The sequence below is a fragment of the Vulpes lagopus genome, chromosome 2 (genome assembly GCF_018345385.1).
Source record: "Vulpes lagopus strain Blue_001 chromosome 2, ASM1834538v1, whole genome shotgun sequence".
Classification (NCBI taxonomy): domain Eukaryota; kingdom Metazoa; phylum Chordata; class Mammalia; order Carnivora; family Canidae; genus Vulpes; species Vulpes lagopus.
Window position 1 is genome coordinate 42,932,869 of NC_054825.1, and position 125,926 is coordinate 43,058,794.

The 125,926-nt window shown below is 61.6% G+C and overlaps 1 protein-coding gene across 3 annotated transcripts; it reads right to left on the reverse strand.

Annotated features, from left to right (window-relative positions):
- Positions 1–7,539: 7,539 nt before the first annotated feature.
- Positions 7,540–77,574, reverse strand: LINGO1 (leucine rich repeat and Ig domain containing 1). Of its 3 annotated transcripts, XM_041745982.1 has the most exons (4): positions 77,442–77,574; positions 63,681–63,766; positions 27,288–27,395; positions 7,540–10,389 (listed from the first exon to the last, which is right to left on the reverse strand). In XM_041745982.1, exon 4 carries the CDS (start codon positions 10,375–10,377, stop codon positions 8,533–8,535), a length of 1,845 nt encoding a protein of 614 aa, XP_041601916.1. In that variant the 5' UTR covers positions 10,378–10,389; positions 27,288–27,395; positions 63,681–63,766; positions 77,442–77,574; the 3' UTR covers positions 7,540–8,532. The 3 variants fall into 3 exon arrangements, with proteins under 3 accessions (XP_041601916.1, XP_041601918.1, XP_041601915.1); XM_041745984.1 differs by lacking the exons at positions 27,288–27,395; positions 63,681–63,766; positions 77,442–77,574 and adding an exon at positions 26,060–26,208; XM_041745981.1 differs by lacking the exons at positions 27,288–27,395; positions 63,681–63,766; positions 77,442–77,574 and adding an exon at positions 24,088–24,198.
- Between the last annotated feature and the right edge of the window lie 48,352 nt (positions 77,575–125,926).

Here is a 125,926-nt window from a genome sequence, read left to right on the forward strand (position 1 = left end):
AGGTGCTTTGTACCAGACACTGTTCTGAGTGCTTTGCAGGCATGATCTAATTTAATCGTCACAAGTTCCACGGGCAACTTGCCCAATGTCCCACACAGATGGAGCCAGGTTGTTGTCCCACACAGATGGAGCCAGGTCTATGTGGGACAACAACCTGGCTCCATCTGTGTGGCTCCGGATCCCATGCATCCCTACGCTCGGCCCCTCGGACCAGCCTCCATCTCTCGGGATCCCCCGTGTTACGATGTGACTCAGATGCTCAAGGTGCGCCTGGTCCTGGTGAGGCAGCCCTGAGGCTCTAACACAGGGGATTGATTTCGAATGGGGGGGGCGGGGAGGGGCAGGGACTGTGGTGGTGGGGAAAGGACTATTTGGAGAAGTGACCTCTACCACGAGCTGAAGGCTGCCGGAAGAAAGGAAGTGTGCGAGCGGGCCTGGTGCAGGAAGGGGTGAGGAGGGGCAGCCAGGCGGACAGAGACCATGCGGGGAGGTCCGCAGGGGAAAGAGCTTGGGCACTTGAGGAAAAGAAAGGCAGCCAGTGCAGGCTCTCCAGATTCTTCTAGAGAGAGGTGGCAGGGGTGGGTTACCCCCCGCCCCAGCCTTCAAAGCCAGGTCCTCCCATAGACTCCGGGGGTTGGCCACACAGGCATCCTGGCCAGGATGCTCACCTGCCCCGGCCCCTCCCAGGGACCAGCATCGCTGGGGTTCATGTGGGGCTCGACACCTGCCCCGGGCATCTCTGTGGTCCCTCCTCACCTCAGGGAAGAGTGAGGGCCTGGGGCAAAGGGGTTCCCAGGGCCACGCCCCTTTTCCCATCCCAACCCTCCAGTTGCCTAGGAGACGGCTCCCCACGAGCTCTCATTGGCCAGCTGCAGCTCGGGGGCGGGGCGAAGCTGCGAGTGCACCTGCATCACAGGCTCCTGTGGGGGTGGCTGGATGAGCGAGCCCCTATCAGCCCCAATCAGGGCAGGGAACAGGCCCAGGGACTGCCCTGGGGGCCTGTGCGGATGCTCGGGTGAGAGGGGCGAGCGGAGGTATTACCTGCACCAGTGTGCACTGAGTGTGTTGCTTGCTCAGGTGCGTGCAGGGCTTCTGTGCGGACACGCAGGTCGCTACGTGTTTGGGGGGGAGCACGGGTGAGGTTGTATACACCCGTTTGCACATGCACCTGCTGCAGGTGTGCACCTGCACGAGTGTATGTGAACACAGATGTGCCCACTCAGGTGTGCATTCTGGGCCTGCACTTCCGCTGCGCCCACACCTCAGATCTCTCCTCTGTAGACTCTGAGAAGCGTCCCTCTCCCGCTCAGTGCCCGTCATAGCTCCCCACGGCCGAGCCGGTGCTCTACAGAAGGCCTGCCTTGGCTTCCGCAGGCAGGCGGGGGCCCTGAGGGGCTCCTAGGCGGACCCCAGAAAGGTGGCAGCCAGGTGTGTTCGTAGAGCGGGGCTGCGGGGCTGGCCAGCCTCTGGGGCCTTCAGCGGTCCTGGCTCCACAGTGGGAAGCGCCAGAGGGAGGCCAGAAGGAGGGGGCAAGAGATGGCCTCCGCCCTGGGAGGGCGCTGGGCTGGGAGGTTCCACGGGCCTCTGATCAGGTGACTGCATGGTCGGTGCCAGGCCTGGTGAGGGCGATTTATGGGCTCGGCTCAGGGCCGGGCAGTGAATGTCGTGCTGCTAGAGAGGCTGTAACTCCTCTGCTTCAGCAGCAGCGTGGGGGCAGGGAAGTGGGATGAGGGACAGCACTGAGGTCTGGGGTGAACCCTGAAGCCACGGGGTGGGGGGGGGGAGTCCTGTTAGTACAGGCTTGTCTCAGGCCCTTGGGAAGGGTCGGCCTCAAGGTGCTCAGGGAGTCGGGCAATGTCACACAGTGCAGGGTCTCACCTCGCAGCCCTGGGCTCTGCACAGAGCCCTGGAAAGAGACCCCCTCCACCCAGCTTGGGGTGCTGCCCCCCAGGTCCCCTCCCTGTGCCCTTGGAGTGTCCAGCAGAGGCTCTGGGGCTGGCAGGAGACAAAGGAGAGGAGGGTTTGCTGTGCCCGCCTCTCTCCCCTTTACGATGCCATATTCCTTAATGAGCTATTGCCTCTCGCTGCTCCGCGCCTCGGGGGCCGGGTACCTCCCGGGGCCTGTCCAACCTTGTGTCTCCCAGGCGAAAGCTTTCTGGATGCCGCAGCGCTTGCCTCCCTGTCGCTGCCCCCACTCCCCAGCTCCATTGAGTCAGAGCTGGTGCTAAGACTGACTCATTCGTTTTGTGACCTTGGGTCTGTCACTTCCCCCTTCTGAATCTCAGTTCCTTATCTGCAAAATGGGAGCACAGTGAACATTGTGTGTGTGTGTGTGTGTGTGTGTGTGTGTGTGTGCGCGCGCGCGCACGTGCTTTCCAAGATGCTACTGCTTAGCTTAGCAACCTTGGGCAGCGGCTCAGCCTCTCTGAAACTCATGTTTTTCATCATCGAGACAGTTATGCTAGTCACTGCATTCGGGCTGAGTGCATTCGGGCTGGGAACCGGGGGTGGTGGCCATCCCTCCCATCCCCTCCCCTGCCCGGCTTTTCCCTTCCTCTGCAGTCAGCTTCCTCTTCCTCTGTTCCTCCAGAACATCCTGCCGCGCCATCCCCAGGATTAGCCTTCTCTGGGGCAGTGTGTCACAGCCCAAACCAAGGATGAAGGGATGAGGACATAGTTGGAAGGGCAGAGGAAGACCCCAGGGAGGGAGCCAGGCCCTGGTGGGCAGGGGTTGGCATGAGGGCTGGGGCATGATGGAGCTGGCAGAGAAGGGGGACTGGGGCTGAGACACTGGGGTGTGCTCGGTCTCCGCGGCCTCCTAGCCTTCCCAGACACCAGCAGTCCACTGGCGTGATGACAGGGACCCGGGGACACAGGATGAGCCATAATAGGTTTATGGGGAGGTTGTAAATCCCTTTACAGGCTGAGAAACAACTCCTTCAGCAGTCAGAGCTGGAGCACCCAGGGGAAGGCCCTGACCCCGCTGGGCCATGCTGCATGGCTGCCCTCCTTAGGCCCCCACCAGGGAGGTCCCAGGGCCAGACCGCAGGTCTTCAGAACAGGATGCTGGGCCTCCAGGTCCCACAGAGATGCCCGGCGTATGGGAGGCTGGTGGTCGGGTGAGGGTACTGACTGGTAGAGGCATGATCGCCCCCCAGGGCCCTCGCACTCACCCCCCCTGCGCCACAGCACATGGTCCACTCCTGACTCATCCCAGCCTACAGAGGAAGGCAGCCACACAGGAGGTGATGTGTGGCGGTGCCACCTCCTGTGATGAGAAGCCGCAGTCGGGGGTGGTTCGCCGTGAGGGGTCCAGGCTGGTACTTTCTCTGCTGCGAGGTCCTGGCGCCCTGAATACGAATTCGGGCTTCATCACCCAGCGGGTGGTGGACCCCGGGCAGTAACTTCTCCCTGAACCTGAAACAGGAGCATGTTAGAACCTCCTCTTGTGGGATTCAAGGAGACCATATAGGTGAGGGGCGCCTGGATGGCTCAGCCCACTGAGCATCCGGCTCTTGACCTCAGCTCAGGTCTTGATCTCAGGGTCCTGGCTCCAGCCCCATGTTGGGCATCACACCCAGTGTGGAGCCTACTTTAAAAAAAAAAAAACAAAAAGGGCAATGTAGGGGAAGCGTCTGGCCTGCAAACAGTAATTATTATCACTATTGCCATATTCCTCCCGGGGTCCCTGCTTCCTGCTTCTGCTCCAAAGGATTCTGGCCCAGGGGCAGCAAGCCTGGTTCATGTCCCAGCTCTTACCAGCTGGCCGTCCATCTGGAGGGCAGTCGGCATTGCTCACTGATTCCCTCCTCTTGGGTCAACTGCAGGGGCCCCTGCGCCAGTGCATGGCTCCTAAGAGAACAAAGGCACGTCTGAGGTCCCTGTGGAGGCTCCACAAGTGGCTGCAATAACCCTCGCATCCTGCATGTCCCTGTGTCCTGTGACTTTGCAGCTCTTCCCAGCTCTTCCCAGCAAGAGCCGGGGGCTGTCCTCCCGCCCCTCAACTCGAGGAGGGCCTGCGACTCGCCCTGATTCCTGGCCAAGGCTTCGAGAGGCCTGGCGGCTTCGGTGTGGCCATCCTGAAGAGCTGAGCGACCGTGAAAGCCCAGCCAGCCTCCTGGAGACGTCACGCGAAGTCAAGAGGCAGAGTGGCCCCCGGGCCTTGCGGCCTCCCCCGCCTCGGCTGGGCATTGAAGCCTCCATCATCAGCGCCGCGCGCAGCAGGATGAGCTGCCTCTCCCAAGCCCTGCCCAGGTTGCAGACTGGAACAAACAAATGGTTGTTGTTATTTTGAACCACTAGGTTTTGGGGTGGTTGTCACGTAGCTGTAAATAACCGATAGGATCCCTTAGCTCTTTCCACGACATCTTCACCCAAACTTGGCTTCGGGCAGCTGAGCTCCTTGGGCTCAGCTAATTGGATAAGGGGACGAGCACCTGACTTAGGGCAGACAAGCCACTGGCCGGCAGGTGGCCAATCAGATTTTTTCCTCTAGGGAGCATGAATGAAGGGCTCAGAGATCCTAGTGAGCCAGTCCCCGAAGGAGGTTGGAGCCGGGGTGACTTTTAACGCTGTGTTATCAGAGGGTCTCAAACCGGGGAGAGGCAGGAAAGGTGATGGACCACAGAACCGGGTTCTGTGGGGCCCCAATAAATCACTTCATTCCAGATGGCCTGTGCTGCCCCCTGCTCCTTATACCTCATGAACCTTGACTTCAGGCCCTAAAAGGCTCAAGTCTCCCCGGACTCCTCCCACCAGCCAGGGTCTACGCTGCTGCTCCTCCGACCCCTCACCCCTGCTCCCTGTGACCTCCATCCCTACCAACACGTGCAAGTGCAGCCTTGTCCTCAGGGCCCGGGGCATGGCTGCTCTCTCCGTCCTGGGCATCAGCGGTGATGACCTGGGGTCAGCTCCCATCTTCCACAGGAGCCCCTAGGCCTTCAAGGGCAAATCAGAGGCCATCACCAGGCTTGGCTTCTACCCCGATCTCGTTTGTGGTTCCAGCTCCTTTGTTCCCCACTGCAGCCCACACGGTTCCTTCCTTCCCAGTCCTGGGTTCTGGCCAAAGCCACTGCCCTGCTCATCCGTAGGGATGCCAGGCTGCCAACGGTGGTAATCAAGGCCCCCAAACAGCTGTCGCCCACCCCCCAGGGAGAACTGGAACCGAGGTCCGCCTGACTCCAAGCCCACGCCCCAGCATCACTCTGCTGCGGGCTCTGGGTGGGTTAGCCCCAGGTTCTCCCCCGTGGGGGACGCCCCGGGGTGGGAGGCGTTGGCTGTGCCCAAGTGCTCGCAGCCATCAGCCTGCTGGGGGCCGGCCCCGCCTGAGCCCACTTGCTTATTGGGGGTCGGCTCCCCGTCTTGTCACCCCCTCTGAGCATGCATGCCTCTCGTGCAGGAGCAGGCCTGGGGCTCCCGCCCCTGGTCTTGGGCTCCGGGAAGCAGGCCACACTCACAGGGCTCAGTATTCCGCCTTCTCCCCAGGAGCGTGGAGCCCGGCCTCTCGCCGCCGCCCACGGGCCGAGACACCTGCACCACTGACCGTGGGCCGCGGGCCACCCGGCCCAGCTCCGGCGCCCTCTGGGTACAGGCCCCCCACGGTCGGGGCAGAGACGGCCGCCACTCGCCAGGCCAGGAGGACAGAGCCTCTCCAGCCGGACTTGCCAGGCCCTTCCCCCTCCGGCTGGCGGGGCTCTCGGTACGGGAGTTCACTGCTGTCCTGCGGAGGCCCCTCCCGCAGCCCAGGCCGCCTGTGCTTGGGCCAACCCAGCCTCCGCCTGGGCACTCGCCTTCCCCCAAGGGACTCTGTCCTGTCTGAAAAACACCTCACGATTCTCTCATGTCCTTGAATTTCCTGAGGTCCAGTTCCCCCGCAGCAGCCAAGAATAAATTGGCCCCTTGCACCTCCTGCTCTTACCCAGGCCTCCCAGAGGTAAAGCAACAGTCCCATGGGCAGGCCCCCGAGAACGGTGCCCCCGTGGACGTGGGCTGGGGCCGCGGGAAGCCTGTGCACCTGCCCCTCTGGAGCTGAGCAGGCCTGCCAGGGTTGCGAAGCCTCATGTGATACCACTGGTCTCTTGCCCAAGGACTCCTGTCCCTGCTCCTGTGCTCCCCAGAGCGTTCTCCTGCCAGGTGGGGGTCCCCATGCCTGAGCCAGAGAAGCCGGGCTTAGGAGTCTGTGGCTCCGGGAGCCGGGAACTCCCACGCCCTGGTCCTGGCCCTGGGAAGCTGTGTGGCTCTGGATAAGCTACCGCCCTCTCCGGTCCTCAGTCTCTGCATCTGCACCAGACTGGCCCGGACAGTGATCCACAGCACCGCAGAAGGCTGACTGGGAGCCAGGTACCACAGCAATCAACGGGCACCTGCCCGCCTTCCTGTGACATCCCGATGACCAAAAGTAGGAAGATCATCTTTACATGACAGATCAGCAGACTGAGGCTCAGATGGGTTAAGTAACAATCCCGAGCAGCCAGCAAGTGCCAGAGAGGACCTGGAACCCAGATCCAACCGCAATCCCCGGAGCCTAGACCACTTAGTCTAGGCTGCTCCCCAAGGACCATCAACCTTTTACACAGCAACGCTCCGAGTCCTAACGGCAGACGTTCCTGTTTGTTCCAGGGGATAAAACCACAGTTCCAAGGGCTTGAGGCTTCCTTGGAGCCCGGGATCACCATGGGGTGGTTGCTGGGACAGGGGAGCCAGGGTGGTCTGGCCGCATCAGCTGGGAGCCCGGGGCAGAGCTGGCTCTCGGGGCCCTGTGTGGATCAGATGATGAGTGAGTGGGTGACGAGGGCCAGCTCCGTGCCAGACCCGCTCACCGTGCCGCCTCACCAAGGTGGCATGCTTGCTTCAGAATGCGCTAGGCATGCAGCTGCCCGGGCCACGCCGGCTCAGGCTGGGCACGTGTGCCCCGGACAAGCCCCGACCGGAGGAGCTGCATTCTGAAGCCTCACTTCCCAACCGCTTCCCCTCCACGTTCAGCTCGCTGTGTGCCACTCCGACCTGCGCGGCTGGATCCCCCCCGAACCTGACGACCACCAGGTGGTAGGCTCAGCCCACCATGGGGCTGCATCCACGGAGACCCCGAGGACAAGAGGAAGGGTGGAGGGGAGAAGCCAGGCCTGCAGGGTTCTCCCGGCCTCTGGAGACGGCGGCGAGTGCCCCAAATGCCGACTGAGCTAGGGCCCCAGCTTCTCAAGCCGGGCCCACAGATCCAGGGAAGCTACAAGGTGATGGAGCTGGCCCTTCACACTGTGTCACCTGGGGCAGCCCTTCCCATGGCTGAGTTTGCAGCAGCTCGATTTGGAGCGAACAAGCAGGGCAGCTTCTGATCCCCTGGGTCCGCTCCAGTGCTGCGGATCCCGCTCCCAAACCCACGACTCTCCCGACCCCAGGCCGGGGCGCTGCTCTGAGACGGGCCTCGGAAAGACCCCAGAGCGGCCCTCCCCCAGGATGTCCCCAACCCTGATGCCCGTTGGGAGCCCCTCAGGATGTCTCTCACCCCCCACGGTGAGAGAATAATGACCATAATGAGAGCAGTCACCCACACATGTGCACAGCGCTTTACAGGTTACAAAGTGTTTCACATACATCATCTCATCAATGCCTCACAACAGCCCTGTGAGGTAGGCAGGGCAGGGAGTCACGTTTCCATTTGTACAGATGTGGAGACTGAGGCCCAGAGAGGGTCAGCGACCTGTCTGAAACCACACAGTAAGTCAGCAGCAAAGCGGGGACCAGAAGTTAGGCCCGGGTCCTGCCTCCAGCCCCTGGCTCTCTCCACCGACTGTGCTGTCCTCCAGGAGGACCCCGGCCCCTGTCCAGAGTCTCAGCCACACCCGAGCCAGGCCCCCAGTCCCCGGCAGCGGGGCAGCGGTGCTTCCTGGCAGCTTGGCCGAGGGCCCCCACCCCATCAGGCAGCCCTGTGTCCTTCACCTGCTCCCTGCAAACAGCCAGCCTGGGGCTGGGCCCGCCTCCGCCCCCTGCCTGCTAGTGTCAGCTGCCCGGGCAGGTGGGGCTGGAACCTCCTTTCCTGTTTTCCTGAGTGATCCCTCCCCATAGGGGAAGAGAAGAGAAAGGAGGAAGAGAAGGAGGAGGAGGGAGGGGGAGGAAGAGAAAAACCAGAAGCTGAGTTGGAAGAGGGCCCTGGAGCAATCAGGACGTCAAAAGTTTGCATTCCGACTAGCTATAGGAAATAGTTTTTTTTTTCTCTTTTTATTATTTCAAGTTTTCATAAAAATCCATAATTATTGAAACCCAAGTTACAGAGGAAGTTCGTAACTTTTTTTTATTGAATTACTGACTGTGCGTGTCGGCCTGTCAGCTTCCGACTCCAGTCTGTCAATGCGTGCCCCTGTGCAGCGGGGTCCCCGGGCCTGGGCGGCTGAGGTCCTGGTGGAAGGAGGGCGGGTGGGGAGGGGGGCAGGGGCGGGGGAGGGAGGGAGGGAGGGACGGAGGGACGGAGCGTGTGCGGAGGGAGGAGGCGGCAAGGACTGAGGACCAGGCTCCTTCCCCTGCCCCCCTGCCCCGTCCTCAGATCATCTTCATGTTGAACTTGCGGGGCGCATCGGCGGCGCTGACACCTGCGTCCGACTTGCGGGGCACGTACTCGATCTCGATGTTGTGCTTCGTGTTGCCCTTGCCCCGGCTCCAGAGAAAGAGCAGCACCAGGCAGAAGAGGACGACGCCCAGGAAAGAGATGAAGCCCATGGTGGTGGCAATGATGAGGGTCTTGATGTCGAAGGGGAAAGGCACGGTGGCTCGGGTGCTGTTGGCCTCTCCCTCGCCCGGCTGGTTGGAGATGAAAGCGAAGGTCTTGTTGGGCTGATGGGGCCAGTCGGGTGAGTAGCTGCGCACGTGCAGGTGGGCCGGCATGGAGTCGTTGCCCCCCGCGTTGGCTGCGATGCACAGGTACGTGCCATTGTCCTGCACCTGGGCGTAGCGCACCTCCAGCGTGCCGTCGGGGAAGACTGTGAGCCGTCCGTTGCTCTTGGCCGAAACCAGGTGCTTGCGGGGCGAGAGCCAGAGGATGGCGGGCGGCGGGTCGCCGTCCGCCCGGCACACGAACTGCACCGTGTGACCCTCATCCACAAACACTTGCTGGGCCTTGCGGTCCCGGATGCGGGCGCGACGGCAGGTGAAGTAGTTGGGCAGGAGCACGTCCGGGAAGTCTTTGAACTCCTTGCCCTGGACGAACTCGGGTGTGGCACACGTGGGCTGCTGCCGGTTGAAGTTGAGCCGCCAGCGGCGCCGGAACACCCACAGGAGCCGACAGTCGCAGGCCAGCGGGTTGGAGTCCAGGATGAGCGTCTCCAGGTTGCCCACGGAGTGGAAGGCTGACTCCTCCAGCGTGGTCAGCTGGTTGCCGGACACGTTGAGCACGCGCAGGTAGTTGAGGCCGCGGAAGGCGTAGGGCTCCACCACGGCCAGCTGCCCGCCCACCAGCTGGATCTCCTGCAGCCGGAGCAGCTCATGCAACATGGAGCCCTCGATGGTGCCGATGGGGTTGTAGGAGAGGTTGAGGAAGCGGAGATAGACCAGGTGGCGCACGGCCAGGTAGGGCACAGCGGTCAGGTTGCAGTGAGTGATGGACAGGGATGTAAGGTTGAGGCCGTAGAGGCAATTGGGCGTCATGGTGTCCAGGTAGGGCCAGTGGGAGATCTCCAAGACCTTGAGCCGATACAACCTCTTGAAGGAGTAGTCCCGGATGGCATTGATGTTGAGGTGCCGGAGCCTCAGGACGATGAGGCTGTGCAGGTGGGACAGCGCCTCGGTGGGGATAGAGGTCAGGTTGCACTTCTCCAGGGTCAGCTGCTCCAGGCTGTTGAGGCCGCTGAAGGCCCGGTGCGAGATGTAGACGAGGTCATTGTCGCCCACCTCCAGCGACTTGAGGTTGTACAGGTCCTGGAACATGTAGTCCAGTAGGATGACGATCTTGTTCTCGCTGATGTCCAGCTTGGTCAGGTTGCTGAGGCCCGTGAAGACACCCAGGGGGATGAGCTTCAGCCGGTTGCTACGCAGCCCCAGAGTCCGCAGGCTGAAGAGATTGTTGAAGGCGCCGGGCTCCACGGCGCTCACGATGTTCTCGTTGAGCTCCAGCTCCTCCAGGTGTGGGAAGCTGGCAAACTCGTCCTGGTTGAGCGTCTTGATGCGGTTCTTGCCCAGGTCCAGCAGGCGGGTCTCGGTGGGGATGCCCTCGGGAACCGCTACGAAGCGCTTGCGGTGGCACAGCACCGCGCGGTCCTGGGCGGAGCACTCGCAGCGGGGCGGGCAGCCGGTGGCCGAGCCTGACAGCACCGAGCCCAGCACCAGCAGGAGGATGGGCTGCCAGCAGGCCAGGAGGGGGCTGGGCATGCTCCTCGCGCCCCCCGCCAGCATCCTCTCGCTCACCTGCAGCCGGAAGCAAGCACAGGATATGGGGTGGTTAGAGGACGGTGCTCGACTGGCCCCACCCGGGCCCCCCACCCCGTCAGGATGTCCCTGGCACACGTACAGAGCTGCCGCTCCACAGTGGCTCAGGGCACCAGCTGCAACCCCATGGTGAGGCCCGGATGCCCAGGCTGCAAGGCCTCCTGCCCTGCCGTGCTGCTTCCCGCATGCTCCTTACCCTGCCTGGAGCCCCCCCAAAAGGACTTCCCCAGCATCCCCGGGATTGAGGGGTTCACTGCAGGGGCATCTCGGAGGAGCCTGCCCTCGGCACCTCCTTTATGGTTTATGATTTCACAGGCGACGTGATCCATGCACGCACCCCCTACCCCATCCCACCCACCCTCTGAACCTCAGTTTCCCCTGGTGTTCACAGGGATGAAGCCAGACCTGCTGAGTTGCCCTTGGGGCTCACAGAGGGGATCAGAGAGGCTCAAAGGCTGAAGCCTCCGAGAAGAGCCTAAGGAGGAGCAGGTCTGGTGCCCCACCTGCCAGGCCAGGGCCCCCAAGCTGCTGGGGCCACCCCCCAGCCTCCGCTTCCCCGGGCACAGACACCACGGCCCTCTCCTCGCCAGCCCTGCCCGAGCCCCCACCTGGGAGCCCCAGGATATCAGCCGACCCAGTGGCACCTGTCCGTAGCCACGAATCTGCTCCCTGGTGGGCTTTCCAGGTCAGCGGAGAGCACCCCAGCCAGGAAGCCGGGCACCTGGTGCCTCCCTGCAGAGTGCCCCCACCTCTCCCTTCCTCTGGGTCCAGCATGACCCGCCCAGGCCCCGGAGCTCAGGCCTCGGCCCCCACGGCCCCTCCTCCCGGAGCACCCCTGTGCCTGCTGCCGAGATCCCAGCATCCAGCGCTCCCAGAAGGTTTTTCTGACCCTCGGCGGGAAGCGTGCTCCTCTCTGAGGACCACCAGCCTTCATCTGTCTCTTGGGGTTCGGGTCACACTCCTCCCAGAGCCCCGGCCCCGGGCTGCTGCTGGTCTGGAGCGTCCCACGGCCCCCCACAGCCTGGCAGCCGGAGGCACCGTCCGGCCCACGAGGCGCTGGGGTTGGACCGTGAGGCGACGGGGGCTTGGGTGGTGGTGACAAGGGCTACGCTGCAGGTACAGGCTGTGGGTGGGTAAGCAAGGGGTGTGTGTGGGCCGCCCCTGTGACCCTCTGCCAGCTGCGCTCAGAGGCTGCTCTGCCCCCCATCCCCCCCTCTGCTCCGTCCCGAGGAGAATGGGCCCAGCAGGGTGTGCAGGGGGCAGCAGGGCTGGTCTGGACTCCCCCATGCTGCAGGGCCTGGGTCACATGGTCTCCGGAGGTCGGACTATAGTTGGAACACACACCACACCCATGGTGCCAAGGGGGGGGCTCACCGCAGGAAGGGGGGCCCCACAGCTCTACCCCCGGCCATCGGGGCTGCCCAAGGACACCCAGCCTGTAGAAGGGGGTGGACCTGGGACCAGAGCTCTGGCCACAGGGGCTCCAGCGGTCTCCCAGGACTGACAGGTGCTCTCCGGTTGTTGATCGACTAGGTGACTGATTAACCAGAGAGGGCTCTGGGTGTCACTGACATGTTCTAGCATCTGCAAGGTCCTGTCATCCCCAGTGGCCCTGTCTGGTCCCCCTGCCCTCGGCCCCTCTCATCCTCTCCAGGCTCCATGGTTCAGCCTCTCCCCGCCCCCCAACCAGGCCATTTTCAACAGTCACACACGCTCCAGTGAGCCACCAGGAAAGCAAACATCCTGACAGGCGATCAATAAGTAATTGGGCCGGCAGCTGGGGCTGGCTCGGGGTGAGGTGGGGGGCGGGAGACATAGGTGGGGCTCCCAGCGTCCAGCTCAGGGCCGGGCCGGTGGGTGTAGCGGGGGCTGCAGGAGGCTGGGGTGGGGGGCACCGGCCACCTGAGATGTGGGGAAGCCCCTCACACACCAGAATAAGGAACTCAGCCCGCCACCGCCTTGCCTCCCACCAGTCTGCCCCGTGACGCTGCCCAGGTGTCCTCAGCTGCTCCTGGCTCTGCACCACCTCCTTTTGGAGAAACCTCCCGGCCTCTACGCCCAACGGCCTTCGTGACCTCCTTTCCCAAAGGCCACCTTCTTAGTGAAGCCGTCCGTAACCCACGCAGTCAGAAATCTTCCCCTTCCTATAACACGGGGGCACCTTACGCTCCTTAGCGACATCATGGAACTGCTATTGAGCACATCCCTCCTTCTAAAAATAACTTGGGCCCATTGACAGAAGATGTTATGCCACAAGATGGTAAAAAGATAAAGGAAGCCCGCGAGGAGAGAATGCCACGACGTCTTGCGTAATGGTGGAGGGGTGAGCTTCCTGGCAACCAGAACAAAGAAGGAAATATGCTCGCAAGCCTCTGCACTTGGCGCTGCGCCTCCACGTATAATCCTGGGTCAGCCGTGGGTGCTTCTGTCTCACAGAACAGCCCCTGGATGTTCTTTGAAAGACAGGGTATAGGGACACCTGGGTGGCTCAGTGGTTGAGCACCTCCCTTCGGCCCAGGGCGTGACCCCAGGGTCCCGGGATCGAGTCCCGCATCGGGCTCCCTGCACAGAGCCTGCTTCTCCCTCTGCCTGTGTCTCTGCCTCTCTCTCTGTGTCTCATGAATAAATAAATAAAATCTTAAAAAACCCCACAGGGTATCCGCTAGACTCTTTGCAGGGCCGAGGCCCCTGAGTGGGCGATGAGAGGCCCGGGGAATTCAAATACTGATGGCAAAGCTGACTGGCGTTGCCTTGCGTGGCTGCTGTCCCCCACCCCCCACAACCTGGCAGTCAGACCCTCAGAACAGGTCCCGCTGTGCAGGACCAACACCGCCCTGGAGGGCACGTCCTCATCCTTCACCCTGTTCATGCGGCTGTCCCTCCGGAGGTACACTGAGGCCGGGAGCAGTCAAGATGCCTGCCCCAGCCGGCACGGCAGCTACACAGCACCCGGCGAGCCTCCCCTCTAGCAGCCCTACGGGGTCGCTGCCATCTCGGGGTGGACGGGGCCGCGTCTGCAGGGTCACCCCAACTGCTGAGTGGGCAACGTGCTGCTCCTGCGCTCCCGGCGCTGTGGGTCCTGCTGGTTAGCCCCGCGCTTGCAAAGGAGAAGTGTTTTATGCATTTTAATCAGCATTTTATTTTGGATCCCTGCCCCCTGAAGGGCTTCCCACAAGGGCAGGAGTTTAAAAATTGGACCAATAAATACAAAGGGAATAAACGTCCAAGGCAGGCAGGTGGGCAGCCAGTGGAGGAGCCAGGCCCGGGCACAGTGTTCGGACCCCGGCACAGCCGGAGAACCCCTGGCCCCACAGTGGTCCCGGGGTAGGACCCGGGGCTCCCCACACTGGCCCCACATGGTTCCCGGCCTCCCCACCGCGTGACCTCAGCAAGGCTGGGCCTCCCTGGTCTACTCCCGGCACTCTGCGGCGAGGGGAGGACTCCAGGCTCCCCGAGGGAGCCCACGACAGAAACGGACTTTCCCCAGCTAGAAAGCCAAGATTCTCAAACCTGGTCGGGCTGGCGAGGAGTTCCACCGGGGCTGGAAGGATCTATGGGAAAGGCCTCACTGTGGGGCCGTCCCCTGAGGGGCTCAGGATGGGACGGGTGACTGCGGGGGGACAGGAGGGGCCTGGGGCCACCTGCAAGTGGGCTTGGGGAGGGAGGCCAGGGGGCACTGCGCCTCCCCAGGCCGCGTTCAAAAAAGTTATCTTTAAACCACTTTTAGGGCTTCCCAAATGGAATTCATTTGCCCTCAGGCCTAGGCACCAAGTCCACGGGCTCTGAGTTCTGGACCCATGTGGAGGGGCGGGCATAACAGGCGTGGAGAGGCGCGGGCCAGGGCCGGCTCGTCCTTGGGAGGTGTGAGCGCCCTGCCCCCAGGCCCCACAAAAGCCCTTCCTCAACCATGAGTGTTGAACACACTGGATGATGTCCCCGGTGCCCGCAGCTGCCTCGCACCTGATTCGCCGCTGGGCTCGCACCTGATTTGGGGTCGGCTGCAGCACAGGACGGGAGGTTTAGTTATTTTCGGTTTATAGTATCAGTGTGTCATGGTGCTCCCACTCGGCACTCCCCAGGGAGCACGGGGCTCCCCAGCACACGCGGGCGGGGGGGGGTCCCTGCACGGAGGCGCCCACTGCCACCGCTGGGCCCAGGGCCTCGGGTGGCAGCCTGGGTGTGTGACCTGAGGGCCCGCAGCGGGTTGTCGCTCCCCGTGGAAATGAGGTAGGCGTGCACCACGGCGTCCTGTCCTGCCAGGCTTCCTGTCTACCCTGGGCTGCAGCAGGAGGGAGGGAGCAGGGACCGGTCAGCCCTGTCAGGGCTCCCACCCAGAGATGAGCAGAAGCGCAGGAGGGAGGGGGGGCCCAGGAGGAAGGAAGGGGAGGAGTGGCAAGGGTGGGGGAGGACAGGCGAGGCTGGCCCACACTCAACCACCAGGCCCCAAGCACTCGGCAGGCCCAAGTCCTCAGCATCAGCACTGCCCTGCGAGGTAGGCCTGACTCCAAAGGGGAAGGGACCCCTGCAGGGTGACCAAAGCATTGACCCAGTCCTCAGACTTGCCCTGTCCCCAACTCCTGACCAGCCTGACGCCAGAGCATGGTCCCCTGCATCTGCTTCCTGAGACGACGAGGTGTTAGTGGGAAGCAGGCCGCTGGGAGCAGGCAACGGGCTCGATGGGGTGGGGGTGAAGCCTGCCTAGGAAGCCCTCCATGGTCACCCAGGTAGGGCCTCCATCCTGCAGGGGTGGGTGGCTGCCCATCACAAGCCACGAGCCCAGGATTGACCAGCTTGCGGAATCCAGCTAAGAAGGGATCACCACCCAGAGCCCCCCCAGCATCTCTACGGGGTCTGAGGACACTGCACCTGTCTCCCTTCTCCCCGTGGGAGTTTCTGCGGCCCCCCTCTGTGTCTCCCAGTGCAGAGCCCATCCCACGAGTGCTGGGGCAGCTCCTGACACAGCTGCTCCTCGCCCAGGCTCTACCCGAGGGGCTTCCTGGAGGAGGAGGAGGCTCACTTGAGCCCAGGCTCCGCAGGGCTGGAGAGCATCCAGGGACCCCTAATTGCTCTCTCGGATCCCAAATCGGATCCCAAATCCCACCATCCTGGGCTCCTTCCAGAGCTGCTCCCTGCTGAGGTATGAATGGCTGATAACCCTTGGCAGTGAGCTGCTAATGGGGGAACTGAACTGGCCGGGTCAGCCTAACTGGGCAGGGGCTGCCCCTGGCAGGGCGGGTGGGAGAGGGGTGGGAGGGCCGGGAGCCCTGAGAGGAGGGCCTCAGTGTCTGTCCTCCAGGGCTGGCCACCCTCCCTGGCCCATCCTCCCTCTCTCCCTCCTCCTCCCCCTGCTGCTGCCCCCACAGGGAGGAAAAAATCAACCTGGAAGAAAATTGAGGTCACGTCCTTTGTCGTGTAGGATTCTTTATTTTCCTCTTGTTCTTGGTTCCGGCAGAGTTGCTGGACCCCCAGGGTGTGCGTGTGCGTGCGGTGGGGAGCTGTGTGGGCGTGCCTGCCTGCTGCCTCCTCCCGCCTGGCCCAGTGCCGGGCCCAGTACCACCAGCCTGGCTCTCAGCTGTGCTGGGCAACTCCAGCCTCTCCCCAGGGTGCTCACCGGGCACCTCAGTGGCAGCCAGGTCGGAGGGTGCCGCCTGCCTGCTTGCGTGGCCCTGGGCAGGCACCCGCCCCATCACCCACCTCACTGGGGCAGCTGACCTCACGAGCGGCCAGCCTTCCGGCCAGCCCATAGCTCCAGGCCGTCTTCGGGATAAATTATGAATTTTAATTGTCAAAGTATCTTAGTGTTTAAAGGCTTCTATATATAGGCTCTGGCCTCCAGGAGCAGCCAGCCTGGTGGGGCGGAGCAGTGGTAGGACACGGCCGAGAGGAGCCAGTTCTGGGTGGGCGGAGGGCACTGGGCCCACAGGTCCCACGTCCGCAGTCCAGTCCAGGCACCCTGCGCATCCACCCTGCTCTCTGAGCGCAGGTGAGTCCTGGGCCACTCTGGGCCCTGGCTGCCCTTCCCAGGCTGGCTCTGAGGTTAGGAGTCCAGCTAGGAGGCTAGGAGCTGTCCTAAGGGAGGTGGGAGGGAGCACTGGTTCTAGGAAGCTTCCGTACTGTCTGTGCTGAGTCCACCTGAGTGCACAGCATGCCTCCTTGGATGGGAGCTGTCCCAGAACCAAGGAGGGGTGGGCAGGTGCCCAGGGGCAGGTGTCCCAGACCAAGGAGGGGTGGGCAGGTGCCCAGGGGCAGGTGTCCCAGACCGAGGAGGGGTGGGCAGGTGCCCAGGGGGGCAGGTGTCCCAGAACCGAGGAGGGGTGGGCAGGTGTCCCAGACTGAGGGGGGGGGAAGGTGTCCCAGAACTGAGGGGGGGGCAGGTTCCCAGGAGCAGGTGTCCCAGAACCGAAGAGGGGTGGGCAGGTGTCCAGGGGTAGGTGTCCCAGACCGAGGAGGGGTGGGCAGGTGCCCAGGGGCAAGTGTCCCAGAACTGAGGGGGGGGGGCAGGTGCCCAGGGGCAGGTGTCCCAGACTGAGGAGGGGGGTGCAGGGGCCCAGGGGCAGGTGTCCCAGAACTGAGGGGGGTGGCAGGTACCCAGGGGCGAGGAGGGGTGGGCAGGTGCCCAGGGGGACACGTGTCTCAGACTGAGGAGGGTGGGCAGGTGCCCAGGGGCAGATGTCCCAGAATCGGGGGCGGGGGGCAGGTGCCCGTGTGGTAGCCTGAGGAGGCGCAAGGAAAACACGGGTCCGGGCCGCTACAGGTCCCTTCCCACCTCTGCCCAGGTTAAAAGGCCAACCTAGGCTCAAAGGGGCAAGAAGGTACCCGTCAGCCCTCACCTGGGCCAGCGTGGGAGGTGCCTGGAGATCTCTCACCTTCCTGCCTCCCCCAGTCCTCAGGGCTCCTCTACCTTGAGGACAGCTCAGGGCGCCCGTCTCAGGCTTTGGAGGCCTGGAAACCAGCCAGCCCCCCACCCCGGGGGTGCCGCACCCCCACTCCAGCAGCCACGCACGGGAAGGCCAGAGACCGAACATTGCGAGGATAATGACGGCCTTTCACGTGCCAGGCATCATTCTAAGCACTTTACGTACAAAATTCATTTCTCCCAACATGACTGGTTGAGGTAGGACATGCTATTTATCCCCATTTTGCAGATGGTAAAAAACAGAAGCACGAACAGGTTCTCCAACTTGCTCAAGGTCACAAAGAGGTCTCGTAACTTGCTCAAGGTCACACAGGTTCTGATGCAGGTTCAAGGGCCTGCTAAGCTGTAGGGTGGCGGGCACGCGGCTTTATGTCTCGGGCTCGAAACTCCCCCTCCAGAAAAGGGGAGGACAGACCTCTCGCTGCCTTCTCCCAGCTGGGGGCAGAGAGGTCAAGAGAAGGAAGGAAACACACTGAGTGCTTTGCAGAAGGACCTCACCCACCCTCACCACATACCCCACTTCGTGGATGGGGAAACTGAGGCTCCAAGCCATTAGTTCACCTGCCCGAGGTCCCTAAGCTTGCCTGACTCCAGAGGCTGGGTAACCCTAGAGACCACCACATAGATGACGGAAGGCCCAAGAAATCAGGGCCTCGACCCTGGGTCCCACAGCATCTCAGGGCCAGGGCCTGAGAGGAAGCCCAGCCTCTTGGCTGCAGCCAGAACCTTCTCTCCGCAGCGTGCTGCCAGGATCCCGTGCTGGGGCTAGATCAGGGACAAGTGAAGGTTTGAGTTATTTCTGCCTCAAAAAGACGAGATTTAAGAGCAACCCCCAGATTTATCCCAAATCAAGGTCCAGCAAGTTTTTTATAACATGGACGGGGAAACCATAAATAAAAACACTTGCCCTTCCACCGCCACGGACTATTCAAAGCCCTCTCTGCTCAAGTGGATCTTGGCCAACCCCTTGCCGAAACCCATTTTTCCAACCCGTACACGGAGATCAGAGTCAAGGTGGCGAAGCCCTCTGGTTAGACGTGTGTGAGTGCTATGTTCTTCTCAGGCACGATCGACGCCTTTACCCAGCTGCCTGTTCATGAGCAGCCCAGGCTTGGGGGGGGCCTCTCTGCAAATCTCTAGGGGTGTCCCAAGGCAGAGAGTGCAAAGAGCCCGATGCTGCCTAGAGAGGGTGGAGTCAAAGCCCACAGGCAGAGTCCTGGGGGAGGCCCACTCAGCTCAGTGTGAGAAATCAAGTGGAAGACCACACGGTTCAGGATGGAAGATCTGCCCTAGTAGTAGTGGGTGAGTGGCCTGCCACGAGAGGTATGCAAGCAGAGCAGAGCAGATCACTGATGCCGGAGGGGAACCCCTCTGCCAGGACCACACCTCAGCGGCCCCTCTCAGCTCTGAGACCCCTCCACCACACACCTAAGTAGAGGGACTGGAGACAGCCGGGCCGGCCCTCCCAAGAGCCCTACTAGGACTGGCTCCCCCACTGGGCCAGGCAGAGGAAGCATGCTGGCCGGGCCCCCACCCCCTCGCAGAGACACGAGCAGGTTCTCTGTAGAGGGAAGCAGAGGAGGTGGCAGAGAGAGATTAATTCCCTGAAAGGGGAAAAAATAGAAAAACACACACACACCACACACCCTAATAACATGTAATAAGAGGTTGGAGACAAGGAACAATGCCCTGGTAATGTCACCCTGGCGGCAATCAATTTGGGTGTCACATGAAATAGGCATAATTATTCCGCCAGCCCGTCGCTCGTCTCTAACTAGCTCCAGGGGCCCAGGTCCGGGCGGGGAAAGCGGCCTGGAATCAATCGTTGGTGCACCAGCTGGCAGAGAGAGTGGCTCCAAATTACCTTGCCAGCCCCGAGCTTCTCGGCCTCTGGGGGCACGCAGGGTCCTGAGGCCTCCCGGGAGGACTCTGCTAACGCCCGGGAGCCACCTTGCTCAGCCAGCCCTCACCCACTCAACGGGCAAGAGCAGTCAGGGAGGACTCCAAGGAGGTGGGAATACATTTGTCTCATCCAGTATTCATTCCCCAGCTCACCAAACTCTTATTAAGGACTCCCCAGGCCAAGCCCCACACCAGACCCCAGCGTGTGGAGACAGGGTTTTCAGGAGGCCATGCATTATTAAGACAATGAAGCGCAAGCTCGCTCCCTCTCCCAAGCGAGTACCGCCCCTGCCCATCCTGGGGGTGAACGCAGAACCACTGGGGTTCCTTTGGCTCCAACTGTGCAGGAGTTTATCTCTCTTTGCTCTTCCTTCACCCCCCATCCCTGGGGGGTCCTCCTGACTGCTCTTGCCCATCCCTGAGCTCAGGGCTTGTCGAGACAGCATCCCCACTAACGGGGGATGCTGAGGTAGGTACACAAGGGACAACTGCTTCCTAAGCATCTGTTACACGTTGGCTGTTGCCCATCTCAATCCCCATTTCCTACATCAGAAACCCTGAATCCCGGAAATGCAAATCAAGACCAGAATGTAACACCATTTCACACTCAATCAATTGGTAAAACCCAGACGGCTGACCACACCGAGCATTGGCAAGGGTCAGGGGAGCACTGGGGACACCACTCCTCTGCTCAGGAAGCATAAATGGTCCGACTCATTTGGAAAACACTTTTAGTAAAGGTGAGTACGAACATGCCCTGCGGCCCAGCAATTCCGCTCCTAGCCAGATGCCCCAGAGCCACTCCGCACATCACCTCAGGCGACGGGGCAAGAAGGTTCACGGCAGCATGGTTTGGAGAGAGCAACCCACATGTCCATCAACACAAGAATGATAAATACACTGTTCAAACAGCAGAACATTATATACCCGCAAAAACAGACTACATCTACCATTCTTTGCCAGAATACCGACGAAGCTTAGGAATATGACGCTTGAGGAGGAAAAAAAGCAAGTTCTAGAGAGCTGCAGCTTGTTTCAGGTTCTTCTGACAAAGTTCAAAAGTAACCCAAACTGAGCAATTTCCATATATTAAAAGACACGATTTTAAGAAAGGCAAGGGCATGCTCACCCGATAATTAGGATAGTGGCTGCCTTAGAGAAAGCCACCAAGGAATAAAGTGAGGGGAAGCACACAGGAGGCGCACACCACTATGGCAGCGCTAGTATTCAGGCTGCGGAGTAGCGCTGCTGCATCTGTAATAGTTATTACTACTAATGCTAAATACGTGAATCAATTCCCAGGCCACACCCAGGTGAGCGAGCTCTGATCCCCAGGAGACCGAGGAAGGCTTCTAGAGGGAGCGTGTGAGCTGGGGACTTTGGGCGAGTCAGTCTACCTGCCTGGCTCTCTCAGATTTCTCAGCTATCAAATCAAATCTCTGTACCAGCTCCGGGGGGAAGACTGAGAACATATCACTGATAGAAGTTACGAGTAGCTAGGGCAGCCCGGGGGGCTCAGCGGTGTAGCACCACCTTCAGCCCAGGGGGTGATCCTGGAGACCCGGGATCGAGTCCCACATGGGGCTCCCTGCATGGAGCCTGCTTCTCTCTCTGCCTATGTCTCTGCCTCTCTCTCTCTCTCTCTGTGTCTCTCATGAATAAATAAAAATTAAAAAAAAAAAAAAAGTAACAAGTAGCTAGCATTTCCTGAGAGCTTACTCTGTACTAGGCCCTGTTCTAAATGTTTTGCATATATTTGCATACTAAATTGTCCCGCTGGGCCTACAGGTCAACAACCTTGCTATCCTCCCTTCATGGATAAGAAGCCGCAGGAGGCCCAGGGAGGTTAAGTAACCAGGCAAGGTCTGAACCCAGGCATCTGGCTCCAGGGGTCACACTCAACAAGTTCACCATAGAGTGACATCAGAGGAACCAAGTACATAGGGGGAGACACTGTTGTCAGTATGTGGCTCTCCCGGACCCACAGCACCCAAGGACCAAGGACATTCATTCATTCATTCATTCAACACATAAACAAACGTCAGTATCGATGCCTCAAATGCATTTGGACATGAACGTGCCTTACCACCACACGTTGTTTCTACAAAGAACTGTCCCCGATTCTAGAATCCCGTTTTCGGTGTCTTTGCAAAGTCTGCTACCACCTCAGGACCCGCAAGTCTCTCTCTCTCTTTCTGGAAGACTTCTGACTACTTCAGCCTCCCCCAAACAAATCCAATCCTTCTCTGAGGGCCTGGGTGTGCTACCAAGTACCCTACCTGGGGCATCCTTGGGTGTCACCTGGCTCTGTCCATCCACACAGGCTGAGGATATGGAGTCCCCTTTAGGTGGTCCTTGCTACCAGCCAACTACTGCTCCCCAGTGCCTCCCAGCATCTTCCCTATCCAGGGGGCCAAGCAGGGGAGCCCCGGGGGTGGGTACGTGATTCCCCAGGGCTGAACATTCAAGGCAATCCATGGGAGCCCTAAGACGACCTAGTCTGGAGCTGAACAGACAGTTGGTCCAGGATGTGTAGAATTAGCACATGATTAATTGGTACAATATTAGGTCCAAACCAGTGTGGCTCTTCACTGTGGGTGCCTGGAGAAGGAGGGTCAGTAACTTGGAGCAGTCAGGGAGGCTTCCCTGAGCAGAGGCAGGGAGAAGAGGAGGGGGAGGGCCTCTGGGTAGGGATGCTGGACCAAGACAGGTGGTAGGAACTGGTGGGAAGGTAGAGGAACTGGTGGGAAGAAAACAGAGCCATCACTGGGTAACCACTGGGAGGAGGAGGAGGGCCCTGGAGCTGGAAGGCACCATCTTTCCATAGAGTGCCACGCAGAGGACAGCAGGATGGAGAGACCCCGGCCAGCAGGCTAAGACTCTGACTTTGAAATCACCATCGTCCACTGCCTCCCCACCCTGGCTGTCACTAGCTCTACATCTGACACACTGCCTCGAGCCTCCATGGGACCCTGCATACATCACCCCGCACCGCCTCCCTCCTCCAGCCCCAGCTGTGATCCTCCGGCCCTTTGCTCTGGTGGGCACCTGGAGATAGCAGCAGATGAGCCATCACTGGTACCAGGGATCCTGTCTGGCTTTATGCTGAACAAAGACCCACACACAAGAGGTTTCTGGGTCTTTTATGGTTTTGGTTTTTCTTGGTGTCCCTCTAAAATTTCAAGTTTTAGAAAACAGTATCTAGGCAAGGAAAACATGGGTAGTCAGAGGCAGGGGATGGAACAGCTGACTACTATGCAAGGGGCAGAGCAGCCTCTCCACTTCCCTCTAGGCACCCAGGGCCCTCTCCCCACAAGCCAAGGTTCCTGGGCCTTGAGCACCCAGGACCCCCAAAATCTGGACCCGTGGACTGAGGGCCTTCTCTAACTCTGGGCCCTGGGGAGCACTGCAGCCTTGACCAAGCCCTACCCAAGGCACACCTCACACTTAAATTGGCAGGGGGCGGGGGAGGGGACAGAGACAGCAAGCACATCTGGGTGAGCCTGCCTTCACCCTTGCTAAGCCCTCCTCCAGGCAGGCATCGAGGCATCTGGGTGCTGCCAGGAGTCCCTACCTGGGTTCCTAGGAGTTCCTGGCCTCTCCCCTCTGCCACTTTATTCTCTCTCTTCCTGCCTCAGGCAATGAGGAGGAAGCAGGCAAGCTGTCCCCCAGCAGACCAGATCCCACATAAGGACAAAGGATTTGGGAACCCATGACCCTCTCTCCCCTCACCTGCACTCCTTGCTGGATGTGGGGAAGCCCCGGGTGCTTTGCTGCCTGGATGCCCTGGCTCATTGCTCCCCGGGCATGGGAGGCAGCAGTGTTGGTGGCATAATGACCAGCAGGGCTGAGCCCAGAGCCATAGGCAGGTGCACCTCTGGCCGCCCAAGCCAAGCAGAGGAGCACCAACGGTGGGCTGGGCCTGAAGGGAAGGCGCCAGCCCAGATGGTGGTGCCTCCCACCTCAGGGCCGCCGGCACTCCCAGGGCACCTCCCACATGCCCCTTCTCCCCCACCCTGAGCCCAGGACCTCGGAGAACAAAGGGGATACCTTCAGCAGAGCCAGGGCTGGATGGGGCTGGGCTGAGACCCAGGGTGGGAACAGGGGGCACTGCCCACGGGCCTGGCCCCACCCCTCCTCACAGTGGAAGCCACCTGGAGGGACACGGCCTGGGGGGGGGCACTGGGCCACCTCACAGAGGGTGGGGAGGCGGAACTGGATGCTCTCTTCTCACCTCCCTTCTCTCGGTTGCTTCCCACCTCCCACCGGCAGCCTCAGAATGAAAAGTGGGACAGGAGGAGGTGAGAAGCCGGCTGAAGACAGACAAAGGGAGGCCCCTAAAGGGTTCCCGAGTCCTCCACAACCTCAACTCCGTCCCCTGCACCCTCCTCACCCTCCAGTTCCCCTCTCCTCCCTCCCCGTGGGCCAGGGCAGGAAAGGGGCTGCTCCTTGTCGGGGGAGGAAGACGGTGCCCAGGCAGGAGCCCGTGGAGAAAGCTGGTCCCCGACCGGCATCCACCCCCTGGCAGGTGCCGGGCGCTGCCCGGGGGCATCTGGGACCTAGGAGGGGTGCAGCGCCCGCTGGGCAGGGGCTCATCGTCCGGGCTGGGCAGCGCGGCGGGCGGGGGCAGGGGTGGGGGGTGAGGGTGAGGGTGAGGGTGAGGGTGAGGGTGAGGGTGAGGGCAGGCCCACCCGGCCGGGCGGGTGCCCTCCGGAGCTGCGCGCCCAGCCGGCCCACACCCAGGCGTGCGGGGGGAGCGGCGGCAAGGGAAGGAGCTTCGGGTCTGGGGCCGCAGGGGGTCGGGCCTGCGCCCCCGCGGGGAGTCCGGGGGCTCCGCGCCCCGGGGCCGCCGCGCTCACCTGCATCTCGGGCGCGCCGTCCGTCCGCTGGGCTCGGGCACCAGCCGCATGTCTCCCCGCCGGCTCCCCCGGCCCAGCCCCCTCCCCGTCTCCTCCTCCTCGGCCCACACCTCCGTCCGTCCGTCCGTCCGTCCGCCGCGCGGGGGAGCCGGGCCGGGCCGGGATGAAGCGCGGAGGGCGGGGGCGGGGCGGGGCGGGGCGGGGGCGCTCAGGCCGAGCCTGGTTCCGCGCGCCGGGCCGGGCCGGGGCCGCCGCCGCCTGAGCCGCCGGGGCCGGGGCCGGGGCCGGGGTCGAGGCCGGGCGCGCTCCGCAGCGGGGCGGGGGCGGGGGCGGGGGCGGGGGCCGGGGCCGGGGCTGAGGCCGGCGGGCAGCGGGCGCGCATGCTGGGGCCCGACCCCGGGCGGGAGGGGGCCGGGGGGCCGGGGGGGTCCGCACGCTCCGGGGCCGGGGCCGGGGCCGGGGCCGGGGCCGCCCGCCCGCCCGCTCCCCTCCCGCTCCCGCTCCTGCTCCTGCGCCCGCACCGGCTCCCGCCCGGGCTGCGCGCTCTGCTGCGGCGCGGGGAGGGAGCGCGAGGAGCGAGCGGGGAGGGGGGAGGGGGGAGGGGCCGCGGGGAGGCGGAGTGAGCGGGCGGGCGGGGGGAGGAGGCGCGGCCGCGGGGCCCGGAGCCCGGAGCCCGGAGCCCGGGGGCGGGGGGCGGGGGGCGCACCGGCCGCGCCCTCCGAGGCCCGCGCGCGCTTCCCTGCGTGTGCGCGCGCCCTCCCGTGCGGCCACATGCGTGTGCGCGTGAGCCCGAGTGTGCCCGCACGTGTTCAGCAGGTCCGTGCGCACGGCCGTGGGGCGGACACGCGCCCGACAGCGGCCAAGGCTCCCCCGGCCGCGGTAGTTTGGAGGACGGCGTGGGGGTCAGGCCCGGAGCGCCCGCCCCTTGTCCCCGGGTCCACCGCCGCGGCCCCGGGGCCCGAGGGCGCAGGGGGGCAGCTCCCGGGCGCCCAGCGGAGGGCGCGGGCTCCGCCGCTCCCACCTCGCCCCCGCCCCCTGCGGCCCGCGCCCCGCCCCCGGCTCTGGCCCCGCCCCTGCGGCCCGCGCCCTGGCCCCGCCCCCGGCTCGGCCCCGCCCCGCCCCGCCCCGCCCCGCCCCGCCCCGCCCAGCAGGGGGCAGCCGCCGCCGCGACCCGCGCGGGCCCAGGGCGCTGCACCCACAGGCCGGCAGGGGGCAGCGCGCAGCCTCGGGGCGGGCGCGGCGGACCCCACGTCCGCGCCTCCCGCTGGTCCGGGGCTCCGGGCCCAGGGAGGGGCCGTCTCCTCGGGCGGCGGATCCTCCGGGACCGGCCGACGCGCGCGACCCCCGGCGCCGTGGGCTGCACCGGGACTCGCACCCTTGGGCCTGCCCGCCTCCCGCCCCGCCCCGCCCCCCTGAAAGCAGACGCCCTTCGGCACTAAGTTAACTTGGTCGGAAAAACCACCAATGAGGGCGCCCCCCGCCCCTCCTCCACTCCGGACAGTCTAGCGCACGGGCGCCCCGCGGGGGTCGGCCCGCGGGGGCGAGGGGGGTACGGCTAGGGGGAGGGGTAAGGGGGAGGGGTGGGGGGTAGGGAGTATGGGGTCGGGGTAAGGGGTAGGGAGTACGGGTAAGAGTACGGGTAGGGATAGGGGTACGGGTACGGGTAGGGGTAGGGGTAGGGCGGACAGGGTAGGGGCATGGGGTCGGGGTAGGGGGTCGGGGTAAGGGTAGGGGTAGGGGTAGGGCGGACAGGGTAGGGGCATGGGGTCGGGGTAGGGGGTCGGGGTAAGGGGAGGGGGTAGGGGTCGGGGCAGGGGCCGGGCAGGGCGCTCCGGCGGCGGCGAAGGAAGCCCGGGACCTCGGGGACCTCGGGGACCTCGGGGACCTCTCCCGGAGCCCCCCACAGCGCGCCCCGCCCCGCCCCGCCCCGCCCGCCGAGCCTCACGCGCGCAGCCCGGGGAGTCGCACGAACCTGCTCCAGCCAAGCGGATCCCGGGCGCTCCGCGGCCTCCCCGCCGCCCCGCCGGCCTGCACCGCCCCGCCCGGCCGCCGCCCCGCGTCCATCGCCGGCCCCGCCCGAGCGCCCCCCGGCAGGTGCGCGCCGCCGCTCCTGCCCCCGCCGCCCTCCGAGGCGCTGCGCCCCCGCGACGGGAGGACGGGCCCGGGCTCGCCGCGGGGGGCGCCCGGCAGGGGGCAGGCTCGGCAGGGGGCGGGGGCGGGGGGCGGGGAGGCGGCGCAGGTGTCCGCGCCCCTCACGGAGCCCGCCCCGGCCCGGCCCCTCCCCGCTGCCGGCGCTCCCCGCGCTCCCGCCCCCCGCGCGCCTCCCACCAGCCCGACAGGAATAGACGCTCTCGGCTCCTGCGTAAAGGCTCGGCGGGCGCGGGGCGGGCGCAGACCCGCAGGGGGGCGGCGGCGGGGGCGGGGGCTATTCCTGGTGCGGCGACTGACGCAGGCACCGCGCGGCCACGGCATCGCCGCCCCCGACTCACCTGCTGCCAGCCTCGGTGACGGCGCAGGAGCTGGGGGGGCGCCCCTGCCCCCACGGCCGGCGCCGGGTCGCCCCCTGCGCGCACCCCAAGAGCCCCGCCTGCGGCTCTGCCCTGGGCCTGGCTTCTCCACCGTGCAGGGTCCCCGCCCTGCCCCCTTGCCGTCTCTGCAGAGGACCGACCCCCCTCCAGCACCTCCGGGTGCACTGCGGTGGGTGGGGCGCAGCTGGGGCAACAAGGCGCAGGAAGGAAGCGCCTTTCGGAGGGTCCAGCCCGGGCCTCGTGCCCAAAGACCCCACAGAAGGGCGGGGAGGCCTGTCACCGGGTCCCCACCCAGTCGGATGTCTCTGCACGAGATGGGGAATGAGGCGCCTCTGCACTCTGGCTGGTGGGGTGGACCCCGCAGAGCCCCCTCCCGGGACCCACCCTGGGGACCAATGTGAACATCGGGGCGGCCTGGCCCAAGGCTTCCTTGTCATAACCTAACCCGGGGACCCTGCCGGCCTACAGCTGCGGACTGTTCCCCCCACACTTGCAAGCGTCAGTCCTCATTGGCCTGCCCGCACCTGGGCTTCAAGACCAAACTGAGACCTCTATTAGTGGTCTCGATTCCTGTCTCCCCTCCCCAGACTGAAATGGCCTGGGAAGCCAGGCCGCAGCCTCCTCCCTCTCTATCCTCAGACTAGCAGCTCCCAAGAGCAGGCCTCAACCTACCTGTCTCGCGGGTGGGCACACGGCAGATCCTGGCTTCAGGGAGAATATTCGGCAAGCCTCAGTCAAGCAGGAGCCGATGGCTGGAAGCAGCAGCCAGCCTGCAGTGGCCTGAGTGAGAACAGCAAAGTAGAGAAACTGGAACGTGTTTGCCAGGGGACTGGGGAGGAGGGGACCAGGCCCTGGAACCTTTGCTCAGCCCCTACTGTGAGCCAGGCTCAGAGCCACAACTTCGAGTACTTGTCACTTCAACCCTGGTATTACCACCCCTATTGTACAGATGAAACACTGAGGCTCTGGGGAGGCTGGTATCTTGCCCAAGTTCAGTCTGATAGAAGCAGGGCTGGACTTTGAAGCTCGGCGCGTGCCTGATGTCACAGCGCCAGCTCTGGGCTCCCCCACTCTGCGAGGCCGTGGATGCAGGAAGAGGGGCCAGTTCTCCAGGGCCCAGGAAGGAATGGGTGGCACTCGCAGGCCCGCCTGTGTGCCAGCTCTGTCGCTGCTGGTGCTGCCTGTGTGCGGACCGGCAGCTCGAGGGGTTTTACGATGATGATTATTTCTGAAGCCACTTGAAATTAATGACAGCTCTAAAATGGCTGGGACAGTGGAGTCATTGCTGAGACCTCTAATTAGCAAGAAAAACGGAGACCAGGAGCTGGGGAGGGGGTGGGGGCTGGAGGGGGTGGGGGCTGGGCAGGCGGCACAGGGCATGGAGCGGGTTGGGGAGCAGTCTGGAGCGGGAGCCAGCAGGAGGTCCCTGGGGAACTAGTGGACACCCCCCCCCCCAATGTCCTAATTTATATCACAAATTTGATTCCGAGCACTTTTAATAACTTGCTCTGCGACCTTGACAGGGCACTGCCCCTCCCTGGGTAAGAGCTTCGCGTAGGGGGTTGGCAGGGTGGGAAGGTGCTGTCTCTGTGGCCCCACGTGGACAGTGGGGTGAATGCGATGTGACCTAAGGGGGGGCTCCTTCAAGGCTTCTGAGTTCCTAGAAGGCTGAAGCCCAGGAATGGGGGGGCAGTGCAGCCTCCAGGGGCATCAGGGTCCCCACGCGCAGCCCTCCGTGCTGGGGTTGCTGAGGCCGCGGGTATAATGAAGTCCTAAAGACTCAGGCTGCAGTGAAGTGGATCAGGAAGTAGCAGAAAATCCATAGGTCAGAGCCCCGCACTGGTGCAGCCATGGAGGGGGCGGAGATGGGGCCTCCGAGGGGCTGGCAAGAAAGCCCTCTTGGAGGTGGGCCTGGAGCTGTGGCCAGGGTTACGACCTTCTTGACACCCTCTGAAGCCCCTCGCTGAGCCAGAGCGACTCAGGGATGCCAGGGGCCCAGTCAGGCATGTGGCGGAGGGTCATGCCCAGGAACCGCAAGGGAAAAGACAGTCCTCCAGGTGCTCCCCAGTCCCTGTCCCCCATCCTGCATGGGGCAGCCGGCCCCGGGAAGGGCACTGGGGCTCAGCTCAAGGGGACTTTGCACAAAGCACACGTGGAGATGTGCTGATCCCCACGGAGGGATTCCCCCTGCGGCCGAGGCCGAGGCCAGGGCTCCAAGGGCAGAGGTGCAGAAAGCCCACCGTCGCTTCCCCGGTGTCTCTTCCCTGGCAGCCCCCTACCTCACCATGTCTTGTCACTGACAGCTTTCTCAGACTCTCCACCCATTTCTTCCAAACGTTCCCCTCTTCCCTTTCAATCCGGGACTCTGTGTGGCCCCCTCCTTCCAGAAGCCTACTCTGAGCACCTCAGCCTCCTGCTCTGTATCCTTGGGTACCTCTCTGGGCCTCCGTTTCCTCTTCTGGAAGATGGAATATCAGTAGAACCCATTTCATGGGGAATGACGTGAGGGTCTCATGACTTAATACATATCCAGTACTTGATGCGAGGCCTGGCACACGGTAGGTGCCTAAAAAATGTAGGCATATAATAGGTGCTTAATAAATGGTTATTATGCTGCTATGGTTGCTCTCCGTTCCTTGGCCCTCCAGCCCCTCCTCTATAACGACAGAGGTACCTTTCAACGTTCCCACTAAGAGAAGCCTCGACCGAGTTCATCCTCTGAGAATCAGGAACACCCCGAAGGCAGGGATTGATCTTGTGTCTCTTCCACTTTCTGCAGAGAGCCCAGAGCCCGGATTCCAGAGGCGCTGATGTGTGCAAATTAAACTCCGCTGAAATCCACTCATCGGGAAGGACTAGTGGGTTCCCCTTGGAGGCGGAGGGGGCCAGGGCATGGGGGCAGAGACACTCAGATCCTCAACTCTCACTTCCCCTCATCTCGGGGCCTTGGTCACCCACGCCTCCACTGGAAATGTTCCAGCATCCATGACATTCACTCATCTAGCAGCAATGTAGGCAGCAGCCTCCACTACTTGGAATCCCACTGAGAACTGGCTCCTGGAGGATCCAGGGTAGGAGCCGTGCAGACACATAAGGTCCGGGGATTGGCCCTCACTCAGCCTGGCCACACAGCCCTGCTGGGGTTCCTGGGGTGCCTGGTCACTGCATCCAAGAGAGCTGAGAAGCAGGAAATGCATCTGGGGCCAGTGAGAGGGCTGGTCAGCCCCGCCCCCCCCAAAGTTCCTCCCCGGGAACACTTGATGTTCCTGACCTTGCAGTTAGCTCTCCTGAAAACGCAAGGAAGTGTACACGCAACTAAAACCAAACCCTCCCCCCGCCCCCAAATAAAACCCACAGATACACCCAAATGATTGAATCGAGAGCAAAAAAAAAAAAAAAAAAAAAAAAAAGCAAACATAAAAAGCAATCTGTAAAAAGGGACCACTCCCTGGCTCTTTGGGAATCTGGGCTCCAGGCTTGGCAGAGCAGCTTCTCCCGAGAGCCTGGGCTCGGCTGTCCCCATGGATCATGTCAGGGGGCACTTGAGCTAATGTGTGCAAACAGGCAGCACTATTAGCAAATCCATTCATTAAGCGCTTGTCTTGAGTTCCGTTGTGCAGCAGCCTTGTTTATTAACTTAAGTTGGAACCTGTTATTAAGTCAAAGGCAGCGGGTGGTGGCTCAGAAGGTGTCTAGCCTTAGAGCCGAGCAGTCCTGAGTTCCAGTTCTGGCTCCACCTCCAACTGCTGTGCGACCCCGGGAAAGTCACTTCACCTCTCTGAGCCTCCATCGCCCTGTGATAGGTGGCAGCTCCCTCAAGGACTCCCCGTGGTCCCTACCTTCTGGCACTTCCCCCACTGAGTGCAATCCCCTCCCCCTGAGTGTGGGCTGGACTAATGGAGTCACTTCTAATGACGAGGATATGATGGGCTAGCCCTTCTGAGGTCAGGGTACAAAGCTACAAAGAGACTAGCTGTCATCTTGGGAACCCTCTCTCCATCACTGGCTTGTTCACTGGGACAGGTAACAGATGCCCTATTATTAGCTGCCCTGGTGAGGAGCCCACATGGAAAGGAACCAATGTCTCTAACCAACACCCCCATGAGGCCCTGAGGCCTTCCAATACCCACACGAGCAAATGTAGAAGCAGACCCCGCCCAATTCGAGCCTTGAGATGACTGATGCTCTGGCTAACACCTGTACTGCAGCCTTGTGAGACACCTGGAGTTGGTGGTCCCCAGCTAAGCCTCACCTGGATTCCTAATCCACAGAACCTGTAAGATAATATAAATTTGTTGTTTCAAGCCACTGGGTGTTGGGGTGATTTGTTACGCAGCCATAGACAACTAACTAATACATACTCCATCTGTGAGATGAGCAAAACATTACTTTCTCCCAGTGTGGCCGGCTGGGGGCATTGAGATAATGCAGGCAAAGTGCCTACTGCCGGTCGGGGCGAAAAATGGCACAGCAACTTGGTGGTTACCAAGTAGAATTGAAAAGATGCACACTCTATGGTATGTGCCCCACAGGAACATTCACAGGAGACAAGGACACAAGTGTACAAAATGTTTGTACTAGTGAAGACCTGGAAACACCCTACATGCCCATCATTAGGAGAAAACATGACCAGAACAGTGTGTAATCGCACAGGGGATGCCACGTAGCCTTGAAAATGGATGAGCTCCAAAAAAAAAAAAAAAAAGAAAAGAAAGAAAGAAAAAAAGAAAAAGAAAATGGACGAGCTCCACGCACTAACGGGGGTAACCTCACAAACACCAGGTGGAGGAAAGAAACCCAAGGATACATACAAGATGGTATCACCTACATAAGGTTTAAAAGCAAGCCCCAAATCTTATAAACTGTGTATGGAGGAGATCCCTGGGTGGCACAGCGGTTTAGCACCTGCCTTTTGCCTTTTGCCCAGGGTGTGATCCTGGAGACCCGGGGTCGAATCCCATGTCGGGCTCCTGGTGCATGGAGCCTGCTTCTCCCTCTGCCTGTGTCTCTGCCTCTCTCTGTGTGTGTGACTATCATAAATAAATAAAAACTTTAAAAAAATTTAAAAAAAACTGTGTATGGATACCTACATATATAAGCAAAGTCTAAAAATATGCATAAAAAGTTAAAAAAAAATAAAAATATGCATAAAAATGGTCAACAGCAATTCCAGGGGGAGTGCTCCCTCTGGAGAAAGACAAGGTGGAAGTGGTAGAGGCAGGCCCATCCTGAACTCCACACTGAGGTGCTCCCAATGGTTCTAAGCAACATATGTTGGCAGTCCCATGGGTCTATCCTATTATTATCTCTTATAGAGGAGGACTCTGAGGCACAGGGTCTCAGACGAGGCATTCCTAGCTTTCGAGTCCAGCCAATAGGCCAGAGCTTGGCTCCTCACTCTGCCGCCCATTTGGAGGAGGCCACGTTACCTCCCTGGCCTCAGTCTACTCTTCTGGAGCATGGGAGAGACTGGTCCTCTTCCCCTTTCGCAGGTGTGGACTGAGACACCGGGAGTCTTGATTACTCTATCTAGAATGTTTGCAGGGCTCCCATGAGCAGAGCCTGGGGCCACGGAAAGAGAAGTGGACAAGAGAAGGTGTGAATAGAGGACCCATCCACCCATCCACCCATCCATTCACTCCTTCCCTCAACAAACATTCGATACGGCTTTCTCCGAGCCCCAAAGTGCCCACGGTCTAGTGTGCAAGACTTAATGCAGGTGGAGACGGGAGTCGCACACACAGGGGAGTCAGAATGGGTCACCAGGAGGTGGTGGTGGCTGAGCTGCAATCTGGAGGCTAAGCACGAGTCGACCAGCCATAGGGAGGGTGGGGGACAGCGTCCCCCCCGAGCGGAGAGAAGAGCAGGTGCAGAGGCCTGACCCCGGGATGGTGGGGACAGACAGCTGGCCCTCGGGAAGGCCAGCGCTGGCCCAGGTGGTTCCAGCTGCCCCGAGAGGAGGTGTACAGCTGAGGTGGCCACAGTCTCGCAGGTACAGGTCTGCCTGCCGCATCCTCCAGCCAGCTGGGCCCCCGTGTCAGCTCAGCCCTGTTGGGCAGGCCGGGCCCTGCTCCAGAGGGACTAGGAGCAGGAGCGTTCGAACCATCACGGTGCATGTAATTATGTGCAAAATGAAGGGCAGCTCCTTAATAATTGATGGTGGGAGAGAGTCAACATCGGCAGAGGCACCCGGCTGCATCGCCTGGTCCTGTCTGGCTGGGACCCAGGGCGGCCGCCTGGCCACTAATATGCCCATAAATTATTGAAGTTAGAAAAAAGAAAGCAGGTGTCATGTCGCACCCATCAACAGCTTGTTAGCTAAGACTAACAAAGGGGAGCCTGGGCACCCAGCATCGCACGGCATCCCCAACACCCCGCGAGCGCAGAGGGAGATGGATGCGAGCGGGTGTGGGGGGAGCCTAAGGGACTGGCTGGCCCTGCTGCCCGGCCCCTCCCTCATCCAGACCCCCGAGGAGGCCCACAGACCAGGAGCCAGAGGCGGACTGTGGGCTCCCTCGCTGCAGCGCCAGCCGAGGCCAGACAAACCTCCAGGGGCTGTGCTACAGGGGCCTGCCTGGCTCCCGAGGTCGGGGCCACACCCACAGGGTGTCACCCCAGGGAAGCCACCTGCTGGCCTGTGACCTCCATCCCTGGCCAGCTCACCTGCGCCCTCCGAGCCACTTTCCATCCATGCCACCTGGGGACAGTTGTGCCTACCCTGGCGATTAGGAGGTCCTAGGAGAATCTGTGTGTGATATTCCTGGTACATGGGGTGCTCCCTTGTTTTCCCAATCTCGCAGGAGCTCCTAATTAGATCAGGTCTAATGAGGCTTCCCTCTGCTAGGCTCTCTTTCCACTCCATTAAGGCCTGCGTGCAGGACATTAGTAGGAAGGGGGAAGAAGGCTGAGGAGGGGAAGGCATCCAGCTGCCAGGGCTCGGCCCACCCCAGGCTCCACCACACACGGGGCATCCCCACGCTCCAGGGAACAGAGGAGGAAGATGGAGGCAGGGCTGCCAACAGGAGAGGCCTCACGGGGCATGGGCAGGAGGGGGAGGGCTGGATGGCAATACTGGCATTTTGGAACCTCAGTGACAAAGAGCATGGCATCCCACCGTCTCTCGGGCCGAGCATCCCCAGTCTCTGGGATACTTCCTTCAGGGACCAGGGAGCCCAAGCTGGGCATGTGGGTGCCCACGGTGCACCCAGCTCTGCCGAGGGCCACGCAGGACAAGGGGAGGCAGGCCTGGGAAGGCAGCCCTCTACCCGACCTGGCCCGAAGGAGGCAGCCAGTTCGCCCAGAACCTGCTGGAGGCCACACAGGGAGCAGGCGAGGCACGTCAGCTGGGCTTTGGGCAGCAAACGGGCTCCTCTCTCTAGTCCTAAACTATCCCCAGTGGTATATTAGTTCTACAAGGGTTTCCTTCTCCCAGAGGAGTTCTCACCAGCGACGCTTGGGGCTGGGCCTCTCCTCTGGGGGTCCTCTCTGTACCCCCTGCCTTTACAGCCTTGGTCTGTCCCATGGCACCCGTTTCGCACGTGGACAGAGAAGCATCACAGCTGCCAGAGGCCACACAGCAAGTCAGTGCTGAGCCTGCAGCCTTGGCCTCCTGCCTCTCCCCACATGAGTTGGACTCAGTCCCAGGAGGAGGTGGGGAGATTCTCACGCTCATGCCCATGCTCAGCGTCATGTTGTGACAACCGGGACAAGCGCTCTGACAGCCGCTGTGGTGTGGCATTCCCAGGAGCTCTCTTCCTGACCAAGAATTCCTGGTCCTTGGCACCTGCCTGCCCATCGACTGCCCGGTGGGGTTGGGGCAGCTAGGCGGGTGCCTGTGGTAGCAGCCAGATGGCCTGGGCAGAGGGGGATGGGGGCTCTTAGAGGCAGCTTTTGGGACCAGGTGCTCAGTCTGAGCCCTCCGGAGTCCTCCCTCCTCTGAGAGGGAACGTCTTTCACCCGGGATTGCATAGGTCATATGAGGGGAGCTGGAACGTCTCTGTCCAGTTTCAAAGTCTGCTCCAAAGCGATTGCACCTGCCTGCCCATCACCCGGGGATGGGGGTGGGGTGGGGGAAGCATGCAGAAGGTGCAGGGATAAGACTACCGGCTGCTACAAGGACCCAAGCAGGTGTACTTTTGGGGCTGCGCTGGTCGGGTCAGGCCACAGGCCCCCTGTGACCTCAGAATTCAGCACCAACCCCTCTCTGACCCCTTGAAAGTTGGCCCCTTTCTGTCTCTCCCTCTGTCTGTCTGGCTTACTCTCCTTCACTCAGAGGGTCAGGAGAGAGCAGGCAAGCCAGAGCCCTGGGCAGGTAACAGGTGGCCCTGACCAGGCCCCCGGGACGGTGCTGGAAGCTGATGAGAAATGGGGAGCAGGATGCCTGCCTGCCCTGGACCAGGTGGGAGAGCAGGGCTTCCCGGGGGCTCGGGGGAGCGATCCAAGATCCTGGGGGTAGGTAGGACTACCTCAGAGGCGGGAAGGGCCCTCTGTCCCTCCTCATCCGGGTCAGATAGTGGCTCGGACAGCTGGAACCGTCGGCAGTGGTGACTTACAGCGAGGGGTGAGTGGCTCCCAGGGCCCTGTGGATGGCGGGGGGGGGGGGGCGCAGGGAGGAAAACCCCGAGGCCTCAGGTCCCTGAGGGTCCTGCGGGGCCTCTCCTGGCCACGTGGACCTGCACTGCCTCTCCTGCCATCCTTGGGTGCACCACCCGGCCAGTCCTAGTTCAGGAGGCAGGGAGGGGCAGTACTGACGCTGCTCCCCCACGTGCCATGCTCTAGGGCTTGTAGGGTTTGTGTCCCGTGAGGAGGACACTGGCCCAGAGGCAGCGAGCCACGGGGGAGCCTCAGGCAGGGACTCGGGAGACAGGGGCATCCTTCCTGAGAGTCTGCTGCCGCCCCCAGGCAGGATACCCAGGTTTCTGCCCTCCTACTTCATCCCCCTCTAGTATCTGAGGACAGGGAAAGGAGTGAGTGTGGTACATGAGAGAAGCTTCTAGAATGGAAAACCCAGGGCCTCCTTCAGGGCTTCCCAGCTGTGCTGGAGCAGCAACTGGCTCTGCATTTGGGCAGTGCCCTCCCTTTCTGTCTCTCCTCTGCCCAGGTTGTTTAGCAGCCCAGTCGGGTTGGTGAGGGGCACCCTGGTTCCTGGGGTCCCCGGGGCAGCCTGAGCAACAGTCTGCTCCTTCTGGGCCCACCTGCTTGTGGCATTTCTGTTTCCTAGGAAACGGGGTTGACATTAGAAGTGTGAATGACGCCAGGAGGGCAAGAGAGAAGCCAGCACATGTGCCCTGAGCTGACAGGGAATGGGCTCCAGAACAGGGCTGAGCTAGCAGCAGGCTGAGCCCTGGGCAACTCCTCACTGGCCATTCCTGCAGCCGATGGGCACTGCTCCGGCTGCCCCAATTCCTCCAGCAACATGGGCGGAAGGAGCCACTGTGCCCATCTCACAGATGTGAAAACTGAGGCTCAGGAAGGTGAGGTGACTCACCCCACTGAAGCCACAACCAGCAGGCAGGCCTGACCCTGGTGACAGTCACAGAGGTCCTGGGGCAGGAGGAGGACCCTCGTGTGGAGTCCTCTCCGTGGGGGAAGTGACGTGCGGCTCAGGCTGGCAGGCCGAGGTGGGGAGATCTGGAAGGCAGACAATGGGAGAGCCCCCACACTCCCAAACCAAAACACAGACATCCAGGCAGTGTGTTCACACCACCTGCTGGGGCGTGAAAACCAGCCATAAATACCTGCACTGTCGTGGTGGCTCACCAGACAAGTGGGGACAGAGGCCCGGTGTGCCCTCAGGAAATTTCCCAGTGACTCACACACTTGTAGCCGTCCCTCTGCACACCCAGATGCTCCTCCCCCACTCATACACCCCCAGAACCCACTTGCCGGGGGGCCTCTAGCCGCCCCCCACCCTACAAAAGAACGCGGGGCGGAGAAGACCCCCACCCACTCCCCAAATCAGGGGCCTGAGGGGTCTGGCAGGAAGCAGCCCTGGCCAGGCAGCTCGCAAGAGCTCCGTGTATCACAGCCCAGGAAGCCAGGCCAGCAGGAGCCCCGGGCACATGGCGCGGAGTGAGGGCTGACCCTGTGCCTGGCTCCCCCTCACTGTCCCGTCGTGCCCCCACCGCTGCCCAGCTCTCCCTCCACTCTTGAGCGTGGCAGGAGCACCTTCCCATTCAGTCAACATGCTGGCGGGTGCGGGGAGGCACGCACCTGCGCCGACCGCGGCTGAAGATGAACGCTGATGGCACCTCAGGTGTGGAGAGCATCACGCACGCACGCAGCAGCCTGCCAGCCCGGCCCCCCCGCTCGCCCCCAGGCTGCCTGGTCCCACACACGTGCAGGGCTGCCGCCCAGGTGAGCCCGCAGCCCCGTGGCTGCATCACTTCGTGCCCGCACATGTCTCACGGGTCCCTCGAGACAGCTGGCTCTGGGCCCTACTTGAGAAAGGCTGGTGGCCTTTCCTTAAGCCAGAGGTTAGCTCTGGAGGCTGAAGAATAAAGAGAAGCAAAGTTCAGCACGTTGCTGGTAACTCTCCCCTTGCGGGGGACGTCAGGCAGCCTTACTCGGGTGTGGACGGAGAGGCCGCCCAGGAAACAAGGTCCCCGAAGCCGCTCTCGTTCCCCCGCTGCCCAGGGGACCAGGGAACGAGCGAGTGCACGAGCAGGCCTCCGTCTGCGCCTCTCCGTCCTTGGACAGCGCTGTGTGGCCCGCGTGCGTCGTGCACGAGCCCGGTGGCAGTGTCACAGGGCGGACCCCCAACGGCAGAGGCACCACCGGCTCCTCGTGTGCTCTCGCTGCACATCAGGGAAGAGCGTGTGGCCTGGAAGGGACGTATGGCCCCACCGTACCCCAGCAGCAGGAGGGCCCCGGGCAGGAAGCAGAGGCCCCGCCCACCCCGGCACACACGCTGGCACACCGTGGTTCTGTCCCCATATGGGAGTCTGTCCCCAGGGCCCCGCAGTCATGGCAACCGAGAGCGCGGAGCAGAGGGGGTGTGGACGGGCGAGGAGGGGAACGGGCTGTGGCTCACAATTCTTCCAGAGGGCTATGCTCTTTGGGTCTCAAATTTAGGTCAAGGATCTTCAAGCGGGTGGAGCAGGGCAGGAGCCACCTCCCAGGGAGCCAGACCAGGGGCCGTCCACAACCAGCTCCTGGGAGCAGATGGAGCAGGGTATAAACCCGCATCTGGGGCAGGACCTGGAGGCCTGGACGTCTCCCATCTCCTTCCACACAGCCTGGAGGATTTGCTCCACGGGGCCCCTGAGCCGGCTCTGTCCCCAGAGTCACCCCAAGGAGGGTGGGAACTGGGCCAGCCTTCAGTGCCTGGCCTGGAATTAGCCGACCAGCCAGGGAGGGTGTGTTCTCTCCCCACGCGTCTCCCCTGCACCAGGCGCCAGGGCCCTCCCGTGTTCTCCACAGTAACTTCTCCCACAGTTTCAAGAGCAAAAGGGGAAAGCTCTGCTAGTGCCCGTGTCTCCCAGGGAGGGAACCGGGCCACAGAGAGGCACAGGGACTCACCCAAGGGCTCAGGGAAGTAGGTGGTAAAGCTGGACTGGCACGACGAGTACATTCTAGCCGAAGAGCGCAGGGGCTCGGGGAGGGCCCCGGCTGGCTGGTGTGTAGTGGGGGACTTGGAACTTCCGCGGTCTGGCCGCCTACTTCACAGGTGCTGACGCTGAAGCTGGGGGCAGTTTCCCCGGTGGCTTCCCTGCTGGGAGTCTAGGGACCTGGAGGTCCTCAGACCAGGCCCTGCTCTGGACCTTTGGCTGTCCTGGCCCTGATCGCAGAACACAGGCCCATGGAGAGGCAGGCCCTGTCTACAAGAGGATCTGACACAGGTGGGTGGTCCTCAGAGCAGGAGGGGAAGAGTGGGTCTGCCTCAGGGGTCTGCCTCGAGTGTCCTGCAGGAGCGGTCAAATCCTGGCATGCAGAGAAGGGAACATCTAATGGGAAGGAACAGAGGTACGAGGTGCAGAGGCTGCACAGAGCAGGGTCTGCACCAGGCCGCAGAGCGGCCACAGCTGCCCAGCAGGGGCTCAGAGTCAGGATATGCGAGCGGCCCGCTGGGGGCCTGGAAATGCCCCTCCAGGGCCTCCCGCCCCACACCGCGGCCCGTCTTACGCTTCACCAGGATGCCCCCGATGCTCCCCGAGGTGAGGCAGGCCGACTCACAAGTGCACCCAAGGTGAGCTCTCACGGCCGCCCCCCAGGACAGCCCGGCTCCAGCAGGCACGGGGTCCCGGTGGCTCAGGGCGGCCCTGCCAAAGCCTGGGGGTCGTCTGGGCTCCCGTGCCCGCCTCGTCCCTCCCTGCGCCCCGCCCTTCTTTCCTTGTACCTTCCTATTATTGTTCCTTTATTTTATTTTCAGCCCTCAGCACTTTTCCTGAAAGGGAACAGCTGGGCTTCTGGAGTCACAGAGGAAATATTTTTTTGACTACTTTGCAGATTCCCCTTCTCTATGAAAACTGACACCACCCTTGCTAACTGACGGACAGACAGTGAGCGATTCCCTTCCCTGCGTCCTTCCTCCCTCCCCCTCTCTGTTCTAGGGCATCTAGGAAGGACGGGGCCAATGGCAGCAGACACGGAGAGTGGGTCGGGAGCCGGGACGCCTTTGGCATCAGGTGGCAGCTGGGGCCCCCAGCAGCATCACCAACCCCATTTTACAGATGAGGAGACTGAGCCCCAAGATTGCCCAGGCACAACCGTCCTTATCGTGTTGACGTCAGCCACGGAGCTAGCATTCAAGGAGCGCTCGCTGTGTGCCAGGCACTGTGCTGGACACTTCACGAGCAACAGACCCTCTGAGGCCGATATGTCGACAGCCTTGTTTTATGGAAGGGAAATCGGGGCCTAGAGAAGGGCCATCAGGAGCGTCCGGCCACACTCCCGGGCCAGCAGAGCTACAGCGCCGACCATGCAGCCAGGGGGGTGGCCGTTCTGCAACCACAGCCCCCCGCCCGCTGCAGCCGGCTGGTAGTGGGAGAAACGAGCCTCGAACCCGCGTTGGTCCGCACTCCCATCCCAAGGCTGAGCACCACTCCCAGGTCGATCCCTGTCGCAGGGAGAACATTAAGTAGCAGTTGTACACACAGGATGGCCTGGTCCTGACCCCGACCTCGATCCCTGAGATGAGGGGTCCAGAGCTTCCGGCCCTTGGGGCTTGGCTGCCAAGTGACAATCACAGGGAGGCCAAGTTGATGTCTATACGGCATGTCAGCACGGGCACAGCACAGGCATGTGTCAGAAGCCCTGAGGCGCTCGGCAACTGCCACAGAGGACGGAAGCCAGGGGGGAGTGAGGCTTTAGGATAATCTCAAAAGTGAAAAAAATTATTACGCATCTAAAGGAGTTGGGGGCTTAAAAGGCTCCCGGGTGGGTCACAGACTGGGACGGGTTTCGCTGTTATTTTGCGACGGTGTCCACACAGGGAGAGACCCCGGGTCAGCAAGGCAAGCCTGGGCCCTGGTGGGATGGGGACGACCGGCAGGACGGGTGAGTACGGGCCGGGGACATCTCAGGACGGGGACTCCCTGGGATCTGGCCTCACTGGGGCCTCGAAGGCCGGGGCTCGACGGGCACGTGAGGGGACAGATGCCCACGGGAGAGGAGTGCGGGTCGACCGCGGCTGGGAGCTGGCGGAGGCTCCCTGGCCGGAGAATGCTGGGGCTCGCCCCTCTTGCGCTGTGTGACCCTGGTCCCTGCCGCTCAGACACACCTGAGGAAACGAATGGACGACAGAGACTGAATGAGGGCGTTTAGAAGGCTCCCCGAAGCTCTAAGGAGGCTCCCCCTCCCGTCGTTTGCAGGCTGGCGTCCAAGGAGCTGAGCCGCGAAGGAGGCCAAACCCGCGGGAGCACCTGCCTGGCTCACGCCATGGAGCCCGCGACTCTCAGTCTCGGCGTCGTGGGCCTGAATCCCACGTTAGGTGTAGAGATTACTTAAAAGATACACTAAAGGGGGACCCCTGGGTGGCTCGGCGGTTCAGCGCCTGCCTTCGGCCCGGGGCGCGATCCTGGAGTCCTGGGATTGAGTCCCACGCCGGGCTCCTGGCATGGAGCCTGCTTCTCCCTCCTCCTGTGTCTCTCTCTGTCTCTATGTCTATCATGAATAAGTAAATTTAAAAAATCTTTTAAAAAAATATACACTTAAAAAATTAAAAAGAGAGAGAGAGAGAGAGAGAAACCAGACTGACCTAAAAATGCAGATGGGCTGGTGGCCAGAAGCCACAGCAACCCCCACACCGCGGGGACCCAAGGCGCGCCCGGAGCTCCCACAGGTGCATCTGCAAAATGAGCTAATGGTGCCTTCTTAAGGCCAAATGATCAAAACCCAAAGCTGTATCGAGGAGTCCGCGGTGACAGTCAATTTCCACCCAGAAGGTCCCACGTTGCACCCAGGGCTCTAGATCTCGGCCGTGCTCCGACTTAGTAAGTGGCGATTCTGAAGCAGGCACTGGCCTCCCAGCCACAGGCGACACTGCAGGTGAAGAGCGAGCACCGCACCCTCCAGGGGCCCTGATGGACGAGCAACGCCAGCGGGAGGGTCCACGGACTGCGGGGCAGCGTCGTGGCCGACCCCGCACCCTGAGGCTGCCACTCTGCCTCCTGGGGGGAGACGCCCTGCAGCAGTGTGGGGGCTTAGGGTCTCCGCGGCTCTGGGTTTGCTCAGGCCCTCAGGGAGCCTGGGTGAAGGCCGAACAAGGGTGGCCCTGGGACACGTCTCGAACCCGAGCAGGCAAGGAAATCCACTGAGCGGGAAACTGAGACTGAGCTTCTCAGTCAGGCCAGCACCCTACCTGCCAAGGAGACGTCCCCTAGATGAAGCCCACGTGGCTCCTAAAAAGCAGGCACGGATACGCCACGGGGTCACGTGGTGTGAACCTACGGCACGGACCCAGCAGCTCTGGGCACATCTTGCCGTGAATCAGGGAATCCGCAGGGCAGAGCAGCCCTCACGGGGTCATGGGGAGGATCGAATAAAACCACATAACCAAAGTGCTTCACGGATGGTAAAGTGCCAGGAAGGGTGCCTACTGCTCCTGCTGTCACCGATTCGCTGGGGAGAAGGTCCCCGGGGCACACGGGGGGGCTCGGAAGCCTCTCTGGACCTTTCTCCACATTATGAAATCCAGGTGACAGCGCTTCTGTCCTGAACAATCTCAACATCTCTTGCCTGCGGCTGCAGCTGAAGAAAGGTGTGTGCGCGTGTGCGTGTTGTGCCACTAGAACACGGAAGTCACCTGTCCCCGTGTCACTGTATCCTCCGGGTCACGTGGGTCACTCACTCCCACCCCAGACACACCCGCCTCCGAGCCATCGCTCCTGCCGTCCTCCAGCTGCAGCCTGCTCCAACCTCTCACCCAGCGACATGGTTCAGGGCTAGCTCCAATTCCTCCCTCACCAGGGAGTCCTCCTGGATTTCTCCAGCTCCGTGGTGGTCAATGGAGGGGCCAGAGGGGAGAGGCAGGAGACTGAGCTCAAGCTCCGGCCTGTCTGGTTGGTGCCATGGCTGCTAACCAGTGAGCCTCCTTGGGGGGAGTGTTCCTTGGTCACACTGCCCCGTCTTGGCCTGATACCCGTCGCTCCTCTGACCATGAGCTATGGCAGGGGAGCGTGGTGGGGTCTCACAGGCCCACCGAGTGCAGAGTGAGGGGTGGGGGGTGCACAAGGCCCTCTCACCTCACTTTGGGAACGGGAAACGTTGGTTGGTAAAGAAGCTCTCAGAGCCCTGACGTTAGGATGGAGACGCAGACCTAAGCCTGTGTTTCAGCTGCGGAGACTGAAAGCCGAAGAGGGAGAGGGACTTGGCCACGGACACACAGCCTTGTGTGTGGCTGTGGACTCAAGTGACCCGAGCTCCAAGTCCGTCCCACTGTCCCTTACCCTCTCCACCTCCCCAGGCCTTGCTAAGCACCTTGGGCTCATCTTGAACTCTGGTTTCCAGCCGGGGAGGATGCATCTTCCTGAGGACTGAGCGGAGGTGCTGAGTGGCAGGCGGGGTCCCAGCCCGGGGGACCGCCCAGACCACCCTGGGCCCTCTTGGTGTAGAACAGAACATTCACTGAACAGAATTGAGTTTACAATTTACTGTTCGATTGCAGGAGGTGTAATTGGATCTGGGTCTTATGAAGCCCTTAATAAAGTCAAGGTATTACTGGCATCTGCTGCTTTTTTTTTTCATTTGTTAAAAGCAATGCTGGGAGGGGGGCAGGGTGAGGGAGTCCTGCCCATCGTGGCTCCGCTGCCACCATGCCATGTCCCCCTGGGAAACACACCCCTCCCTCTGTCCCAGAAGCAAAGGTCTTCCACCGCAAGGCGGGCACGGTCCAGCGACCCTAGTGACCCATTCAGGGAGCCCCCCAGGAAAGAAAACAGGGTGTACATTCCTAGGACCTGCGAGCGAAGGGGAGGAGAGCTGAGCCTTTATTTGGCACCTTCTGTGTGCCACAGCCCCCATTCCTCCCTGGGGGGCAGGTGCCTGTGGTCATCAAGGAGGAATGTTCCCTAAGGGCCCCCTTCCTGCTGCCGTATTTCTGGGGAACAGGCCGGCGGGGGGGCGGGGGCGGGGGCAGCTCCTTCAGCCTGGGGTCTGAAGTGACGAGAACAGACCGACCCTGCCCCGATTGTAATCAGAGCAAGAAAATGCCCCAGAGTTGTGTGAACCCTCTGAGATGTTTGAGGTCAGTATTGTAGCAAAAGCCACCGAGTCTGGCGGACGGAGGCCACTCGGCTCCCGTTTGCTGGGTGAGCGAAGGGAAGCGCAGAGGTCAGCTCACTTGCCGGGGAACCACGGTGAATCTGCGGCCAAGTTCAGAATCGGCCTCAAGATCCCCTGGGACTGTGCTCCTCCGAAGGCGGGGTCCCGAGGCCGCCCCAGGCTGGCTCGTACGGTCCCACTCCCGCCGGCAGGGAGCACCAGTGCCTCCTCGTTTCTCTGTCTTTGCTGAGTGCAGCATCCTCGCAGCCAGCCTCACCCTGTGGCCCATCGGGGAGGCCAGGCTGCGGCCTTGGTGTGGGAGGGCTGGAGGAGAGAGACCCAGAGGGATCATGGGCAGGGCTCCAGGGCTGACTGGGGCTCTAATCCCGGTGCTGCTACCCTAGCTGGGGACGGGGCAACTATTCTCCTCCTCTGATCCTTGGTCTTCTCAGGTGTCAAGTGGGAATAATGCTACTGCCCCATCACTGCCTCCTTCCTGCCGTCCCTCTCCTCCTCCCTGTCAGGGCAGCTCCTCTCCAATGTCGCCTCCCCAGAACGCGGCCGTGCTGGGTCCCACCTGCCACACCTTTGCTCAGGGCGGGCACCCCCCCCTCCAGGCCCAGGGCCACATCCGCTTGTCCCTGGGCCCCTACCCAATGCCAGGGCCCACATCCTGAGTGACACCACCAGGGACAGATGCCATCTAACAAGGTCTACCCCCCCCCCCAGGTGGTGAGCACTGCAGGAAGCCCGCAGCAGGTGCCATCACCCCATTTCACAGAATGGGGAGAAGGAGGCTAGAGAAGGTTCATCTGCCAGAGGTGCCACAGGTATGAAGAGACAGCGCCAGATTCACACCCGGATCTGTCTGCCCCCAAAGCCTGTATTCTTAGCATATCCACCTCCCCCATCCCTTACCAGATGGATGGTGGAAACAGCCCTCTCCTCTCAGCTCCCCAGCCCTGCACGATTCCCCGTTCTCCAGGCAGCCTTCCACGTCTGTCCACCCCGCCACGTGGAACCCCACCGCCCAGCTACCGAAGCCATGGAGGCTGTGATGCGCTTGGGTCAGAACAGACGCCTGCCCCTGGCCTCCTTGCCCCAGGGTCACTGCGCACAGGCTGGGCACTCAGGGACTGGAGGGAGGATGAGAACCCAGGAAGGGGCCAAAGACTTGGCTTCCAACTCAGGCAGGGCGTGGGGTTTGTGTCTTGAAAGGAAAAGGTTTACAAAGGCCTGGGTAAGGGGTCAGAGGGGCACCAGGCCCCACTCTGGCCCTGGGCTCCGCTCCTGCGAACAAAGGCCCCTGATCAACCCCACAGAGCTCCAGAAAGGACACAGCCCCCGTGGCTCCCTGTGCCTCACTCCATGTCTCTCCCTCCTTATCTTTTCCACCCCCTTTCCCTGCCCTTTTTCCCTTCCTAAAAAACACAGAGAAATGGGATTCAGAAGCCTACACCGCCTGCGAAGTATGGTTCAGCTTCCCCAAAAGAGGAAATGCCAGCGTGCGGGTTCTCATGGCAACCCCAGCTCCTCCCCCTGCACCCACCCAGCGCCCATATGGTGAGCTTCAAATGGCACTGACTCAGCTGGGCCCTGGGGTCTGGGGCCTGGGCTGCAATGGGGTGCTGCTGGTCTACTTGGCTGCTGGCTGCCCTGGTCAGGGCCTACTGTCCCCAGCAAGCGAGCCCATCTCCTGCAGGGACTCTTGTGATTGGCGGGGTGGGGGCAGGGCGGTGGGGGGCTGGAGGTGGTGCTGTCCTGCTGGCCCAGGCCCTGCCCAAGGAGCACAGAGCTCCCCGAGCCCTGACAGTGATCTGGTGCAGCCTCTGATGGGGACAAGGGGGACAAGGGGATGAGGGGCCACGGGACAGAAGAAGACAACTCCCTCTGCTTCCTGTTCCCTCTGCCTTTGCTCCCTGACACCTGCCCTGGACTTGGAAGTTCAGGGTGTTAGGTGCACAGGGATGCAGGGCACAGGACGGAGCAGGGCTGGTTTCTTTGCCCCTGGCCGTGGCACACCAGCCACCTGCCCCCATGCCATCACAAGCCATGGCACAGGTGCCCAGCAGCCTAGGTGTCTGAGCCGCGGAAAGAGGACGTGAGGCTCAGCCCCTCACCATGACTGAGCTGTCCCAGGGCATGGCCCCTTCACACTCTGAGCAGTTCCCAAAGCCCAGGGCACCTCCTACCAGCCTGCCGTGTGTACTCCTGGTTTTCCAGGCCAGTTGGCATTTCCATGACTAATGAAATGGAAGCCAGAGCCAGGCAGGCTCAGGGCCGAGAAGCAAGTCTTTGAGGACCTAGTGCCAGCCCTGCTTCCTTTCCTGCAGGACAGAGGAGCACAGTGGGGCAGTGGAAAGACGTCTGGGTCCCTGGTATGACCACCTGGCTCCTCCTCCCTCCCCCCAGTTCCTCCCTGGAGCAGCCAATCCGACCTGGTCACCCTCCAAGCACCTGGGTCACCCTCCAAGCACCACCCGGGGTGGACTGGGTAGAGTGGGGATTAGGTTGTGAGGAACCCGAGCTGCAGGCCTGAGGGGAGTGCAGGTTGGGACACACTGAGTCTGGGGTTGGGAATGTGGTTCTCACTACCACATGGGGGCCACGATCCCTGGGTGCTCTGAATCCCAAATTTCCCTTTCTTCATTCTCCCAGAGTGTCAGAGTCACAGAATCCGATGGGGATGGGCCTGACCCCTTAGGAACGCGGGGCAGGGCGGGGGGGTAGAGGGTCAGGAACTGCACAAGGTCCCACAGCAAGTACAGGGTCAGGCCGATGCCCCAAAACAGGTCCCCCACCTCCGTGCCCGGGGCCCTCTGGGAGTCTCAAGCCGCTCCCTACTCCTTGCTTCCCCTCAGCCGACAGGAAGGATGGATGGACGGAAGGCTGGAGCAACGGCAGGGTGTGGGGGTGCGGGGATTCGGGAACAGATGGGCTCGAGGCTCCGCCGCGGGGGCCTGGGGGAGCCGGAGGAGGCCCGGAGAAGCTGGAGCTGTTACAAAGTTGCGAGTTAAAACATTCTCACACTCCCGCCTCCTTTACTGTTCTGATGCACCAAGACGTGACAAAAATGTGTCAGATTTTTTAAAAACCACACACATACACAAATGCCAGTCCTCGTCTCTGCCACCCGCCCAAGCTCGGGCCATCTGTTTCTCGGGGGTGGCGGGGAGCGGGGCTTGGCAGATGCGCCATTGCTCTGGACACCCCCAGCCCTGGGTCTGGACCAGGAGCCTGGCCCAGAAATGGCCCTCAGGTGATGGTGGGACACGTGGGCAGGTGAGGGCTGTGAGCCTTGGCTCCTTCCCGGCCCCGCTGCCCTCGCAGCCAGCTCTGCCCCCGTCTCCCACTTGCTGCATAGGGGGGCCCTGGGCCCAGAGCCGTCCCCGAGGCACCCGGAGCCCACTCTCTGGCTCCAGGAAGGGAACTCAGGCCAAAGAGGAAAAGAGACTTGCTCGGGTCCAAGTCCACGCCCCTCACTCATTCATTCAATAAACTGACTGAGCGCGTGTCGGCGCCGGCATCCTTCTGGGCCCGGGGGGTTTGGGGCTGGACAGACACGCAGGACTGCTCTGCTCTCTGGCAGCTCAAGGCCAGTGGCGGGGACAGCTGACGGAGGAGGAAAAACACCGGGACAGGCTGGTCTTCTCGCAGAAGAGTGGTGAGGACAAGAAGACAGGCAGGCTTGGCAGTAGGGGCTGGAGGGAAATCAGGGTGCCCAACCACGCCCATGTGTCGGGGACTGTCCTGGTTTCAGCGTTAGAAGTTTTCCCGAAAAGCCCTAGTCGCAGGCAAACCAGGATGTCACCCGGTGGCTACTGGAGCCGAGCCCCATGCAGGAGACTGCGACGCCGGGGTCTGGGACCTGGAGAGGGGGCGAGGGTTCTGGGGGGGAGTGGGAGGCAGATCCCAGAGGGCCTGGCAGGCCCTGGAAGGGAATGGGGGTCATCTGACCACAGAGTCAGGCATTACTGTGGTCACAGCGTCAGGTCAGGGAGCAGCTTGTGCAAAGGTCCCAGCTCGGACAGAATGAGAAAGAAGTTGGGCGCGGCCGGAGGAAGCCGGGACCAGGCATTGCCGGGCCTCTGAGGGACTCTGGCCCAGGGCGTTGGGGAGCTGCTGAAAGGTATGCGCCGCGGCCTACATGGTCAACAAGTAGGAACCGCAAGTCAGAAACTCCCAGGCCACAGGTGGACCAAGCCCCCGTGGGGCCCTTCTAGCCATGGAGAACACCATCACCCGGTCTGATGGTCCTTCAGGACCAGCCCAAGTGCCACTTCCTCTGAGAAGTCCTCCCTGACTTGCTGACAGGCAGGTGTCATCACGCCCGACGCTGGCCTCCCCCAGCCCGAGGAACTCCAAGGACGGGTCCCTTGGGAGCCCTCATCACAGCGGCCACCCTGCCAGCTCCCTCACTCAATCACACTGCACCCTCAAGGCCATCTGACCTCCATCCGTGTCCTGGGTGTGGACACAAAGGCACAGAGAAGGGAAGTGGTTTGCTTGAGACCACACAGCAGTTGGTGGTTGAGATTAGTTTGGAACCACGTTACCCAGAACCACATCTGGGCTCAGAGCCCCCGGGGCCGTGCCCTCGGGAGTGTGGGGTGGGGGAACAGGGAATGGCCAGCTACCTTCCCATGGGGGGATGGATGACCGGTCACCGTCAGGGCAGCTGGGAGGAATGGGCTGTGGGGCTGGCAGCTGGCCGAACGGTAAAAGCCGGCTACGCGGGGAGATTTCCAAGGGAAGTCTCCAGATCAATGACTGAATTTCCAGGCCGCCTGGCCTCGAGTGCTGGCAGGCAGGAGAGGCTGAGCGGGTCTGGCTCCTCCAATGGGGGCTGCCCGCAGGATCCAGGAGACAGGGTGGTGGAGATGCGGAGCGACGGGGCCTAAAAGGCCACCACTACCTCATGCTCCTTTGTTCCAAGGGGGGAGCGTCCCTATCTGGGTGCAATCAATCAGCCTTCTCACCCCTCACTTCAGGAGTCCATTAGGTCATCCTTCCAGAGAAGAAGATTCAGCACAGTTATTTCTCTTTGAGCCTCGGTCTCCCCATCTGCAAGATGGGAATGCTTGTCCCTGCTCCACTCAACTCTGTAGGGTTTATTTGAGGCTCGTGTTAAACCACACTAATAGGCTCTGTGGCATGTCCAGCCTGGCGCCGAGTCAACGGTATGGTCAGAAGGCCAGACAGCTGTTCAGCCATAGGACACCTGGAGGGGTTCAGGGACCATGGAGGACACTGCCTTTGCCTCCTGGGGCGGGGAGGGGGGGGCTGTGTGATGACCCTTAGCAGCAGCAAGGGACTTTCTAAAGGGCGCTCAGAGATCCCAGATGGAGGGGCAGGCTGCCTAGACTGGGTGCCACCCTCCCAGGCATCTCATGGGAGACCTGTGAGCCCCAGGGAGAAGCAGAGCCTCCCCGCCCTCCCAAGGTGACCTCAAGCAAATGTCTGACACGGTTCGCAGTGCAAACCCCTGGACTCCTTTCTATAGCAAGTGGGAGCTGGGATGGAGGTTTGGAGGAGAGCGGTCTGCCCCCGCCTCCTCATTCTCCTCCCACCCCTCAAAATACTTTCCTCATTTTCCCGCCAATTAGAAATTCATCAGAGTTAGTGGCTCAATTAAATGATGTAATACGTGTACGGTGTCAACAACAGTATCCGACGCAGTAAAAACTGAGTTAGTAGTTTGTTACTGTTATTATTAATATCATTGCTATAACGCTCCTCTGTTCAAATCCAAATACCATAGGTAGGATAAAGGGCTATCAGTCACTGCCACCTTAGTATGAATTAGTTAAAAGCCACCTTGCTTCCCTGCTCCCCCTGATCTAAGGTCAGCTTCTCTTTGGATGGAGGCAAATCGGGGGCTTGTTGTAGGGGGCAGGGCACAGTAAGCAAGGTCTGGGCCTCTTAGCCTCAGATTTCAGGGTCAACCCTGGGTCTTCCCAGCCTGGGTGGATAAGGCGGAGCGAGAGTGGAGAACAGCCTTCAAGGGCTTGAGAGGGACGCCCGGGTGGCTCAGCGGTTGAGCACCTGCCTGCAGCCCAGGGTGTGACCCCAGGGTCCTGGGATCGAGTCCCACATCAGGCTCCCTGCATGGAGCCTGCTCCTCCCTCTGCCTGTATCTCTGCCTCTCTCTCTCTCTCTCTGTGTCTCTCATGAATAAAGAAATAAAATATTTTTTTAAAAAAAGGGCTTGAGAGCCTGCCCCTAGATCTCAACCAAACCACAAGCCTGGTTTGGGAGCTGGGAAATCCCCAAGACAGGCAGGAGCGGGGAGGAAGGGCTCCGAGCCTGCCTGAGCCTGGCTGGCTGCTCAGTGCTGTGCTAGGCTCTGCGGACACACACTGGGAGAGAGGAATCGGCAAAAAGGGTGGAAAATAAGGCCCTTTGGATGGCAAAGGAGTTCAGCAGAAACGAGATGGGCGGAGGCGGTGATGGGGATGGCAACACTAGGCAAAGGCGAGCTATTCTCAACCGGCCTGCTGCGGAGGGTGCTGCCGAGGGCCGCGTGGTCAGTCTGGCGCCTGGCCCCCAGGGGCTGGCCAGGCTGCAGGGCTCACCCACAACCAAGAAGACAGAGGAACAGAGGAGAAGTCGCTGGGGGCTTTGGATTGACCAGACCCCACAAGAGTGGTGGGATCAAGGTAAAGCATGAGGGACCCTGGTCAGAATCACAGAAGAAATTCTTGGCGAGCGCAGGGAACAAAACAGGACATATAGCGTCCTAAAGACAAGCGTCCATCCTCCCAGAGGAGCTGGGCCCAGCCCTGCCTCAGGGCAGCGAGGAATGCCTTGCTGAGAGTGTTCAGCTGTGGAAGACCCCCTTGCCAGGAGCAGGGCTGTGTCCCCTTCGGGCAGGCGCTACCCCTACCCATCCATGTGCCCGGGGAAGGCCTCCCTTTGGGCCTCAGTGTGCGCATCTATGAAACGGGGATGCTAGCACCTACCTCGCCAGCCCACGTGAGACTGCAAAGGGGACCCAGTGCAGGTCGCTGTCCATGCTCAGGCCACCTCTGCTGAGGGCAGGGCTGGGACAAGCCCTTCTCCGGCCAACGTCTGCTGGGGGAACAGCTGGTCACATCCTCACACCACCCTACATCTTGCATCCTGTTTTCCTGACTTTGCTGCCCTTTGCTCCTTCTCTCCTCCTGCCCTCTCGGAGGGGCCGAGCAAGCTGGGGCAGAGTGGCCCTCACCACACACAGCCAGAGGCCAGCCCTCTACATTCACCAGGCCTCAGTTTCCCTGTCTGCAGCTGTGCCAAACCAGAGGGTCTTACAGACCCCCCCAAGGGCCAGTGCTGGGGGGAGATGATCTCAGACTGTCCCAATCTTCACGGGCCATCCCTGCCCAGGACACTGCCCACACCACAGCCTGCCCTGCCGTCTTTCCAGCTGAGGATCCCGCGTGGCCCTCGGGGTGCCTGCCCCTCCGGGACCCCAGCCAGCCCTATCCCTTTTCCTTTCTGACTGGACCAGCCACATCCTTTGGGCCTGTCTCAGACACCCACTTGCCCCCTCGGGGCTCTAGCTCCATCCTGAAATGGAAGTGACCTCTTCAGCTGTTTGTCCACCTTCTTCAGAAACCCGCCCCTGAGGCACCCAACCGGGACCCTGGCCCTTGCCTACTGCATGGAATTCCAGCATTGGGGGGTCTGCCTTGGGTCAGGCATTCTGTGCATGGGGTTCCTACCATGTGTCCCCAGCTCCAGCGATGGTCTTCCCCCAAACCAGGGGCTGAAGCCAGAGGGTCCAGCAGGGGACGGGAAAGCCTGCGTCGCCCTCAGCATGGCCAACAGCAGAGCACAGCACGGCTCACCCCCATTCTCCAGGTGAGGAACTGAGGTGCAAGGAAGCTGAGTGCACCCAGCCCCCCACCACCCCGTGTGAGCCCTGGTGTCTGGCTGCGGGGAGACACGGAGGCCACCGTGTGAGGTCGCCCGGGCAGGGGGGCCCAGGGAGGGGTCCCCATGCAGGGCAGGCCCGAGGCAGGGCCCCGGCTGTCAGACCACGGCCCAAGTTTGCCACACGGAGCATCTGCTGGGGAAGGTGGGGAGACGTCAAGAGCCTTCTCTGGGAGACTGACCCAGATTTCTCTCCCTCTCTCAGCCACACAGGAACACCGAGCGTGTGTGTGCGTGCCTGTGTGCATGTGTGTGTGTATATTCTCAGCCCTGGCAGGCGGAAGGGTGGGAAGGGAGGAGGCTTGCTGAAAGCTCTGGGAAATGAGAGAGAAATCCTCCCCAAATCCCTCGCTGCTGTCACTAATAGCTAAAATATGCTCTTGACAACAAGGTAAAAGGCCCTGAATCCCCAGACCCGACCTCGTTGCCAGGAGCCCACGCCCCAGCTGAGCCGCGACCCTACCCTCCGACTCTCCCAACCTCTCCTTTCTGGGCACCTGGGTGCTGCTCTAGGAGGCCCTGAGCTCCCCGTCATGGCAGGGGAGGGGCACATAGGGATGGGTGGAGGGCACCCGCTCGGCTGTCCCCTGGATGCCCACCTCCACCCACAGCATCTGCCCCCGGGAGGCCAGACCTTGGGGCCCCACGAGCTACTAGAGAAGAAATATCCCCAGAGACAGGCCACTCGGTGCTCAGGTTAAATTCTGGAAACCCTTCTGGGCGGTGGTAGGTTTCCAAAAGGAAGCTGCCTCCTCGGCCACCTTCCAGGCTCCTCGCCTGACCTCTGCCCTCGCTGAGCCCTGTACTTCTCCACAGCTCGCCTGCCCCAGACCCCAAGAGCTAGGGTCTCATCTCTGCCGAGGACCCCAAAACCCCTCCGAAGGGCGGGAGGCAGCCCGCCTCACCCGCTGCTTGTGCGTGAGCCCGTGCGGGACCCCGCCACTGTGGGGACTCGGTCTCCCCGCTCCTACTGGGGTAACCCCGTCAGAGGGGCTCACGGAGGGGCTGGGAGCTCTGACGGCCGGGAGGCGAGGCATAGATGTGTGCAGCCCCGGTCCAGGTGTGTCTGGCTCCCCAGCCCAAGGTGCCTGCCAGCGAGCGTGGTCAGGGCACCCTTGGTCCTCGCACAGGCCTCTCGAGGCTGGCTCAGTGAGCAGGCTGGGGACCAGCACCGCCACCCGACCACGTACGCTGGCCTCGCACACGTCCCCCTACACGGGGCAGGGAAGATGCACTGAACGGTCCTCACAGGCTCCTCTGGGGGGGGGGGGGGCGCAAATCCGCCCAACGGCCCCAGCCAGCCCGCCCTGCCTCAAGCAGGCCCACCCACCGCGTATTTTGTCACTGAACTTGCCCTGTCCCGAGCCCGACGTGCTCCCTCAGACTCTGAGCTTTGCACAGGCTGTTCCCTCTGCGTGTGATGCCCTTTCCTCTCCCTCAGCCTGAAAATCGCTCCTCCCCTTCCCGCCCTCCTCCCCCATCCTGCCCAGCTCCACACGCTGCCCTGGTACTTGTCCCCGGGCGAGTGTTACCCTGCCCGCTGCTCCTGTGCCACCTAGGCTGCATGCCCGGTGGCCTGGTCACCTCAGCGAGCCGAAGGCCCTCCGCGGGGCCGGGCACCGAGTGTGCAGCAGCCACCAGGGCTCGTCCAACAGAAGAGGAAGTGATGGGAATGTGTGGGGACCCTCGCCAAGTCCCGGGAAGAGCTGATACCCAGCTCTGAACACCCCTGTGGTGGCCGGGCCCGGGGGAGTGTGGCTCGGCAGGCAGCGTGGCCTCTTGGCGCATCGGGGTGCTCACGGGCAGAGCCGGGCCTCCTGCGGGACGTGGGGCGCGAGATCCCCGCTGCGGTGCACGGAGCTCCAGGGAGGGGAGCCATCTGCTGTCGCCGCCACTACCCTCGCTGGCCCATCGGGAGCCCGTTGTGGGCCGGGCACTGGGCGGGTGGCCAGGCAAGACGTGATCCCCACCTGTCCTGGGAGCCCAGGGGGAGAGAGGCAGGGGGAGGCAATGGCTTGGCGGGCAACAGCGGGGCTGGGTGCACTCAGCTTCCTTGCACCTCAGTTCCTCACCTGGAGAATGGGGATGATCCGTGTATTTACCACGTAGGGTTGTTTTGAGGACCGGATTGCTGTTAAGAGGCTTTTAACAGAACCTACCACAGGATAAACACTCGAGAAACAAGAGCGGCCGCTTTAGTGCTGTCTCCTGTTTTCCCGTTAGGTGAGGCCTGCAGCCTGGCGGGCTGGCAGTGCGTCCCTGAGCTGGGGAGATGGCAAGGGTGGGGAAGTCCCCGGATGACTGCCGGCTTAGCTTCTGCTGCTCAAGGAGCCAAAGGATCCAAAGAGATCTAGGGGAGGGAGGCGGAGGGGAGGGTGGAGGGGAGGCCCAAAGGGGTGGACAAGGGGACTCCAGGGGTCTGGGAGTGCTCCTCTTGGTCCCCCTGTTTGAAAGAGCTCACGGATGAGGTGCCGCCTGGCCCCCCAGGGGTACGCAGGTCCAGCTGGGACAGGGCCCGAGGCTCCCGGGGCTGCGGAGGCCGCTCTCCAGTGGAAGCCAGCGGAGCCGAGCGGAGAGCCGAGGGGCCAGGGAGCCGAGGGGGAAGCGAGCCCCCAGGGGGACACGGGGCCGAGGGGCCGCTCTAGAGGGCCATGCTCAAGGGCACGTCCCAGGGGAGCAGGGCAGAGCTGTGGGCCTTGGGCTCGGCGTCCGCCTCTCCTTCTCCTCTAAGGCCAGTCCCCCGTCGGCCTTGTCAGGGTGACGTCGGCCTTGTCAGGGTGACGGTAACAGGCCGACAATGCGAAGTGTGCCTGGACCTCCACCTGGGCAGCTGCTAATTACAGCCACGGGAGGAAACACCAGCGATGGGCATCATGCCCACCGCCTCTGGCACCCCCGGTGCTGCTGCGGAGAGGACACGGGAGCTGGGGCCACCTCTCCCAGGAGCAGGGCCCCCCCGCCAGGGCCAAAGGCTGGGCTCAGGGGAGGCGGAGCCGGCGCTCCTGCTCACAGCCTGCTTCACCCAGAGACCTCAGGCATGCCTCTGCCTCTCTGGACCTCAGTTTCCTCCTCGGCCGGACGGGTATGACAGCTCCAGCCCTGCCTACCACGCAGCGTGGAAGAGGCAACCGACTGCAAAAGCAAGATCCAGTGGCAACACCCTCACACCCTCTGTGCAAAGGCCAGGCTCTTCTGGGCTGCACGAGACCGGTGGGGTAGCCAGGGGCTGGGGGCACCGACAGAGGGCCAGACGTCCTCCCGCCCTCCCAGCCCCACATCAAGTCCTTAAGACTTGCTGGCAACCAAACGAACCCTCACGTCAGAAGAGAGGCAGAGCCTGAGTCCAATGCATGGCGGGCCAGGGCCATGTGCGTCCCCGAGCCCGAGCCCGTGAGGACCCCCAGGCCTCCAGAAGCCCGCGTGCCATGCGGTCACGGGCAGGACTCACGCCCGAGAGGGTGTCGCACGGCCCTGCCGCCCAGAATCACAGACGCGGGGGCGGAGCGGGGAAGGCCCTTCAGAGACAAGCCGGGGGACTGCGAACTGGCCTGTAGGTGCCGGGGCATCGGCACACGCAACACCACGTGCGCACGAGGCCAAGTTCATACACCAGTGTGCACAGGCTAGAAGCAGCAAGCACCCCCCAGCACGCGCGCACACACGCGTGCAGCATCTCAGGCCCAAAGCCAAGGCTCTTCCAGCCCGTGGAAACCTCTCCCTGTTGAGAAGGAAATAAAAAGCCCCATGTGGCCTTCCAGGCACATGTGGCCTCTCACACTGCGGCCAAGCCAAGCAGTAGCGATTAGGCGGCTGGGAAATGAAGCCCAGCGTGGCCTGAATATTTCACGGGAGAATTTGCTTCAGAGAAAATCCCTTCTTCGCCTCCGTGCACGTCAGGGTATAATTACCCATTAGGTAGCGGAGCAGAAGCCCGGGAGGATGCAGGGCTCCGGGTGCGGGCCCTTGCCCTGCCTCTGCGCGGGCCTGGTCCAGCCCCTCCCGCCTCTCACTGGCCCCGAAGGAGGGACAAGCAGATGCTATTTGGGGACGTGAGGTGTCCTGGCCCATGGTGCCCTCTGCCCTAGGTCCTCGGACTCTGCCCCCAGCACCCAAGCCCCCATTCTTGGGCCCACCCTGCTCGGGGTCTCTCTGCAGAGGGCGTCGGCTGCCTCACCCCCTCATCTTCCCCTTCTCTCAAGCTGCTTGCAGTTCCCTGAACAAATGGCAGAGACCAAGGCTGAAGGTGGAGGGAAGGTGAGCACCAGAGGACAGGACAGAGGACACCTCAGCTGGGCCCTGGAGCCCCCCTGGCCTCCCAGCACCTGCCCACCAGGCCGGGGAAGACCCTCCCTCACTCTTTCTGCCCTAAAAAATGTCCACTGGCCCTAAGTAAGGCAGGTGGCATCTCCTCCAGGAAGCCCTCCAGGACCCCTCCCCGGGTCAGGAGCCTTCTCCGTCTCCTACAGCTCCGACATTTCCCTCCACCACTGTTCGGTAATCAAAGGCTGAAAACCTAAGAGGCCTACAGGGGCCAGAGAGAAGATGACAGGGACTGGAGGGGTGCCGTGACGCCATCAGGAATGGCAGGACCTGGGAAGTGGAGGGCACAGGCCCTAAGGGAGGCAGAGACACAGACACCTCACAGCCCAGCCGTCCCAGCCCTGGGGTAGATGCAAGACAACAGGACGCACGTTCCCACAAGGACCGTCACACAAACGCGCCATTCCTAATCGCCAAAAAGAGGAGAGAATCCCAATGCCCGCAAATGAACACGTAACAGAAAATGCGGTCTATCCGTAGCACGGATGCGGTTGGGCCACGAGAAGGACTGCGGGGCCCGTTACAACGTGGATGAGCTCTGCAAACGTCCCCTTGGGTGGCCAGGCCCAGCAGGCTACGTGGCGCGGGACTCCAAGTCTATGAAACGCGGACGAGGCCAGCCCAGACACAGGGAGCGGGGCCGTGGCTGCCGGGGCCTGGGGGATGGAGAGCGGAGATGCGCACAGGGCTCCCTCTCCGAGGGCTGGAAACGCTCTGAAATTAGAACAGCGACCATCGTACACTCCTGTGAATGTGCTAAAAAAGGACTGAGCTGCACACTTTAAAGTGGTGAGTCTCAGGGTACGAGAATTAGATCTCGGTGTTAAGGAACCAATGTGTTTGAAATGGAACCAACACATCCACAGGCCACGTCCCTGGCCGCGGCCTCCAATTCCTGTCCCACAGCTGACACATGGATGTCTCCCCCAAGAACGGAGAGGTGGCCGCCCCGAGGCCCCTTTGCAGGCCCAGAGCCGGCACCCACGGGCAGGCCCTAGAGCCACAGCTGTGCCCAAAGCAGCAGCGACCCAGGCCACGTTTTGTGCTTTCCAAACCCCCCTCAGGGGGTCTGGCCCGAGTCCCAGCCGAGTCTCAGCGAAAGCCGCTAAGGTCCAGTTTCGGGGCCGCCTGTCCCCGGGACCACACAGCGAGCTGCAGGCCGAACAGCAGAGGAGCCAGGCCTCCCGCCTGGGGGGCAGCTGGCAGCCACTACCTCGCCAGCACGGGCCCGGCCGGGTGCCCCAGACCCGAGTCCGCCTGCTGGATCTGGCCTCCCGCCTTCGGCAGCCACAGCACGGACGCCTCTCCCCTCGCCCCTCGCCCCTCCAGCAGCGCCCCAGCCGGCCCGCAGCTGCTTCCCAGAGCCCAGGCGCGGCCGGCACCAAGGCCTAGACCCCGTCCAAGGCGACCGGCCAATCCGGGCCGGCCAGGGACAGAGTCCGGGGTTCGGGGACAGAGGGGCCTTCGGGTGGCGTGACGGGCCATCCAGGGGCTGACACAGCTACGGTGGGACAGTCCTGAGCAGAACGGGACAGCCGGCCACACCTGCGAGCGCCTAACCCCCTTCTCTGCCACAGAGGGTGGGCCTCAGGGGATGGGGTCTCCTCTCCTGAGAGGTCTCTTCTGCTCGCCTCCTCTTTGACTCAGCCATCCTCCCTCCCAGAACCTTCCGTCAGCAGCTCCTTCGGGCTCCTTAAGGACAGCAGGTTTCCAGAACCTGCCCCATGAACCCCTGTGTCTGCGGAGATGGCCTGGGGAAGGGGCACCAGAGCCGGCCCCTTGGTTCCCGTCAGCCGCCGGAAGGCAGGGGGCAGTTTTCTATTTGGTTCACAGCCACGGCTCTGGGTCCAGAAGACCAGGTGCCCAGGAACACGTGCTCGACGAACATGCTTCCCTGCGATGGCTCTGCACGGCTGAGGACTAAACAAGCGGAAATGACCGCTTGGGAATAAATTCTGAGGTCTCTGTGAGGCCCAGGAGGCCTCCTCCGTCTGACCCTCCTGGTCACACACTGAGCCCCGACCCTGGTCACACACTGAGCCCCGAGCCTGGCCACACACTGAGCCCTGACCCTGGACACACACTGAGCCCCGACCCAGGTCACACACTGAGCCCTGACCCTAGACACACACTGAGCCCCGACCCTGGTCACACACTGAGACCCGACCCTGGACACACACTGAGCTCTGACCCTGGACACACACTGAGCCCCGACCCTGGTCACACACTGAGCCCCGACCATGGACACACACTGAGCCCCAATCCTGGCTACTCACTTAGCCCCGACCCTGGTCACACACTGAGCCCTGATCCTGGTCACTCAACAGAGTCTTGACCCTGCTCACACTCTGAGACTGACCTTGTTCACCCTCTGAGCCCTGAGCCTTATCACATCCTGAGCGCTGACCCTGGTCACACACATAGCCCTGACCCTGGCAGGGTAGACTGGCCCTCAAAAAGCTAGAAGAGGCTCCAAACACCTCAGCCTCTCTCCTACCACTACTCCTCAGGGCTAGGTGACAGATTCGGTCTGTGGGTGTCAGAGACAAGTTCCAGCCTTGAGTGCCTGCTGGCAACTGGTGTGGCAGCTAATGGGTGGCTGATTTCCTGACCTCGAGGCCAGGGCTGAGAATGTGACAAGCCTCCTCTGATCCCAGGACACAACAAGTATCTAATAGATGTCAGCTCCCCCTCGAGCCCCAGCCCCAGGCATCCACAGAGGAGCTACCCCTCTCCCTGCCCGTGCCCCCCTAAACCTGGCTCCAGCTCCACCCCCCTCTCTTTCCCAGGGCCCCCAAGAGAGCTGTGAATTGCTAGGTACCTGCCTCCTCCTCTGTCACCCTTCCCCCTGCCTGGCCTTTCCCAGCCCAGATACACATCACACCCGGCCCCCATTCCGTGTCCTCAGTTGGCTGTCAGCTAATCCCTGCAGAGGTGTTAACTGATAATTAAGATGTTAGCTGTAAACTTAACGTGTGATTCCCTGCCAGGAGTATTCTGGTTTTAACAGGTTCCTCTTCAAAATGGGAAAACCTTCAAGACCCAGCCAAATGGCAGACAGGGAAGCAGAGAGGGGTGGAGGGGTGTATTTTATGCCTGGAGCCCTTCCAGCCTCCCTGGAAGCCGCTCCCCTCCGCCTCTCCTTTCACCTGGGTGGACAGAGCGCAGGCAAAGCTGCAGGGAGCCTGCTGCCTCCCGGTCTCAGCCTCACCTCCTAAGAGCTGATGCCTTTGGACGTGTGATGAAAACTCTCAGGGCCTCAGTTTCCGCATCTGCAAATGGATATACAGAGTACCACCCCCCTGCAGGACCGCGAGGGCACACAGGAGGCCCTCGGGACTGGAGAGCCCCGTCCTCCCTAACTTCCCTCTGCCTCTCCCCACATCCCCCCGAAGGCAACTGCGTCAGCCTCCACTCCAACCCCCCCCCCCCCCCCCCCCCCCCCCCCCCGTCAACGACTAAGCCTCCATTCTCTCCACTTTCCAAATGTCTCCCCAGACACAGATCAGTGGGATCAAACGATGGCAACGGGACAGACGGACGGAGCTGCAGAGCAGGGAGGAAAGTTTACTCCGTGAAGCATCAAAGCAACTGGCCGGTCGTCTGGGGAAAACTACTTTGATCCCCAACCTCAAGCCACATACGTAACAATGTTCCAAATGAACTACAGATCTACATGTTTTTAAATATCATAAACAATCAGAAAGTAACACAAGACAACATTTTCAATACTTTGCAGTTGGGAAAGGCCAGAAACCGTAAAGGACAAGAGTGGCAAACCTGACCACGGGACAGTTTTGAACATTTAAGGAGGTTAAGAAAAGCTCTGTAAGTGTGAATGACAAAAACAAAAAAAACAAAAACAAAAAACAAAAAAAAACCCTCCACAAAACCGTGAAAAGCTATTTGCCACATATGACAGATAAAGGGTTAAACCCCTTAACCTCTCATAAATCAGTTTGTTCTTGCAAGTCAATGAGTTGCATTTCACACATCCGCTCTGCCCCCACCCCTGAAACCAAGGTCATCTGTGATCTCCCGCAGCTAATGCGAGATCAATGTTCCCTCCGCCTCTCATCCCACCTCAGGCCTGAAGCAGGTCTTGCCCTTGGCTTCCAGGACCTCACACCTGCCTGGTTTTCCTCGACCTCCTGGTTGCTCTTTCTTACTCACCTTTCCTGTTCCTCCTCAGCTCCCAACTCCTAACTGGGGAGGCCCCAGGGACAAGCCTCTGGTGCTTCTCTTTTCTATGTATATTCACTCCCTTGATGCTCTCAACCAATCTCAAGGCTTAAACTACTACCTTTAGGCTGATAATCCTGGGCTTGTATCTCCAGCCCAGACCTCTCCCCCGGACTCCAGCCTCACACATCCAACTGTCCCTCCACACTTCTTGGACGTCTACTGGCATGTCACGCTTGGCATGTGCCCAGCCAGGGCCTGCTCACAGGTGTGCCACCTGGGCAGTCACACAAGGCCCCTGAGTGTCGTCTAATGCTTTTGGTTTAATGCTCTACTGTTCCCACTTTGCAATTTTTAATGATTTTTTTAAACAAAGTGTGTCGGGTGGCCCAGGTGGCTCAGCGGTTTAGCATTACCTTCCGTCCAGGGCCTGACCCTAGAGACCCGGGATCGAGTCCCGCGTCGGGGTCCCTGCATGGAGCCTGCTTCTCCCTCTGCCTGTGTCTCTGCCTCTCTCTCTCTGTGTCTCTCATGAATAAATAAATAAAATCTTTTAAAAAATAAAAATAAACACAGTGTCACCCATTTTCACTTTGCTCCAGGCCCCACACATTAGGTCGGCAGGCCTGCCGCCCACAGATGAAGCCTTCTCCTTCCCTGCACCACCAACTCACTCCTCCTTATCCTCTGTCCAGTCTCCGCTGATGGCAGCGACTTGGGCCCAAACCCTTGGAGTCATTGTTACAGACTGATGTTTGTGCCCCTCAAAATTCATAAGCTGAAGCCCTAACCTCTAATGTGGTACTTGGAGGTGGGGCCTTTGGGAGGTAAATAGGATTAGATGAGGTCATGAGTAGGGCCTCTTGATGGGATTAGTGTCCTTCAAAGAAGAGGAAGAGACTTCTGGGTTCTCTGCTGCGACTAAGGAAGAGGTCATGGGAGCCCACAGTGAGATGGTGGCATGGTCTGCAAGCCAAGTGGGGGGTCATCCCCAAGAGCTGAGTCTGTCAGCACCTTGATCTTAGACTTCCCAGTCTCCAGAAGTGTGAGGAATACACGTGTGTTGTTCAAGCCCCCAAGCCCATGGTGTTTGGTTATGGCCGCCCGAGATGACTAAGGCAGTAATCCTTGGCTCCCTCTCCGTCTCACACGCACACTCCGCCTCACCCAATCTGTCAGCAAGTCCCACTGGCTCTACCATGAGCATGCACCCAGAATCCATCCGCCTCCCCCACCTCCATCAAGCCCCCCCACTCCCGGCCCCCACTGTCTCTTCCCTAGATCGTTACAACAGCCTCCTGACTGATCTCCCTGCTTCCCTGGCCCCCTTCACAGCAGCCAGAGGGATCGGATTCAAATGAAATTCAGATCATATCATGTCATATTCAGAACCTTCCACGGCTCCCTGCTTCGTCCTGAGTAAAAGCCAAGTCTTCGGGGCGGCCCCCGCGGCCCCGTGTAATCTGCTCTGGATCCCCCTCTGGCCGTACCTCCCACCCTCTCTTACCCCCCATGTCCCAGCCGCTCCCATCCCTGCCCTGCTTTATTTTTTCCTCCTTTGAACTTAACACTCAATGCACACACCAAATTTCACTCATTTATCTGTTTTTCTCGGTCATCTCTCCTCCCCTAGAGCGTTAGTTCCAGGAGCAGGTCTTTTTCTCAGTTTTGCTCACTGTTAGGTCCCCGACCAAAAGGGTGCTTGACACATAATAAGTGCTCAATAAATGCCTGCTGAATGCATGGACAGATGAGTAGCACAATGAGCTGAGGACGTGATGTCAACAGGCAATTCGCAAATGAGGAAATAGAAGTGGCCAACAAACATACCCAGTTGTGCCCGACCTCATTCACAATCAAAGAAATGCAAAAGAAAAGCCATTTTCCCCTAACTCATCAGCAGAGATTTCAGTTACTGCTAATGCCCACGGCTGGCAAGGAGGAGGGGACGAGGCCTCGTGCACGTATTAAGTGGGCACAACCTTGTTGAGGTTGCCCTGGCCGCACGGATCACACCTTGGAAGATGTGCACCCTCCGACCCAGGCGGCCCACTTTCAGAAACACTCCTGAAGGACCCACCGCACATGCACACAGACACACCAACTGGGAGGTTCCCTGGGAGAGGTTTATGGACGGCCAAATGCGCTAACGGGCCACCAGCAGGGCTGACGAGGATGCATCATTTATTTTTTTATTTTTATTTTTTTTAGGATGCCTAATTTAAAGGCCACCCAAGCCACCGGCAGGAGAGGACAGCTAAGAGCTCTGGAATGCTCTATACTACGTGTTGTCAGGTGAAAACTCAAGTGACAGAGCAGTGTAACCAGGATGAGCCCCTGTGTTTGCTTTTAAAATATTTTTATGGGATCCCTGGGTGGCTCGGTGGTTTAGCGCCTGCCTTTGGCCCAGGGCGCCATCCTGGAGTCCCGGGATCGAGTCCCACGTCGGGCTCCCAGCATGGAGCCTGCTTCTCCCTCCTCCTGTGTCTCTGCCTCTCTCTCTCTCTCTCTCTCTCTCTCTCTCTCTCTCTATGTCTATCATAAATAAATAAATAAATCTTAAAAAAATATATTTTTATAAGTGCATAGAAAAAGAGTCTGGAGCGAGATATACTGAACTAGTTAGCAGCGCTTAGTCCTGGGGAGGAAAAGATTAGGGGAAGGACTCAAAGTGCATGCTTCAAATACTTTGGATTGTTTGAAAGATACATAGACAGATGACATACAGAGAACATATTACCTAACTGATCAGAAAAATGATTCCATTTGCCATGAAAACACTTCCCTGGTCTCCCCAGTTTTGAAAGATGCAGAAATAGGGCATCCCAAACCACCCATTGTCTGGCCCTGCCTCATTCCTGTTACCCCCCACCTCCACCCCCACACCCCAAGCACTCTGGGTTCCAACCTCATGAAACAATTTTCTATTCTTGGTTCTTTTCACGGCTCCAGGCCTGTCTCACAGTTCTGTTCACGGGCACAGAGGCTCAGCTGGCCACACCCCATGACCCTGCTGTCAGAGAGCCACAAAGGGGGAGGACCCTGAGGGCGCTGTCAACAGCCTCCAGAGGGAGCCCCCAGGTCTCTGCCCCAGGGTTGGCCTGTGGGACCTGGGGGAGTCAGGAGATGTCCACTGATTCTGACCTGAGCAGGCTGGGCCACCAGGACAGTCATCACAGGCACTGGAGCCAGCTGGTCCAAGGGGGCCAAGGCAGGCCCAGCAGGGAGAACTTGCCAGAAGTAGAGAGGGGACCAGAGCTTCAGTCCCACTAGAGTTGTCAGATTTAGCAAAAATTGTATCCAATGCAATATCGGGGATACACTTATGCTAAAAAAAACTGTTACCTGTCTGAAGCTCTAATTTAACTGGACATCCTGTATTTTTTCCGGCAATCCCACAGTCCATCGCACCTGGGGGGCTGTTGGCCCTGAGCAGAAAGCCTCCACCCTTCGGGGTGCCCCGAAGCAGCAGAGAAATGCCAAGTAGATCCAAAGTGAGCGGGGCTGGTCCTGCTGCCCAGGAGAGCACCTGTGCCCTGAGGGAGTCCTGCAGGGGTCTGGGGCCTTCCAGAGTAAGAGCCGTCCCTCTTGGAAGCACACACGCAAGCCTAGCTCGGCGACTCTGGCAGAGAAAGGCCAGAGTGACGGCACCGGGAGCCCCATGGATGCAGAAGCTCCCAGAGCCACAGCAGCTTAGGGAATGGATGAACAGACCACAGGGAGCGCGCACGTCAGGACAATCGGGCGGGCGTAGCAGGCTTGTATGTCCTGGGGCCTCTTGGTGCCCCCAGGCGCCCCAGGAGGCCCTGCTGTGATTGGAGCCTTCACAGCCACCTGTGTCCCACACCATCGCCCGCCGCCCATCCGCTCCTCACTGCCCGAGCCCTCACCCCCCCACTCCTGAGCAGAGGCAGGAGGCGGCGGGAGCCCCTGCTCTCCCCCTACCTGGGTCAGACGGTGCCGGGAGGCCAACAGATCTGCCTCTGGGGGCCCGGGGAGCAGCAGCCTCTCGGTCGCGGTCCCAGCATGCACTGCAGTGGAAGAGCAGGAGGGTTAGTGCAGGTGAGATGGGCCTCGGCTACTCTACCCAGGACATCTGAGCCCTCCCCACGGGCCGCAAGAGCCCCAGCAAGGTCCAGAAGGTCCCCTGCACCATCGGCGCCCTCAGGCTGGCTGACCACTCCTCCCTGTAGGAGGCTCCCTGACCCCCCTCTTCATCGTCAGGGCACCCCTCCATCCATGGTCCTCCTCCTACACATGGTCCCAAGCTGCTGTGTCCTTCCCCCCGTCCTCCCCGGCTGCCTGGCCCTGTGTATGCCCAGAGTGGAAGCCCGGCCACGCGGCCACGCTGCCGCTCCTCCGGGCCAGGCTCCTTCTCCTCCTCCAGGTTCAGCCGAGGCACCTCCTCGGAAAGCCTCCCCTGCCCTCCGTGTGCGTGAGGCCCTCCTTCCCCGTGTCGTACTACCCTGAATGACCTACCTGTCATCCGGATTTCCCTGTCTCAACAATCTCACCGAGAGCTTTTTTTCCAGGCAGGTTAATTGAGCTATAATTTACCTAGAGTAAAATTTACCCTTTCTAGCACACAGTTCCGTGCGTTTTGACAGCTGCACGCAGCCGTGGAACCACGAGCATAGTCAAGACAGAGAACAACTCTATCAAAAGTCTCCCCGCGCCGTCCCTTTGTAGCCAACTTCCTGCACCCCAGCCCCTAACAACCACTCATCTATTTCCTGTCTCTGTAGGTTTGCATTTTCCAGAATGTCAGACAAAGGGAATCATCTCCTTGTAGCCTTTTGAGTCTGGCTTTATTCACTTAGCATATAATGCATTTGCGATTTACCTTTGTTGTTTCTTTGTTCCTAGTTTCATTCTTTTTTTATTGCTGAGTAGTATTCAATTGTTCATCCGTTTACCAGCTCAAGGGCATTTGGGCTGTTTCCAGCTTGTGGCGACTATGAATAAAGCCACTATAAATATTCACATACAGGTTTCTACGTGAACGTAAGTTGTTACATCCCTTGGGTAAATACTTAGCAGCAGGATTGCTGGGTTCTATGGTAAACATATTTTTAACTTCATAAGAAACTGCCAAACGTGGTGTTTTTTTTTTGTTTTTTTTTTTTTTGGCCAAACTGTTTTCTAAAGTGGCTGTACCATTTTGCATTCCCACCAGCAACACAGGAGAGTTCCCGTTGTTCCATATCCTTACCGAGACTTGATATTGCCAATTTTGTAGATGTCAATGCCAGAGACACACAGTGGTATCTCACTGGTTTTAATTTTTCACGTACCTGATTTACTGTTTTCGTACCATCTCTATTTGTAATTATCTATCATCTTAATTTAATTATTTACATCTTTTTTTTTTTTTTTCCATTTCCCCCATCATCCATGAGAGCAGAGACCTTGACCTCTACTCCCCCAACACCTAGCACAGCATCTGGTACTAGATGATGGTGGTGGTGGTGGTGATAGTGGTGATGGTGGTGGGGGTGGTGGTGGTGGTGGTGGTGATGGTGATGACGGTGATGGTGGTGGTGGTGATAGTGGTGATGGTGGTGGTGGTGGTGGTGGTGATGGGAATGATGGTGGTGGTGGTGATGGTGGTGGTGGTGGTGGTGGTGGTAATGGTGGTGATGGTGGTGATGGGAATGATGGTGGTGGTGGTGATGGTGGTGGTGGTGGTGATGGTGGTGATGGTGGTGGTGGTGATGGGAATGGTGGTGGTGGTGGTGGTGATGTTGGTGATGGTGGTGGTGGTGGTGGTGGTGGTGGTGGTGGTGGTGGTGATGGGAATGATGGTGATGGTGGTGATGGTGGTGGTGATGGGAGTGATGGTGGTGGTGATGGGAGTGATGGTGATTGTGGTGGTGGTGGTGGTGGTGGTATGGGAATGATGGTGGTGGTGGTGATGGTGGTGGTGATGGTGGTGGTGGTGGTGATGGTGGTGGTGATGGGGGTGATGGTGGTGATGGGAATGATGGTGGTGGTGGTGATGGTGGTGGTGATGGTGGTGATGGTGGTGGTGGTGATGGTGGTGGTGGTGATGGTGGTGATGGTGGTGGTGATGGTGGTGATGGTGGTGGTGGTGATGGTGGTGGTGGTGATGGTGGTGATGGTGGTGGTGATGGTGGTGGTGGTGATGGTGGTGGTGATGGTGGTGACGGCGGCTGCAGTGTTGAAAGTTAATATTTACAGAGTATTTATCATGTGCCCAGCACTTTTCTGAGGACTTTACAAATACTAACCCATTTAATGCTCACCCTTCCCCTAAGACAGATACATGCTATCAATACCCTCATGTTAAGAGAAGAAAGCTGAGGCAGAGGGAAGTACCTAGCCCTAGGTCACCTCGCTGATAAGGGGCCAAGCCATGCTTCCATCCCAGCTGTTCTCTTTATTTTTTTAATTTTTATTTATTTACGATATTCACACACACACAGAGAGAGAATGAGAGGCAGAGACACAGGCAGAGGGAGAAGCAGGCTCCATGCACCGGGAGCCCAACATGGGATTCAATCCCGGGTCTCCAGGATCACACCCTGGGCCAAAGGCAGGCGCCAAACCATTGCGCCACCCAGGGATCCCCCATCCCAGCTGTTCTGGAATCAGACCCCACAGTAGTCATCAGTACATTCCATGACCCACATTTGCTGAAGGAATGAAAGCCTGGATGAAAGGCAGGATCTTCTAGCTCTCTTTCACGGCGAGGGTATGCTCCTGGGCTGGAGGCCATCATACCCAACATGCCATAGACTGAGTGTCTGTGTCCCATCCACACCCCCAAATTCCTGTGTTGAAACTGAAGTCCAAGGTAATGGTAGTTGGAGGTGAGGCTTTGGGGGAGGGGATTAGGTCATGAAGGTCTCATGAATCTCATGAATGAGATTAGCACCTTTACCAAAGAGACCTGTCCCTCGTGCCATAGGACGACACCATGAAAAGATAGCTGTCGATGACCTAGGAAGAGGGCCCTCACTAGACACCAAATCTGCCGGCGTCTTGATCTTGGACTTCCCAGCCTCCAGAACCGTGAGACAATAACCCTCTGCTGTTTATTGGCCACCTAGTCTGTGGGATTTTGTTAGAGCAGCCCAAATGGACTTAAGACATAGCTTCTGGATGTCTTCTCTCGGATTTTCTCCCGCCAAAGCTGAACTTGTCTTCACTCCCATTCCTGCTTCTCCTCTTGAGAAACTCATTTTATGGGATGGTCTTGGTATTCAAAGCAGTCAATGGGGTAAGAGGGGAGAGGCTGAGTCAAACCTAGAGCCTGGTGAGTGTAGGCCTGGACCTGGGCCTGCCATGGGGCTTATTCATCCATAGGGACTCTTCCCCAAAGCTTCTCTCATCAAGCCCTCCCAGACACTCTGGCTTCCCCAACCCCAGGTGGAGAGAATGACAGCAGGTCGTGGCCTTGGCGCTTCTGAAGCCCTGGCTCTGACACTGGTCCTATAACACCCCTTGTAGAGAAGATTTTACTGGTCGCTGAACGTCTGAGTGCATTTCCTCCACGCCCTCCTGTCCTAGCAGGATGTCCCCTCTCCTCGCCCCCTTACAGTCAGTTGAGGCTGCATGAGAAGTTCTGGCCAATGGGTTGGGAACAAAAGTGATGTGTGTCATTGCCGGGCCGAGGCATTTAAGAGCAGAGTGTGATTCCATCTTTTTCTCTTCTTTGCCACGGTGACTGGAGGAGGCTCCACGTTCCAGGTGGGGCGGCTACAGGATGGTGGAGTTCCGGCCAGCCTGGGTCCCTGCGTGACTGTACGGACCAGAGTCTGCCACCCTCCCCACTTCCCTCACTGGACATGGAATATGAGGTCAGACTGTCCATAGAGGAAGAAAGAATAACAGAGCCTTTGCTGCTGTAGGTCACTGGGAGTTCCCAGAGCACGAGATCGAGCAGCATGGCCCTGCGTACCCCACGGCATCCCCACGGGCCACCTGGGGCACATGACCTTGCTGTATTTGCTTGGAGAGTATGTTTGCATGACGTTCTGAGGGAGAGAACTAAGCTCCATTTGGAAGCCCCTAAATCACTAGCACTTCAGTGGGGGACACAAATGCATCAATCCCCAATTTCACGGGTTCCCCATCCACAAGTAAAAGGGGGAAGTTTCCGGGCCTGTAGTAGGATCCGCCAGCAGGACGATCCCCCCTGCAGAAAGGAGGCGCGAGCAGAGGCAAGCGGTAAACACCTCCAGGACAGCGGGCGCCTCGGCCTACGTTCAAGGGCTTGGAGTTGAACTTTGAACAAAGGCTAGAGCGCCCTCAGAGCTTTAGCCCCGCTCAGCCCGGGGCCCCTCCTTGTCTGCCCTGGATGACAGCTGGGGCAGGGAGGTGCCAGCAGGGCCCTTGAGCCACCATGACAGCGGCCACAAGCTTAATTCACATTTGTATTTTGAACTTATGGGCACTTTACTTCGGCAATTATCCCCTTCAATGCTCTGCGCTCCTATGGGGCAACCCAGGACCACAGGGAGAAGAGGGAGCCCCTGGAGGCACCAACCTGGCTCTGGCAGCGACCTGCGGGGAAGGGCCTCGCGTCCATTAACGCCCCCCGGGGTTCCTCGCTTTTTCCAAGAGCAGTAGTGGGTTATACTGCCTCCCTTGTACCCACGTTGGGGAGAACCTTAAAGGGTGCCGTGCAGCGTCCTTGAGGCCTGCAGGATGCGCGGGCGAGCTTGGGGAGGGTCGTCATCCTCGTCGTCGGAGGAGGAGTGCTGACGTGGCCAGGTCGCCTCCAGTGCACAAAGGCTCACCTGGCCTTGGTCGGCCAGGTTGGCTGGGAGTCCTAGGGGCGCCCTGCAGGGGTGCGGGGTGAGTGGAGGCGGGGCTGGGCTGGAAGCGGGCGGAGATGGTGCAGGAGCCTCGGGACAGAGCCAGCCTCCCCGAAGCCGTCACAAGAACCCTATCTCCCGCCGGCTGCGGGTTCTGCTGTCCCGGGTGTAACCCGCCCGCCGCCCCCCCCCACCCCGCCCAGGTGGGCTCAGGCAGCTCTCTCATCCTTCGGGTTAATAAGCAGGTGTGCCTGATGCCGGGCAACTGAGAACAAAACCCTACAAGCGCTGGCGACTCCATCCTTCACCACGAGCATTTATTTACCCGGCGGCTCATTCTGGCGACGAAAAATCCACAGCCGTGAGTCTGATGATTTCGGTGGGAAACCTTTACCTGGGTGTAGACCTGAGGTTCGAGCCCAGTGTGAACACCTTGCTCTCACCCTTCGCAGCCACAGGATCTGCTCTGATCTGCTCGTGGGACGAAACCCTGCTGGGATTTGCGGGGCTTTAGGCTTTTGTTTCCTGTGGGTCGGGCTGCTGGCCAGGGCTCAGGGCTCCAGCGAGGGCCACGGCCCGGGGGGCTGGTCGGGCTGGGTCAGCTGGGCCCTCGGCCCCAGAGCACACCCGTCTCCGCCCAGGCAGCAAGGGGTGTTCCAGACACCGGATCCGGATCCGCGGGGGGTGCACGGAAGCTGCCCCGCCCCTGGACGCCCTTTGCGACCGGCTGCGCTTCAATTCACGGTCTGCCGAGGCCTTGGGGGCTGACGCCGAGGACAGAGGTTCACAGGCACAGGGTGAAAGAAGGCCCCGCGGGGACCGGAGGAAGAGCTGGCATGGGGCGAAGTGACAGGCGGAGAGAAGACGGAGAGGAAGGAGGCGGGACCGAGCAGAGACCGAGGTGAAGGTGTCGCCTTGCAGCCGTCGCCATGGGCTCCCAGGCGGAGCGCGTCACAAGCACTTCACTGCCGCCAGCACCCTGCGAGGTGGGCACCGGGATCGTCTACGTTTTTAGAATGGGGACACTGAGGCACGGAGAGGGGCCGTAACTGGCCTTGTAAGGTCCCGGCACTCGCGCTCACAGTCCCTGACAAAACGGAGTTTGTCAGTTAGAGGCGAGGGCAAGGCTCCTAACAGTGTTGGTGGGAGGGACGGCGGGGGCTCAGCCATGGAGCGGCTACCTCCGGCCCGGGCTGTGACCTCCAGGTCCCGGGATCGAGTCCCGCGTCGGGCTCCCTGCAGGGAGCCTGCTTCTCCCTCTGCCTGGGTCTCTGCTTCTCTCTCTCGCTCTCTCTCTCTCTCTCTCTCTCTCTGTGTCTCTCATGAATAAATAAATAAAATCTTTTTAAAAAAAATACTGTTGGGTGGTCAGATCTAAGTTGTCGAAAAAAATCCCCTTTCTGTCTCGTACCGCTCTGCCTCCTTGAGCCACTTACTTAACCAGAGCCTGGGTCCTTGTCCGTAAGACAACCTCCTATGGTGGGAGAGGTCACAGAGTGCGCGTGCGCCGAGCCGCAGACACTACCTGGCGGAGAACAGACGCTCCACAAAGACGAGAGCCCGTGCCGTGGCCCCTCCGTGCAGCCACGGTATGGAAGGTCAACCCCAGACCCCGGGTACAGATGGCCAACCCCATACCCTGCTGGTACCCGTGTGCATAGATGTGTTCACAGATGCCGCGTCCCTGTGCGGGGGAGCACCTGCATGCACCTGCATGCATTTCCCTCCTAATCCTGTCCGCACCTCACAGTGGTGGCAGCACCAGCCATGCAGACCCCCCCGCCACACACCCCGGCATTGCTCCAAAGTCCTTTCCCTCTCCCTCTTCCATCGTCACATCCCATCACTATGGGCAGCCAATCCTTGAGTATTTCCCAAACTCACCTTCTCCCCAGTCTTGCCCCAACCCCACCTGGGACAAAGGTCTCAGCTGCTTCCCATCCTCCGGCTTGCTGTCCCCCTCCGCCCGCCCTGCACACAGCGGCCATCAGAGCCACCTTTCCCAGTCACCCACCTGACCTCCATTTAGAACACTTCCAGGAAGCTCGGCCAAGCAGGATGTGAAACTCAGAAACTCAGAAAAAGTCTGACAGATTTGACTAAATAAAGATCTAAAGCTTCTCTAGGGCCAAAGAGACCATAAACCAAGTTAAAAAAGACAAACAGCAGACTAGGGAAAAGATGTGCAATGCACCCAACAGACAAAAAAGTCTGAAAATCTCTAATATACTAAAAGCTCCTTTATAGCAACAAGAAATAAGGAAAAAAGAAAAAGAAAGAAAAATGGGCAAAGGATATGAACAGTCAATTCACGGAGGAGGAAGTACAAATGGTCCACGAACAAGATGCTCAGCTCTGCTGGGGAGAAGGAAAGTGAGTGTTGAAACCGCAGCAAGACGCTTTCCTGGATTCTTAGCTCAAGTTAAAAAGCTTGGTCAGTTGGGTGCGGAGGACGGTGTGGGGGAAGTGGCCAGCCACAGATGCCGCGGGCGGCCCAACCTTCTGGAAGAGCGCCGCGGCCACCTACCAAAATGTGATAAACATGCCCTTTGGCCAGCTAAACCCCTATCCCGGCGTGCAGAAGATGGTCTACTCGAGGCGGGGCCTGACCCTTTCGGAGGACTGCTAGTCTTCACAGGCTTGGCCATTACACACACCACCCTTTGGCCAAACAAGGGACTATTAGGCAACCATTAAAACGGACACCACAGACCCGTGTGCGGGGACACTGACAGATGCTCACCCCACGCCGGAAAGGGAAAGGGGGAGACGCATGTGCTGGACACGAATCCATGTCTTTTTTAAAAAAAAAGTGAGATACAGGGGACGCCTGGGGGGCTCAGCGGTTAAGCTCTCTTTCAGCTCAGGTTGTGACCCCAGGGTCCTGGGATCGAGTCCCGCATCGGGCTCCCCCTGCTTCTCCCTGTCTCTGCCTCTCTCTCTGTGTCTCATGAATAAATAAATACAATCTTTAAAATAAATAGATAGTGATATACAGGGCACCTGGGTGGCTCAGTCGGTAGAGCACGTGACTCTTGATCTCGGGGTTGTGAGTTCAAGCTCCATGTTGGGTGTAGAGATTACTCAGAACTAAAACCTTTAGGAGGCGCCCAGGTGGCTCAGGGGTTGAGCGTCTGCCTCTGGCTCAGGTCATGATCCCCGGGTCCCGGGATTGAGTCCCGCATCGGGCTCCCTGCAGGGAGCCTGCTTCTCCCCCGGCCTGTGTCTCTGTGTCTCTCGCGAATAAATAAATAAAACCTTTTTTTTTTTTTTAAAAAAAGAACTAAAACCTTTAAAGAAAAAGTGATATATAATAAATATGCTTGTAAAACGCAGCAAAAAGCTCTGGAAGGAGGCACCTCAGACCCACAACGGTGAGGCCTTGGCAGCACAAGATTTAAGGGCAAAGAGGGAACTTCCATGTGTATAGACACACGTCTATACTGTTTCAATGTCTTTGCATGAGCAAATGTTAAAAAAGAAGAAAGAGGAAAAAAAAGACTCCATCCCATGGCCCCTCACGGGCTGTAGGGCTACACTCTCCCATGTGGCATCCAAGGTCCCTCAGAACACAGCCCTGGGACCTCCCCTTGACCCTTTTTTTTTTTTTTTAAGATTTATTTACTTATTTGAGAGAGCAAGGTGAGACAGCATGAGCATGAGGAGGGGCGGAGGCAGAGGGAAGAGCAGACTCCCCGCTGAGCAGGGAGGCCGACTCAGGGCTGGACCCCAGGACCCTGAGATCATGACCTGAGCTGAAGGCAGACACTTAGCTGACTGAGCCCCCCAGACGCCCCTCCGTGACCCATTCTTAAGTCTAGACATAGCCAGATCCCTTGCATGTCCCCAAACTTCCTCTGGATCTTCGTCTGTGTGGTTCCTTCTTCTGGGCACGTCCTTTCTTGCCTCTGGGCCTCATCATGTGTCACCACCTTCTGGAAACTCCCTCAACACTGTACCTTCAGGCCCCTCCCAGAGACACGGTGACAGCGCACAGTCGCTGTGGGTCTACGTCTGGGCTGCGCCATGGGCTTCGCGCTGTGTTCAGAGCAACCCCAGGTAGGCTTGTCATCACCTCATCTACCAGAGGAGGAAACTGAGGCACGGCGAGATTCCGTGACTGGCTCAGCCACACCACCAGGAATCAGCAGAGCCATCGAGGGTGTCCATGCAGAGGGGCCTGCGCTGGGGCCCGTAGCTGGTGGGTCTCAAGACTCTCCTGCGAGCCCCAGCGGTGGGCCTTGCCTTGTTCCTGCCTCGCTCCCCGAACCTGGGCCCGGGGAGGTCTGCTGGGGCCCCAAGGCAGCCCTCCATCCCCAGCAGGCACAGCTGCTGCAGAGCATCTGGCAGGCTGCGGGCCGGTGTCCTCAGGGGGCTAAGGGACCCGGTACTGCTGAGGAAAGGGACAGGTGTGTGGAGGTGAGGCCCCTCCCAAGGAAGCCTGCCCCCCACTATCTCTTGTACCCCTACTATGTGCCAGGCCCTGGGGGCCACGGGCCCTGCCTTCCAGGAGCCTCGAGGTCAGACCCAAGAGGGCCAGGAGCCTAGGGGGCAGGGCGGAGAGCACCTGTAGGATGGTGCAGGGAGCTCGGGTGACTTCTGCCTGGAGAGTGAGCCCACGGGGTGGCTCCATGAAGGAAGTGGCGTCTGGGCCCAGCCTAGAGACATGAAGGGGGTTTGGGCAGATGGCGATGGGGAGGAGAACTCCGGGGGCTGAATCAGCTTGAACAGGGCCTAGTGTAGTGTGGGGGGCGGAAAGCGCGGGGCTGCTGGGGGAGAGTCACGGTTGTGGCTCCAGAAGGCGGCAGTGGATGAGGAGGGGCGCGGGGGGGGGGGGGGGGCGGGCAGCTGCAGAGGCGAGGCCAGGCTGGCCTGAGGCGGAGGGGTGGCTGGGCCCAGGGTGGGAGGGTGTCAGGCAAGCTCCCTCCGCCTCTGGATAAACACCTCCCCAGACTGCTGAGGAGATTAAAGGAGAAGGTGCTTCCGACACCCGGAACCCACAGAGGGGAGGTGAACACGCCTGGGGGGCCTGCCGGGGCCAGCGGCCGCCGCCTGCGGGGTGTGGACTTGCATCCCATGCAGTCCTGTGCTTGCGTTTGGGGTAATGTGATTCAGACCCTTTAACCTTAAGGACGGATGAGAGGCACAGCCCCATGATCTGGGAGGGTCCCCGCCTCACTTTCCCCACGACAGTGGTGGGCGGCCGGCTGCGTGGGTTCTCTGGGCCAGCATTCTCAGAGAGGAAAGAAGAGGGGAAACGGGGAAGAGGAACCTAGTGGAACCAGGAGAGGGGACAAGCGGGATGGGAAAGCAGCAGACTTCCTTCCGGGGGCTGGTCCCCTACGCAGCTGGGACCCTCTGCTCCCCACAGGCCTCAGGCTCCAGCCAGGTGAGGGGGGAGGAGTTGGAAGGGGACGACTCCTGCCCCCCAGGGCCTGGGCATTCCCTGAAGGGCAGTGTGCAGGCCGCGAGCTCCGGGAACTGCCCCTACTGGGCAACGTTTGGCAGGTCCCTGCACACCTGTGAGCTCTTGGATGCAAGGGATAAAAATGCCTCCCTTATAAGGTAACACTACTGGCCGGTGCCCTACCAGCCTTCCCCACGCGAGTCGCTGGTTCACCAGCAGCTTGGCCTGGAGGAGTGCCAGCCAGTTCCTGCAGGAGAGTCACTCACCCGGGGGGGTTCCAGCGACCCGGCCCCCACACCAGGCCCGCACCATCCTCCTCCGTGGCCAACCAGCGTCAGCCCCTCCAGCCCCCCAGCCTCCCCACCTCAGCTCCAACCTCAGTGCCCATGTGCTTGTCACTCCCCCCACCAGCCCTGCGGGCAGGGACCGTGTGTGACTCATCTTGGCCATTTCAGAGACTGGTGCGGGCCTCGCAGGGCAGTCCTGCCTATAAGCAGGAGGGCTGGCGCTGAGGACGGACAAGTAGGGTCTCCTGCCCTGCCCACCCCAGCCCCTGTTATTCCGCCCGCAAGCCCATGACGATGCTGGGCTGAGTGAGGTTGGGATCAGGGCTCAGTCTAGGACTGGGATCAGGGCTTGGGGTGGGGTAGGTCAGAGCTCGATACAGGAGGTTTTCTGCCTCGGGACTCTCCCCAGCCTCGCCCACTGCTTGCAAACCACATATTCTGCTCTCGAGAGGCAGGGGCCTGCCTTGCGGTCCTCGTTATGTGCACCCCGCACCCTGGCAGGGCCAGTCCTATGCTGCACCCTCCACAGCTCTGCTGGGATTCCCATATTCCCGTTTCCCCGGCCCCGAACCCCAGCCCAGCAGAAGTGCCCCGAGGCAGCAAGCACCTCCCTGCATCCCTAACTGGCCTTCAGAAACACAGCCAGGGTGGCCGTCCTGGTACGGATGCATCCCCATGGCCAGGAGAAGGGGTTTGCGGATCATCCCTGATTTCTCAATTCTCCACCCTGCTGCCCTCACTCCCTTAGCCCAGAGACCGCCAACGGCCCTAAACCCATGTCTGGCTCAGCATGCAGGTAAAGGTGTCCGCTGGCCCGTCATGCAACAAGACGTGACACCCCAAATGCCCCCACCTGTTGCAGTGCCTGAAACCCCTGCTTTGTGCTCCTTTCTCTCAGCCACCCTCGCCGAACCCCCTCTGAAACCCAGTTGTGGGTCAGTTTCAGCTGTCTGGGTGCAGGGACTGTTGGATCCCTCAGTCCTGGGTGACTCGGGCCTAGCCCGGGCCGGGCACTCGCAGAGCTCGGGGGAGCTGCATCCGAGGCCGCCCTGGGTGGGCACCAGAGCTAAGCTTCCTCCCAAGACCTCCCAAGGCCACCCTGGGTGGGCACCAGAGCTAAGCTTCCTCCCAAGAGGTGTGGCCATCCCTCCGCCCCCACCCGCAACGCCAAGCCCCCCACCCTCTCTGCCCGCTACTCTCAAGCAGAGGGTCAAGTTGGTTTGCTGGCAAGACACATGGTTCTCATTTTAATTAATTAAAGAAAAATCTAATCACTGCATTAAACTTCTCATTACTCCACTTGAATACCCGTTAAGTAAATTTAATTACCAGAGGATTGGGTTTCCCAGCCTCTTTCATTAGCTTCTGATAAGATGAGAAGCGGGGAGGGAGCTGGGCGGGAAGCAGAACAATGTCATTCGTGACCCACAGAGGGCAGGGTGGGCACTTCCCCCCGGGTTGCCAGGGTCAGGCCTCCGTGTCTCCCTGGGGAGAGGCTCAGCCCGGGCTCTGGGGGAGACTCTCTCACCCCAGCCGCCTTCGGGAAGGGCAAAGCCTGGCATCCGACTGAGAGCTTTAACCCAGGCCACTCTTGGTTATTTGTAATTTAGACCCCACCTTCCCCGAAAAGAGTCTGAGGCTACTAAGAACAGCACAAGCTGAAAATTAAGAAATCAGAAGGAGAAAATGAGACAGAGGAGGCCAGAGGTAAGGCTACTGAGCGACCACGTGGCAGCACTCTGAGCCCTAACGAGACGTGGGCCACAAACCAGCCACCTGCTTCCTGGCAGCCAAGGCAAAGAGAGCAACACGCTTCGGCACCGCTGCTGGAACCCACAGAGTGTTCACAGGGACGTGCCTCCCTGTCTGTCGGAAGGGTGCAGCCGAGGAAGGACTCGAGACAGTGGCCGGGGCAGTGAGCAGCGGCCTCCTGGAAAGGGAGGGACCCACACAGGCCCTGAAGGAGGATGCGGAGAGCAAGAAGGGGCATAGGAGGCGGGAGGACCACATGGCTGAGGCTGAAGGCAGAGGGGGAGAGGCGGGGAGCAGAGGGAGGACGAGGAGGCCTGGGGTGGGAAAAGCTTCTGGAGAGGAGGGGACAATGGTCCACCCCGTCAGCAGACCTCAGGCTGGGCAGCCCAGCTCGGGGCCACCTTGTCTGCGGGGCGGGCGGTTCTGTGGTATGAACCCCGGGACCAGCCCGAAGCTACGCTCCCTGAGACCACGACCTCACTCATGGAGCTCATTCCTACCCCATTCCTGCTCTTCCCCCTTCCGGGGATCCCGACTGGCAATACTTGCTCTGCGGCTCCTTCCATGTTTGAAGAGAACAGGATGTTCCCAGCTCCCCGGAAACGGAAGGAGATGAGGACAAGGATTTACGGAGCACCTGCCAGATGCCAGCGCTTCGCACAGATCATTTCGAGTAGCTCTCGAAGCATCCCTGCCCGGTGGGGTCATCATCAGATCAGGAAACCGAGGTTCAGGGAGGCGCAGGGATTTGTCCAAGGACGCACAGCACATTGGCATCTACCTGGGACTGGCGTCCAGCTGTCCAAGCCGGACAGACTCCACTGCTCATTTGTTACTTGCTTCCCTCAATCGGGGGTGACTCCTTCTGCAGCTAGACTCCAAGCTTCCTTTGGGGAACACCCTCCCTTCGCTCCTGGTCACACAGTTGGGGAGGGACGGGCCCTGACCCCCAGTCCCTTTAGGTTTCCAGGACCTGTGGACCCTGTTAAAGGGTCAGGACGGTCCAAACAGGGATCTAATCGGGGCCAAGAGATCAACCCCAGGACCTCTGTTTGTTCCATCAAGAAAGCAGAATTCATCTCCAGCCCTGACCCCAGATTTTAACCTGGGAGCATGTTGCCTCAGAAACTCTTGGCGGACATCCGGTGACCGTGTCATGTGCCACGGATCCCAAGAGCAGAGCCATCACCCAGGACGAGAAGCAGAGAAATACAGACAGAAAACAGGTCCTGGTCACATTGTTCGAGCCACTGGATCAAGCCCTGCCTGAAGCCCAACCTACCTCTGAACCCTTCAGTTATGTGAGCTGCTAATTTTATTTTATCTAAATGTTTTTTTTTTTTTTTTTGCCATTGCAACCAAGGGAATTCTGACAGAGACCGAGTTCAGAAAGGTTTCCTTCTTATTCCAGAGACCACGAAAGCCCAGCTGAGTACCCCAGGAGCCAGGGAGTGAGCAGAGTGAGGATGCCACCTACCGTGACTGCTACTGAGCCCCTCAGAGTCCTGAAGCTTGCGGAGCCCCCAGGTTGGGGTGAGGGGCAGGCTTGGAAGCTGGTCCAGGGGCTGGACGGGGGGAGAGCCCTGTAGATGCAGGTGGGAGGCTGGGTGGCCTCAGAGGCTCAAGGCAGCCGGGACATGGCCACGGGATCCCTGGAAAACAGGAGAGACAAGGGTGAGCAGTAGGGCTCGTACCGGGACAGAGGAACCCGTGGGCACAGGGGCAGGGTGAAGGCAGCTACTTTGGCAAAGGTGAGACCAAAGCCAGCCGAGCTCCTCTGCACACCCTCACATCCCGCTTCTGCTTCCCCCTGTTCACTGCACCCCAGCCCAGGCACCTCGCCTCCCCCTGCTGCACCTCCAGGCTGCAGAAAAGCAACTATGGGAGGGGGTCGGGGGCTCCTCCGACAGGGAGGGAGAGGTGGGGGCAGGCGTGGTCAGAACCCTGGGTCGCCAGAGCACGTGCACCTGCTGCTGGGGAGACGCAGCTTCACCCTCGTGCTGCGGGCTCCTCTCCCAGCAAGTGCCCGGCGCCAGCCTAGGGCTGGAGGCAGCCAGAGCAGCGCAAGGCGAGCGAGGCGGCCGTCCTTCTGCTCTCTAGGCCACACCCCCCAAAGGAGTCCTAGAGAGGACAAGGCACCCCGAGGGAACCGGTGACGCCTCGGGCTGCCCCCAGCCGGGAGACCCCCTACCCCGTCCGAATGCCAGCCTCCCCTGGGCACCGACCTTAGCTGGGGCTACCCTCCCGGGACCCGGACTCTTGCCCAGCTTCTCTCGGAGGCCACGCTGGGACCTCTGGAGAGAGAAACAGGGGTGGGTATTTCAGACTCTGGACGCTACCAGAGGTCCTGGCCTGTGCAAGGTCACTAAGACTTGTTAGGCTCCTAATGAGTCCTCTGAGCTCTGGGCTGCTGGCCCTTCTTGGCATGATGACATGAGATCCTGAACCATAGCACACGAGGGCTGACGGGGTTTCTGGAAACGTCTCTCGACCAGCACAGTCCAGTAGAGCCTTCTGCAGCAACGGAATGTTCTATACTCATAACGCCCAGCGTGGCAGCCAACAGACATGACTGGATTCTGAACCATGGACACCGTGACTACAAAAGTGACTTAAAAATCTTAATTAATTTCTATTTAAATCAAAACAGCCACAGGTGGCTTAGTAGCCGCCAGAGGAGACAGCACAGCCCCAGCCCAGCCCCTGGGTCCACGGAGAGGAAGGGATTTGCTCAAGGTCACGCGGGGCGTGTGGGCAAGTGACAGAGACACAAAGGCAAGACCAGAGCCTTGCTGCTCTGGCTCCCGGTGGAGCTCCTGCCGCCCCCCACGTGGCCTAGGTTGTCCAGGCCAGACGCTTGTCACCGTCACACCCGATGCGCTGCTTTTCCCACCATGCTCAGTGCCATCACACTGGCCGTGTCGCTGCCCTACTACCCCTGCTGCTGCTCCTGGAGTAGACTATAGGCCACCCTCCCAGCCACTGTCGTTGGCCCGGCCCTTGGCTCCCCCGAGAAAGCAGCCTCGGTCGGTATCCATGAAGTTGCCTGGGGAAATCACCACCCACCCCGCATCAGAGATGAGGAAGCGCATCAGGACACCTCTGCCCGATGGAATATTACACGGCCTTTAAAAATGACAAACATGGAGACTGGTAACAACACGGAGCTACAATGATGCATTTTTTTAAAGATCTTATTTGTTTATTCATAAAATGCAGAGAGAGGGAGGCAGAGACCCAGGCAGAGGGAGAAGCAGGCTCCACACAGCGAGCCTGATGCAGGACTCGATCTCGGGACCTGGGATCACGCCCCAAGCCTAAGGCAGACGCTCAATTGCGGAGCACCCCAGGCGTCCCGAGTTATAATGATGCTGAGCAAGAAAGCGGAGAAGATGGGGGAGGGTGGGGCCTGGGCGACAGCGGCGTCCGGGGCCCTGTGCTCACGGAGCCCACGCACACCCGCGGCGTCGCCGGCGGCAGATGACAAAACCATCTTGTGGATGGAGGAGCTGAGGCAGAGAAGCCACACGTGCTCCTGGGACACGGGGAGCGACGGCAGTCGGGGTGTGAGCTCTGGAGTCCTGACCCAAAGGACAGGCTTCCACTGCTGCCTCTCCGTGCCGCGGGGGCCTCCTGGGAGCCCCTTCCTTCCTATTTATTTACTCCTCTGATTTAACAAACTCCTCCTAAGCGCCCGCAATGCGTGGGGAACGCTGCCTCGTACAATCTGCACGGGAACCGGGGAGGGAGCGAGCGTGATGCCCTTGTTGTTGTTATTATTTTTGGATGAGGAGACCGAGGCATAGAGGAAGCCGCTCGCCTAAGGTCCAGAGCCCCCTGTACTCCCCACATGTTCTCCAAGGTTGCAGGAAAAGGGCAAGGAGGCAGAAAGGGAAGACTTGTTGCCTTGGGTTGTTGCAAATACAAGTCTGTGTGTGTGTGTGTGTGTGTGTGTGTGTGTGTGTGTGTGTGTTTTCCGTTTTAAATTTCATAAAAATTCTTTCGATTCGAAAGAAAACATTTCAAGAAATGAATGTCTCAAAATTCTTCTTTCAAAAACAAGCACACGCACAAAAATGAACACCTCGCAAGGTCAAGCTCCTGAGGCATCCGAGCGACCGATTACGTGAACATAATCCAGCTCCCAGCAGCAAAGCTCATGTCTCCAGGCTTTCCTGCCCGTTTCCAGAGCCCTGAGCTCCCACCCCCCCCCCCCCCCACTGCTGGGCGAGACCCTTGCCTCCGAGGTCAGCGGGAAGCAGCCCCGTGCGGAGAGGACCGCAACAATCACCTTCCAGCTGGTGCGGCAGGCCGGCGGGTCGCTGCCCGTGGGTCCCTCCGCAGGGCACCCAGCAGCCCTGTCCCTCAGGGGAGGCGACTGGGCCTGGCGGGCACGAGGTTACAGGGCTCCCGGGCAGCGAAGCACGTCTGCGAGCGTGTGCCCCCATGCACGCGGTGCTCCGGGCTGGGCCCGGCCCTCTCGTTAGAGGAGCAGATGACCCCCAGCCACCCGCACACACTCACGCGCACACGAGTATTACACCCCGAGCTGCTACCATACCCACAACTGTATCATCTGCTATTTCTCCTTCACGTGATCCTGAGTTTCCATTTTTTCTCCCCGACTTATTGAGCACGTACCGTGTGCAGGCTCTATGCCAGGCGCTGAGGGCTCTGGGCTACAAAGCAGACAGGTCTGACGCTCCCACGGGAGGGGGGGCACAGAGGACAAGCAGACAAGCAAGGCAGGTGACCGACCGCAAAGAGCAGCAGGTACAACTAAGATCATTAAACCAGGGGACGTGAGGGTGGGGCCCTGGGGCAGGGCTGGGGACCACCCTACCTGGGCAGACGCCACACCTGAACTCACACCTAGAGGGTAGGGAGCCAGGCTCTCCTTGAGCAGCAGGAGGAGCAGGGCAGAGGTGGGCGGGAGGCCAATGCTTTGGGGAGCAGCAGGCAGGAGGGGGGCCCGGCGGGGGGCGTGGGCACAACTATGGGAGATGCGGCTGTGGAGGGAGCGGGGCCTCCGGGCCAGGGCCCGGGTGATGAAAGGTCGCCAGGGAAGTGGGGGGCCCGGCCTCCTCAGGGTGCAAAGTTCCCGGGCTGCTGGGTGGATACTGGCCTTACAGGAGCAGACGGGAGGGCCCAGCGCCCCATGGGTGGCGAGGTGGGCCGCTGGGGACGGTGAGAGCCGGCTCCTGGGCCGGTGGCAGGTGCGACAGTGGGGGAGGAGAGGAGGCAGGGGGACTCCCGTCTTCTAGCACACACGTGTCCTTCCTTCACCACCGCCCCACACCCAGCACCCAGCAAGGGCCATCCCGGCCTCCCACGCCCCTGCCCCTGCTGCCTCTGATTCCAGAGCCCCTGCTCCCTCCTGGGGCCTGTGCGTGGCGCCGGAGGAGCAGGAGCAGAGATCGGGGATCACTGTCCCGAAAGACAGGGTAGGGCTGGACGGGAGAGGGCGCCAGGGGGCTGGCCCAGAGCAGGCCCCGCCCTGGACGGGAGCTGGAGCCGGAGCCAGAGCCAGAGCCGAGCAGAGCCGGAGCAGGCCCACTTCTGCGTCCTGGCTCCACCCAGACCCCCAGGACCTTCTGCTCCCCCAGGCTCAGCTCCCTCGCCCTCCTCCCCCACATAAGGCTGTGATGAAGAGTCGGTGAAATGAGATATGTCAAGAAGTGGCATTTTTATAAATATTAGCATCCTTCCCCTTTTGTTTTAAAACGACGGGTTAAAAAAGCCAGTTTGGGCTTAGACGGGCAGCTTCCATCCAGTGTGATAGAAACTCCAGAAGGGCTGCGCAGAGCCCAGGCAAGACAGCGGCACCCTTGAGTTCACCTCCCGAAGAATCCTGCAGCATAACTGCAAGTCCTCCCTCGGCTGTTCAGAAGGATGACGTGCGCTCCGGCCGGCCAGGGGCGAGGCCCTCCGGCCCCTCGCGGAGGAGGCCCCAGCTGTGGGCTGGCTGCCTCGGGGGTTAGCTACGAACCGGGGGGCCCGGGTCACGCTGGCTCCGGGGGAGGATTCGCCACCGCACTGGCAGGGCTGGCGACAATTTTTCTTTTTCTTTTTTTTTTAAATTTTTCTGGCAGAGACTAGGATGGAAGCTTGGAGGTAGGTCCAGCCCGAGAAGGGCCGATTAGGGAGGCAGGGTCCCCCAACCAAGCCCTCCACGTGCCCCAGGAATGGGCCACAGTATCCAGGCGTTACCAGAGCCTGGAGAAGCTCCGTGGGAGCTCCGAGGGCCACTACGCACAGGGGCCAGGGCCTCCGGGCCGCTGCGAGCAGCAGACACAGAGGCTGCGTGAACCAGCTGCTTCATCTCTGGAGACAGCGCAGCCACTTCCAGAAAGCCACGCCCGGGCATCTAGGTCCCGGCTAGAAGGTCTGTGATAACATGAAATCTGCCCATGGAGACCTTGACAGGAAGAGGCAGACCTAGCACCCATGTTCCCCGGGGAAGCCTCAAAAGGCCTGGTTGCGACTTTAGGTCCCTGACCAAGACACGCAGCGTTTGCATGCCCAGAGAGCGGAGCTAAGCCCAGGGAATAAGAGATTCTAGGGGGGACAGATGCCTGTCCATCATGAGGGGTAGTGAGCTCCCTGTCCCTGGGGGCATGCAAGCAGAGGTCTGGCAACATGGTATGTTTTGCGGGGATTTTGCACTAAACGCGGAGGTTGCTTTCAGCCGCGTGTTGAATTCTAGCAGCATAGGCGTCAGGCAGGATTAGGTTGCCTGGATCAAAGTGGGAGCCACAGAGAGTGAAGGGAAAGCAAGCGAGTGGCCAGAATAAATCACTGAACGTTCCCAAATATTCTCTGACCCGGATCTTCTGCTCATCCCGTGAGGTACACAGGGCAGGGTGACTAACCCATTTATAGGATGAGGCAACTGAGGCCCAGACAGGAAACGGGACCAGCCGAAGGTCCCACAGCATATCAGCCCCAGATTCTGGGCTGACGGCCCCACATCAGGGGCCTTCCCCACCTGCACCCCTCATGGTGACCCCACCACCGCTGCTCCGGAAGGAGCAGAAATCTCTCCGCCACCTGGGGTTTCATCCAGTTGCCAAAACCCTTCGTTTCTGAAGCTTCGAGGTTGTTTGTGCTCGGCCCCCTGTGCCCTGGGAGGGGAGTCCCAGCCCAGGAGGTCCATCCTCCTGGTCTTCCATCCTCCCCACTCCTTCCCCTGAGTCCAGCCACCGCCCCGATGTGGCTTCCTTCAAATCAGACGCTAGGCTTTGCCCAGGAAGTGGACTCAAGGAGACGGGCCCCTCCACCTTGGCCTCATTCTCCTCGCACCTACATGGACGGCTCATGGGCGGGGGAACCAGAACCGTTTTGCCAGGCACCCCCCACCCCCAACCACCTGCCCTTTTCCTATCCAGAGGGGCCGAGAGCGAAGGAGAGAGGGCATCGGGCAGGGCACGTGGGAGCCTCCGGAGGGGGCGTCTCTCAGGGCAGCCACCTCTAGCGCCACCCCTCCCCACACCACGGCCTGAGCCCTCAGGATGCTCTTCCTCTCCAGGTGAGGGAATGAAGCCTCAGAGAGATTAGGGAACCCGTCCAAATTCAAACTACTAAATTGAACAGAAACAGCTTGTAAGGCTGGGAGTCAGGATTCGAACCCAGGACCAAACACGCCCCACGCTGCTGGCACAGGAGTACGAGGCAGCTCCAAAGGCACCCTGGTGAGCAGATGACGGGGGCGAGAAGGCAGGACAAGGGCAAGACTCGGGGCGGCAGGGGATGGGTGAACTGACAAGTGGCTCCCGCAGGGGCCGGGCTGGGACAGCCCAGAAGCCACCCTTTTGATCAATGGAAAGCCACCAAGTGCCACTTTGCTGCCATCTGCCCTCCAGTCCAGCCCCGGGCGTCCCCGGATCCTTCCCCAGGCGTCCGGGCCTGAGCGGCACGTGGAGCCTCCCGCCTGGGGAGTTGCCCGTAGTGGGGGTGCAAGCCCCGGGCAGGGGGTCGGCAGGCAGAGGGAGGGGGCAGGGCCGGGCGTCCCCGTGCCCCTCGGCTGTCCCCGGAGCGTGCGGGGTTGGAGCCACAGCCTTTCTGCTGAATCCTGAAGGAGGAAAATACCTTTTTTTTTTTTTCAAGAAAGAGAGAGAGAGGCAGGGAGGGAGGAGGGAGCCGCGGGGAGGAGGAGGGAAAGCGGGCGGGAGAAACCTACCGTCACCGCAGTCAAGGTCACAGGCCCATGGTTGCAGGGCGCGGGCAAGGAGCCTTTAATCTGAGCTCAGGCCGTGGCATCTAGACGCTCGAGCTGGAGGACATCACTGCCCTGAGTGATCTGTCGCCTTCTATTAGGCTAAATATCTCTGTCTAATGGGGAATTATCCTCCGAAAAGGCAAACCACCGGCCTCTGCAGGGAGGGGGCGCGGCGGGAACCTCTCGTCGTGAGGGTTCTCCCACGGGAGGGGGGAGGCAGGGAGGAACAGGACCAACTCAGAAAGCCACCCCCCCACCCACACCCCCTCCCCGGAAAGTCACAGTCAGCAGCTGTTGGGTGCTTCTGGCGGGCGCCAGCCTCCCTCCCCCTCCTCCTCAGACTCTGCCTCCCTGCCTCCACTCTAGAGCCGGAGAAGGTGCCAGAGCCGGGGTGGAGGCCTGACAGCGCAGGGGGACGGCTGGTGACCCCGGGGGGGGGCCTCCGAGCCTCTCTGAACCTGCTCCCCCATCTTCTGGACAGAGCTGTAACAGCCACCCACCGGGCGGCGGCATGGGGCAGGGGAGGAGGTTGGCACCGGCCCAGCGGGGAGGCGCCCAGGACAGCCTGGCTCTGCTCTGCCCACTGGAGCGCACCGCCCCTGCAGCCCCTCCTCCAGGATACACGCACTCCAGGAACCGCTCGTGAGTATCTCCTGCAGCGTCCGACCCGCCGGGCGAGCCCTACCAGGTCCCTGGGCCCGGGTGGCACATCCTTCGCCCCGTGTCCCCCAAGCCCCCTTCCAGGTTGGGGCACCCAGAGCTCTGCCCAGGTTTGCAGGCTCAGAGGCAGGGCCCGGGAGCTCTGGAAGGTAACACGCAGAGGAAGGCGGTCAGCACCCGGGAAGCAGGGCCCGGGGAAGCAGGAGTCTGTGAGAGCAAGGGAGTGGCCAGACCGCCCGCAGGACCGTCAGGGCACGAGGCGGGGCCGGGGCAGGGCAGAGCAGCACAGAGCTGGGGCTGCGGCTAGGTTCCCCGCACAGTGCTGACAAGCCGGAGGCTCAGGCCAGGAGGTCCCAGGGGCACGAGGGGCAGGGCTGGCCCGAGAGGGGGCATGGGTCAAGTGGCTCCAGCCAGGGTGGCGCAGGGCAGTAGGGCGGGGAGCCAGGGGCGACCCTGCAGACCCCACTCCTCGGGATTCGTCTGTGGCAAAGCCCTGGGCGGCTCGGGGGAGCCTCTGCTGCAGACACCTGCTGTTCCTGCACAGCCGGCTGGGCCAGGAAGGCCACTGCGAGGACGATTCCAGAACAAGTGACTGCAGCCCAGGGGGCCCCAGGAGGGAAGGCCTCCCCCAGGGTAGGTGGGGGCTGCTGGGCTGCCCACGTCCCACTGCAGACCCGAAGGGCCAGCCCAGAGTCCCCACGGCGGGTGGGGGGGGGGTGCAACTCATTCATTCATTCAGTCCGTCAGTCAGTCCGTCAGCAAATGCTCTCTAATGCTTTCCGTGAACTAGAGGTACAAGCACCCCCAAGATCCTGCATCAGGGCATTCACAGCCTAATGGGACAAGTGCGTACGCGGAGCCCCCAGGGAGACAAGGCCAGCGATCCAGGGACTGCACCACAGTGAGCCCAGCTTGCTGGGGAAACGGCAGGGGGCCTCCAATCCAGGAGGGCTTCCAGGGGAAGGGTCCTTGAAGAAAAGCCTTAGGGGAAAAGGAACTGGGTTTATTTATTTTAGTTTTTTTTTTTTTAAGATTGTATTTATTTATTAATGAGAGACAGAGAGAAAGGCAGAGACACAGGCCAAGGGAGAAGCAGGCTCCATGCAGGGAGCCCGATGCGGGACTCTATCCCGGGACCCCGGGGTCACGCCCTAGAATGAAGGCGGCACTAAACTGCTGAGCCACCCGGGCTGCCCAGGAACTGGGTTTAAAAGCAGTGGAGCGAGGTCCGCAGGCAGAGGGGCAGCCTGTGCCAATGCCCGGGGGCACAGATGGCAGGCGGAGGGGGAGACCGCTCCTCTCCCTCGGGGAGGGCCCTGGGTGCAGAGGCAGGGCCTTAGCTCTAACCTGGAGAGCCACGGGCAGCCTGAAGGGTTCTAAGTGGGTAGTGACAGGGCCCAGTGAGGACGGATTACACAGGAGGAGACAGGGAGTGGAAAGTCGGGAGGGAAGGTGGGGCCCAGGGCAGGCAAAGGATGCGGAGGAGGGGGGGCGGGCGCAAGAGCGCCTGGGAGGCCAAGTCTGCAGAGCGAAGGCGGCAACGACGTGGTGGGACTGGGACGGGAGCACTAGGAGCACCGGCCCCGCCGGCCCAGACGGTGCCGTCAACCTGCGCGAGTCTTTTTAAAATCCAGCAGCTGCTCGGATCGCACACGTTCAGGTGAGCGGGCGCGCCGGGGCTTCGTGACTGGGTTCACTAGAGCAACAGGCATCTGTGCAGCGCCCACTCTGTCCCCAGCCTGGGGGGAGGGGACTGAGAGCCAGGAGGTTCCCGGGGCGGCACGGGGTGGGCGGGCAAGCAGGGCTGCTGCCATGGCCTGGCCCAAGAGCCCCTCGGCCATGCAGGGGCCAGTCCCCCCAGACTCCGGGGGCCTCGCGACGCCTCTGCTCCCTTGACTTCTACTGACCCGAGTTTGAGTGCCCAGCAGCTGGGGAGCCACGCGGGGGCCCAGGAAGTAGGGGGGGGATGCAGAAGAGGTGGGGGCTGCGGCCGTGGGGGGGCCCGGTTCTCACCACACTGTAGGGTTCCTCAACAATCAGGCAAGCTGCCAGGTGGAGGGGGGTGAGAAGGGGGCTGGGGTGCGCCCAGGGGGAGGGCCTCACGGCCACGGGCCCCCTAAGAGCACGCACAGCCTTGCGAGCTGCTCCCCCAACTGCCCCTCGCCCACCCTGCTCGTGCCTGGCCCTGCCCCAGCTACAGCCCTGGGAGGAATCCGACATAAGGCAAAAGGGAGGATCCACTTCTGGGAGAAGGGGCGGAGCCTGGGAGGCTTCACAGAGGTGGTGGCTTCTTAACTGCTCCAGGCCTCACCTTGCTCTTCCAAGAAATGGGACTGCTATCCTCCTCCTCCTCCTTCCCCTCCTCCCCCCCTCCTCCCCCTCCTCCCCATCTTCCTCCTCCCCCTCCTCCCCTTCTTCCCCCTCTTCCTCCTCCCCCTCCCCCCTCCTCCCAATGACGACAGCTGAAGCACGTGCAGCGCTCAGTCTGCGCTAGGCCCTGTGTGAGCACCTGGTGCCCAGAGATGGAGGCAGGGAAGAGGCGAAGCCTGGCACACTCCTAGACCCCCTTCTGCTGGACCAGCTTGCGGACGGTTGACGAGCATCCAGGTGTTGGGTGGCAGGCAAGGTGGGAGTGGCTGGTGGCGAGGTGGGAGAGCACCCGGTGCTTCCAGCCTCTGGAGCTGAGTAAGTGGAGTGGGGGCGGGGCTGCAGGGGCAGGGCTGCAGCGGCCAGGAGGCTTCCAGAGCCAGGTTGGGGCTGCGCAGGGGCTGCGGTAGTGCCTCAACCCGGCCCTCGCTGCGGTGCTGAGTGTGGCCTGCACCTGCGCTTCCCCCATCCTGCCCTCCCAGGACCAACCTCACCCACGTGCCAGGTTCCAGAAGTCCTTGGGCTCGAAGCAGGCAGGGATGGAGGGAGAAGGAGGGAAGAGAAGACAAGCAGCTGTGGCCCGCACCGTGTGTCTATGCGGGAATTGTACACTAGACCCGGAGGATGGGACTATTCCCACTTAATGAGGAAGCAAGCTCCCAGGGGTAGTGCCCCTTGCCCGAGGTCACAACCGGGACTCACACCTACAACTGTCTGTTGAATGGACCCGGAGATGGATGCCAGAGGCCAAGAGGGCTGAAGGTGGAGGGCGTGTCAGCAGGCCCAGGACGGGTCTTTAGGGGCAAACTCTTCCTGACACCCTTCCCAGTCAGGTCGTCCCGTGCCCATGGCTGGCGGCGGCGGGGCAGGTGGGGGGTGGATGGGGCATTTTGAGAAGATGATGCAGGAGAGGGTGAGAGAGGTCTCTCCTCTGGCTTCCAGCAGCCCTCTGCCCCACTCACCCCTGCCCCAAAGCATCCCAGCTCCCTGGTGGGTGGGGCACCTAGGAGGCCTTTGCACGTGGCTGGGGGGTGTGGTTAAAGGGAGATGAAACTCCACCCAGAGCTATGACAAGGCCACCTGCGGCCCAGGGACAAGGAGCACCGGGAAGGCCTAGGAGAAGGGGTCGCAGTGCCCGGACCCCCATGGGCGCAGCATCATCCCTTTGAGTCCTCAGAAGCATGCAGTTTCCAGAATGCTGAGCCTGGGTGAGGCACCACCCGGGAATATCGGCCAGGGGAGAGAGGACCCTGAGGGTGGCCCCTTCCACTACTAACACACTATGCTTCTTGGCACAAGTGTCATCCCCTCTCTGGTCCCCAGATGCCCCGTCTGCAAAGGCTGGCGCACACCTGAGGGGGCTGGCAGGGCCCCCAACAGGCCACCCGAACCCCACACCTGAGCCGACTGCGGGCTGTGAGCCCAGCGCCATCCTCCAGGCCTTCCCTTAGCCTCTCAACAAGGCCTTGATGCAGACAGCAGCAGCACCCCATTTGCTAGGAGAGCACCCCGAGGCTCCGGCGTGAGAAGGGCCCCTCCCAGGGGTCCAGGAAGAGGCGCAGACAAGGCCCCTGGACTGCAGCTCGTCCAGCACCAGCCGTGGCTCCGGGCCTCCGCCTGCACACCACCCCCCGCGCAGCCGCAGCCGCAGCTCCATCCGTGGCCAAGCCCTCCTCCTTCTAGACTTCACCCCTGCCCAGGTGCCCCCGTCCCGCCTGTGCTCCTGGCACGGCCCTGACCAGAGCACACAGCATCATCGGCTCGCGCTCCTCCTCTCAGCAGCTCCTTGAGCGGCGGGAGCTGTCTCCCTCTCCTTTCTAGGTCCTAGCCTGGGACACAGACAGAACTGGCCTAGGAGCCGGCAGGGGTGTGTGAGAACCGGGGGGACAACTGCAGGACCGTCACTGTCCCCCCCGCTGCCCCACCGAGCTTCAGGTGCCCCAGCGGGGACAGAGCCGCTCCCATCCGCCTCATAGGCCCGCCGGGGTTTCCAGAACAGCGCCCATAAGCTGGGGGCAGGGGTGGTGGTGCTGCTGACCCTCCGTCCACCCCGCCCTCCAGGGACCTCACCCAAATCCTGCACCGCTTCTCCCCATCAGATTGTCCGAATGGCCTACAAACGGGCAGACTCATCACTGCGAGATGCCTGAGGCCAACAGAAGGGCCAGGAAGCCCCCAGAGAACTGGCCCGGGGCTCAGAATCCCATTATTAGAATGTGATTCCTCTGTGGGCTCGTTGAGTGTCCGGTTTCCACCAGGGTTAGGAGCCCGGGAGAGGGGACATCTAGGAACACTGGCAGCGGGCGACTGGGCCCTGGGGCTCCGGCCCCTCCTCTCTGCTGACCTACCCAGCGTCGTGGCACAAGCGTCTTCCTCTCTTGGCCCTCCGTCACCCGCTCTGTAGATGAGGTGTCCGGGCCTCCACGAGGCAGGGTGGCCCTCTTCACACTATTTCCTAAAGGAGGCAAAACAGGAAAATGCTTGTAGGGTGATGCCAGCGTGGTGGGAAGGACCCTCCAAAGCTCTTGAACTCAGGACCACGGCAGCCCAGTGCCTCCACTCGGGACTGTCGCCTCCCCTTCCCTTCCAACAAAGGGGCAAAGCCAAACTGCCGGGCTTGATGGGGTCCCACTGGCAAGCCCCCCCCCCCCCAGTCCCAGCCCCAGTGAGGACAGGACCTGGCCCAGGAGGATCCCTAGTCAGTCCTCAGGCCCAGCCAGCCTCCCCCGGGAGCCCCAGCCCGAGGGAGGCTGAACTAACAGCCCCCCCACCCCCACCCCGTGCACACGGAAAAGGGAGCAAGATTCCCCACGGGGCCTGAGTGGGCAGGGCTCTGCTGAGAGCTCGCTGCCCCGGGGGTGCCCAGGGAGCCCGGGAAGCGGGGAGGGACGGAGACCCTGCTCCCAGCCCCACCGTGGGACGAGCTGCCCGACCTCAGAGTCACTCTGCCTCTGTGAGTCCCAGTTTCCTGGTCTCTAAGAATAAAACGCACCCAGAGGGGCCGGCACATGGCAATTCTGGACAAGCCACCGACACGGTGACCAGATTCCTGGCCAGCGCTTTGGCTTTCGCATGTCAAGGCCCAGAGTAAGCGATGTCGGCCTTGGGCACTTAAGTAATAAGCCCCTTAGGGGAGGGGAGCCCTGGGAGCCCAGAGGGAGCGTGGCTGTGGAGGGTGTGGGGCCGGCCCTAGGGGCCTCCACCAGAGAGCCTGAGCCCTGGCCCTGGTCATGCACTGTGGGCTGATCCTACCCACACACCCAGCCCTGATCCTACCCACACACTGAGCCCCCATCCTACTCACCTGCTGACCCCTGATCCTACCCACACACTGAGCCCTGATCCTACCCACACACCGAGCCCTGATCCTACCCACACACCCAGCCCTGATCCTACCCACACACTGAGCCCTGATCCTACCCACACACTGATTCCCCATCCTGCTCACCTGCTGACCCCTGATCCTACTCTCCCATGAGCCCTGATCCTACCCACACACCGAGCCCTGATCCTACCCACACACCAAGCCCTGATCCTACCCACACACCAAGCCCCCATCCTGCTCACCTACTGACCCCTGATGTTACCCACACACTGAGCCCTGATCCTACCCACACACTGAGCCCCCATCCTGCTCACCTACTGATCCCTGATCCTGCCCTCCATGAGCCCCAGCCCTGGTCACACACCGAGCCCCGCCCGAGTCACCAGCTACTGCGTCCAGTCCACACCAGAGGCCAATGTCATAGCCGGCCCTGAGGAGGGCTGCTCGGTTCCCATCCTCTCGTGGAAAACCTGCTGGGTTAATTTTCACATGAACCGGCTCATTCCTGTGTGCCCCCTGGTCCCTTGTGCCTCCTGTTCACACCCTCCCCGTACCTTCTGGGAAGGCGCCCACCCCTCCCTGCCTCCAGCTCCACACCCATCACCCTGGCCATGTTTCCTAGGCACCCCGACCAGTTCTGTCCCCTGACCACAAGCCCGCTGTCGAGGCCTTTGGTATGTTTTTCCTCTCGGACCTCAGAAGATGGAGGGCTTGGAATGCCTGAGGGAAGAAGCCTCAGGCCTCACTCATTTCCTGGGCTCTCTGTCCAGGCGGGGACCCTGAGGTCACTGGGGGTGAATGGGAGCCACAAGACTCCCGTCCTGGCCCGGTGCTTTTGCTACCTCTGACCGCCCCAGCCAGCCAGCAGAGGAGGGGCCCCCGTAGACAAGCCCCGGCAAGTCCTAAGCCCCCTCCCATGTCCAGCAAGGGGGTAGGAGGTAGCAGAGCCCCAGGGAGCCAGCCCATCCGGGGCTCCTCTGCCTCCACTCAGGGCTGACTTTAGACGCTTCTCAGGCTGAACGATTGAAAGACTTTTCTAGATCCTTCCTGGCATTATGGGCTGCAGAGCTGAGCTGCCTCCAACCGTCCCAGGGTGGCCGAGGCCCCCGGACCAAGAGCGTCACAAGTGCAGCACAAGGGGAGGGTCCAGAACTGAACCCAGATGCGGCCCTGAGTAAAGACCAAGCCGGTGACCCTGGGAGATGCCACCCACCTAAAATCCCACCGTTCACAGCTTGTGCATTGCTCTTCTCAACCGTAAGCCTGGATGAGGGTGGGGGGTCACCTCGAGAGGCCACGGCTCTGGGTCCATGTCCTGGCTGGAGAGACACCCAGCTGGGTGGCCTTCCTGAGCTGCAGAGCCATCATCCGCGAAACGGGGATAAGAATATGTCAGCTGCCTGATTGTTCCCACGAAAACCCTGACGTCCCTGTCCTGTCCCCCAGGGACAGCCCCCCTACACCTCCTCCCCCGTCCTCCCCGAGGCCCTCGCCCTCTGCCAGCGTCCCTGTCTCTGCGAATGTCCCCACTGGCCCCGCTGCGCACGCCAGAAGCCGGGGAGCCCCTGGGACCCCTTCCCAACCCCCTTCCTGCAGCCCAGCACAGTCCTGAGTGTATCTCCAACCTGCTCTGCACCTCCTCCCCCGCCAGGCCCACCGCCACCCGCTGGATGCACCCGTCGTCCTTCTGCCTCTGCGCCCCCACAGTGACCAGGGCAGGATCACTGAGCCCTAAGTTAGACGAGGTCCCTTCCCTGCTCAAAACCATCCATCAGGGCGGCCCGGGTGGCTCAGCAGGTTAGCACCGCCTTCAGCCCAGGGCCGGACCTGGAGACCCAGGATCGAATCCTGTGTCGGGCTCCCTGCGTGGAGCCTGCTTCTCCCTCTGCCTGCGTCTCGGCCTCTCTCTGTGTCTCTCATGAATAAATGAATAAAATCTTAAAAAAAAAAAAAAAAACCATCCAACAGCTTCCTCTTAGGACCCGCCCTCCTTACCGTGGTCCATGCGCTATGCTGGGCCCAGCCCTGCCGCCCACCCAGCCCCCACCTCCTTTGGCTCTCGTCCTCCCATTCCATGACTTTCCTTCTAGCTCCTCAAGCGCCAAGGCTCCTCCAGGCACGGATGTTCTTGGCCCCTCCTTGCTCAACAAACGGGAATCCTCCCCTGAGGTTCATCACTCGGGAGGAGTCGGGACAGTGTGCCCTCGCTGCTTTGCCAGGCAGCCCCAGAAGTCACCTCTGGAGTCCCAGAAGAGGAGTCGGTGGGCGCAGACACTCGAATCGGCCCGGCTCTGCCCCCTTGGCCAGTGCCCACGGCTGTGGCTGTGCCAGGACGCCGTGCAGAGCTCCCGGAGGAGTCAGTGCAGCTCGGGGCAGGGCAGGGCCTGCAGCCAACCGTGGCCAGGCGTGCAGTGAGCGCCTGGCACCTCCTGCTCCGGCTCCAGGCAGGCCCGTGTGACGGGCTTCGGGGAGGGGACCCGGGCTACCTGAGATGGTCCTGGAGGCAGGCGGACCATACGGTCCACTGGGACATGGAGCCATCCATGTCCTAAGCCTAAGCCCATCCATGGCCTAAGCCTCCCATCATTCAATCACGGCATAAATGTGTGCCAGGCTCAGGCCCTGGGGGTGCGGGCTGAACAAGCCTCGCCCGGCTCCTGAGTGACCAAGACTGGGCGAGGCGACCATACCAACGAAAGCACCTTCGGGCCCGCCTGTGCCAAGGGGTGAACAGGAGACGGGAGGCACAGCCTGCGGCAGCAGTGCAGGCCTGGGTTGGGTTGGGGGGACCGGGACAGGGGAGGGGATCCTGGTGCCAGACGTGCCCTAGGAAGGGTCTGCGTGGACAGTGTGCTCAGGAGGCTGGGACGGGCGTGGGGCAGGCGGGTACCAACTCCCCCTGTCCCCCAGCCCACCCCAGCTCCCACCCACCAGGCTGACGCCCGGGAGCCAGGCCTCTCTCCGGAGCCGTCCCATCACGGACGGGTACAGCAGCTCCCTTGGGAGAGGGGTCCAGGCTCCGCAGCGTCACTGACATTTCCACAAGCTGCCAGCCCCTCCCAGGGGCCCGGCTCACTAGTCAGTGGGGACCGAAGTGGTCCCCACAACCTATCACAGTGCCAAACCCCGGAAAGGTCAGGACAGCCAAAAAAAAAAGCCCCATGGGGATATATCCAGTGAGGGGCACCCCACGGCCCTCATTTCTCCCCCTACAGCTCCCCTGACACACGCTGGCAACCTCGCTGGGGTTGGGGGGGGGAGGCTTGGGAAGTGGGCAGGATGGGGTGGGGTCATGGGAAAGGGAAGCCACCACCCAGGACACAGGGGAGCAGGACAGGACACAGGGGAGGGCAGGGCTATTGAGGGACCCCGAGCCGTTCTCGGCCCCCTCGGGGCAAGGGCCGCAGTGTGGGCCCACTTGCCCCCGCGAGCCCCACACCGGGCATCCCACACCCGTGGCCACAGCCCCTGCTCACCACAGCCCTTGAGGGACAGACAATCCTGATCATCCTGCACACAGGGAAACAAGCTCAGGGAGGCCACGGCCTTGCCCAAGGTCACACAGCCGGGATTGGGGCCACACTGGGGCAGCAGCAGCTACTCCCCCGCACAGCTTGGACAGAAGCCTTGATACTGGGGAAGATGATCCCAGGGAGCTGGGCCGGGGTCCCTCCTCAGGGGTGCCGGGGATGGCTGGGCAAGCGGCCGAGGGCAGGGGCTGGGCCTGTTGACCCCAGGAGCCGCCCCCGGCTGCGGTTTTCTGGGACCAGCAGGCAAGCTCCACCGGGCTCCAGGAGGGTGGGCTTGGAGAGAGGCTGGACGGTCCCCAGTGAAAGCGGGGGGAGGGCTCTAAGCATCGCAACGTGAGCACCGATGCCCCCAACCCAGGCCTCTGCAGCTCTGCTCTTTCTCTGGGAGGCTCTGACTTCCTGGGGCCTCCAAGAGGGACGAGGGGCCCAGACCCCCGGGGACAAGGGGCCGGGGAGGGGGCAGGGGCTCGGCTGTAGTGGCCAAGCCAGCCGGTCGTGAATGCCGTCCCGCGATTTCGGCGGCGCCAGGCAACCGCCTGTCCAGAACCCCCGTCCTGAGCAAGGTAATTACAGTCCCTCCTGTGTAATGAGATGGGTTTTAAAGGCCATTCAAAAGAAATTCCTTATAATGAGGTGACGGGGTTTACAGTGTTCCACATCAAGGCAGCTGGTAATTGGCGGCACTGGGGCTGAGTCCCGGAGCGCAGCCGTGGAGTCCCCAACCTGAAAGGTGAGAAGAACCGGAGACACCCCAAGGCCTGGGAGGTCAGACAGGGCCTCTGCCAGAGAAGCGTCGGCGCGCCCAGTGTCCTCGAAGGCCGAGGGGAGCCTCGAAGGCGTGCTGGGGCCCTGTCGAGGCGTGGGGCTGGGCGAGGGCAGTGGGGGACCCGCGGGCGTGAAGTCACAGGAGACAAAGTCTGGGCTCAGGGGAAGGAGAGTGAGTGGACTGGCTTGAGCCGCGTCCCCCGGCCCCCGCCCGCCCCCTCCGCCGCGTCCGCCTGGGACCTCAGACTCTGACTTTATTTGGAAACAGGTATTTGTAACCGCGGAGGTAAGCAGCTGAGATGATGTCATCCTGGGTTAGCGTGGATTCTAATCTAACAACTGGTGTCTTTATAAAAAGAGGTAAATTTGGACACAGACGCACACACAGGAGAATGTCACGTGAAGACGAAGGCAGAGATTGGCGTGATGCCTCCGCGAGCCAAGGAACGCCGAAGACTGCCAGCAGCCCCGGGAAGCTGGGAGAGGCCAGGGGTCCCTCCTCCAGGGCCCTCGGGGGCAGCGTGACCCTGCCAACTCCCCCATTGCGGACGCGAACCACGAGTGCAGCCCCACGCTGAGGCAGCAGGTCTGTGGAAATTCGTTTCAGCAGCCCCGGGTGTGCAAGCAAAGCCAGGGGTGTCTCGTCCCCCCACTACTCTCAACAGCTGCCAGGGCAGGTTCGTGCTGACTCCCCCACGAGACGTCCAAGAAACCGGCCAAGACAGAGCGGCCATTCCCAACCCACAGATTTGGCAACTGAGGCCCACGGAAGGCAGAGAGCCGGCGCCCGGTGGCCACCCCGGCCCGGAATCCTGGGATCTTGACTGCCAGCCTGGGGCCCTTTCGGGCTCGCCGCCCCGAGTCTACCTCCTGCCCTTCCCAGTGGCAGTTTCCTCACCATCCTGGACGGCTGAGAAAAATCCAGGTTCCCTGTCCCCTGCTGTCCCAGAGCGGACGTGCCATCAACGCCGAAAGCCCAACTCCAACCGGACGCTTCCAAGGGAGCCTCGCGGCCCATGGCCTCCGACGTGCGTGTCGGGTGCAGTCACCAGGCGAGGCGGGCGCCACACGGGCTGATAGACCCTTACTGAGCGCCTGCTGTGTGTAAAGCCCAGGCACGGGGTGGAGGTAGGGGGTGCGGATCAAAATCAGGGGAAGGCAGGACCCTGTATCTCCTTGGGGACCCAGGGTCCACGCAGCTCAGACCAGCCAGCGAGCCCCCGGGGGTGACCCCAGGCCAAGTGTGACCTCGGGCTTGCATCCTAGGCCCCGTCCTAGGCCCCTGCCTGGCAGGGGAAAGGAGGGAGGGAGCGTGGCCAAGGGACGGCAGTGGTTCCTCCACCTCCTCTGGCTCCTTCCAGGCCTCTGGGCCCCGCGCCCCCACCCGTGTCTGGCCGCCCTGTCGGCCGGGAGCTGGGAGCCAAGTGGAGGCCCTGGCGCGGGCATGCTCGCCAGCCAGGGCAGCGCGGCTCCCAACGCAGTGATGGGCGCTGCCCGGCAGGGGACGCATGGGAGCTCTGAAGCCACCTGCTGCGACCAGTCCAGCGGACGATGGGCCACCGGCCAGCACAGAGTCGGGCCCCTTCTAATTAGGTGCGGCTTTGACCGCCGAGGCAGCCGATGCACGATGCACGAGGCGCCAGCCCAGTGTCAGTGCGCAGGGCTGCCTCTGCTCCCTCCCCGCTTGACGCCAAAACCCCCCAAAATCAAAGGTTCCCCCAGAGCCCTGATTTCTGTCGGGTGGCCCTGGCAGGGAGCCCCAAGCCCGCAGCTGCGTCCAGCCCCCGCGACGCAGCCCGGGCGCCACGACCACCTGTGTGCAGAGCGGCTGGCTCGGGGTCCCGGGCACCTGGCCAGTGGCACCCCGGCGCCAGTCCCCCTGCGTCCCCCGCTTGGCGGCTGCACGTGTGGGGGACCACGGGCGATCCGCTGGCCCCCTTCCCACCCCTGGCGTCGGTCCGCGAGCCCTGGGGCATCTGGCTCACGCGTCCCTGGAGAAGACTGAGGCCGCGGGGAAGCGCCAGCCCGCAGGGCCCACCCGCCCGCCTCTCGTGCTTCAGCAGGACTCCTCGTCCTGTCCCCAGCCCCTCGGGGGGCCTTTGCTCACACAGCTCCCTCCTCGCCCCGCGCCCTCCGCTCCGCCAGCTCCCTACCCTTCACATCCCAGCTCCTCCAGGGCCGCCACAGGCTTCCCTTCCCCTCTCCGAGATCCTCCAGGCCTCAACTCCGGCTCCTTCCACTGTCTAATGGCTCTACCTCTGCTCGCTATTTCGTCCCGTCTCCCCTGTGTGACGGTGGCACAGGGACAAGAACAGCATGTGTGTCGCGTCTGTGTTCCCCACAGTGAGGACTGGCTGCTAATAAAGACTCCAGCCTCTGCCAGCACGCTGGGAGACACAGGGAATGAAGATGCCATCTCGCCCTCAGTTTCCCCATCTGTCAAATGGGAGTGAGGCCCTCGTCCTGCTTCCTGCGCGGGGCTGTTGGAGCACCCAGGATGACCTGGACAGGCCACGTGTTCTGGGGGGAATGGGGGCCATGCAGTGGGGCAGGGTGCCCCTGGGGCAGGGCATGGCCCTGGCAGGGAGGCTTGGGGCCACCGGGGCTTGAACAAGCCAATTCCTCTCTCGGGGGCTCCAGTTCCCTACGTGTAAGAGGCTGGCCCCTCGGTGCACAAGCGGGATACGTGAACTCATTCGATCCTCAAGGCCACCTCTGCAGGACAGACTGGTCAGAGCTTCATTTCAGAAAGGCCTGGAAAGACCTTAAAAACAGCTACAGGTGGAAGCAGCAGGACTTAAGCCTGGGCGACACGCCAGAATCCGCCTTCTTCCCCACTCCACTGACCTCCAAGCAGGCCCTGGCTAGGCTCCCGCCACCTCTGAAACGTGTGTAACCTCCCTGGGTTCTGTTTCCCCATCTGAGGACTGGGCGCCCAGCAAGGCTTTGTAGGCCCCTTCCAGACCCCAGCTCCAAATCTTTCCACCAAAACTTTCCTGTCCCTTCGATGCCTGCCCCATCAGACTATGGGCCCCGCACCCCCAATCTCTTCCCCCCAACCTTCTGGCCCGTGCTCCTCACCCACAGCAAGGTCCCGTCTCCCTCTGAGCTCCGATCCTTGTGATCCACACCAGGGATGGCCGGCGCCGGGCCTCACGGTTCCCGACCTCTGGTCTCCAGGGACCTCCGGCCTCCGTCCCCTGCAGCCGTCACCCCGGGCCACAGCTTGGGCCTTGTGTCCACCATGGCTCTTGGTCAGGCACCTCACCCCCCAGGCCACCACTGCCCCCCCGCCGGCCCTCTCCCCCCACTTCCTTCATGGCACTGGGACCACCACGCCTCCCGCGTCTCATCCCTGCTCTTCCGTCCCCGCTCCCCCTGCCTCACTTGGGCTCCCTTGTGCCACTGCACCCTCCAAACGCACCGTCCTCTCTGCCCCCCAGCAGTGCTCCCGTCCTGATCTGGACGGACCCAACTGGCACCCTCTTGGCACCTGCGGCTAGAATGAGCCCACCACGGAGCTGTGTCCTTCATGAGCTGGGATCTCAGATCTCGAGCCCTGGGCCACTCGCATCCCTGCTCTCCGAGGTGGCGCTGTCACCCCTGCAACACTGGCCTCACCTCTCCTGTCTCCACCCTACTGGCCACTCCCAACGGACATGTCCACCTGTCCTCACTGAGAAAGCAGGAGCCAGCGGATGTGAACTCGCTCATCGGCCCACTGCAGGTTCCAGAAGCCCGACTGCTCTGGCCCACATGCCCTGTCCCTGCCTGGGGACAGGCCGTGCTGCCCCTCAAAGCTGAGTTTCTCCTCTGGGGCTCTGAACCCATCGCCTCTGGTCCCAGGAAGGTGGCTCCCATCACTATGATTTCCTTAGGCACCATCCGCCTCACCTCCCCTGGTGGATCCATCATCCTCCCCATCAGCACATCAGCAGTCATGGTTCGGAGTCTCCCATACTTTAAAAGCCCCCTCACTCTTTGTGCTGAGTTTTAGGAACTTGCATCTCAGAAGGCTCCACACCGCAGTGATCCCGTTCCTGCACCACCCACGAGGCAGCGGAGCCCCGGAGATGGAGGAGCAAGGAACAGGTGCTCGGGGAGGGCGGGGTGGGGCAGAGGGGTGTGTGCAGCACGGGGCCGCCGCGTGGTCACCCGAAGCTACGCTGGGGGCTCGGGCACCCGGCTCCAACGTGCCTGTATCACCAGGGTCACCATTTCGGCCCCGGCCTCCATCACGGCTACCTTACCCTGCTTCCCCCCTCGGCCCCTCCTGCAGCAGCCACAGGGGTCTTTTAAAGGCATGAATGCGGGCGGCCACCCCGGCATTCCAGGTCCACCACCTGGTAACCCCTCAGTAGTTGGTCACCGCCCCTTGGAAACATCTCTGCTCCCCTCACAGCCCGAGTGCCCTGCGGGTGCCCTCACTTGCCCTCCCCTCCCCCACCATACAGGCTCCTCGTCCTCACTCAGCACCCTCCCTCGGGCTCCCTGTCACCTCAGAGGCCTGGGCCTCATCTTGCAGGCGACCCCGTCCATCCCGCCACTGCACCATTAACAATCTCGAATTCCCCGTTTGCCTTTACTGGCATCTGCTTTACCCACCAGCCCGAGGGAGCCTGAACAGTCCGCACGTGGCACCCAGTAGGTGCTCGCATGAGAGGTGTCGCCCGCACAGACGAGAGCTCCCTGGCCTCCCCGGTGGCTGGTGGAGGCTGGCTCGCCTGTGCACGGGGGAGGGCACACACGTCTCTAAAGGCCGGCACGCCCCACGCTCCCCAGGCAGTAACCGATCCCCGGATGGCTCGACGACGTGATGGGGCGGCTTCCCGCGGTGAAGGTCTGCCGTTTTATGGCCCCATGAAGACGTCAGCCGTGATGTGCTAGAATTATAACCCAGTGGAGTCCTCTGCTTCATACTCTGGAGACCGAGTTCCCGGGGCCGAGCGTGTTTCTGGATTGCCCCGGCACCGCTAGGGGGCCTGGCTGTCCGGGATGCGCGACCCCACGGGCGGGCACCGGAGCTTGGCTCACCTCCTCGGCGCGGAGAGCGAGGCTCGGCTCGTGCGGATGCAGCAGGGCCACGCGTCGTGCCGGCACACGGCAGGAGCTCAGGACGGGGCGCCCTCCATTCCCACCACGCTTGGGGCAGCCCATCAGCGGCGCCGGGACCCGCAGGGCACAGCCCTGGGAGGAGTGGAGCTGCAGGAACACGGCCTGAGCTGTCCTGAAAGGTAGAGAGCCCCCATCACCAGGCCCCCCATCGTCCACGGGCCGGACGGAGCAAGGGGTTTGCGCAGAGCCAGGCACACGTCTAGCTCTCGCCGCTGCCCCTGGCGGCGGGGGGGACCCTGGCCAAGCCGCGTGCTGGGGCTCAGATGCAGCTTCCTCAGCTCCACGGCGTCAACATGCCACAGAGTCTGCATCTTGTACGCGTCACAAAACATACACGGGCGCCCAGTGAACGTGGCCTGTCCCCTTCCTGCCTCCCCCCAGAGCCAGCCAAACGCCTCCCTCTGGGCCTTGGCGCTCTCCAGATACCCTTCCTGCCCTTCCCCAACAGGTGCCAGGGGCGATTTACGGACGTACTCCCCTCTATTTATCCGAGGCCTGGTGCCGGTGCCACCTCCTCCAGGAAGCCATCCCGGCTGCTCTGTTAAACGCCGTCCTCTTCTTCATCTGCAGGCTGTGGTACACACAAGGCGAGGGAGCCTGGTGGGTTTGGGCACCTGTGACTACTGCACCTCTGGTCTCCTGTGGTCAGTAGCTCGGGGGGGGGGGGGCGTGCTCTGTGTGCGTGTCTTACAAAAATGACCGCAAGCACTTATGAGTACCCAGCGCCTTACAAGGAACGAACTCATTTAACCTACACCAAAAAGTAATGAAAGAGGCACAATTTTTTTAAGATTTATTTATTTATTTTACAGGGGAGGAAGGCAGCCGGGGGAGAGGAAGAGAGAGTCTTAAGGACTCCACCCTGAGCACAGAGCGTGACGTGGGCTCGAACTCACGACCTTGAGATCACCACCTGAGTGGAAGCCGAGGGTCAGATGCTTAACCAACTGTGCCCTCCAGGAGCCCCAGGGAGGCTCTATTGTTATCTCTGGTTTGCAGATGGGGAAACTGAGGCCCAGAGAGGTTAAGTGGCTTACCCAGGGTCACACGGCAGTAAGTGGCGAAGCCGGATGTGCACCGAGGCAGCGCAGTCTCAGAGTCAGGGCTCCTAATCTGGACCCGCGCACCCGGCCTGTCGACTCGGACACGGCTGTGCACCGTGGGCCCTTCCGCACATCCCACAGGGGGTCAGGAGTCACCCTAGGAGGACGGCACTGGTGCTTCCTGGCCCTGGAGGCCCAAACGCATGAGCACATGAGACACACACACGTGCACGCCCAGGCAGGCAGGACACATGCAGATTGTGTGCATAAGAGGATCCAAGAGCCATGTCTCCTGGTCCTGCGGCCTAAGCGTGTCCCCTGGGCAGGGCCTGGAAGGCTCTCCAGCGCTGCTGTCCTCCGCGGGCCTGTCCGGGTGCTCAGATCCCCTTGCACCGCTGTTAACCCGGTGGCACGGGAAGGGCTGGACACCCCTGAGCTCATGCAGCAAGTCCAGGTCCTGACAAACGCCTTCTCATGCCACCCGGGGGCCCCCCATGATCCCCAATTGCAGACACCCCCTCTCTTCCCACCTGCTTGGAGCAGGACAGAAGCAAACAGAGATGAAGAGACAGAGGAGCAAGAAAGGCAAGGAGGGAAGAGGCCCAGGAGGAGTGGGTGTGGGGGCGCCCGGCACCCCTGCTCCCCGCTGCGGCCGCGCAGCCGCCTGGAGAGGAGTGCAGGGAGGCGGGGGTTAACTCTCCGCCGCGGAGCAGAAAATGAGGTTCCAGTTATTAGTTGATTTATTGCTCTGTCCTCAATCTGCGCTCGGGTCCTGGAAGGAAATGTTCCACTCGAAAGCATTAAGCGTCTTCAAAGAGCAGAGGCATTAAAAATTGAAATCATAAAACAGACACGTAAATACAGTGGAGGCGGGGAGGGGGGGAGGACCCTGGGCGGGCCGAGGTGGGAGTGGCAGGCAGTTCCCCTCCCGAGGCGAGGGGGGTGCCCCCAGCGTCACCCCCAGTAGGTCACGGGCGTCTGAGGGGTCAGACCGGCCCTGTCTGGCCCTCCTGGGAGACAGCCACAGCCCAGTCCTGGGCCTGTCAGACAACGGCGGGCGGAGGGATGGGGACGGGAGGCAGGCGCCCGGAGAGCTTAGGTGACTTCCACCTTCGTCAGTGTGCCTGGGCAGGGGCGAGGACCAGGGGACCAGGGCTGCTCGAGGCACGGACGGGGGGTGGGGGGGGGCAGGTCCTTCTCAACGCGGCCCTGTCCCCAGAGCACACCTGGGTTTGCTTTGGCCGCGCAGGGAAGGGCCTGCCCCTGGCCATGGCCGGAGGCGGTGCAGAGACCTGTGCCAGCACACCTGGGCAGTGGGGTCTTGAGGTCTCCGCGTGCGCCAGAGCTCAAGCCTCCACCTCGTCAGCACCTGCTAAGAGAGCCACCCTCTTCCGGGGCCGAAGGACGGGCCTTGCGACATCCGCCAGCTGCACACACAGACCCACGTGGGGAGACACCCCCGTGCGACGACGTAGGAGCAGGGCTGCCGGGAGCTGCACCCGAGGCGCACACATGCACCTGCCGTGAGCAGGGCCGTGTGCACGCAGGAGCACCCACACATGCAGACACACAGGTCCTGTTGACGCCTGCACACACGTAGATGTGGGATGCACATGTGTGAGCACCCACTCACGTATGCAAGGGGAGCCTCTGGGCCCCGACATCGGGCTTCAGGCAAGCCAGGGGCTCGTCCGCAGCGTTCCCATGAGGAAGGGCCAGGGGTCTAGGGAGCCAGCAGCGTGGCTTCCTCTGGTGGGTGGTGGGGACCCTCCAGTTTCAGCCCCAGGGCCTTAGCCACCCTCATCACGAGGAGCATGGCCAAGAGGGCGGCAGCAACAAAGACCTGGGGACAGGCGTCCAGCAGAGAGCCAGGGCTTCGGGGTATAGGGGCGGGTTGCTGCAGCGTCTCCTATGACCCCTCCTCTCTGCCTTCTTGGGAGAGTCACCCCCCGCCCCCGTCGCCTTGTCTGAGCCCTTCGGGGCTGCGAACATAGTGGGGAACCCCACAGTCTCCTTCCAGCACCTAAGGCACCCCAACTCAGGGCCTCCGTGACCCCACGTGTGCTCAGTCCTTTCAGGAGAAGGGGACAGTGGTCACCTGAGACATCCCCCGCCTTTTCTGGGGCCTAAACCCCCTTCTCCATACAAGACCATCCTGCCAGCCCTGCCGGAGTCATGGGGTGCCTCCCCGAGACCAGGGGTTGAAAACTCACCACAGGGCCTTTGCACATGCTACTCCCTCTGCCCCCCATCCCGAGTCAGACTGTAATATAAATGGGGAGGGGGCGTGAAGGCGAGACCAGCTGGAGCTGCCGCTGACCGTGTCCACCCGGACCTCTTCGTGGGGCACGGGGTCCGGGCTTCTGACTTTCCAAGAGGTTCCACGGTGCCTAGTTTTCATGGCACGCCTCCCAATCTTTCCGAAATCTAAGGGCTACAAATCCTGCCGCAAATGGACACACGCATGCACCCGGACGCTCCTATCGTACATGTACGCTCATATTCTCACGCACACGTGCACACTGAGCCCCACAGGCACACGGGTGCCTCTCACGCTCTCACACGGACATGCTCGGCCACATACACGTACCGAGACCCGCACCTGTGCTCACACCTGCACACATGCACGTGCTCTCCCCCGAGCTCACACTCACACACGTCTGTGCGCCAGATCCACCTCGGGGCCCCCGTTCGGGCCCTCTGACATGGGTGGAGCGACGGCATCAAGGGTCAGAGCTGGGGGACTAGGAGTCATAGAGGAGGCCGGCCCTAGAACCCAGTGTCCACCTTCTCCGGGGACAGGAGACAGCCCATCGTCCCCCTTCCCACCTGCCCTCCCTGCCTCCAGCACCCCCTCCCCGACCCCCCAGCCCAGAGCATCCACCACCACGGCGCCCCTCTGCTTCCTCCCGGGGCCCCCCCGAGCTCCCCCACCATCACCCTTCAACTCCAGAACCACTTCCAGCCCAGGCACCCTCTTTACCCCACACATGAGTTTTTCTTAACCGGAAGCTCGTTAATTATCCCCGTGCTTTTCCAAGGCAAGTAAACAGCAATTAGAGAAATTAGTGGTCTTTTTACTCTCCAGCAGACTCAGCAGCACGGCGCCCCGTGCCATCCCCGCCCGCAACAGCCACTGCGTGTGCATCTGTCCCCACACGTGTATGAGCCAAGTGCCCGCCACCAGGCCACCCCAGCAGTGGTCGCCTCCTGGAATCTGTGTGAAGAGCCGTAAATTGCTGAGAAAGGACCTCCTTCCCCGTGCAACAGAAGGTTAGAGTGTTTAAAGAGAGCAGTGGAACTGTTTTTATTAATCAGAACCGCTATAAAGAAAGCATTTTAATTAACATAATTATCCCGATTGAGGAAAACAGTCCTTATCCCATAGATACTTCTCAGACTAAAGATGCAAGCTGTCACCATCGGTCAGAACTAGGGAGGGCAAGCCACTCGTTCCTTCGCGCTCCCTTCCCCTCTGGGGCACCCGGTCCTCCCCGGGTCGGGGGACACCCCAAACCCAGGGCACACCCCCGCAGCCTCTGGAGCTGCATTTCAGCGCCTCGTGTGCCTGGCCTCAGCACAGCCCCCCGGCCCCCAGTGGAGGAAGGGGCGCCCTCAGACCACCACCCACCTGCTGAACAGCCAGTCCCAGGGCCCTGGGCCTCCCTCCCAAACGCCCACGGGGACTTAACTGGGTCAGCCTGCCTCTTGGGAGTACTGGGTGACAGCGGGCAGCCTGAGGCCACCACCCTGGTCCATGCCACCAGCCCCTCCTCCTGCCCGGATGCACACATTCACCCCCATCCACCTCCCCACTCCACCCTCCACTCATGTTCAGGCCACTCCTCTACGTAACAGCCAGAAATCCGTCCACACCCCAATCCTAAGTGTATCGCTGTCCCCATCCCAGGCCTCAAGGAGGCCTGGCCCAGCCCCGTCGGTCGCTGGCCAGAGCCCGCCCCACAGCAGCCACATTGGCCCTTCCTCGTCCTCTTGAGCTTCCACCACAGGGCCTTTGCACATGCTACTCCCTCTGCCTGCTGCCCCCCGCCCCTCTTGGCTTCTCCACTCATCCCACAGCACTTGGCTCAGGCATCACCTCCTCAGGGAAGCCCTCCTCAACCTCCCCGGCCCGGTCAATCCCCTCTTAAACCCTCTCATGGCACCGCATGTCCGCCCCTTGGGAGGAGGTACGTGGCAGCCTTACAACATTGCTGTGGTTTTACACCCAGCTTTGGCCTCGTCTGCACAACTACTAGCTCCGTGAAGTGGCTGGAGACTCCGTCCTTGTGTGTGTGTGTGTGTGTGTGTTTGATGACACTGTCTGTCCAGTCACTGCTGTACCCCGGTGCCCGTCACAGTGCCTGGCTTGTGACAAGCACTTAAGAAATACTCGTGGATAAGAAGGAAAAGCAGGGAGGAGGGAGGAGGGAGGAGGGGGGAGGGAGGAGCAGGAGCCCCCCACTCCAGGGAGCTCTCCAGGAGACTGTCCTAAGCTCCGTGAGGGGGCCCTACCAAGCTGGGAAGCTCCCCACACCCCTCGTCCCATCTGGGCATCACCGCGCTACCCATTTTACAGATATGGCCCCAGAGAGAGGCAGGGTGCACCGAAGGTCACAGAGACCCCACGCAGAGCCCAGGCCTGCCCCATGTCCTGAGAATGTGTTTGACATGCGATGAGGAGGGAGATATTGGAGGATGCTCTCTGGGTGCGGTGCCCCCCTCCCCGGGTCTGGGGGTGCTGAGAGCTGCTGGGGGCAACTCTCAGGGCAGGTGACCTTGGACCTTTCCTTCTCTGCTCTGGGCCTCAGCGTTTCCATCTGCAAAGTGGGCTGCTTGGAGCAAGTAACTTCGTCTGCCCTCCCCTCCCACCCCCACTCCACCTAACACCCCCAACGCTTCAGACCTCCCTCCCCTTCCCCCTGCAGAGCTGGAGTTGCTGACAAATGAACCCACTCATCAAGAAACCGCCACCCTGCAAACCCACCAAGGGGTGAAGCTGAGTGCTGGATGCTCCCCCACCGGCACCTGCAGGGTGACATGTGCGTAGGTGACACCATGGACATATTTTAACCCGACATCCTGCAGCTTCCTCCCTGAAAAGGTGCTTATTTTTTAGTACGTCTTAAATAGGAGCCACAAAGTGTGTTGTCAGCGCTTTTTAAATGGCTCGTTAATGCCCCGTAAAGCTCAGCACTGGCCGGAGACAGCTCGCTCCTGGCCCTGCCGCCGCGGCCGGACAGCCCCGCAGCCTGCGGCACACGCTGGGGCTGCGCCCTCTTGCCAGGAGGCCCAGCAGCTAGACACTGCCCAGCGAGACGTGCCCGGAGCCCCCCGGGCGCCCCGAGACTTGGCAACCTTGGGGATGACGGGGGAAAGGGGAACGAGCGCAGGCCTTGTAGCCAAGCGCCTCGAGTGCAAATCCCTCCTTAGCCGTTTATCGGCCGTGGGACCCCAGGCCAAGTGCCCACGCCTGTCTGCGCCCCCGCTTTCCTCATCTATAAAACAGCAATGCAACTTCCCCCAGGACTACTGGGAGGGATGAGTCGGGTAACAGGTAACATTTGGGTTTTATGGTGTGGCGATGGCATCACGGTCACATCTTTTAAAGGGTCCTTTCCTTTTAGGGCCGTACTACACCGAAACGTTAATGGATAAAATTTTACGATGTCAAAATAGCCCAGTGGTGGTGGGGAGTGGGCGGGCACAGAAGAAACAAGTCTGGTCACGAGCCGACGCCTGCTGGTGGGAGCATGAGGTCCGGCAGCCTGTCCCCGCTCCCGCGTGGGCCGCCGTCTCCACACGGAAGCACCGCGCGGCCCGCGTGAGGCCCGGGCTGCAGAAGCCTGGGCGGGGGGCGGGGGGGGGGGCGCTCGGAGCCGGGCCCCGCGGGGCAGGAAGCACCAGGAGGAAGCGTCGGGGCCGAGCCCCCCGGGAAGCCTGCTGCAGACCCCACGCGGGGCCAGGCCGGGGCGCCCGGGGCCAGGGCTTCCTCTCCGAAGGGCCTCCCACCCCGCAGGCCTGTGGCAGGTGCCTCATCACACCTGGGCACATGCCTCCCTCGGCCCCGGGAGCCCCCCGCCCCCGGGAGCCCCCGGGACATCCTCCGAGTGGCACGGCCCCTGCGAGGCCACAGGAAACCCGGCCCAGCAGACCCGGGCCCCTGCGGACGGGGGGGGGAGGGATGTATGCCTGCTGCAGGTGAGGTGATGCCAATGACGGCTGGATGGCCGTGCCCTTCACCACACCTGTAAGCGCGGCCCGGCCTGCCCCTGCACCTGCCCCTGCACCTGCACCTGCACCTGCTGGCTGAGCAGGTGGAGGTCAGAGCCGGCCCGGCCCCAGCGTCTCCGTCCCCATCCCTGCCCGACGCCCCGCAGGGCCCCGCAGCAAGCCCTCTGCGGGCCTCGGCTCCTGCGCGCGACACGGGGCAGCGACCCAGCCGCGGGCCCGGAGGAAGGTGGCACGGGCCGCGGAGGAGGGGATGCTCCGAAGGTTCCAAGCGAGCTGAGGCGGCTGTGAGGTAAAGTTGGGGCGCGGGGGTGGAAGGCGAGAGAACGAGACAGATCTCCGCGGCTCGGGCTCAGGAGCTGTGATATTTTCCCCGGGTTATATTTTTAGATGGACTACTTTCTCTCCCCTCCCCCTGCCTCAGTAGGAGGAGGAACACAGAAATAGCCGGGCGTGCGTGTCTGAGTGGCTATATATAGTGGGCATGGACCCTGGTGCCGGCCTGCTCCTACCCTGCCCCCCGGAGCAGGGCCTGCAAGGCAATGGGCCTCCCCTCGCCCGTGGCCCCAGGCGTCCGCCCGGCCCCGTCCAGGCACCCCTCACCCGCACACGCAGGTGCACACAGCACCCACGACAGCCTGCACGGACCCAGGTCTCGGGGGTTGGTGAGGCCCAGAGCCACCCGCGAGTCCTACCCGGACGCGTCCTACCTCTCTGAGGTCAGCCTCCTCATCGGTAGGCCCCCCAGGCGATCGTGAAGACCAGACAAGACGAGGCAACGAGCTCCCCCATCCCATGAGGAAGAGGCCCCCCAGTCCCAGGGCAGGAGGTACCCCAGAGTCCCACCGTCTCCGTTGGCCGGGGCCCTGACCAGGCCAGAGCTCCAGCCTCACGGCCAAAGGCTCGTCCGCTCCCCCAACACCCCACCCTGGCCTGTGTCCACAAAGTGCACGCCCAGCCCGCGGCAAGTGGAACCAGCTGCTTCCCGGGGGGCAGGCGGACCTTTCCCTCCGTCCTGGGAGAGCCCGGGAATATGGCCTAGCCGCCGCCGACCCTCCACGGGCCACACAAGCCACGGCAGGAGCACCGAACCCCATGCTCCACCCTGTCCACACACGGCAGGGCTTCCTCCCAGGCACCTGAAGCCGGTCTGGATGTGCCCCGTCTGGACGCAGGTGCAAACGAATTTGCTGGTTTTCTCCCCCAGGGCCTGGCGGGACGACGATGCTGGATGGGGAATTTTGGCGACTGGGGTCTGAGTTCTAGCTCAGCCATGTGAGCTTGGGGCCCTCTGCTTCACCATCTACACAGTGCAGTGTTCTCGGGGGGCCTCTGAGGTGCCCGATCCAGAACTCTGAGCACGGCTGACTCCCCACAAAAGGAGTTGTCCTTACATCCATCATCTTGTTGAATCCTCAAAGTTCCCCTGTGTTACGGAAACCATGGCCATTTTACAGATGGAGAAACTGAGGCCCAAGGAGGGAAAGGAGGGAAGAGGCCTGTCGAGTTTGCACAGAGAGCAAGCGAGAGAGCCTGTTAGCCCCCGGCCTCACCGGCAGCCCCCATCACAGGCTGCCCGCCTCTGCCGGGCCCGGGAAGGCCGGGACCTCTGGGATGCCCGTGTTGAACGAGCGGCTCAGAACGTCCCTGAGCGAGTGGCAGTGGGTTCATGAGCGAGGGAGGCGTGCAAGTGGGCTGCTGCACAGCTGTGCTGGTGAGCGTGCACGGGAGCGGCCGCGCGGTCCCCGCTCCCGTGCCCACCCCCCTGGCCTGTGAGTTTTTGTGCCCAAGCGCAGAACTTCCTTTTTCTGGCTCTAGAATTCTATTTGGTTTAGCGGGTTTCGGCCCAGCACTTCCGTTGGCTGAGCACCCAAGGCGAGAACTGCCTCTTGCTGGCAAACGTGGGACTCTCTGCTTTCATGTGAGCCAGGAGAGGATGGGGGCACGGTAGGCCAGGGCCCCAAGATGCTCTGCAGGGGCCTTCCTCCCACAGACCAGTGTCTGGTATTCTCCTTGGCCCCCTGGTCTGCCTCCATCCTCCTGAGTGGACTGCCCCTGGATACCCACCCCGAGGCCCCCGTGGCCCGGACGACGGAGGGGCAGAGGCCTGCATCCCTGGGCTGGCTCACACCCCAAGCCAGCCTTGCACCCCAATCCCCAGCCTGGGCACAACAGGGCCTGCAGCAGTCGGGAGGAAGAGCTCCGGGGAACAGCCGTCCCCCCAGGAGGAAGGCATGCGGTCCCTGCTCCCGGTGGACTCGGATGGACAGACGGCGCCCCAGAAGAGGCGAACTTGCAGCTGCTGTGAGCTACGTCTGGTTTCCTGCCATTCGACGCAAAAGAATGACACGGAACCCTTATCTTACGACATATACAAGCATCGACTCAAAACAGATTAAAGATCTACACGTAAGATCGGAAACCATAAAACCCCTGGAAGAAACACAGGGGGAGAGCTTCGCGACGTCGCATTTGGCAACGATTTCTTGGCTGTACCGCCAAAAGCACATGCAACACAATCCAGACTAGACAAACGGAACCAGATCACACTTAAAAATTCCCGTACATCAAAGTAAATAACCAACCGAGCGAAGAGGCAACCTGTGGGACGGGAGAGAGCACTCGCAGACCACATGCGGAAAGGGGGTTGGTACCTGGAACACACAAAGACCTCCTACAACTCGACGCAGAAAACCGAATAACCTGATCAAAAATGAGCAAAGGATTTGAATCCACGTTTCTCCAAAAAAAAAGAGATATACAAATGGTGGTGGTGGTGTTGGGGGGTCCCCTCAACCCGAGCCTGTCCAGAGAGGACCCCCAGGTCAAGGCTGTGTCTCCTCCCTCAGTCTGGGCCCTGCTCCCCGACCAGCTGCCAGTGGAGACCGGCCTCTGGCTGCCCCTCGTCCTCCCCGTCCAGCCAAGCCTGGAGGTGGTGGGTTCGTGGCGGCCACACCACATGCCCAGCGGCCCGGGCCCGGGGGTGGCACCAGGACCTGCAGGAGTCTCAGCCCCCAGTGCCTGCCCAGTTCCCAGACCGGAGGCCAAAGCCTCGCCGAGCGCCAGGGCCCAAGTGATGGCCCCACTGGGAAGAAGGCTTCCTGTGGCCTCACACCTGGCTCACGCTCGCTCCTCCAGGCTCCCGGGATGGGCCACGGGGGCGGCTGGAGCTCCAGCGTCAGGGTCACATGGAACCCTTCCTCCACCTCCCCCTCCCCGTCCGGAAAGCTCATCCTCGCTGGGCCCCTACTCCATCTGCGGTATGGGAGTCACGCTGCTCCCTCTCCAGCCGTTGGGAGGAGCCAAGGAAATAGCAGGTGCCAAATGCTCGGAATGTAACGGAAGCACAGTGAAAGGCCCCTTCCCTTTCTACTGAATCTGGACAGCTCTCCTCTGGGCCACGTCGGGGCTGTGTTGCTCTGGGCAAGTGACGTGGCCGCTCTGCTTCAGCTCCTTCTGTAGAAAGAGCCTCAGGGGTCGTGTCCGGATTAAACAGAGATCTGTAACCTACCTGGCAGGGGCCTGGCATCCAGCGGGCACTACGGAAGCGTGGGCCGGGCTGGTTGTGGGTATGCTGCTGGAGTCCTATTCCATGGGGCTGTCCTGAGGCCTGGGCACTGAGGAACCATGCCCCTTTCTGCTCCTCCTTCCCTGCAAGGCTTTATGGAGCCCCTGCCCCTCTCCCCCCTGGGAATCCAGGCGGCACCAGGGGGAGCAAGGAAGACTCCATCCTGTGTCTAAGCACCTTGAGGTGTAGGGGGGCAGAAGGCCGTGGGCAGGGGAGGGCAGGCTGGCGCTCCCAGTGACCACCCAGAGCCATGGGCACCTGCAGACCTGGACCACGGAGGACATGCAGAGAAGCTGGCAGAGCTGAGCGGCTCGGGGCGGAGGGTCAGGGAGGCCGGGTGCAGGGAGCTGCAGCCGCTGAGAGTTCTGGAGGAGAGGACTGGAGCAGCGCAACAGGTGTCAGGACCTGCCCTGTGGGCGGACAGGAGACCCTGGGGGCCGGCGGGTGACGGAGGAGCTGGCAGGGGCACAGGCGTCGGGAGCCGTGGTGCCCAGTGCCGTCCTTGCCCTGTGCCCCAGCATCACGCCCGTGTAGGCGGCAGGGGGGGGGGTCTCCCTGCCTGGATCCGCCCAGCCCCCCTCACCCAGATCAAGCATCTGCCCCCCACTCCCTAAATCCTGAGCTTCTGCAGGGTGCATGGATGGCTGTGCAAATGCTGCCCCCACCCTGGCTGGCCACCCCCTCGAAAGGAAGGAACACTCGCTCTCTGCCTCTCGAGGCCAGACAGGCCTGGGTGCAGGGCTGGCTCCTCCCAGCTGCGTGTGGTCCATCGCAGAGCCCCGGCTTGTTCACGCACTCGGTAGGGCACCAAGGAGGAGGAAGTGGATGGCGGCTCCGAACACCTGGCACCCAGTAAGGACTCAAAACTCCCCTCTGGGCCCCCATTTCCACGTCTGGAAGAGACGCCCTGCGAGAGCCCTTCCGCACCAGACTCCACCCCTGAGCACCGCCCTGGAGAAGGGGGGTGGGGATCCCAGCAAGATCAGGCCCGCTTTGCTGCTCATCAAATCCAGCCTCCCTCAGCCCCGGGCGCCAGCTGCAAATGACACAATGACCCTGTGCCACCCCCACCCCCACCCCAGGGTTCCCACCAGGCTCCAACCCCTGCTCCCAGGGTCTGGAGGGGGGAATGGGACAAGGGGGAGGTTGAGGCACACTTCAGCCCTGCCCCTCTTGTCTCTGGCCTCTGGTTGCACAAAAGAACCGGGAGGGCCCTGCTCTTGTTCTAGAACATTCCACACCTGCTAACAACGCTGACAACCATGATCCGAGTTTGTTGAGCACATGTGACTCAGGAGGCGTCACTGCTAACGCACGACGCGAGCACTCCAGCTGGCCCCCTAGTAACCCTGGGATGTGGGGTCTACGATCATCCTCCCTTTTCCCGATGAGAAAGCGGAGACACGGAGAGCTTCCACGAGGGCACGACTCTGAGCAGAGGGGCTGTTAGCCAGGCACAGGGAGGGAAGAGGGTCCTGGCCGGGACGGGCGGCTGTGCCCCCAAGGAACTGGGAGAGCGGCCCCGCGGCTCCAGCTCAGGGCCCTGCGCAGCCCTGCTCCCTCTAGCCCGGAGGCGCAGGACCAAGCGCCCCTAACCAGGCCCACCCAGCGCGAACCCGGTCGTGCTGCAAAGCAACTGGTGTGTGTTTCAACACTCGCGGCGCCAGCCTCCCTCCTTGGCCTTCCCCATGCCACACCCCCCAGGGATGCCCCCGAGGGGCCCCCGGAACACACGAGGGAGTGTGGGGGCCTGGGTCACCGAGCCGGGCTCAAGGCCGCCCCAACCCCCCGTGTCAGCGAAGCCGCACCCCGAGCTGCGCACCCAGGCTGGGCCAGATGAGGGTGGGGACCCGGGGCCCCCCCGCAAGGCCCTGCTGCGGCCTGCTGCTGCTGCAGGCTCCCCCCTTCACGCCGCCCTGCTCCCTCCGAGGAGGTGAGGCTGACTCAGCAGAGGCCCTGACGCCAAGTTAACGCCAGAAGCCCTCCCAGAAACCAACCGCTCAGCAAAGCCTCCTCGGAGCCGAGCCGAAGTCCGGGGACACACAGACGTCGGGGAGGAGGAGCTGGGCCAAGGACGCCCCGTCTGCCCCCCGAGACTTCCGGGGCCTGCCCTGATAGCCCCTCATCAGACCACATCCTCCAGGCACAGGAGGCATGTCCCCCAAACGCTTACTCATCACAGACTGCGGCCAGGGCCCCGCCACCCAGAGCACCTGCCCCCCCCAACAGGCAGATGTACCTCACCTGAGGGGACCACAGCTCTGTCCCCCGTCCCGGGTCCCCGAGCCTCATTCCTGCCAGTGCCTGGGCCAAACCCCCCAGGGTCCCAACAGCGGCTCACCAGAGGCTCCCCAGCACTGAGGACCCTAATCCCATCAGAGGAGTCACACTTCCCCCCTCCTCCTGAGGCTCATCCCCAAACCTCCTCACCCTGTGACTCAACAGCCCCAGGAAGCGACTGGAGGAGGGCAAAGGGAGCTCCAGAAGATGGGAGAGGGAAGGGTTGGCAGAGAGAGGGCCGAGGAGGGCAAGACGGTGACCCCAGAACCTGCCCTACGCACACCCCTTTGGCTCCCACCTCATCCACCGACCTGGGCAGCGGCTGCTGACCTCACGGGGACAAGCAGGTGCAGGGGCTCTAAGCAGGACGCCTGCAGAGGGACAGTGGGGAAGGGACGAGACAATAGTCGGATGGGGGGGCCTGCAGACCCCCTGCCCGTAGGGCCCATCCTGCAACCAGCCCCTGCCCCGGGCTCTGCCCAAAGCCCTGCAGCAGACGGAGCCCCCGCCTGCACCTACCCACAGGCGCCCATGCCCGGGGGACAGTGCTCTGGCCCCTGGACACAGAGCACCGAACCCCACATCCTCCCTCCTGGGACCAAATACCCTCCAGGTCCCCACCTTCACCTCTGACAGGGACTTCGGCCTCGGTGACCCTGACCCCGGGCCCGTCCCACTTTGCTCTGACTTCCCTGAACAGTACCAGCAGGCACGTCGGAGTCACCGGAGGGCTTATGAAGACACACATGCCGGGTCCTGCGCCCCCAACCCCTGGAATTTCCCCTTCAGCAGGTCCAGGGTGGGACCTGAGAATGTGCATTCCCAACAAGCTCCCGGGTGGGGCTGTGCCGCCGTTCGGGATCACGCTTTGAGAACCACCGGTCTAGACGTGTCCAGACTGCAGAGTGCACAGCACACACCCTCAGGGAGGCCCAGGCCCGCTGAGGGGTCTGCACACACAGGCACAGCAGCCACAGGGGGAAATGTGGCTTCCACCCACTAAGGAGATCTGATAAGGGGCGAGCTATGGGCTGGTGCAGTCACGGAGGACTGCCTGCAGGAGGCAAAGGCCTAACGGGCAATCTCAGCTACAGTCTTATCATCACACAAACCAGCACAAAGCCATCAAGTGCAGGCACCCGCAAGCACTCCCAGCCGCCCCTCCAGAGGCCCCGACTGCCATCCCTCTGGTACGAAACTTTCACGGCACACCTGCACACACATGCAGAGACGTACGCACAGAGGGGTTCCACACCCGGGATCAGAGCTCCGTGCTGGTGTAGACTATGCTCCTCGCTTGACAATGGGCCTGGAGGACTTTCCTTGTCCACAGAGAAAGCTAAGAAGAGTCACTGCTTGCACTCCCAGAGCTCCTGCCGGATGATGCACACCGTGTGCAACACTTCAGGTATTAACCCCCCTACTTTTCATGACAACCCCTAGTGTCAATTCAGCTCTGCAGAGGAGCAGACCGGAGTGCACAGTGTGGCTGCTAACGTGGCCAGGAGTCCTCAGCCGGTGGCTGAGCCAACGAACCGCCAGCATCCGACGGCCCGACTGCGGCCAGAGTGACACTGAACTCCCCCCACCGAGGCCTCGGCGTGGGGCATACCCTCACCGTCTAACCGGACCCCCGGGCCTGCTGCTTCCCGGCTTCCGGTTTTTATTTCAAACCTTTGCTAGAAAAAGACCTCCTGCCTCTAGGGGCGCGTGTGCAAAGACTCCTTAAGGGTAGCTCAGAGGACGGACGCGTTTTGAACTCGCTGTCACACTGTTCTCCAAAAATGTCTATCTCGACGCCAGGCTGCCGCTTCTCCCCAGATGGACCCTCACTCTGTTCTTACTAAGAACAATTCGTGTTTGCTGAGCACCTACTATGCATCAGATCCAATGACATCTCCATTTTGCACAAGTAGAACTTGGGCCCGGAGAGTCTTAGGCCACCCACCCAAGGTCACAAAGCCAGCGAGGGGCATGTGGATGGGCCTCAATACTGGGAAGGAAGGGAGGGAGGTGGGGAAGCTGGGGGAGGTGGGGGAGGGAGGAGGAGGGAGCGAGGGCCCTTCATCCCATGTACCCTTCATGTTTCTGCTCCCTTTTATTGCAAAATTCAAGAGCTGTCTCTACTAAGCGGCCCAGCGTCCACAGCCCCGTCCCATTTTGCCCTCCCTCCATCTGCAGCTGCGCCTCGGTGCCGCCCACTCCACAGAACCGCTCGTATCAAGGTTCCCAGAAACCTCAGTCTTGCCAGACCCAGTGGCCGTGCCTGACACAGCTGACGCCGGCCTCCCTTGGGAAACACTATCTCTGGGGCCCCCAGGCCTCAGTTTCTCCTGCTCGTCCTCCCGTGCCTCCCTCGCCTCCAAACACCTGAGGCCCCAGGGCTCCCCAGACCTTCCTATCATCCGGGTTTCAATGGGACCTCCTTTATCCTCCTCCATCGCCCGAGGACAAATGCCCCCGTGCACCCCAATCTTTCCCATTTCCCATTGCTTTTGTGCCCACCTGCCATTATCCTGCTTACTTGTGTGTGTCCTTGTCTCTTAGGTGTCTCCTCACCATGACATAAGGTCTGCAAGGCAGGGGAGGGACCGTGTCCATCTGATCCGGCTCCACAGCCACCTCTGTACTATGTGCAGTGCTTGGTGCATAGTAGATGCTCAGTAAAAATTTGTCGAATGAATGAATGGGCAGAGCCAGCTCAATCTGGCGCCAAGGCCTGTCCTCTTACTTCCCTGCACAAACTGCCTCTCATATGAGGAAATGGGGAGGTGCCAGAGGGCACACACCCTGCGGGACAGGACCCTCCGGGTAAAGGCAGGGCGTGGGCCAAGGCTGAGCCACGGGCAGCAGCAGAGCAGCCTCAGCTCTCCCTGGGGCGCCAAGCCTGGCACCCCCTGCCCCCCGGGGGCCCGCGGCCCCAGCACCTACCAACCTGTCCCGCCCAGGAGGGAGCCTTGGGGGCAGCTGGCGACCGAGCGTGCCTGGCAGGGTGCCAGGGGGCCTGCTAACAGCTGGCGCCGCTGCCAGGCAGCCAAGTAATCGCGTTAGCCGGCGGAAATTGGTCCAGGGAGTTTTTTCCCTCTGCCTCTCGTTTTCTTTCTCTTCCCTCCCCTCTCCCTTGAAGCTGCGAGGCTGGGAAGATTGATCTTTGCCTGAAACAGAGGAGATAACTCGATATAATGAACTTCATCGTCCCTCTTGCTGTTTGGAGCTTTTAAAAAATTTAAAAGGGCTAGGGACAAGAAAGCTCGTCCTCAGGCTCTCCCTCCCACAGAAGCCCCGGCCCCGGCCCCGCTTCACACTCTCCACCTGCCTCCTTCCCCCTTCTTTTCCCCTAGGGATGTCTTGATGGAACAAAGGTTAAAAATATCCCCTTTCTCTTGCAGGTTTTAAAAATAATTTTGTTGAGGTCAGGGCCGGATCCGCCAATCGCCCTGCCTTCCACGGTCCCCGCCCCGTGGCGGCCCCCACTCCTCAGAGTCACCAGCCAGCCAGGGGGTGACAAGTTGGCTCAGTCCACCTGCTCCCGAAGTGCCACCAAAGGGAGCAGGCCAGGCCTGGCCCACCCGCTGAGGGGTGCCAGCTACGGCCTTTGTTCCAGCAAATAGCTCTTTAAGGAGCCACCTAATGACACACAGAGGGAGCACAGTTCCAGCTGGGGCCCGGGCGTGGCCCCACCTCGCAGGAGGCCTCCCCGCATCAGCCCAGCTCCCCCCCAGCCCGGCAGCTCTGGCCTGGAGCCCTGGGCTCCGTGCCCCTGCAGGCATTCACATCTTCAACCGACATTTCCTGAGCACCTGCTCTGGGCCAGGCACTGGGCTGGGAGCTGGACACCCAGGGGACAACCGAGCCCTTCTGATTCCTGCCTTCAGGGGCCTTAAAGAAAGCCTGGTGGGCAACCAGCGCTCACACGGGGCAAGGGCTTGAGAGGAGAGGCCCGGGGACTCTAACACACACAGGAGCCGGGGGGACTTCCCGAGGAAGCATCCTGGAAGGACAAGTAGGAGACCACCAGGCCAGGGCTGTGCGGGGAGGCCTCGAGGCATCACACAGAGGGTCTGCTCTCAGGAACACACCGCCCAGCTGAGGCCTCCCCCTGGTGCTCTCTGGCTACAGAGGGAGGTCAGATCACAGACTCCTTATGTGGCATTCAAGGCCCTTCCTAGCCTGAGCTCTGTTCCCAGGAGTTCCTAAACCCCAGGCCCCCTCTGCAAATTCCAGCTCGAATCTTACTCATGGGCCCAGCACTCCAGTGGGCTCCCACACTGGCACAAGCACGCTGGCTTGGGGCTGGGTATTACAGCCACCCGCCCCCGGGCCATACGGAGCAGCCTCTGTGCCCATAGGCAGTCACTGCCCCCCCCAGCACCCCCACCCCCAGAAGGCACCGGGTGGCTAACGGGAGGGGGACAGAGCCTGGAGAAGGAGCCTGAACCCGGACGGGGGAAGCAAGAACACCTGAAGAGGCTCGGCAAGGAGACGCAGGCTGGACTGGCATGCCATGGGCACATCCCCGAGCCCAGCAATGCCTCCTGCACATCTGCTTCCTTGGCCCTTGGGGCTTCCGGCCTGGCTGGGCTCCTGGAAACGCGGGGACCCCCAAAGCCTGAGCCCTGAAGGAACCAACCTCCTCCCACCCACTCCACTGTCCCCAGAGGCTGGGAAACTCGGGGAACCTGCTCTGGCCAGACTCAGGGTCTCCATCATCTGGTTTTCGGCCCCGAGGACCCACCTCCAGCCCCCTTGGGCCGAGGACGCATCAGAGCCTAAGGGATCTCACCTGCAAGGGCCCCTCACTAACCCTGCCCTGGGTCCTCAGCGGAGGCCCGGCAGGTCCCGGGGAGACCTGGAAACAGACTCCGCTGTGGCCAGGCCCTCTCCCCAAGGCCCACCGCTGCCAGGGGAAGCACAAAGATGCAGGCTGACCTTGCGGCTCTATAACGAAGTCGCTTCCTGCCTTGGCCTCCCGGTGCGGCCCACTGAGGCTTCGGGCTCTAGGGCACCGGGGACGGTTGGAGACATAAGAAGCTCAGTGGAACCAGCCGTGCCCTGCCCTGGTCCCCATGCAGCCCAGGGAGGCCTCGCCCAGACGCCAGGCTTCACAAGACCTCGGCTGTACTCAGAGAGGAGGGGGTCCTAGAGGAAATCGGGGTTCAGACAGAGGAGGAGTCTGTAGGCCCAGGGAGCACCCCACCCTGGCTTCCCTACCAGGGGTGCCCCCCGTCTCTGCAGCCTATGCCCCGGGGGGCAGTCGGGCGGCCAGGGCCTCACGGAGCCACCTTCTGCGCCGCCCGCCTAGCAGCTCACCTACCCTCCCGGCGTTCCCTGAGGGGACAGTGTGCCACCTTGCACAGGGGAAACCAAGGCTGGATAGAAGCCACAGAGAGCGTCGCTCCCAGCATAACAAAGAGAAGAGGCCAAACCACCTGCAAAATCCCAACTTCTATTCAGCCCATCAGAGCTGAGGTCACAAGGCAACCAGATGAACCAAACTGCAAAGGGTGACAGGGCTCCGAGGACAGTGATCCCATGCACCGTCTCACCTTTGACAGAGCCCGGAGGAAAGGCTGCTGCCCAGCAGCAGGTAGGCAGGAAGAGATGCAGGTGTAAGAAGCCTCAGGGGTGGAGTGTGGGCTCTCCAGATAGTCCCAAGAGGTGGTGGTGGAGGGGGGCACGATGGAAAGATGGAGACAGGCAGGACCCCAGCCCACCACTGACCTCTCTGGCGGCTGGACTGGAAGGGCAGGGAGGGTGGGGGAGCAGCGCTGTCCTGGCCGCTCTGCTGCCTTGGCCCTCCTGACTAGCCCCCCTCCCCCGCCCCTCCAACCCCCCCAAACTCCCCACCAGGAGGGGTTTCCATAAAGAAGGCAGCCCCTACTCCCCTCTGGGCTCTTACCCCCTCCCCTCCATCACTCCTGTCCATCCCTAACATACCTCTAGCCGCAGCCCACAGGGTAGTGCGAGGGGGCTGTGGGGAGCCCTGGGGTGGGGAGGGAGTGGGGGGCAGAGCATGAGGGCCCTCTCCCCCCTCTGTCAAAGGAGGAGCACGACCTGATCCCACACGGTGGAGCCGAGGGGCCCAGTGGGTACAGATTCCTGCGCCCACCGGCAGAGGGAGCTTCCTGGCCCCGGGTTTGTGCCCTGTGTCCTGGGTCTAAAGAGGGTCGGCCCCCTTGCCCCTGCACAGAGTCTCCTCTGAGCCTGGATGGGGGGGTTTTCTTTGCTCTCTCCTCTAAGAACCTTTAGACAGTCAAATTATAGTTCGGTACAAAAGCAGAGGCAGAGACATCAAGCTCAGGAGTTATTCTCATCTTAATGAGCAAGTGGGGAGGACAGGAAAATGCAAGAGAGGAGCTGAAGATGTGCTGGGACTGGGTGGGGACGGGGGGCGGGAGCAGAACCAGCAGCCTTCAGGCTCCCAGGGAGAAGAGCAGCAAGGTGGGCAGCTGGTAGGTACTGCGAGGGCCAAGGGGGTGCTGCTGGGGGCCAGAGCGGGGTGTGGGGGCCAAGGGCAACCAAGGCGGGGCCAAACCAGGGGACCCTGCCAATCGGGCACAAAAACTGGAGGTGTGGGGGAGCTGGGGGAGTGAGCACCGGGAGCCCCAGGAGCAGCCGCTGGCCTGCCCTGCCTTGATTTAGCCAGCGAGCCAGCCAAGTAGCAAGCAATTTCTGAGCACCTACTGTGTACCAGGCCCTGGGGTCCTCAGGGAACGAGACAGACAAGGTCCTGCCCACAAGCATCTTGGAAGAGAACACGCTGGGGGCAGAGCCTGGTCCAACGCCTCCTCCACCCCCCAGGGGAGGCCTCCCCTCAGGTCGCACACCCGGCACCTCCGGCAGACACGAGCAGCGCCCGGAGGAGAGGAAAGAGGAGGGGCTCTGGCCGAGGTCCCGAAGCTCCATCGCAGGCTGTGTCCGTGGGCAAGTCCCTTCCTCTCTCTGAGCCTCAGTAAGAGTAACAACAGCAGCTGACTTCTGTTAAGCAGTTACGACGTACGCAGCATTCGTTATCCTAGAACTCACGCGTGCCCTCGTTTACCCAACACAGCGCCATGCGGTAGGTGGTAGCAGCGTCCTCCTTTTCCCGGAGGAAACCAAGACACAGACAGGTGGGGTGCCTTGCCCAGGGTCACACAGCTGCAAGTGGGGCAGCCGGGATGCACGGAGCAAAGCCTGCGTCCTTAATCGCGACACTGGCCCAGAAGCGGTGCCTTGGCGCGGTCCCAGGCATCCCATTCCGACCTAGAATCATTGCTACCCGACGTGCCTCTGCCCACAGAACTCCCATCTACTCTCTGGGGCCCATCACATACGCTCTCTGCAGTGACACCTGACGATTCTCAGGATTATGGCTCCAAAAGACGACGCGGCTTGTCCAAGGCCACGTAGCTGGCTGGGGGCAAAATTTGCCCTATGCCACATGCCTCTGGCAGGGCTGGACGGGGGGTACTGTGTGGATGAAGGCCATGTGAGGTCACTTGATGTTTCCTGAGAAGGCTGTAGGGTACCCGAGCCTGAAACAACAGATTACAAGAACTGGGGACGGGATCAGCCAACTGGTCACCAAGCAGGGCCTGGGTGCCCTCCATAAGGAACAGGGACGAGTGAGGGACCTCCTGCACTTGTCCCATGGCCTCCCATCCATCCCTCTCCCAACCCCATGTGAAAGCACCTGCTCCTCTTCCTACCTGTCCAATTCCCACCCAGCTATTTTTAAAGGTCTAGAACCAGTACCGCTCCAGCCCTGACTGCCCCAGCAGCCCTTCGAGCAGCCTGGACCCGCAGTCCGGCAGAGGGCTGGAGCAGACTGGAGGGCGGGACTGCCCCATGCCACCTGGGTAAAGGGCACTCAGGTACGGGAGCGTGGTAGGGGTGAGGGGAGCCCTGCCTGGAGGAAACCAAGGCACCTGACCTACAGGAGGCTCAGGCCAGAGCCAGCCACGCCCTCGGGCAGCAAAGCTAACATGAAGGATGACCCCATTCGGGAAGAAATAAACCGAGGCTCAGGTGCCAGGTGAGCTGGGTGCGTAGTGAATGTGCGAGCCACAGGGACAGCAGCCCCTACATCTGCCTCCTACCCCCCTCCAGCTCCCCCTCCCTGTGCTCCCAGCCCACCTTCACCCCCAGGGCAGCCCCTGCCCCAGGCTTTCTCAGAATCAGGGACAGGGGTACAAAAGACATCCAGATCAAAACTCCCACTGCACAGATGGGAAAACTGAGGCCCAGAGAGAGCAGGGGCTTACCCAATGTCACACAGGGAGCCAACTTCAGAACTTGGACTAGTACCCAGGCCCCTCACCTCAGATCATGTGGCCCTTCCCTCAAGGCCGCACACCCTCCAGGGGCCTCTCCAAATCCCCTCTGCCCTCAAGCTCTGCCGAGTCCTCCAAGAAGAGCTCCTAACCCCTCCCATTGTCAGGCCCAGGCCGGTGCTAGAAGCCCGTCTGCCCCTTGCTCCTGCCCGGGGCGCAGAGGCAAGTCCTATAGGACAGAGCGGACGAGGAGCCGGGCCGAGCCACGGCAGGTGCCAGCAGGCCCTGGGGGTCGTGTTAACGGCCCCGTGAGACCCACCCCGGGGCCTCTGCCCAAGGCCCACCCCTCCGGCTTCCCTCCCCTGGGTTCATCGGGGCCCCTGCGCGCCTCTGCCCAGTGGCCACTCACTGCCTAGAAGAGCGGCGCTCGGCCCGGTCTGCGGGCATCGGGATGCCCACCAATCCCAGGCCGGCCTCCCAGGGCTGACGCGCCAGCCGCTCGGAACAAGTGCCTCCGCCAGACCGAGGAGCCGCCGGCCTGCCTGTGAGGAGCGCAGCGGGAGCTCTGGGGCGGGGGGAGAGGGCAGGAGCCGCGCAGGCCCCCCGCCCGCGCCCCCCACAGCGGCCCCCACGCCTGAAGTGTCCCCGCTACCGGGAAGCATCGTCAGGGGCCTGGGTCACGGGCCATGTCCAGAGTCAGGGGAGGGAGCGCGCAGGGGAGGAGAGGGCACCAGGCACCTGCTCCGGGCGTGGTGGTGACGCTGCGGCCCAGGAGTCAAATGCCCGCCGGGACAGAGGTCACTGAGCCTGAGAGAGGCAGAGCCAGGATCCGAACCCGGGTGGCCCCAGGCCAGGTGCTCCCCATCCACCCAATCCAGACGGGCTCTGTGGCGGCCTCCCTGAGCCCCCCGGGGCCTCCCCCTGGCAGGATGAGCTACTGGCCTCCACCATCAGCCCTGCAGGGCCCCGGGGGAGAGCTTCTGGGCCCCAGGTGTGCGCAACCAGGAACTGAAGCCCTCCTCCCGCGCTCCCAGCTGTCCTCGTCCTCGTGAGGCAGGATTTTCCCCGCAACCCCGCCCCTGGACGTGCCACTCCTCACCGCCACCCCGGGACCATAAGGGTTTAGGAGGAAATGGAGCTGGCTTTGGAATCAGGTGACCCCAATTCTAATCACGTCCCTCAACTGTGCGGGCCTCGGCTTCCCCTTCTGTAAAATGGAGAGAGTGGCACCTAGCTTGCCAAGTCGGTGCAGGGATGCCACTGGCGATGCAGAAGGAGCCTGGCACAGAGCCCGGCTCGGGGCCGCCCCCAGGGTAGCCTACTCTGCCTCTGGGTGCAGCCACCCACCCGGACGTCCTGCAGGAGCCCTCAGGGAGGCCTGGAACCCTGAGCTGGCTGCCGTCAGAGGAGGGAGCAGAGCAAGGACAAGAGGGGAGGAAGCAGCGTGTGTCCTCCCAGGGCACATCACGGCCCCCCAGGCCTAGCCCAGCCCTCCCCAGGGGCCTGAGAATCCCCGCCTGGCCCCCTCCCGGGCTGCCCCAGGCCCCTGCCCGGGGTGTGACCACAGGAAGCACTGCCAGGCACATGCCACCCCATGAACACTGCCCCCCCCCATCCCCCCGACTCCCGGCTCAAGGCCTCTCCTCCTCCCACAGCCTGGCCCAGGCCCAGAGGAGACAGGCTCAGCGGGCGGCTGGCCCACGTCCCTGCAGCAGAGCGACACCCGGCCCCAGGGCCTCTAGCTCCTGACCTCGCTCCTCCAAAGCTCTCCTTTCGGGCCCCTCTGCCCAGGCCAGCCGCCTGGCTGAGAGCCAGCTCTTCCTCGCCCCCTCCCGCAGCCCCTGCAAGGCCTCCTCCCTGCCTCCTGAAGCTGCTCGGCACCTGGGGTCCGGCCCGAAGAGCACCCTCAACCCGCCTCAGGCCTCTGGACCGTCCAACCACCCCCGCCCTGCACCACCACCCCAGGGGTCCCCAAAGGAAAGGGGCAGGACTGCGCCACTTATTGGCCACCACCTTCTCTCTGCCAGCGAGCTAGGGGCTGTGTGGGCGAGTCAGGAGAGGCTGAAACCCGGAGAAGTGGCCGGCTTGGTGCCTGGTGCTGGGAGTGAGGAGAGGAGAGGTCCAAGCACGCAGCACGCTTGCTCTCTCTAATTTAATCCCGCAACCGCCCCGGGGAGGGCTCTACTATGCCCACGGCATGGCACGGGTGGGGAAAAGTGAGCCTCTCTGAGGTTAAGGCACAGGGCGGCGCGTGGACAGGAACCTGCGTCTGCCGGGCTCTCCGCATCGCTTTCCCGCCCCCGCCCCAGGTGCTGGAGGAACACAAGCATAGAAGAAACCAGAGTTGGGCCCATTTCCCAGATTCCCCCTGCGGCAGGCAGCCGTGCAGAGATCCCGCCCTCCCTGCCCTCAGGGTCAAAAGCTGGCCCGGCCACATCACGGCTGGGGGGGGGGGGGCGGTATGGGGGCAGCCGTCTGCTGCCTTCCTGTGGGACCGTCTCCCTCTCCCTCTCTCCATTCTCACTAGCAAATGAGTAAGAAGAATAGAATCACAGTTTGGCTACACAAGGCACAGAATTAGCAAGATTAAATATAAATAGCTATTAAAAGTGCCTTATAATTAAATTCATTTTCCAGTTATTTGTTTTACACACACACACACCCGCCTACACGTGTGCACACACGCACGCGCTCCCATCCTCGGCTCCACACGGAGTGGGTGTCGGGGCCCCAGCTGCTAAGCAGCCTCCTCCCTGCTGTCGTCCTCTTGCGAGTTCCGGCCCCTGCCTGTCCCTGGCTTCTCTCCCCTCCTCGCAGGCCTCGCTTCCGGCCCAGCCACCTAGCCCTCTGCAGAAGAAGGGAGGCCGCCCTGACTGCTGTTCCTGTGTGCAGAGCCTACTACGGGCCAGACACTCACAGCGTCACCTCCCTCATTCCGCCCAAAGACATTTGTTCATTCAATAAATATTTGTTGAGGGCCAAGTACTTAACATGCACAGTGTGACCCTCCTTCCTCCACTAAGCTGCACGCTGGCGCCTGGTAAGTGCTAGCAGCGCTTCAGCCAATAAGATCAGAGCCTCTGCCCTTGTGGAACCCCCCCACAAAGACAGCCCAGAGCCAGGGGCCGGAGGCAAGGGGCGGGAAAGTCACAGATGCCACCTGAGTCGGAAGAGAAGGAGGTCAAGACGGATAGGAAAAGCTGGGGGCGGGGGGTGATCATCACCGTGAGCCCCTTGAGGGCCCGAGAGCATCCCATCATCTCTCCGTGTCCCTAGAGACCCTCCGGGACCGTCAGCCGGACATGACCTGAACCGCGTGTGGGGTCACACATATCTCCAACACTTCTTCTGTTGTGCCCTCAGAGGTCCCTTCACCCCCTCCAGCCTCACGTTCCTTCTCTGTAAAATGAGAGTAAACTTGTCCCCGCAGTAGAGCAGTGATCGCACGTAGAGAGGTGTGAACTGGGCCCGGCACACGGCAAGCTCAGTAAGAGCTGGCTGCTTTTACCATTACCGTTATTACATTATCGCTGGTACTATCATCCACCTCACCCAGGAGCCAATGGACCCGGGGAGGAGAGAACTTCTAGAAAGGGCCTCGTTAGAAACGGGAAGGATGGTAGGACCCACAGGACTCGGGGGAGGGACGGCCTTACAGGGAACACAATGAAAGTCTCTGACACAGGGAAGCAAAGCCTCCAGCTGGAGAGGTTTCTGGAGACAGGGCAGGGCTTCAGGCCTCTCCACCTCAGCCCCCTCTCGTCTGCTCACCTTCCAGCACCTTCCCACAAGGCCCTCGGAAGACCCCAGCCCCAGAGCCTAGACTGTAACGGAAGGAGCATTTCAAGAGCTTTAGCCTTCAAATCCAGGCATTCAATCGGCCTCCACTGCCTCCGGAGCCCCAGGAGAGGCATGAGATGAAGACTTTATCCTTCTAAGGGCTCACGTGGCTGAGAGGTGGGATATATGTGCCCAAGATGGATAAGGTCCGAGACAACACCAACTAAGGGCACGACCCCAAGAGGTGAACCATAAGGCCAACCAACAAATCCCGGCTGCGCATCAAGCACGGTGCTCCATTATCTTACTCGACCCAAAGAGCCACCCTCTCACACGGTGGGACTACTGTGGCCCCATTCCTCAGAGGACGCGAAACCCCGAGAGGTCAACTGCAACTTGCTCTAGGTCACAAGGCAGAGCTGGGGACAGCACCCAGATCCCTCTGAGCCAAGGCCCTTCCTTACCCCATGCCGCCCCCTAAGCCGGGAAGCACCTGCTGTGGGGCACGGGGCCAAGGAGACAGCATTCCTGGACAGCTTTGTCTGAGCACCCTGCTTCCCCGGCCCCTCTCGTTTTCCCCTGTTGCCCTCACGGTGCGTGCTCACCCCACTGGCTCCCTGCAGAGCCCCGCACTCAGCCAGCCCCAGGAACACAGCAGTAGAGACTTTTTGTCCTCAAAGGAGGCAGCTGAGCTAATTAGCAGAGACTCCATCCTCTCCTCAGCGAGGACATTATTTCATTATCTGAAGCTCAACACAGCCCCACGGTGTCCAGCCAACACGCTCAGGCAGCTGGCAACAGCAGAGCAAATCAATGGGCAGCAAG